This window comes from Erpetoichthys calabaricus, chromosome 16, assembly GCF_900747795.2.
Source record: "Erpetoichthys calabaricus chromosome 16, fErpCal1.3, whole genome shotgun sequence".
NCBI classification, from domain to species: Eukaryota; Metazoa; Chordata; class Cladistia; order Polypteriformes; family Polypteridae; genus Erpetoichthys; species Erpetoichthys calabaricus.
Window position 1 is genome coordinate 46,640,407 of NC_041409.2, and position 121,397 is coordinate 46,761,803.

Sequence of the window (121,397 nt, forward strand, 5' to 3'; positions counted from 1 at the left end):
CCGCTTAGTTTTTATCAAACAAATTTTAGGTCATGTCTGCTGACTTTTTAGTGACCTTTAGGCATTAAACATATTATAAGCTTTACTGCTTACAGAGATCATTGTCTTATCATTAACAGCCTATTGTTAAACTCCAAGATACTCCTTAAAAAACAGGACAAAATTCACATCATTTTCACATAACTCTAATGACCACCTGTGGAAATAGTTTATGGGTATGATTTGGTTAAAACATAAAGAAAACAATATAGTATGAAACTATTTATCATACATGAAACCCAGTTCATTACCTATTGTTAAACAACAAAAAATTTTTTTGCAAGTGATAGGATTTAAAGTTAACAGAGCAGAATAAAAACAAAAATATTTCCATATAAATACGATACAAATTGAGCATATATTCTTTCACAGTGAGAAGGGAGCTCCATTATGCGGTTAGCTCATTCCAACAATAGATGCCTTCTTCTCGGGATTCTGGGCATTATAGTGTTTTGACCAGAAGGGGCTGAGTCAGTTGCCCTCACAGAGAAAAGGAGATGACATTGTTAGCAACATCATCCCCTTTCATCACAGACATACATCTGATGAGCCCGGAAGGTGCTCCTCTGACATGTATGCATGACATGACTTAAAACATAACAAAAAGTATTTCTATTTCTGCGGTAAAACAGACACAGAGTTAAAAAAAAAAATCATGGCTCTTATTTTTCAAAAAAGTCAAGAATCTTCATCAAAAACTGAAGTCAGAAAACAAAGCACACATGTTTTGTATAATATTGAACTGTTTGTTCCAACAGTGTTCATTTATTTTTATTATTTCATTATTGACAGTTGAATGCTATTGCTATTTAACACTAGAATTACCAGAGTCTATGAAAAAACTTGTAGATCCGGCCCACCTTAAAACCGTTCTCACCTCTCCGCCAGCATCTTTTGACTTCTAAATGTGCCGATAAAGACGAGCAGCAAGCAGCCAGCTATCACATCCCCCACCGTCGCAGAACATTCACTAAGTTTTCCCAGCTCATGCCTTGTTTGATTATCTGGGAGTGACTGTACTGCTGGAGTTTTAGAGTGGAAATAATAGATTGTTATTTGGAACACATGCATTTCATGTGTGTTGCGTTTCTACAGTAATCTGTGTAAACACATTGTTAAAACAGAAACTTTTTCATATTTTAGTAATGTTACAAAATGTAGGCATAAACTACATTTACATAGTGCTACGATTTGCTGTCTCAGAACGCAGGAAACTTGCCGTGCCTCAGAGACCCGAGTTCGATTTCCTGCTGGGGAGAAAGTGTTATTTTTTTCTTAAGTAAATCATTAAGTTTAAAACGTCGATCGCGGTTATTTCTGTTGATTAATTCATGCTTTCATTCATTATAGCTAATACTGTTATCAAGTGGTCGCTATTTTTGCTTGTTGTATGCAATCTATCTAGCGTCTTTATCTCCACTCTCACTGCCCACTTGCCTGCGTGTAAAATACATATACATTATATATAAAACAAAACTACTATATAGCTAATACTGCCTAGTATCTGCCTAGTGCCTTCTCTGTATACCTATTATATAAGTGTCTCCCCTATCTATCCATTTATCTAGTGCCTTTCACATGTGAACATACTCTCACTGCCTGGTTGCCTTTCTGCAGCACCTGTCATATAGGGCCTTTCACGTCTATCTATCTATCTATCTATCTATCTATCTATCTATCTATCTATCTATCTATCTATCTATCTATCTATCTATCTATCTATCTATCTATCTATCAACTTCTGTCTGTGCATTGTGTCTTACAGAAATTAAAAATAAGAACAGTTATAAGGACACTTGTTCATGTTAATTGCAGTCTCAATTGTTAAAAAAATATTTTAAAAGGAGCATCCCACATGAAAATATAATGATCTTATTAACTGACAGTGCATAACAATTCATAAATTTTATGTCCATTTGAGGTTAAAAAGAAAAAAAAATCTTTCTACCCAGCGGGGAATTGAACTCAGGTCTCTGAAGCACAGCAAACTTGTTGCGGTCAGAGACAATAAATCTTAGCGTTTTGCCATGGAAGCTTTTGTGAAAGTGTTTGTTTGATCTTTGGAAATCAGGCTTCACACATTCTATAGTTTATGCCTACATTTTGTAACATTTACTACTAAAATATGAAAATGTTTCTGTTTTAACAATGTGTTTACACAGATTACTGTAGAAACAGAACACACATGAAGTGCATGTGTTCCAAATAACGATCTATCATTTCCATTCTAAAACTCCAGCAGTTCAGTCACTCCCAGATAATCAAACAAGGCATGAGCTGGGAAAACTTAGTGAATGTTCTGCGAAGGTGGGGGATGTGATAGCTGGCTGCTTGCTGCTCGTCATAATCAGCACATTTACAAGACAAAAGACGCTGGAGGAGAGGCGAGAACGGTTTTAAGGTGGGCTGGATCTATGAGTTTTTTCATAGACTTTGGTAATTCTTGTGTTAACTCCAAGCTAGTCAAGATAGAACCCTAACACTGGTTTGATGACATCTCAGTATTACTTCATGCCATACGGATGAAAGATGTCCATTTGGCTACATGAGTCACAGCAGAGTAAATGGCTAATAATGGAGGCATGCAGAGGCAGCCTTAGGCGTGTGTGGGGCTTAGGGCTGACCAACCCCACATGGGGCCGGTTACGTCAAATGTTGTTACCGGTATGTGTGGACTGTATAAACTTGCACGTGAATTTAATAAAAATAATGTTAAAAACCACTGGATTTTCTCATTACAGTATTCAGCTAAATTTTCGCGAGATAGCATGCTGACTTTATCAAAATATAATGATATAATCTATTAAAAAAGTGCAATTCATAATTCATGACAATACCACAACAGTGCGAAATGTGATGCAGTGTCATGCGGAAATCAGGTGCTTCTTCTAGAAAAGTACCCAAATTGCAAGTATACTCTGAGTCTCGATATGCGATAATGGTTCCTCTTAGAAGCATCTCAAGCATATATATACTGGAGAATATAACTTGACAAATCTGCTTGAATGCGCGGACCTCATAAGCAGTCACTCCACTTACCACCTCCAAACGCCACTCTTAGAGGCACATAAGATGGGTGTGCAGAGGAGCCATGAGATAGGAAGTCAATGAGAAAGAGTGACAGTGGAAGCAACTTCAGGAAGCTGTTTTTAGGTGGAGGCACATACTGTACATGTGTGTGTGTGTGCGGGGGTGGGGGGGGGTTTGGGTTGTGTATGTGTGCCATGTACTCACACTTAAACAGGATGTCCAAGTTATAGAAAGGCTTCCAGATTATGTTGGGCTATTGTTAAGAATTTGTCAGGTAGATCAGCCCAGCAAATAAAACCAAGGGACACCCGGGAGGTAGAGAATGATATGATAGAGAAGGTTAGCTGAGAAACTTATTGAGCATCCTTGTATATAGAGAGTTACTTGTTTTTTCACTGATTTTATTATATCATTGTGCTTGTGCCATTTTCTTCACTTCTGAGTTTGAAAACGGTTTTTTCTGTCCTTTTCATTTTTGTCTTGCGAGGAAGGAGGAAGAAGAAGAGTTATCTGAATGTTTGTTTTGTATACAGCATCATTTATTTTTGTTTATTGTTGTATGCTGTACATATATTAATTCTGTGCCATTGCAGATGACTGAATTTAATTTTCAGCACATGACAATATGATTTTTTTTTTGTGTTGATGGCACAATAATAAACACTTGTTTTCTATACTTTCTTTGGTTCTGTGCCTGCAATTTACCCCACTGATGCTTTCAGTTACATTACAAACACCCAGAGTTTGAACATGTGCCGAGGTGCCAGTGCACAGGGCCTCACACCCTTCAACTGTAGATAGCCTAGAGTAACAAAAGATATCAACAGTATAAGTGTACAAAAAATAAATCAATTCTTGACATACAGCTGCTTGTTTTCATGTAGTTTCATTTTAGATATTAACAGATATTTTCAATTAAAAAAAAGTTTTCAGGGTTGTGGTGCTACTTGCTATAAAACCCTTCAACATTAATTAATGAAAGTCAAAAAGGATATTCCAGATGGAAAAATAAAATAACAAATGAAGTAGAAATTTTTTTTATGTAAATAGTTAAAAGTGTACAAACACGCATATTTCTGAGTTTTATTTAAGGAAACATTTCTAAAAGCTGATTACCAGTTATCACAGATTCTTTTTCAATCATCTCCAGCATACAAAAAGTTACACTTTATTTAATTTCCCTTTAATTAAATTTTGTTTAGCTTCCCATCTAGCAATGTGTCATTTGGCTAGGGACAAAACAGGACCTATAGATATGTAGTGCAAAATGGAAAAAAGGGTGAGCAGTTCCCCAAAAAGCACTGACCAGATCAGGGGCCTCATGCATAACGCCGTGGGTAGCAATCACACTGAAACATGGCGTACGGACAAAAGTGTAAATGTTCGTACGCACAAAAAAATCCAGATCCATAAATCCCTGTCAGCGTGAAAAGTAATGCACGTGCACACGCCTGCTGTCCCGCCCCGTCTCCTCCCAGAATTACACCTCTTTCAATATGCAAATCAATATAAATAGCCCTAAAGCTCAGTGTTCTGTGTAAAGGCAATGGCAAAAGCACAGAGGAAAATAGAAGAATTTCAGCGAATACCAGGTGGAGGAAAGGAAAAACATACTATTTGTTGGTTTGTTTTAACAGTGGTATAAACAACAAAAGGAAGCTGATTGAGTGACATAGAGTGTCAGAGAAACTCAAAAGCTCAATTTTACAAAGTCACACAGTGCCCGAAATAAAAAAGAAGCTGTCAGATATCAAAGTCGCCGTGAAAAGGCAAGTTGTAGCCCACTGTCTGAGTATTATATGAAAGCTTATTAGGGTACAGAGAAAAGAAAAAAAAAAATAGGCACACAGTGGGAGAAAAGCTCGAAATATCAACTTTAATCTTGAAATTTCCACTTTAATCACATAGTTTATTTTGTCATATAGAACATCATAAACTTCATCTTTAAATCGTTTAATTTACTAGTTTCTCAAATACCATCGTAACTAAAGTAGCATGTTAAATGCTTTGTTTTGTATATGTTCTTCTATGTGCTCTATGTGTGTGAATCACTAAGTGCTTCTTAAACAAGCTTTCTCTTCCTCCGACAGGACACAAAATCCATTACATTCATGACATTACAGCTCTCTGTATAATTAAAATACTGAGATGTATACATGATATCATTATCATGATGATAGGAGTTGAAGCATGTTATTAAACATGGGAACATGGTGGCGCAGTGAGAGTGACGAGCTGGCGCCTCATCCAGGGATTGTTCCTGCCTCCCGCAAGATGCTTGTTGCGTCGTGTGCGACCTTCAATAAATAATTTATTGGAGCAGTACTGTCTCTTTCAAACATACTAACCCCCAATTCCTGTCCTTCCTTTTCTTTCTCCAAGTAACCAATTGCCACACAATCAGCTCTGTGATAGATGTTAAGCCATCTGTAGGCTTAGAACGCCGATTCTTCTATTCTTTTAAGGAACATTGAAATATCTTCATACTACATGTTTAATTATTCTATCCATCTATCCATCCAGGGTCACACCAGTCCCAACAAGAATACAGCGTGAGGCAGGGACAATCTTTGAATGGGGCACCAGATCGTCGCTAGCGCTGCGCCACCGTGTCCTCACATGTTTAATTATTAACAATACACATTATTTAAATGATATTAACATTTTATCTTTATATTGTAATAAACAGATTTTTCTGCACTTCATCTTAAAAATTATATCGTCATCATACATAAATGCACACTTTATCAAGTGGCGCAGGTTGTGCAATATTATAACTGTATCGCAAGTTTACAGTGAGTTGATTGTACTAATAAGTACAAACAGTCCTACAAGGAGCACTTGATGGACTGATTGAGTGTGTTTATAGTTTTTTTGATGAAACTGTTTCTGAACTGCGAGGTCTGTACAGGAAAGGCTCGGAAGTGTTTGCCGTTTGAGAGCAGTTCAATAGACAGAGTGCATGGCTGAGGCAGCGTGTGCTAGATGCTGTATACCGATAATTCTCTTTCCGATCAGCTGCTGTAGAGCTATGATTCCACACTCAGATACAGTGGGATAAATACTTAAATAAATTGTCACTATTCAAACCCTTTAGCTGCCTCCCATGCACACGTGTGTGACACCATTTAAAGTAAGACTGCATGTAAAATTTTTGGGGCATAGGTCATGATTTTAGGGGGTGAAGTATTTTAGTAAATGATCCAAAGGCCATGTAGTTTTCTATGTCTTATTTGGGGGATGCATTTCAGTCAAGGTTATTATAGTTTTGAATTTTTATATTAGTTTTTATTTCTATATTTTTGCTGACCTTAGTTGGAAATTCAGTTTAGTTTTAGTTTTCCTTTATCGTGTAGTTTTAGTTTTAGTTTAGTTTTTATTTTACAAAGACATTTCTATTTTATTTTTATATATATTTGTTTCAGTTTTAGCTTTAGTAATTATGGTATGGTTAAATAGCTACTATGGAGTTTACTTTTTGTGTCACAATGAGACAGAACTATACACTTAATGGGTTTGGATATACAGTAATATGAATTTAATGTTAGTGAAAGCTTGCTACACTACACAACACACTTTACTATTTGGTTTTATTTTTGTCTGGTAAAATGTTTTCTATGTCATTTGTGCTGAACAAATCTGCGCTGGCTGTTGGCACTTTTTTTCTTTTCCTTTTATTGCCCAGAATGGGCCAAGTTGTAATGAACTTTAGGTGAATTTTAAGGTGTGAGGGTTTTTTATTCTAAATGTCTACAACACACAACATCTCCTGCTCCAACAACAATGTGCTTATAATGAATGCTTTCAATATTTAATTCAAAAATCTCAAACACTGGGCTTTGTTATTTTCTACCAGCCATATTGATCTCTGATTCCATCTCAGGCACAAACAATTTATAGACAGAATTTTGCACCTGCAGGCTTGGAAAGATTTTAAAAAATAAGAAAAGTGAATCTACTGTGTTTTGACAGGTGTCACCATGAAAATCACAGGGGTTAAGGAAGAACAAGGGTCTTAGGCTTGAATCAGTGTGCAGACACCACTTAGCTGTACTGAGGGAAACAAAGAAAAACAAGCATGTAGTGTGAAGGTTAGGGGCAGTGAGACTTGAATAGCCCATCATAAGAACAGTAAACCCTTAATGACCAGAGCAAGAGCAGGTAAGTAGTTATACAGACAGCTATTGTCACATGGATGATTGATGACTTTAAGCCCTGCCCCAAATAGGATGGATGACTTTAAGCACTGCCCCAAATATGAAAATATGAAAATATGCCCCGCCCCTGGGGGTTGGACCACCATCATAATTGATCATCTCTAAACCCCGCCTTTTAGGGTGGGTCTTTCGTAAACCGATCCTTTATCACGCCCCATTAACAATACTCACACCCCCGAGGTACGCCTTTGTCTCTCTAACCGCCTATAGGGTTAGGGGTGAGGCGTGTCGCTCACCCCCGACTGTGGGGGGAGACGAAAGAGTTCTTGTATAAAATTCTAGTCATTTAGTGAAAACACCACGACACACAAAAGCAAACAGAATGGACGGTCTTGTGAACACTCCTAAGAAACTGAAAGCAAACAGGGTGTCCAGAAGGACGGAGTTACGGGAACCACGCTTCAGCTCTGCCTGGTACGATTCTAACTGTGCTTTGAACCAGGTAGAGGTAAAAAGAAATGCTGAGGGACAGCTCACGGTAGCGGTTTCCAAGAAGGAGCCTATCCTTCCCGAATATAAAGAGGCCGGTCACAAAGAAGGGGAGGAAGATAAAGAAAATGAGATAAAGGAACAAGTGAGAGAAATTCATTTTTCTATAAAAGACTGGACTTTTTTAAAACTCTTATTCCAAATATTGATGAGGCTATTTATCAAGGAAAACTGTCCGACCAAATGAAAAGAATTAAAAGAAAATTGGAGGAGGAGTTTAGCCTGTTGAATAATTCATGCTCGGAGGAGGAGAAAGAAAATTGGGAGACAACTGCCCCCTAAGTGAGTGGAGATAAATACAGAAGTCTTTTACATAGACTACATTAACCTAAAACACTATCGAGATGTCTTCAACTAACTACCCTACCGAAGTTGGTGCTAGCTGGGCCAGTCGTCTCCCTGTTCTCTCGGCCTCTGAGGTGGCAGAAGACCTCAACACTTTGATGCGTTCCGAAGAACCGAGCTCCTGTGGTATGGAACATACGTCCGCCGCTGACTACCTGTTTTGGCCGGCTAACCCTCAAGCCAACACCGCCTACTCTACTCCCGATGAGATGATGATCGACACTAACCTACAACCCCGCTACTCTGCCGCAGACCAGATGTTGACAACCAACAATGTGTTTTGGTCGGGTAACAACCAGCACCCCGCCGGCTATGTTCCTGATCAGGCCTGTTGGTCTATGGAACAGACGGCTGCCGTCGATTGCCTGTTTTGGCCCGACAATGTCGTACCTAACTCCGGGTACTCTGCTCCTAACAACTCTCCTTCAGACCCGCTGTCTTGGCCGGATCTTCTGATGCCCTCAAATGACCAGATCTATTGGCCTGAGCCTCAGTTACCCACCCCTGATGATATGATTGGCTGGACAGTCTCCTGGAGAACCGTACAGTACCTGACCTTTTTGTCCCTGCTGAGGATGCTCTGGGGAGCCTAAAGGGTGCTGAGGAGATAGCCATGCAGGCCATGCGGCAAGAAGAGGCCGTGGACGAACTGGTAGATGCTCTGTCCGCTTGGAAGACATCGTCCCAGGATGCTGATTATGAGGGCATGGACCTTGAACAAACTGACGGTCCCCTGGGTGAAACACTTCGAAAGGCTCTGAAACTGATCACGAGTTTGATTGCGACTCTGCTGGACATAATAGTCGATCGGGACCTAAAAAGCACCTGTCAAGGTTGTTTCATAGATCACCCCAGCTAGACGCAGCATACGTGTCTGTTTGAGCCTGACTCTGTTTATCGGGTTGGCTGGTTTCAAGAGGTTCTGACTGATTTCTGCAAACCATGGCTCAGGAGCCTGGTCATAAGGACTCTGGTTTGCTTCAACATCTTTCCGCCTTTTCACAAGGTTCATTCATTTGTTCAAAATGCTGTCGACGATCTGGAAAATGAACATTCTATTAACGAGGCTATTGTATAAGCCTTTCACAACATGGACGATCCCTCTTACTCAAAAATACGTGAAATAGCCAATGCTTTCTCTAAAAGGCATTTTTCTGTACCTCACATGACTGATGCACCTTTGTTGTTTTACGGGGAATACGACATAGAAAAATCAGATGAAGTGTCTGAACTCAATGTGCCTGTGCTATAAAATGTTTTAATAATGTTTTTAATCATGGTGTTTTGAAAATTACCAATAAAGCCTCATTTGATTTTTAAACTATTGACATTTTCTTTCACCGTCGGCGATGGAGGGTTACATGAAAAAAGTTTATTATAACCCGGCAAATCCTGGCACCTTTGGGGGAAAAGACTCTTTGAAAAGAGCTCTTGAGGTTTCGGGTCAGAAAAGTAATGACCAACAGGTGGCGGATTGGTTATCCGGTCAATATGCTTATACAATTCACAAACCCGCTAGAAGGCATTTTAGGAGAAATAAGGTTTATGTATTCGATATAGACTCGCAATGGCAGATGGATTTAGCGGACATGACAAATGTGTCCGAGCATAATCAGGTTTATAAATTTTTGTTAATCTGTATCGATGTACTTTCTAAGTACGTGTGGGTACGGCCCCTGAAGAATAAAATGGGTAAGGATGTGACAAGAGCGTTCCAAGACATTCTGAATGCCGGGCGAACTCCAAAGAAGCTCCAGACCGATAAGGGAAAAGAGTTTTTCAACTGAGATTTTCAAAAGCTGTTAAAGAAGATCGGAATAAAACATTTCACCACAGGAAACGAATTAAAGGCCTCCGTGGTGGAGAGATTTAACTGCACACTAAAATCTAAAATATGGAAATATTTCAGCGCGTATAATACGAGAACCTACATCGATAAATTGCCGGATCTAGTATACTCTTACAACAAAGTTATCATCGAAGTATAAAAATGGCTCCTTCCAATGTAAACACGTTAAATTCCTGAAAAGTTTTCAAAAACTTATATGGCGTAGCCAACCCCCCGGGAGGTACAGTTAGGGTGTCTAAAACCAGACATCTTTTTGAGAAAGGTTATGAACAAACATTTTCAGATGAAATCTTTACCGTATCTGAACTTGTACCTAGGGCACCGACGGTGTACAAACTGAAAGACTACGATGGTGAAGAGATCTTAGGATCCTTTTACGACCCTGAATTACAGAAAATTAAAGTCGAAACCACAGACGTTTACAGGATTGAAAAAATACTGGCTAGGAAAGTTAAGAATAAAAAACGACTCATTTTAGTCAAATGGCTCGGCTGGCCAGAAAAATTTAACAGCTGGATACCGGAGAGCCAAGCCCAAGATGTTCAATAAAATCCAAAACGCTGCTAATCGACTCTTCATTCTCTAGCGGTATACGATGGAGCGCAAAAGTTTTTTTGTGACTCTACCGAGCAACGCTTCCTCAGACATTTTCCCTAACAACACAATTTCCAATTTCACGACGAAGCTTGCTAAACCCATAGAATTAAAAGATTCTTGGGAAGTCGGTCTAGCAGAAATTCAGTACCCGCATACGTGGAATACCATAGACAAACCGGATAATGAATTCTATGTTTATTTATCTCCACTCACTTAGGGGGAGGTTGTCTCCCAATTTTCTTCCTCCTCCTCCGAGCATTAATTATTCAAAAGGCTAAACTCCTCCTCCAATTTTCTTTTAATTCTTTTCATTTGGTCGGACAGTTTTCTTTGATAAATAGCCTCATCAATATTTGGAATAAGAGCTTTAACACTAGAATTACCAGAGCTTACGAAAAAACTCGTATATCCGGCCCACCTTAAATCGCTTCTTAAATCCGTTCACACCTCTCCACCAGCATCCTTTGTCCTCTAAATGTGCTGATAAAAGACAAGCTGCCAGCAGCCGGCTATTCCATCCCCCCACCGACTTAGAACGTGAGCGAACTTTTCCCAGCTCACGCCTTGATTGTTTACCTGGGAGTGAAGTGCAGTTTTACAGTGGAAATGATAGATCGTTATTTGGAAGACACGCATGAAATGCGTGTTCCGTTTCTAAAGTAATCTGTGTAAACACATTGTTAAAACAGAAACTTTTTCATATTTTAGTAATAAATGTTACAAAATGTAGTAGGCATAAACTATAGAATATGTAAAGCCCGAGTTCCAAAGATCAAATAAACACTTTCACAAAAGCTTCAAGAATGATTTAAAAGCTTCTGTTGGGTAGTGCGCTAAGATTTGCCTCTTAGTGCAGAGCAGCTTTTCCTTGCCTCACAGACCTGAGTTCGATTCCCCGCTGGGGATGAAGTGTTGCTTTTTTTTCTTTTCTTTTAAACCTCAAACGGACATAAAATTTATACATTGGTATGCACTGTTAGTTACTGAGATCGTTATATTTTCATGTGGGATGCTCCTTTTAAAATATTTTTTTAACAATTGAGACTGCAATTAACAGGAACAACTGTCCTTATAACTTATTTTTAAGATCCATAACACACAGACAGACAGAGCACTGCGTAATAGAGAGACAGACAGGCAGAGAAGTCACTAGATATATAAATAAATAGGGAAGCCACGTGTACTGAAAGAAAAAAAGAACAACATGTGCGTTGTCTCTGCTGCACTGAATAAGCGCAGGCGCTCTAACATCACCCCTCCCCCGAGAGACAACGCACATGTTGTTCTTTTTTTCTTTCAGTACACGTGGCTTCCCTGTTTATTTATATATCTAGTGACTTCTCTGCCTGTCTGTCTCTATATTACGCAGTGCTCTGTCTGTCTGTGTGTTATGGATCTTAAAAATAAGTTATAAGGACAGTTGTTCCTGTTAATTGCAGTCTCAATTGTTAAAAAAATATTTTAAAAGGAGCATCCCACATGAAAATATAACGATCTCAGTAACTGACAGTGCATACCAATGTATAAATTTTATGTCCGTTTGAGGTTTAAAAGAAAAGAAAAAAAAGCAACACTTCATCCCCAACAGGGAATTGAACTCAGGTCTGTGAGGCAAGGAAAAGCTGCTCTGCGCTAAGAGGCAAATCTTAGCATGCTACGCCACAGAAGCTGTTAAATCATTCTTGAAGCTTTTGTGAAAGTGTTTATTTGATCTTTGGAACTCGGGCTTTACATATTCTATAGTTTATGCCTACTACATTTTGTAACATTTATTACTAAAATATGAAAAAGTTTCTGTTTTAACAATGTGTTTACACAGATTACTTTAGAAACGGAACATGCATTTCATGCGTGTCTTCCAAATAACGATCTATCATTTCCACTGTAAAACTGCACTTCACTCCCAGGTAAACAATCAAGGCGTGAGCTGGGAAAAGTTCGCTCACGTTCTAAGTCGGTGGGGGGATGGAATAGCCGGCTGCTGGCAGCTTGTCTTTTATCAGCACATTTAGAGGACAAAGGATGCTGGCGGAGAGGTGTGAACGGATTTAAGAAGCGATTTAAGGTGGGCCGGATATACGAGTTTTTTCGTAGGCTCTGGTAATTCTAGTGTTAAAAAAAGTCCAGTCTTTTATAGAAAAATGAATTTCACTCACTCGTTCCTTTATCTCATTTTCTTTATCTTCCACCCCCTCTTCGTGACCGGCCTCTTTATATTCGGGAAGGATAGGCTCCTTCTTGGAAACTGCTACCGTGAGCTATCCCTCAGCATTTCTTTTTACCTCTACCCGACTCAAAGCACAGTTAAAATCGTACCAGGTAGAGCTGAAGCGTGGTTCCCGTAACTCCATCCTTCTGGACACCATGTTTGCTTTCAGTTTCTTAGGAGCGTTCACAAGACCATCCATTCTGTTTGCTTTTGTGTGTCGTGGGGTTTTCACTAAATGACTAGAATTTTATACAAGAACTCTTTTGTCCCCTCCCACAGTCGGGGGTAAGCGACACGCCTCACCCCTAACCCTATAGGCGGTTAGAGAGATCAAGGTGTACCTCGGGGACGTGAGTATTGTTAATGGGGTGTGATAAGGGTCCAGTTTGCGAAAGACCCAGGGGCGGGTATATTTCATATTTTCATATTTTTATGTTTTCATATTTTGGGGCGGGGTTTAAAGTCATCCATCATATTTGGGGGCAGGGCTTAAAGTCATCAATCATCCATGTGACAATAGCTGTCTGTATAACTACTCCTGACTCAATTGGTCTGGGCTGAGGGGGGGGCCATGTCACACACGTGCGCTTGGGAGTCAACCAAAGGGACCAGGAAACGACAATTCCACACCAGGCCAGGGGGCGGTGGGGTGAACTGAACCTCTCTCTTTTCTCTCCGCAGACCTAACACGGGAAATCCTTCCTGTCCCGGCCCCAAGGACGTCACTTCCTGTCCCGGCCCCGAGGATGTCACTTACTGTGATCCAGCTATAAAAACCCCTCATCCTCCCTTCTTAAACAGTTCTGTTTTGGACTCTTTCTTTGTTAGTTGTGGTAATTATAACTCAAAGACACATGATATTCTATATGGTGTTCCACAAGGCTCTATCCTGGGTCCGCTGCTCTTCTCAATCTACATGCTTCCATTAGGTCAGATTATCTCGGGACATAACGTGAGCTACCACAGCTATGCTGATGACACACAGCTGTATTTATCAATAGCACCTGATGACCCCAAATCTCTTGATTCGCTAACACAATGTCTAACCTGTATCTCAGAATGGATGAATAGTAACTTTCTCAAATTAAATAAAGAAAAAACCGAAATCTTAGTGATTGGCAATAATGGATACAATGCGGCTATTAGAAATAAACTGGATGCATTAGGATTAAAAGTCAAATCGGAGGTAAAAAGCTTAGGGGTAACCGTTGATTGTAATCTGAATTTTAAATCGCATATTAATAAAATCACTAGGACAGCATTTTTTCACCTAAGGAACATAGCAAAAGTTAGACCTCTTATATCATCGAAAGATGCAGAGAAATTAGTTCATGCGTTTGTCTTTAGTCGGCTAGATTACTGTAATGCACTCCTCTCAGGACTACCCAAAAAAGACATCAATCGTTTGCAGTTAGTGCAGAATGCAGCTGCTAGAATCCTTACCAGGAAAAGAAAATCCGAACACATTTCTCCAGTTTTGATGTCATTACACTGGTTACCTGTGTCATTCAGAATTGACTTTAAAATTCTGCTTATGGTTTATAAAGCTTTAAATAATCTCGCCCCGTCTTATATATCGGAATGTCTGACACCTTATATTCCAAATCGCAACCTCAGATCCTCAACTGAGTGTCTCCTTAGAATTCCAAGAGCAAAACTTAAAAGAAGTGGTGAGGCGGCCTTCTGCTGTTATGCACCTAAAATCTGGAATAGCCTGCCAGTAGGAATTCGCCAGGCTAATACAGTGGAGCACTTTAAAAAACTACTGAAAACACATTACTTTAACATGGCCTTCTCATAACTTCACTGTAATTTAATCCTGACACTCTGTATATCCAATTCATTATAATAACTATTCATTCAAAATTTGTACTAACCCCTACTCTCTCTTCTGTTTCCTTTTCCGGTGTCCTATTGGTGGTGGCTTGTGCCACCACCATCTACCCAAAGCACCATGATGTTCCAACAATGATGGATGGATTAAAAGCCAGAAGTCTGTATAACCATCAGCATCAAGTGACTCCGTGAGAACCCTAACTACAAAGAGGACTATTTCATTTATGTTAGGTAGAATGCCCAAAGGGGACTGGGCGGTCTCGTGGCCTGGAACCCCTACAGATTTTATTTTTTTCTCCAGCCTTCTGGAGTTTTTTTTTGTTTTTTCTGTCCACCCTGGCCATCGGACCTTACTCCTTTTTATGTTAACTAAGGTTGTCTTATTTTAATTTCTTATTTGTCTTTTATTCTTCTTTTCTTCATTATGTAAAGCACTTTGAGCTACTTTTTGTATGAAAATGTGCTATATAAATAAATGTTGTTGTTGTTGTTGTACACATTGTACTCTACTTTAAAGCCTTTTGCAGCTATGGAAACTATACGGGTGGCAGCCCCAAACCTTCATTGTGTGTCCGGCTGTTTCTTTCACACTATTATATAATGCCTTTCATATCTATCTACCTATTAAATGCAGTCCACAGCAAACAGGTCCCAATATGTGATACAGTTACAGTTATCCCAATGCAGAAGCAGAAAAAAAATCAGTAAATCCAGTAAATCCAAAAAGAAATACAGAAATACTTCCAAGGCAAAAAGACTCCCAACTAACACAATAATGTCCTAATCTGAGCCTTCTCTACTGTGATCTAAAATGCCAGAGGGAAGGCTCAGGAGTGGTGATGTCAAGGTGGTCCACCTAAAAAAAATCAAGGAATGAAATAGCAGGACATAACAGAGATAACATACAAATATGAAAAAATGTTATTACAAAACTTACAAAATTATTACTACAAAATTTATTATGACAACCAATTATAAAATACACCTAAATACAGACTATTCCATAACAGCGGGACCCAATCTTTCATTGGAATTGTTTGCCTTCAAGGGCAGACAAATGGCTGGGACCACTAGGGTGCTCCAGCCACTCAAAACACTCAAGCACACCAGACACAGGCACAAGTGTTACGCAGCACATGTTTATTTTTTCATAGGAAACGTTACCAAAGTTCCCCACACCTGCAGCTGTACACAATCCACAATATTCACACCACATGCATTTTCTTTGACTTTTTCTTTCCGCCTCCATTTCTTCTTCACGTAAGCATTGTCCTCCTCCTCCCGACTCTGGCTCGCTGAATGAAGGCAGGTGGTTCCTTATATTCAGAATCATGGGAGTAATCCTGGGAGTGTTGCATAATTGTGGCCGGGAGCACTTCCAGGTAAGGCGGGAGCCCTATAAAAAAGGGCTCAGCAGATCCTGCAGCACCCCCTGGTATCGCCCCCCAGAACCCAACAGGGATGAGCCAACAAATACCAATTCCAATATAGCAATATGGGAATCTGAGGTGCCATTGCACTGCAGGGGAGCTGCCAAATAGCAGCTCGGGGGAGATAGCACCCTTCATAAGCCATCTCCCCCGTCCTTCCATTATGGAGACATCCCAGCCATGTAATGGCACTGGCCACTATCCATCACATAGTATAAAAAGAACTGAGGATGCCAACAACCATCAATGATTAAATTATTTACTATAGCAATTTACATTTGATACATACTCTATATAGACCTTTGTTATAAAGTCAGATGATGGAACCACATTGCCCCATTGTGGGTATGTCCAAGAATAGGCGCTGCAGTGAACTGTCATCATGCCTAGTGCTGATTAATGTCCAGACACAATGATAGTGCTGTCAGGACAGGCTTTGTCTCCATAGCAATGAGTTTTTATAGCCACTGTATAACAAATATGCAGAATATATAGGATACATATATTTGTTTTTAAATAGTACTAATTATACAAGCTACTGGTAATGTAGTAAATATTTGCTATGTCGGTTTATGTAAAAGTAAATTAAACTCAAGTAGATGTAAATGAAAATTTTTAGAAACTGTTCAGCATTTAATAATAGATAATTACTATTTTATTTTTAAAATTTAGTATTGAGTATGTAATCATCAATGCTCACATATTGTTTCAAATGCTAAGTAATTATGACACTTCACATGCATTTACTTCCTTTTTTATATTCTTAATCAAGTGACTTGTCATATCACACTCACAAAGATGACAGATTGAATTAGATACTGCATATGGTGTGCTTTTGTCGGAAATGAGTACATGTTTCTTATGAAGGATGTGGTTTGTGCTCTTCCCTTGGTGGGCTAGTGTTTAATGTTATCAGTTGAGTTTTTTTGTCAGCAACAGAAACTATTACCCCTCCACTCAATGCATATAGCTGTGCTGGTTGGTTCATTTTAAGACTGACAAGGAATAAGAAAATGGAAAGAATTTATACATTAAAAAACATACAAAATTAGTGACCATTGTGTACAGCAAGTTACTTTACTCACTTTTACCCAAGTGAGCACAAGGAAGACTTGTAAAAATGTTTGGAGGGTTGAGAACAATCTAACCTGGATCATTCTTTGGATGTACATGCACTTAAATAGGAAAAACACTTATTCATCATTTATCTATTTAACTGAAATCTAATTTGTAATTTTAGGTATAACACAATTTGTGGGGGCAATGTTCTATCCATAGTGTACTTTTTTTCTAACACTCCAATGACATTGCTTACTTGCCATTATTGATTTAAAGTATACATTCTTGCTTCACTACATCTGTAAACCTTTGTTTAGACTAATTTATCCTACCTTTATGAATGGGGAATCAGGGAGCAGTAAAGTGAGACTAAAAAACTATTTGGCTTAAACTGATAAAATTCATGATAAACATTTCATTTACTTTAATTTAATTCTCATAGTCATGGCCTCTTCAGCATCTTATTCCATCCAGTATCTGCTTGTTAAAAATTAAAAAAAATAATAATTTTCTTGAGTTTACAACTTTAAGAGGAAGTTTTTTTTTTGTGGTTACAATTCTTAGTTTATTCTAAGAGAGCATAAAGAAAACAGACAAGCATTTGGACAATTAAATTTAACACAGAAAATATTTTAATTTAGGATAAATAGAGGAGACTAGCATGAAATTCACCAGAACCTGTTTACTAATTCCACAATATAGAATAATCAGGAAAGTCAGCACAAATAAGTACACTGTAAATAATTATTTAGTTTAGAAAAAACAATCTGTTAACAGAAAAACATATAATTCCACTAATATCTTTATATATAATACGCTACCGTGGCTATTTGTTTGTCTATCCAGGATTTTAAATCACCTGTAGCTCACAGACCTATTGACTTGAAATTTGGTACACATATACTATGTGATGTCTACTATCCGCTTTCGGGGTGACAGTTGACCTCCAAGGTTATTCTTCTTTTTATTTAATTTTATTGTAGAATCAACTCTCGGCAGTGGCCAGCAGGGCGGCCTTGCAGCGCATGTGTACGAGTTCCGTTCTCATTCCCTAACACCTTCGCAGTCACTTCCCCTACCTTTTCATATCTTAAATCATTATTGAGGCAGATTGAAGACTTAAGTGCCAGCTTAAGTAAAAAAATTAAAGAAAATGTACTAAATAATTGCAACACAAACACTGACTTAATCAGTTTTAAGTAAATGCATGCAAAAAGCACAATTGCCAAATAATAATTAAATGCAATGTGGATCAAGTAATAGTTAAATAAATCTACTATGTATCTACCCATTGTATTTTATTATTAGTTGTCAATTGTGTTTTTTGCATGCATTATAAGTGGAATTATGTATTTTTCTGTTAATAGACTGTTTTTTCTATACTAAATAATTAGTTTGTGTTTTACAATTTATAATTGTTCAGTATACTTAATTTATGTTAGATGGACTTAATCAAATTTGTATTCAACAGTGATATGTAAGTATCAGATGATAAGATGTATCTAGGCTTTCAAAGACTTTCTCAACATAAAACCTTAGTTTTGCCTTTTCTAAATTTAGCTGTTGAATTAACATCACAATCAGCTCACTCCGATTTCTTTAGTGCAAGTAAGCAAGAAAGGGAAATGCCTCCGATGTCTTTTATATGTACCAGGCTTAACATGATGTACTGTAACTCAAAAGTGTATCTTTATAAGTTAAAAAGTGCCCTAGCACATCTGTCTGTCTGCAGTGTCACACTTATCGAAATACCTTATGATGTCCTAGAAATGGCCCGTTTTCTGGAAGTTTGCAGGAAACTACAGTACAAATAATTTAGATGAGTCTATCATTTTTAAACTTATGGTGATAAATACATTTCCTTTTGCAACTGCCAAATAACACAGTACTTTTTGTGGCCTCTGCCCAGGAGTTTCATCTAACCTTGAGCTGTGGTTCACTGTATTTTTAAGGTAATATCTAGCTAATATCTATACTGATTCTAGCTGATTGCAGAATTCTGCAGCTACCACCCATGACAAACCAACTCAGGATCCCAGATTAGGACCCAAGTGTAGCCATGCAACGGGTGACACCTCACACTGGTTCCATTCCATCTGAACTAGTCCAGTGCTGAGGTGTCACCCGTTGCATGGCTGCAATCAGGTCCTTATCTGGGATCCTGAGTTGGTTTGTAATGTGGTGGGTGCGGCAATGCATCCCCCTAACTTCTCTCTCTCTTCAAATAAGATAAATAAAAGTAACATTCTAGTTAAGCAAATACTCATGTGAATATAATGTATACATTAAATGTCTAATATTGGCTCTTATAACAAATAATAACAGTTTGGTGTGAATAAATATATTTTGTGACAGAAATGTTTCTTTTTGTGTTCTATGAAAACAGAAACAAAAACAGTGATCAATAAACATGTATTGTTCTTCAGAAAACTATCTTGAGTGAGATGTCAAGGAGCCATTTTAATAACTCATGGAACCTTTTTAGCAGAAGCTTTAAAATCACATAGCAGTTCATTTTTGTGCACAACACTACTGTCTTCTTGACAGCATGTACTGTACAATCAAATCATTTGTTAAAAAAAAAAACTGTTTAAGGGTTACATGAAAAAATGCAGCATATACTAAACTCTGAACATTTTTTAACTTTCATGTGTTATTGTAAATATCATTAACAATGAGCAAAAATGACATATTGGAAGGGCACATATTACCGTGAAATGCTTTTAAAACTAGATTAAGGGTTGCATCTCCTAAAAGCACCATAATGCTAAGAACATTAGAAACTACCATTTAATGGATGAGTTTCGTATTTTTTAAATTAAAATTATTTCTTTACAATCATTTTATATATTATTTTTCTACATGAAATTGCATTCTGAATGATAAGCAAAAATATGGTCAGCACAGCAAAATCAAACGTATCAACAATCATTGCTTCGGGATACATTTTTAGTGACTGGACAGCAACATTAAATGTGAAGGTTTATACTTTTGCCTCAAATAAGCAGAAAAGGAATAAATGCATTAATGAGCAGATATTGACAGCACCAGTCTGTAAAAAACAGGTCTCCCCTACAAGTACACTTAACTATCAACTAGCACATCATGAAAAGAAAAATATTCATCCATCCATCCATCCATTGTCCAGCCCACTATATCCTAACTACAGGGTCACGGGGGTCTGCTGGAGCCAATCCCAGCCAACACAGGGCGCAAGGCAGGAAACAAACCCTGGGCAGGGCGCCAGTCCACAACAAGAAAAATATTCAAGTGGAGTTAAATTATTTTAGAACATATTTTTTAAACAAACTATTCCAACATTATATTACAAAATACCAGTCATTTTGAATTATTATTTACTGAATTAGGTTTTGTTCTATTTAAGACCTTTACAGCAGAATGAAAATAAACACCAAATTTAAGCTTTAATAAAAAAATTATTATAGATCTTATTAAGGAATTATTAAAGATCATTAATACATTTCCAAATCACAAGGACATATATAATAAAGTTACAATGATTGTTTGCATTGGAATAAACTGAGGTCTGGTATTCTAAACTATATACAGTACATGCAGCTCAATACTGTGAAAAGCAGAGAAATGTATCCAGCAAAGCAGCCTCGTTCACCTACATAAAGAGATAAAAAATAAGGAAAGAATTTGAGCATGGATTAAAAAAGGAAAACAATATTCAAAGAAAATTATGAGTAAATGTAACTGAAATGAATAAGTCCATAAATGACGCAGATTGCTAATATATTATTGGCATATTATAATCAAATTTAGCAATCATACAGTGACACGACAGATGTAGCGCCCAAATATATTTACATCTTCTTCTAATAATTTATGAAATTATCATTACACATTAGATGTCTATTATTCATATAGGAAGTGAGTGCAATATCTGTACCTGACATCATTCTACATTTTATTATTATTATGTAGTGTCTGAGCATACCAAATCATCAGATCTGTTTTCTTAATTCCTGATGATACTTTATACTGTGGTGATGTAACATTAAAAACATCATTGTCATTGAAAATATGCCATATAACCAATATACCTTTACTTTAGGTAAAGTGGGATTTAAATGTATGTGTCAAAAACAACTTCTCATAAGAACCAATTATTTAGGTTGGCATTGGTACAAAATACTTAGATAATATATTTAACATCTACACAAGATCTGAAGGTCTTGGAAGCACAGTTTTCAACCATATTGAACATACAGATTTCAATATAAATAGTATTCTGTAAGCAAATAAATGTTTTTATGCTCCCATGTCACCTGGAATAACTTGTTTTGCATTAAAATTAACAATGAAACTTTGTTTTTCTTTACAGTGCTTTAAACTTGGTGAGGTGGGCTGCACAGTAACAAAGTAGTGTGTGCTGTTGTATTGTATTTCTGGGGTGGAAATGATAGATTGACCATCTGGCTCGAGGATTACTTGCGTTCTGTTTTGTGTATTGTATTTACACCATTTTCTGACACCCATTGCACACCCAACCTAACTGGAAGGGCGTCTCTCTCTGAATAGCCTTTCCTAAGATTTCTTCCATTTTTTCCCCGAAAAAAACAGTCACTCTCTTTATTCTTCCTGTTTTCCTCCACTTATTCCAGGGGAGTGCTTTCCAGCTCCTCTCCTGACTCCCACTCTCTTTTAAATCCGGAATACTTCTGGTGCTTAATTGGTTGTCTCCAGGAAGCACTTCTGGGTCAAGTAGTTCTACAGTGGTCCTTGCATCTTTACTATTCAACAGATTTTCCTGGCGGCCCTCCACAGAATCTGATGGGGCAGGTCTATGGGACTACAACTTTCATACTGCCCTGCAGGTCTCCATAATGGGGCTTGCCAGACAGGGTGCCTTCACCCAGTGAACAGGGAGATGCTCAGCCCATAGCAGGCAGTCGCCCACTGTGCTGTCCTTCCCTGTTCCCAAATCCATCCCAGGTGTCGCTCAATGGTTGATAGGACGCCAGACATGTCATAGCTGCTCTAACATCCTTCCACATCTTGGTCCTGGCATGTAAAGGAAATATTGTTATTCCCTCCCTGACCTTCCATTATCAAGACCTCCTGTCCACGAGTGGGGTCCAAACCCGCTGGGGCACCAGGTTGTCCCCCACGCTGGCCACAGTGAATTAATGAACAGATATTGTTGGTTTCAATTAATGTTAATCAATTTCTACTTTGTTCTCTGTTTATTTTAACCAATGTTTATTTATATGTAATAATTCTTTATTTAGTAATTAGCATAATCTATGCTTGAATTTTACCTGATACAAAATTTAACTGAATTGTCATCCACAGCACTTTTCAACATGTATATACAGCAAATGATTTACTGTGCACCACTTTGTGTGTGTTCATTTATTCTATTAACAATTATAAGTATGGAGGTGAACAACTGATTCAGAGTCAGTTATTACTAAAATATAAAAATATAAAAGTTGATGTCAGAATACTTTCAAGTAGATCTTAAGGCTTTGCAGTTGTTTTTACTTGTACTGTGCAAGAATGATATACCAGTACTCGTGACAAGATGCGAATTACTTAACTGTTCTTTCTGGGCTGCAGAATATGATCTACAATATGTGGCAAGACTGTAAGGGGGCCAAAGTGTTTTCAATGTAAGCTAGCAGACAATAAAAAACAAGGCTCGATAGAAGTATTTACAGTAGAATGATGAGTTAAAAATGTAAAGGAGACATTGGCAATTAAACTAAATTCTTCACAAAATATTGGGCAAGAGAGATGGGAGCTAGATATGTGTAAATGATGCACAAGAGTTAAAACAAACATACAGAATATTTATGCAGACAAAAAACACAATGTGGAATATGTTTAAAGTTTAAATTTGTGCTTTTGTCACCGAAACCTTTCTTACAATCACATTGTTTTTTCTGAGTTTCAGTACAATAAAAATCATCATATTTGATACATTAGGATATCAGTCTTATGTGTACTTACTTCATAATACAGTATAATGATTTTTTAACATACTTTCCATTAACTTTATTTTACAAAATTATTCAGATTACTTTGTAGAAATATAACTAGAAATTATTTTACATTCTAATTTAAATGTCATTGTAAGTATGGATGTTCATTATAATTTAACAAACTGTATACAGCTAAACTAATAATTTTAATCGACAAAGTATTCTATTTTTTAGATGTTAAAGCAAGAAAATTTTGACTCACCTGATCCTATATTAGATAAACCATCACCTGTATAAGAAATAAAAAGCATTTTAATTATTGTGATTTAATTGAACAGATTCTCATTAAAAATTTTCTTTTGGTATGCCAATTTACTGAAGTTTAGTCTGACATTGGACCTTTGGAATCTGAAGTTAAAGCATTTTGTAATTTAACAAACTTTATTTAAAAAAAAAACATATAAAATGCTGTGAAAATGTATTTGCCTTCTTCCTTGATTCTCTCTTTTTTCAAAAACCAGAACAGTACAATTGCATGCTACTAAATCAAACAAATAATAATCACATAACAGATAAATCCATTTACTTTAAAACCAATCCAGAGAAAAAATAAAACAAGTTTAACCCCCATCTAAGGGATTAGAGAGAAAAAGGAAGGACACAAGCAAAAAAAATCTAGCATTTTAAATATAATGGAAAAAAATAGAATAAAAAGCCAATTGGCCTCACATGCCTTCTCCATTATGATATTATTCAATTCTTCCAATGTTTAAAAATTTTTGGACATATCCTTTTAAAGAGAATTATATTTTTTTAAATTTAAGTTAATCTACAATGTTGCTTATCCATTGAGTTTTAGAAGTGGGTTGGAATTTTTCCATTTCAACAAAATAAATTTACATGCTAATTGTGTGCTATAGGATATTACAATCGATTTCTCCCAAAGAAGTTTAATTTCATCCTGGAGTACATCAAATATCTCTATTAATGGATTAGGATTGATTGTTACACAAAGGTTATTCGAGATGTATTTTATGTAAATATTTTTGACCAAAGTGATGTTAATTTATTGCATTCCAAAAGCATATTTCAAAGAATCTACCCTTCAATGAAATTTGGGAATGGTGGGAGTGGGATCTTTCATTTAGCTTTTGTGTTCATAATGAAGATGTTGTGATTTAAAAGTAAGATGTTCAGCTCATCTTGTTGTCAAAAGGTTAAATTCTGATTGAGGCCTGTCTTGTTATATGGTTGTGAGACATGGACGCTATCCAGTGACCTTAGGCGAAGACTGCACTCCTTTGGTACTGTGTCTCTCTGGAAAATCTTTGGGTACTGTTGGTTTGACTTTGTGTCGAATAAGCGGTTGCTCATGGAGTCCTGAATGAGGCACATTATCTGCATTGTGAGGAAGCATCAGTTACAGTAGTTACGGCCATGTGGCGCGTTTTCCCGAAAGTAATCCAGCTCCTAGGATCCTCATTGTTGGGGACCCGAGTGGCCTGACTGTGGCAGATAGAGGGTTATTTCCGGAGAGTGGGACTGGAACGTGTGTCTGCCTGGGGGGTTGCCAACTGGGATCCCAGGATGTTTCGTTGTGTGGTGCGTGTGGCAATGCACTGTACCAGTGCATGCTCCCCAACTTGACTTGATAGTCAGTTTTTTCTAATGGAGTAGCTCATAGGATATCTGGCATATTCATGATTTGTTCTGGAAATCTCTGTAATGAGTTCTGCCACCTTGCTAGTCTCCAGTTTACTTTTATGGGAGAGATACAATATAATTTGTCTTCTTGAAGCTACCATCAGAGTGTTCCTGCATACACTTGGTCTCTAAAAATTATTGATTTGTTTGGAGATGAATTCTATAAAGCCCATCTGTTAATAGCACAGATTTAAGGAATTAGTCACAAGTTGAGTATATAGGGCATAAAAATGTAATCTTCAAAATAAGAGTAGCATGCATAGATGACAATAGCACCATACATACAAGATTTGATGGAGCGCAGGAAATTATTATCAATGAAAAAATAATCAGTGCTCGCGTAACTGTGATGTACTGATGAGAACAACAAATACTCTCTTGAATGTGGATATAAAAATCTCTTTGGGTCTTTGAAATTATGAACCATAATAAATTATGTAACTGTTTTTGCAGTTTTTGATGTTATAATGGCTGTAGTCAAGAAACCTATGCAAGTCTAGATTTAAAATTTAAATATAATCTCTAGCATTTATAATTTTATGAGTGCTTATATTAGGAATTAATGCAAATACATTTTTCATAAATATTCTGTCATCCAAGTTAGGTTCATATATGTTAATCACAATTGTTTTAGATTTTCATAAGTTCCCCACCACCTTGACATAGCACAGATACTAAGTTTGAACTACACACGGGATTGTTTTATGGCTTAAAATTCTCACACCTCTGGTTTTCTTATTTTAGCTGAAATGAGTCCAATCTCTTTTCAGTCGAAACTAGTCCTTACTTGAGTTCTAGCTCTCTGACGTTTCAAGAGACAGGGAATGCATAAATCAAGAAACAAGCAGTGGAGAAGTAAAGATTAAATTGAGATCTCAGAAGTTAGGAAACCTCAAATCTTTATAATAGTACAGTCTAGGTACAATAAATAAGGAGTAAGAAATTAAGATGCCTCCTTTTTAAGAAAAAAGTGTCTTTAGTTAGTTGAGAATTAGTTTAACAAGACATGGGACTGGTTTCATGAATGCCTTTCACCAGTGAGAAGAGACTTAAACTAGTGAAAAGAACATGCAAAACTCTAGCTGGCATTCTCGAAAAGGGTAATACTCACAAATGTTTGTGAAAATTGGTGTGTGATGTCACCCACTCAGGAGGTGGTGAGACGTTAACACGATTGAATCAATACTGTTCTCATCGTGTCTGCAGATGGAAATCTGCAATTTGATTTCTTGCCATCTGCTTAAGATATCAAAATATTCCTCAACATAGACAAGGACACGGCACAAAAATGAAAGAAAGGAAAATAATTATTTCATATATTGTAACAACTGGACAGACAGATTAAGTTTTATGGGACTTCCTGAGAGAAATGGTGTATCTGCCACATGAGACCACTACTGAATATATCAGATAAGGCAGCTGACCTGCCAAGAGAAACAGGCCAATCACAGACTTGAGATGCAAAGAGGACAGCTCGTAGTTGCAGGGTATGTTTCTCCCTATAAGAGTCATAAAAAATGGAGGATGGACCTGTGCTGTAGTGTTGCGTTTTTTTTGCCCAATTGGGCTACTTTTAATTATTGACTGTAAAGAAAATGGGCTTTCCCAAGATGCATTTTTTGGGCTACTTATTTAAAAATAACGTTATTTTGGGCTATTTTTCAGCCCCTCTCCAATATGTTTTTGTATATGTTTCTTTACCATTGTAAAATCTCCGAGGGGGGCCATACTGTGATAGTATATACCAATTCAATAACTCTGAATAAAATTGGGTTTTAACAACCACTAAAACAACAACATTTATTTATATAACACGTTTTCATACAAATGACATAGCTCAAAGTGCTTTACAAAATGAAGAAAGAAACACAAATATATAAAAATAAGATTAGGCAATGCCAAGTAACAAAGAATAAAGCAAGGTTTGATGGGCAGGGAGGACAGAAAAAACAACAAAAAAAACTACAGAGGGCTGGAGAACAAAACAAAATCTGCACTGGTTCTGAGGCCATAAGACCAACCAGCTCCCACTGGACAATGTATTTAACGGTATGTATCTAACGCTCTTCCTCTCACATTAGTTTCTAGTGTGTCATTTTGTCTATTTCATCCATTGGGTTACTGTTTTGGGTAAATCTGCTATTTTTAAGCTGTCCTTGGGCTATATTTTTTAGGAACCTGGCAACCCTGTCATGGTTAATTTTCCTAACTGAACACCTTAGTGCATGGCATGGTGCACATGGCATGTTCCAGGGCCATGACATGGAAAAGAATTCAGTGTACAGCCCAGCTGTAGCAGAGTGTATACAGCATGTTAAAGGGCCTGTGTCATCAGGATGGTTTCAATTTGTAAAGCACTGCAGTAGCAGAGCATTTACAGCAACACCGGACAACAACTAAGGTGTCCCCCTCAGCCACTAACAGTGGGCGTAGTTAAGTAGAGTAGTTCCAGTTTCACAAGAAATTCATTACAGTATCATTTTTCATGTGCTGTGTTTACTATATTTGCCCTTCATCCTGGTGCACGTGCCTTACTTTATTAGACTTAATAGTTAGTTGCTAAAATATATTTTCTAAGTAAGTAAGGAGGAAATTTTAAAACATTTGGTCAAAAAAGGACATTTACATTCCAGCCTTCTGTTAAAAGGTATAGCAGATGGCAGTGCACCCTACCCCATTCTTTTTACAATATTTTGAAAAAGACTAAGAATGAGTGCTTCTTCAGTAAACTGCTCAGTTACCAGTGCTTGCAATGCTATGATAGACAAATCATCATAGTGTAGAATAATATTTTATAGATAAACTGTTAATTGAATTAGTTGATTAATGTAGTGAGTATACGTTTGCAAGTTTAATATTTGAATGTCTGTCATGTTTTAAGTTTGCAGCTAGATTTAACATAAGTTTGGCGCTTTCTATTGTATTCTAGCTGTGTGAGGGATGCGGGAGAATATGGAAAATAAAGAGCTTTTTGGGCTGTAAGTTGAACTTGTGGCTGCAATTATAAACAGCTGATAGGACCTTCTGCTCACATCTGTTTTCTTTGCCTTTAACTTGAATCAAACAAATGCAACGTTTCTACTCTAGCATATAGCATAGTCCTCCATGAAAGAAGGATTTCATAACAAGCGAAATGGTGAAAAAAAACATTTTAAGTGTTATATGGGTCAACTCTTAAATGAACACTGTAAGAGTTATTTTAACACTAGCATTTTTACTGTGTGCAATTTCGGGGTTTTCAAATACAGTATTGATAGTCTGACTGACGACACACGTATTGGGATTAAATCTCTCACTGACGAACCTGGATTCTGTGTTTGTAGAAAATAATTCCTTCTGTGTGAGGGACTGATGACCTGTCCAGGAATTGTTCCTACCTTGCGCCTGATGCTTGGTGAGATTTTCCAGTAACCCTGTACTGGATAAACGGTATAGAAACTGAATTAATGTCCTTCTCTAAATGTTCAAATCATATGAGAGTTGAAGGTTGTTGGAAGGTGGTCAGGAGCTGCACAAGATGCACAACTTTGCATCAGTCAGGTGGGGGCCTACAATATTCTGTGAAAGTATGTGTTTGTAATCCAATAGTCTGTCATTTTTTTTCCTTGATACCAACTAATCAGTATGCCATAATGACTAATCTGCATTATTTTTCCCACTAGCACCGTCAACAATTTGATGAACAAACATTTATTTTCTTCTTTTCTTTTTGTGCTGTTAAGAGCTGCATCTACATTTTAAAAAAATACTGGTTCTTTAATGACTTTGTATGTTTTTTTAGTGGGTTGTGTGGTTCCTCATAGAACCAATGCTTGACAAAGCACCATTTTATTCTGCTATTTTGTTTGTTGCATACGAAGTTGGTTCTTTCTTCCTTACACGCAAAAAGTAAAATACACAATGGGAGTCTGAAAATTGAAAGCACACATTATGAAAAGGATTTAGGAGTCATAGTGGACTAGCCATTGGTTTTTCACAAATCTGTTACTATCTTTTCATGGCTATTTACTGTATGGAACCTGTGTTGAATCTAAATGAACTAAAGTTCTTTGTGGAACCTTCAGGTGGAAGGGACTCTGGCGCCTTCATTTTTAAGAGTGTATAGACTGGACTTGAATTTTTGTGTGCATTTGATGTGTACTTTGTTAACTATTGTGGCACCCGGACAGGGCTCATGCCCGGCCGGGACGCCCAGGAAGACAGGAGGAGGGCTCATTCCTCCTCCAGACCACGAGGGGGCGTCCGCCCTGGTTGTATTGGGGGCCACGGGTACAGGGCTTGGAAGCTCTACCCTGTATGGGCCCGTGGCTACCGCCAGGGGGTGCCCCGATGCCTTGTAGACCCTGGACCCCAGCGCTTCCGCCACAACCGGAAGTGCTGGGGGGAAGAAAAGAGGGGACACCCAGAGTGCTTCCGGGTACGCAGCCGACACTTCCACCGGTACTCCCCAGTGTGGCGGAAGTGTCAGCTGCATACCCAGAAGCACTCTGGGTGTGTATAAAAGGGGCCGCCTCCCTTCAGACGGAGACAAGAATCAGGTGGAAGGTAGATGATGGTGGGAGGAAGGCAAGGAGGCGGCCTGAAGAGAGAGAAGGCATTGTTGTGTGACCAGGTCTTTGGGGTTTGTAAACATAAGGACTTTGTAAATAAACGTGTGTTGGGTGACATGAGCGTGTGCCTGTCTGTGTCCGGGCCAGCCACCACACTATAATTTCCTTAAAATCATATTTTGAATGCCGTCATCATTTTATACTTTAATTTTCATTGTTTCTTATTGGATCCCTGTTTTAAACTGCTGCTTTCACTGAAACAGTGGAACGACCACCTCTCTTAAAGGGAAGTTTTTTTTTTGAGCTGTGATTTTCTTTCACTAGTGAGAGATTCCTGCTTCTCACCAATCTTCTCGTAAGCCCTCGAGAAACAGATGGTGTATATATACATCCAAACACACAATAGCCCTTACGTGTATTATTAATGTTTGCCTTCACTATCTATTAATTAATGCCTACATTTACACTTAAGTAAAATATATAATATTTGAACAACAAGTAATAGATATATTCTCATTATTCTATCATATACTATATAAGGAGGGTATTTTTCAGAAAAGAGACAATGTGCCCATTGTTTTGCACACAATTTTAGCACAATTTGTGGTTTATAAACAGCCCAGTTGTAGGAAAAATTTAGAAACATCTATTCATACAGTACATGTGGATGAACTGTGGATGAACTAATAATGGTTGTACATTTGGATTTAAAATCATTCTTCACACCTTTTCTTATAAAATATGGTCTCTAGGAGGAAGTAGCCTTTAAAGTACATTTAGTGGGAGTAGTTACATTGTGATCTGAGATTTGACACTTACTATCACGCCTAATTAATCTGCTTCTGAAATAGAAACATTTTGCTGCAGGTTAATGGTTCAATGGTGCTTTAAGGTAAAACTATCCAGTAAATAAGAAATAGTTATAATTCATTTATTCATTTTCTGAAGTCCATCCATCAATTTTCCAATGCGCTGAATCCGAACACAGGGTCACGGGGGTCTGCTGGAGCCAATCCCAGCCAACACAGGACAGGAACCAATCCCAGGCAGGGTGCCAACCCACCACAGGACACACACCAAGCACCAATTTAGAATCGCCAATCCACCTAACCAGCATGTCTTTGGACTGTGGGAGGAAACCCATGCAGACACGGGGAGAACATGCAAACTCCACGCAAGGAGGACACGGGAAACGAACCCAGGTCCCCAGGTCTCCCAACTGCGAGGCAGCAGTGCTACCCACTGCACCACCGTGCCGCCCTTTTCTGAAGTCACTTTTGATTAAATAATCTGGGGTACGGGTTCAGAAAAAAGGTGGCCTTAGGCTGTGGTGTGTGCCCAATTTAGAAATAATATTTGTCTAGCAAATTTGTGTTAGGTTCCTCTAACTCTGCATTTGTGCATTATGATAAGTTCATTCCCACTATAATTTAGGCACAACTTCATGAGTCAATAGCAAAAAAGATCTTAGAATGAGTTTTAAAAAAGTTATGATCTCTGTTAATCATTCCTAGTTTTTTCACCCTGATGGATAGTTTTGCATCACTGTACATAAACATATATAGTACACTTAACCATTTTATAAGTTTAAATAAAATATATTACATTGTATACATACAGAAATAGAATAGAATCTAAAATACTGTATGTTAGGAAATTGATAAAATTATTACACTTACCCTTTACTGTTAATTTAAAGGTATCCACTAAAATGTATTCTTTCTTTTGGTTTAAATAGGTTGCTTCATAAATTCCACTGTCAGACTCTGTCACCTTTTCAATTGTAAGTGTGTATCTATCGGGGTCCAGTTTCATCCTGTCTTCCATATGAGCAGGAAGTGTACGTCCATCGCTGTAGGCAGTCACAATTGTGGATGGTGAATCTTTTTTATAATATTTCCAGTAAAACTCGGAATGATCACTTGGTTTGCCTCCATTCAATATAAACTGTGTTGTGTTGCTGCCATTTATCTCAATATGATTAGAAGGTTCTGCGTAGTTAAAGAAAAAAACACAATTTAAATCATCATTAGCCTCAATAAATGTCTTTCATGGACATGCTTCAGAGTTATGTTATCAAAATAGATAGATAGATAGATAGATAGATAGATAGATAGATAGATAGATAGATAGATAGATAGATAGATAGATAGATAGATAGATAGATAGATAGATAGATAGATAGATAGATAGATAGATAGATAGATAGATACTTTATTAATCCCAATGGGAAATTCACATTCTTCAGCAGCAGCATACTGATACAATAAATAATATTAAATTAAAGAATGATAATAATGCAGGTGAAAAACAGACAATAACTATGTATAATGTTGAATGTTAACGTTTACCCCCCCCGGGTGGAATTAAAGAGTCGCATAGTTTGGGGGAGAAACGATCTCCTCAATCTGTCAGTGGAGCAGGACAGTGACAGCAGTCTGTCGCTGAAGCTGCTCCTCTGTCTGGAGATGACACTGTTTAGTGGATGCAGTGGATTCTCTATAATTGATAGGAGCCTGCTGAGCGCCCTTCTCTCTGCCACAGATGTTAAACTGTCCAGCTCCATGCCAACAATAGAGCTTGCCTTCCTCACCAGTTTGTCCAGGCGTGAGGCGTCTTTCCTCTTACTGCTGCCTCCCCAGCACACCACTGCGTAGAAGAGGGCGCTCACCACAACTGTCTGATAGAACATCTGTAGCATCTTATTGCAGATGTTGAAGGACGCCAGCCTTCTAAGGTAGTATAACCGGCTCTGTCCTTTCTTACACAGAGTATCAGTATTGGCAGTCCAGTCTAATTTATCATCCAGCTGCACTCCCTTTTATTTATAGGTCTGCACCATCTGCACACAGTCACCTTTGATGATCACTGGGTCTATGAGGGGTCTGGGCCTCCTAAAATCCACCACCAGCTCTTTGGTTTTGCTGGTGTTCAGGTGTAGGTGGTTTGAGTCGCACCATTTAACAAAGTCATTGATTATGCAACTCATTATCACTAAGTATTGTTTGTTTTTTTTTACCCACTCTACAATAGTATCAATTTGCCGTAAGGGAAATAAGTTAAGTTTGAATATGCTTGCTGAGGTACTGTAGGTGTAACTCTTCTGCCTGAATTATCTTCAAATGCTCTTGCATTACTAAATTTAAACTGAGTCCTTAATTCAACCTTCCCTAGAAATTTTCCATTTCCACCCTCAAACAGCCTCTCCGAATGGCCATAACAACCCAGACTGCATCCTGACAATTAATTAATAACTGTACTTCAAATTCACAAGACCTATTTCCAGTAGTTCACTTATTTTTTGTTTTCAACCTCACCAATAGGTTGTGGCAGCTATTTATGTTTCCAATATGTTCAGTGGACATTTTATGCCATTTTGAATGAATTGATAAATTTCTCCAATTATTGTAGCCATCTGTACTTAACTGAATGCTCTTATCACTGTTTCCAAATAGCTAGCAACAAAAACACACTTCACAATTTTCCCCCACTGTATAATATACATGATTTGCTTATCTTCTCTCAGTTTTTAATCTGTATGTAATAGTCACTCCTTGTAAATTCACACCCCTCATTACTCTTTTGAAATATTCTATGCTTCATTTGAACTGGCCCTTTTCCTCACTATTGAGTAGTGCTTTGTCTGACAATGGTCTTGGCCAAAGCTGGATCATCTTTTATTGTAATAGTGTCATGTTGGACAGAGATTATAGTGGATTTAAAAATGTTCAAACCCATTCACATTTTGCAAACTATGCTATGTTGTAGATTTAATTTTAAATAGATACATTTGTTATTTTTGTCAATTAGTCTACACTTAATAAACCATAATGGCAAAGTGAAAACATGTTTTCAGAAATATTTGCAATTTTATTAAAAATCAAAGACTGAAACTTCTCATTCATAGAAGTATTCAGAGTCTTAAATTCAGTACTTGGTAGAAGACCCTTTGGCAGTAATTACAGTTTTGAGTCTTCTTGGTATGTCTCTACAAGCATTGAACATCTGGATTTATGCAATTTATTCCATTCTTTCTGGCAGATACTTTAAGCTCCATTAGACTGGATGGGAAGCATCTATTAACTGTCATCAGGCCTCCCCTCAGATGTTTTATGGCATTTAAGTCTAAGCTTTGGCTGGGATACTCAAGAACATGATTGAGGCTATTGTCGCTCTGAAAGGTGAACTACTGCCCCACTTTGAGGTTGAGTGAAAGTTTAAACAGATTTTCTTCAAAGAACACGCAGTGTTTCACTGCATTTATCCTTCAGAGAAGCCTCCCTGTCCTTGCCTTCTGACAAGCACCCTAATAGCTTGATGCTGCCATCACCATACTTCACCATAGGAATGTTATTAGGTAGTGCCTCATCTTCATCAGGCATAGTGCTTGGAGTTCTGCCCAAAGAGCTGAATTTTTGTCTCATCAGACCAGAATATATTTTTCTCCTTGGCAAACTCCAGGCAGCCTGCCAGAGGACTTCTGAAGTTCTATTAAAGTAACTATTGGGTTCTTGGTCACCTCATTGACCAAGGCCCTTCTTACACTGTTCCTGTGACAGTGTGGGTCCCACGCTACTGGTTCCCTCTGGGAGCTTCTGCAACCCACATTGCCTGTACTGTATCCTAGGGATAAGATGAGTAAATGAGAATGCTTATGCCAAGCAAGGGGAAAGTGCAAAAATGCAGACGTGCTTTTATTAAATAGCAACCAAAACAGCAGTGTTCAAATACTGCAATACATTCAAATGTTCAATAAATAAATAATCCAACAAAATGTCCATGTGATAGTGGAGGTTAAAATCCAAATAAATAAATCCATTAAAATGGAGTTTAAAACATGCAGGAGTCTTCTTGCCAAAAAAAATATTACAGTCCCCAGTGTTTCCCTTTAAACTTGACATCTCTCCTTTTTCTTGTGCCGGCTCTTTCTTATAGGTGTCTGTGAGCGCAGCATCTCAGTCGTGTACCGCATAAAGCTGATGACGCAATTTGAGACAGACCGCCCCTCACATGAAGGTGCGTCTCTCCCCAACTGCTGCACCAAACCCCGAAGGTGTGTGAACATGCATACCCAGAGAGAGCGGGCCAATTGATTATTTATTTATTTATTACAAATGGCCAGCTCTTTCTGAGCCACAGACCCACTATACCACAGTTCCAAACATCTTTCATTTCACAATTATTGAGGCTATTGTGCTCTTAGGAACATTCAAAGCTTTAGAAATGCTTTTATCCCCTTGCCCTGATCTCTGTCTTGCCACAATTTGATTGCGAAAGTCTACAGGGTGTTCCTTGGACTTTATGGCTTGGTTTTTGTCCTGACATTCTATATGCAGGTACACGTGTGCCTTTCTAAATGATGTCCAATCAATTCAGTTTGCCACAGGTGGACTCCATTCAAGCTCTGGACACATCTCAACAAGAACTAAAGAGAATAGGATGCACCTGAGCACAATTTCAAGTGCCACGGCGAAGTGTCTGAATGCTGCTAGGAATGAGAGATTTCGATTTTTGATGTATAATAAATTTGCAGACCTTTCTAAAAACATGTTTTCACTTTGTCATTATAGATTATTAAATGCAGATTGAGGGACAAAAATATGTGTCACTTCGGCATCTCTGTCAAAATCAGCATCATCATTGTCACAATCATTACATATATGGCAAGAGGTGAACTATTATCACTAGCATCAGAAGTGCAAGATGTGGTGGGTGTTTGAAACTCCCGGAGCAGGAAGGACATTATCTGGTTTCTTATTATTCTCCTTGGCTGTTGCATTTATTGCAAAGTGGCTACCAGCTGCTAATAGTAGATAGCATCAGCAGTTGGTTTGTTCAAGGAAAAAGCAGTTACTTTCTGGAGTTTGGCAACAAACATCTGTATTTCTTCCTGTTTTTATCATTTTTCTGTTCGTCTTAGGAAATTATGTTTCATTTTCTATTTATCATATTGTGTGCTGTACTGTACTATGTACTAGACCTGAAAGTCACACTTTTACACTATAAGCTTTATCCCTTAATTGTGTTGTAAGTTTACAGTTTCAGGCTGTGTTGCAGTAACATGGAATATAGTCTGTTATAGCCTGGACAGAAATGGCACATTGATGGAATGCTACTGATAATAATTGCTATACCAACAATTTTGGTATGTTTGAAAATTTGGCATACATTTAAATAAAAATCAATATATAGATGCAATTTTTGATGTGGCCCCAGATTAATTTGGTCCTACATTAACATAAATAACCATTCCATCCTGCTTTGCTTCTGTTCTGAATGATAAGTGATGTATTTATGATGTTTTACTATATCTTACAATTCTGGAAATTAGTGAAGTCCTGTAATAAGACCAATACAACTGGAACACAGAAGATGACAATCCAAGTTGAGTAAGAAAAGTGAAATGGAAAAACAGGCTAAAACTATCTACAAAATGCTGAAAGATCATTCTGAGGATAAGCTGATGACAGAACACAGTAGCACATACAAGCAAAATAAAAAACAGAAAGCATTATAGGCAGAATAATCTGTAATGTTTAAGAAAAGAGATCCTAGGAAGCATTCTGAAGACTAGACTAAAATATTTTATAGCTCTATTTCAACAGCTTACACTTTGTCTGAAAAACTCATCTAAAATAATATACGTTATATTATATTTTTACAGTTTTAGTTTTTCATATGATTTTTTAATACTGATTAAACTGATGCTGTCCTTGAAATAGCTAACTGAAAGTAAAGGTATGAAGGCTTTATAAATAACGTAAAACACTTACCATAAACTTTAAGTTCAATGACATCTTTATATTCTTCTCTTTGTTTAAACCCAATCATACATGTGTATTTTCTGCTGTCTTCTATTGTCAGATCTTTAATCTTTAGTGATCCATTATTCATAGAGAGACTGAGTCTGCCCCTATATTCTGGAATCCAGTCTGTCCTAGTATTAGTAGAAATATACGTAGCGATTACTGTGAAATTTGTAAAAATTGACCACCGTATAGTTAAAATTTCTAAATCAGCTGATATGCTTGTTGGTAAAATAACTGTAGTTCCCTTTGGCTGATAAATGTTCTTTTCAGATACAGCAAAATATCCTGGAAAAGAAGAAAAATATAAAAATAGTGAGAATGTCAAAATAGTAAAAAAGTGAGTCAATTTACCTAGTAAAATTATACGTTGAGTTCATTGCAAACATGAAGCTAAATGAGGTCAAGAGGATATGAGTGAAGGATTTTGAAGTTCAATTCAATTCAGTTAATTTTTGTATAGCAATTCTTTTCTGAGTGCAGGTGCAAAGCACAAGTTCTCAAGTAAAATACAAATGCAAACTTTACAAATTACTAATTACATAATGAGTACACATAAAGGCACAGACTTGTTTAAACAGATATAAACCAAGTAGTCTGAAACTAATTAACATAAAAGGAACCCAGCAATATTAATTATATTTTTTAACTATAGCTAGTTGACAATGGAGGAGAGATTGCATGGCGAATCATGTGTTTGTTGTTTTCCTCCTCAGCCAGAATAAAGACCCCAACAAGGCCCCACATTCCTGCCCACTTCTTCCATTCTCTAAACAATAAAACAGCTACATCTACGAAGATGGCTGTTGGAAGACATAACATTTGTAATATAATTGCATGCGCCCATGGAATGTGAGTGCATGTGTATTTAGGCATGTGTGAGAATTGTACACGCTTTATGGTGGCTGCGCTTTTGAGACAGTAAAATAAGAGCATTCTAGCAAGTGAGAACCTGTGTACTTCATAGATACAACAGTGGGATCAGTTCTTGACCAGAGTGGCTGAAAGACACATTAGTGTTATCCAGAAGGGATATTTATCACCAGCTAGAGAATCTTTATCACTTTGCCTAACAGCAGTGCACATGGTGCTCCATCTGAACCGTCAGAACTGTCAAAGACTCATTTTTATCTTTTTACAATATTTTATACTTTATGGTCAAGAAAATACTATGCAACCCAGCTGTCACCCAGCCTACTTCATAAGAACACAAGATGAGATCATTTTATCTACACTCCACCCGCTAAACAAAATTGCATTAAATTAGTCAGAAAATTGTAATGGACTCAATTTTATTGGATAATATTATTAAAACAGAATTTTGATGTGCCTTTTAAAAGGTGAGTTGGATAATGTTTTCTTTTTTCTTTATCAGCCTGTCTGCTTTTTAATCCAGGCTGAAGGCTCAGTACTTTAGTCTAGCATATACTGATTAGAGCTGCTGATGAGCAGTGCATACAGCATCTCTGTTTGTTAGCCATTTGTAGAGAAAAGCCAAGCAAAATGACACCTTTTATTGGCTAACTAGTTCTAGTTAGCCAATAAAAGGTGTCATTTTGCTTGGCTTTTCTCTACATTCATAATGGCTAACACGGTACAACACCCTAGTACTTTAGCCATTTGTACAAAACTATACATACAGTAATACTGTACAATCATTATTAACTGTTATCAACCCTCCTCTGTTCTGTTTCTGTTTAAGGTACACTGCCTTGGCATTCGGTGCCACTTCTCTACTAACAAGATGTTTCTCGGCTTCTGAGATACTGGAAGCCTTGAAACCATTGGAAGTAAACTTTCTTTCATTAAATTGGATGGCTCAGTACAGACTCTACTGTAGAATGCTTAGGAAGGTGTGCCTGCCCAGTTCCCTGAGGTCTCCAGGACTTTGTGTCTGACTTTATCATGTGGATTTATCTGCTCTAACTGAGCGCACTCCATGGATTCTGAGGACTGGAGTTTTTGTTGTTATCTCCTCCATTGTCAACTGACCATAGTTTAACAATGAATAAATAAATTGACTGATTCATTTGTTAGTTTTGAATCACTTTGTTTCCTTATTAAACAAATCTGTGCATTTACGTGTACTGATTTATTAATCAGTAATTTGTCAAATTAAGTGAGGTAGTTGAAAGGGTGCTCCAAAATATCTTGTGGTTTGTGTACATGTGATTAAACAGGTTGGTGAACCATTGGAGGATGTCTGTGTTTGCAGCACTGAACTTTTTACTATTGAAACTTGCTTGTTCTGTTTCTTAGTAAGGAACACTTTAATGCCATGACACTTGGGTGAGGCGTTCAACTGCTTCAAGGACAGGATTCAGCTCTGAACCGGTGAGAAGACTCCATTATAGCATAAAGGGAAAGCATACCAAATGTTTCATTTTTCCTGTAGCCTGGAATAATTGTGAATTACACAGACGGGTTGGATCTTTTAGAAAATACACAGGAAAAAGGATATATTTTAAAAAAGGGACTGGGGTCTGTTTACTGTGGTGTAAAAAAGAGGTGCATGTCTGTTTAACATACTATATATGTATATACATCATATGTATGACTTGGTTATTTTCATTCAATTCAATTCAAGCACTTTATTGTCATTGTGTAACACAACGAAATTACTTTTTGTGACAGCCCCAAGGTGCATTTAAAGAAAAGTCAAATAATTCCAAATATGTCATATACAGTTTTAAGTGATAAAGTAAATAGAGCAAATTATGATTGCTCAAAGTACAGCAGCATAAATTGTTATTGTACCTGTTAATGAATAGTACATTACATATTCTATATTGTATTGCATTAGTATATTGCACATTACCAATATACTGTAGCTTATTGCACATGTTCAATTAAAAATGGTCTCAGACTGAGGAGATTCAGAGTTCAGAAAGTTTATGGCAGATGGTAAAAAGCTCTTTTTTAGTCTGTTTGTGTGTACACGGATTGACCTAAAGCGTCTTCCTGACGGGAGGAGCTCAAACAAAGAATTTCCAGGGTGAGTTTTGTCCTTGAGAATGTTTTTGGCCCTTCTCACACAGCAAGTCTTATACGAGAGTTCGAGTGATGGCAGTTCAGTCCCAATAATGGCCTCTGCTGTTTTTACGACCCACTGCAGGGCTTCTTTAGCAGCCTTGGTGCAGCTGTTGTACCAGACCATCATGCAGTTAGTTAAAATGCTCTCTATAGTGCATCTATAGAAATTAACCAGCAGCTTCTGGGGGAGGTCAGCTCTCCTTAGCTTCCTGAGAAAATAGAGGCGTTGTTGTGCTTTGCCTATTATAGCCAAGCTGTTGTCAGCCCAGGACAGGTCCTCTGAGATGGTGACTCCTAGAAACTTAAAGCAGTAAACTCTCTCCACTGCATCTGCATTGATTGTTATCGGACTGTGATTGGTCTTTTTAGTGGTCCTAAAGTCCAGAATAACCTCTTTGGTCTTTTTGATATTTAAGACCAGGTTGTTGGTGTTGCACCATTCTGTCAGATTCTGAACATCTTCCCTATATGCAGCTTCACTGTTGTCTGTTACAAGTCCAATGACAGTCGTATCATCCGCAAATTTAACAATAATGTTTGATTGGTGGATGGGTTTGCCCATCCTGGCAGACTGGGGGCGGTTGGTGAGAAAATCCAGTAACCAGTTGCATATGGACGGAGCAAGTCCTAGTGCATAGAGTTTTTGGATCAGCTGGTTAGGTATGATGGTATTAAATGCAGAGCTGTAGTCAATGAAGAGCATCCTAACATAGGTGTTGGGCTTTTCCAGGTGCGGGAGGGCAGCATGTAGAGCCACACAGATGGCGTCCTCAGTTGATCTGTTTGACCGATAGGCAAACTGGTGTTGGTCTAGATCAGCTGGGATGGAGGCTTTGATGTGGGTGATTACCAGTCGTTCAAAGCACTTTGCGATTACAGGGGTGAGAGCGACTGGTCGATAGTCATTAAGACAGGTTATACTCGATGTTTTGGGAACAGGTACAATGGTTGTGGATTTCAGGCACAAGGGGACTACACCTGAGGAGAGAGAGAGGTTGAATAGGTGTGTAAATACCTCCGCTAATTGGTCAGTGCAGGCCTGAAGTACACGTCCTTGCACATTATCAGGACTTGCTGCCTTCCTTGTATTGATGTTTTCGAGTGTCAGCCGCACTTCATGTGTGTGTACGACCACAGGCTGTGAGTCTCCGGTCAGCTCAAAGCTGACTTAAGGCTGGTTATTGTCCTTGTCAAACCGTGCAAAGAATCTGTTAAGTTCCACTGCTAGGTTGGCATTGTTATTGGCCAGTGTGTCTTGTACATCATTTTTCTTTTTGTAATCCATGATTTATCTGATGCCTTGCCACATCCGCTGTGAGTTTGAGTTACTGTCAAAGTCCTCCTCAATCCGTTGTTTGTACATTAGTTTAGCAGACTTGATGCCCTTCTTGAGGTTAGCTCTGGCAGCGCTATAGGCTGAGGTTTCTCCTAATTTAAAGGCTTTGTCCCTTTCCCTGAGCAGCTGTTTGACTTCACTGTTCATCCATGGTTTCTCATTTGGGTAGACCTTAATCCTTTTGTTGACAGTGACATTGTCCACACAGTAATTAATATATGACAGCACAGATGAAGTATATGTCTCTAAGTCTGTCTGATGAAAAAAATATATTCCAGTCTGTTTGTTCAAAGCAGTCCTGGAGTTGTCAAATGGCCGTTTCAGGCCAAACTTTAACAGTCTGGCTAATTGGATTAGTACTGCTGATAAGGGCTTTGTGCGCTGGAACAAGAAACAAAGAGAGATGATCAGACTTGCCGAGGTGGGGGCGTGGAATGACCTTATAGGCGTCTTTAATGTTTGTATAGACGTGGTCTAAGGTGTTTTCCCCTTTGGTTGTACAATGTACATGCTGATAAAATCTGGGGAATACGTCCTTAAGATTCGCTTGATTAAAATCCCCAGCAATGATAAAAACTGCATCAGATTTGTAATTAGGTGTTATTTTTTTTCTTTTTCTTTCCTTCATGTCCGCACTAGTCCAGTTCTATTATAGAGGTGGTTATCCAATATTCCCATTTAAATCGTTATTTGTTTATTGGTTTTGTTAAAACTAACAAAATGAAGGTTTATGTTTGAATATTTTCTTTGTAGAGTTTGCATGTTCTCCTTATGTCTGTGGGCTACCTTCAGGTTCTGGATTGGCTCTTGTGTATGTGCTCAACATATAGTAAGCTGGCATCCTGTTCCATGCTGAGATGTTCTCTAGCAATAAAAGGTAGTGTATAACAATGCTAGAGAAATTTTCAACTACCAAAAAAGGTAAAACTGGGCTTTTTCTTCAGGAACGTCCAGACATCAAGACATCAATGACCCAGCATGCGGCAACTAATCTTAACAGGAAATTATGAGTGAAAAAAATCAATGTTAAGCATAGATAAATGTATAGTATATTCATTCATTGCATGGTTTTCCTGTAATGCTTAACTGACAAAAAGAAGCATAACCTCAACCTTGATATGATATAAAGTGATGCATTAACAACCCTGGAGGCATTTAAAATACAAACAGACTCTGAATTACATTTATTGCATGTGAGATACTTTATTTCTTTTCCTATCCAATCCTTGCTCTATAAGTAACTTGTATATTTTAAATGTGAAATAGGATAGGCTGTATGTTTGCATGATTACATAGCTGATGGAAGGTTTTATTTCTTATAGTTTGACATTCTAATGAAACATTTCTCTTCACTTTGTTGAAATTCTAAAGGCTAAGATAGAAAAGTATGTGTTAATTGAATTACTATTAAAATATTAGCTTAAAGAAACATAACTGGGATATGTATAACAAAACTGTTTTAGCTTTAAGATAACATGTTAAGAGATATTTTCAATAGACATGTTAAAATAAATCTGCTGATCCATGATAGATTGACAGGTCTTGGGAAGTTGTGAAATAATTTAAAAGACTTTATGTAGGAATAGATCAAATATATTTTATATGAATAACACGTTCATAGACAGCTTTACTGCGGTGGGCTGGCGTCCTGCCTGGGGTTTGTTTCCTGCCTTGCCCCCTATGTTGGCTGGGATTGGCTCCAGCAGACCCCCGTGAACCTGTAGTTAGGATATAGCGGGTTGGATAATGGATGGCTGGATGGACAGCTTTAGACACATTGATTTTAAAACCTGAGATGGAAATATGAGGACACTGTTGCTACTTTGCCTTTCATTAACTCCTAACTACCCAGGGTCCCAGCCGGAATGCCCGAGAAGATCGAAGGGGGGCTTGTGCCTCCTCCAGACCTCGAGGGGGCGATTGCACTGGGGGCCGCGGGTACAGAGCTGGGAAGCTCGACCCTGTAGGGGCCCGTGGTCACCGCCAGGAGGACCCCAATACCTGGAGGACCCTGGACCTCAGCACTTCCGCCACACCAGGAAGAGCTGGGGGGGAAGAGGAACAGGGACACCGGGAGTGCTTCCGGGGAGACAGCCTGCACTTCCGCCACACTGGGGCGTGTCGGTGGGAGATTGCCGGTAACACACCTGGAGCACATCCGGGTGCTTATTTAAAGGGGTCGCCTCCCTTCAGAGAGGGACTTGAGTCGGGTGGAAGAAGGACAAGGTTTCTGGAGGAGAGAAGGAGGCAGTCTGAAGACAGAGAGAGATAGAAGGCATTGTGTTGGCCTGGACTGTGGGGTATTGGGGGTCTGTGAGTACTGCTTTGTAAATATGGTACGCCTCAATAAATGTGTGTGGGGTGATTACAACGTGTCTGCCTGTCTGTGTCCAGGTCAAGTTCCACAACTAACAACCTGTACACTTTTCTGCTTTCTTTTTTTTTTTAATTCTGCCTTTTCTTTTTCAAAGATGGTGCCGCTGAGTTTGGCCGACGTTCTGGTCACTATGTTAAGATCGTGCATTTACTTAACTTTTTGGTTATTTTTTGTCACATCACTTGCACAAGCTAGCAGTTGAAACTGTGTTATAGTAAATTAACTTTATGTTACCCCTTTTTATTCATAGAAGCATAGGTTATGTGCTAATAGTTCGAATATTGTGGGAAAAACTGAATGCCTCTTCCCTTAGTATTCATTCAGATTGACTTTATTTTATACTTTGAGTATTTACTTATTGGCTACAACAACAGCCAAAGCAGATACAACTATAGTAGTTATATTTTTTGAAGTATCTATACTGAAGATTAAAAGAAGAAGACAAGATTAAAGGAACCCCGTACATTGTGTTTATCACTTGCAGAATTCAATTTGATCATGAAAAACAAATGAGCTAACATACAAGTAGAAATTGGATGAACATGGCTATCTGGTTTACTGCTAGCATTAATGTTAATATGAGGTATCCCACAACGAAACAGGACTAATACCTCAAGAGATATTAATAGAAGGACCAAAACAACATCTGGTACGTTCTCCTCTTTGTGGAATCAATAAGTAACTTTAAAAAATTACAGATGAAGTATTGCAGTACTGACTAATAATGAGCAAAACTCTTAAGTCTTTATAATTGCCAAGTAAAAGCTACACTTCCTTGCCAATCGGAGACAACAGCACATGAGTTTGAACCTGAAGACTGGTCCATAGTAAAGGTCTGTAAGCAGAAAAATTGTCTGACTTCAAGAAGAAACAAGCTATAACCAGATACTCCTAACTCTTGACACAGCATTAAAACTCAAAGGGAGACCAAACTGGGTCAACACATCACACTGCTGAAAGGATCTGTCTGCAGAGGTGGATCAATTCATGGATCAAGCTATCGACCAACTGACAAAGGAACTTCCTTTTGTTGCAATGCACTGAAGTTCCAGTGTCCCTAAATGCAAACAAGCTAATTGAAAGTTTAAGGAGTTGTGTGCTAGTAACCTCTCATGCCAAAAATAAAAAATAATCTTTGTGGGTTAAGAATCGTCAAAGTATCCACATCTGATAAGAGTTTTAGATATTAATATCCTTTCCTTTGGGGCAGTGGACACCAAGGCCTGTCTATCATATATTAAATCTACTCCTATGGAAGGAAAGTTTTCATCAGCAAAGTCTTTCAAACGGGATTTATGATGGTGGGCAATTTAAAAAGAAATGTTAATTATTTGCAAAATCAACAAGGCATTTGAACTATTTACATTATAACATTAGAACAATCTAGACAAGAACAGACCATTCAATCCAACAAAGCTCGCCAGTCCTATCCACTTAGTTCTTCTAAAATAATACCAAGTATAATTTTGAAAGTCGCTAATGCTCTAATGTCTACCATACTACTTGGTCACTTATTCCATGTGTCTGTGGTTCTCTGTGTGAAGAAAAGCTTGTAATGTTTGTGCAAAATTTACCCACAAGAAGTTGATGAACTCATTTTAAAATTACAGTCTCAATCTGCTGCACTAATTCCCTTCATAATTTGAAACACTTCAGCCACGTCTCTTTTTAATCTTATTTTGCTTAAATTGAAAAGACTCAGCTCTTTTAATCTTTCCTCAAAATTCATCCCCTGTAGCCCTTGCTTCAGCCTAGTTGCTATTTTTCAATTGCTGCTATGTCCTTTTTGTATCCTGGAGACCAAAACTGCACACAGTACTCCAGATGAGGCCTCACCAGTGCATTATAAAGCTTGAACAGAACCTCCTTGGAATAGTACTCTACATGTTGTGCTATATAACCTAACATTCTATTAGTCTTCTTAATGGCTTCTGAACACTGTCTGGCAGTTGATAGTGTCGAGTAAGCTACAACTCCTATATGCTTGTCAAAAGGTGTACTTTTGATTTTAAAACCCCCTATTGTGCATTCAAACCTAATAATTTTACTTTCTATGTGTAATAATTTACATTTACTCACATTACATTTAATCTGTACGAGTCTGTATGCCATCGAAGTCTCTCTGTAACAATTCAACGGATTCCAGATTATCTTCCAAACCACCTAGCTTGATATGATTTATATATATATATATATTTATATGAACATTTGTAACTATTGTTTTTATTAATGAAAAGAAAGTGATTATTTTGGATTTAACTTGTACACAAGGGGAATAATAAGATATTCTTGGAAATATTTTACAAAATTATTAGCAGAACATAGTCAGCACCTAGTGCAAAAGCAACGTGTAAAAGTAAATATTTAAAAAATGACTTCATATTATAGGGCATATAACTATAAATATATATCTCTCTATTATAAAAGAAAATCTTAAGATGAAACAAGACTATTGCCAAGAGATTTTTTCAAGTCCCGTCCTCCTCTCAACCATTTTCAAACACACCCACAGTCCTCTCACCTCTCATTCGTGTGAATGCTTTTGTCAGACACAGTTCCTGCGCTCTCAGCTCTTACAAATTTTTACGTTTTCCTCACTTTAAGTTCCCAATAAAAGAAAACTTATTATGTCCAAATCTTATTGAAGAATTTCATCCCGAAGGGTTATCAACAGAAGAAATGAGTACACGGGCAATCCTAGCACCGAGAAACGATGAAGTCAAACGAATTAACGTGAAAATTGTTGATCGGTTACACAGCAAATTGATTAAATGCGTATCAATAGACTATGCTGAAACAGTTGGTGGTGATGGTGCGGAAGATGAAAATATCAACTTACAATATCCCGTAGAATATCTACAACTATTAACACCATCCGGTCTTTCACCAGCCGAATTACTGTTGAAAGAAGGATGTTATCATTATGTCATTGTGTAATTTATGTCTGAGTGATGGGCTATGCCATAGGACAAGATTAGTTGTATTCAAAATTGGTTGAACAATTCTGACATGTAAAATTTTATCAGGCGACAAGAAAGGTAATGTAGTACATCTTCTGCAGATAACATTAGACACCAAAGGAGATCTTAATATGAAATTCATATTAAAATGTTAACAGTTGGGCGGCACGGTGGCGCAGTGGGTAGCGCTGCTGCCTCGCAGTTGGGAGATCTGGGGACCTGGGTTCGATTCCCGGGTCCTCCCTGCGTAGAGTTTGCATGTTCTCCCCGTGTCTGCGTGGGTTTCCTCCGGGCGCTCTGGTTTCCTCCCACATTCCAAAGACATACAGGTTAGGTGGATTGGTGATTCTAAATTGGCCCTAGTGTGTGCTTGGTGTGTGGGTGTGTTTGTGTGTGTCCTGCGGTGGGTTGGCACCCTGCCCAGGATTGTTTCCTGCCCTGTGTTGGCTGGGATTGGCTCCAGCAGACCCCCGTGACCCTGTGTTCGGATTCAGCGGGTTGGACAATGGATGGATGGATGTTAACAGTTTCCCGCTAGAATAGCTTTTGCTGTGACAATTAACAAATCACAGGGACAAACATTCGAAAAAGTCAGTTTATTTAGTAGAGACAAAGAAATGATATTCACTCACGGGAAGTTATATGTTGCGTTGTCACGATGTAAGTCCAAACACGGAATCAAAATTCAATGCAATATTGATGAAAAGTTAATTCAAAAATCATTTTTACTGAAGTTTTACAGTAAAGTGTAAGTTTAAAAAGTATTTGCATATTAATTTCAAAGCCAAACAGAAGGAAAACTTATAATGCAATGAATACCTCAAACACAACATGACAATTTATTACGTTTTACTATTTTTTACTATGGTTAATTGCTTGCTGTAATGTAAAATAGTTAGTTCTATTATGCATATGTAACAATACCCATGAAAATAACAATGTTTAAATTGTACATCTGCTTCCCCATACGCGATTGGCAGATCCGTGAAGTTGCTAGCGCATAGCGCCTGCCCGGGAGTTGGTGAGTGAAGCGAGCAGGGTGCAGAGCCTCCTAGTATATGACATAAAATCAGACCAATGTAAGTGTTATTGATTGTTGATTTATAATATCACGGCATTAAGTTTAGATTTCAACATTAAGGGAAATTCTTTAATGAAGAGGATTGATAGTAAACTTATGAGCTACTATATAACAAGGTTTTTTGGCAATAGGAACATTTAAGAACAAAGTGTCTAACACAATTAGAACAGAGATGTACTTTAAATTAACAGATGTTTTTGGCAACATAGCAAAAATATTTAATATTATGGTTTATTGGGCCAAAGCCATATAGAAAATAGCCAAATAAAGTAATAAAAGGACACAACAGAAATGGAGTGTTTATGCAAAGAGTATCTGAAAATATGCAGTTTGTGAATCAGAAAGCAAAGATACAAACCAAAAATTCTAGCAGGTGGCAGAAGATTTTTTAACCTAGTATAGACAATAGCAGAATATAAATTAGGGCAACCTTGTGAATGCAAGCACACGGTCATTCTTGTACACATCATTGGCAACCTAAACTAGTAACATGTGAAGGTTTTGAAATAAGTACTACAGATATATATGTCTCTGCCAACAGTCCTACTGAATGGTCTGATTGCAGATTAAATACAGGACTAGGTACATTTCTGTAAAGCTAATATGGACAATATTTATCGGATAAGGAAAAAATCCAATAGTTACTCTAACACAGGAAAAGTAGTTATTGTTTCATCACCATATTTAGAACTTCTTAAGGTCACTTTTCTGAGATTTATAGAAGATTGATATTATTATTAGCACTATCACATACATTATTATAGAGTTAAAATAGAAACTTTGGTCAACTTTAAGTCATAGTTAGCGGGACTTCTTTGAAACTCAGTCATCCTATGTTAATTTAACTGCTTAGACAAACCACTGTAACATTGTTGTAAACTCTTCCAAAGCTGCCCAAGCTCTAATAAAAACTTCTTTCACACTGGGCATAACACCAGCTGCTCTGTAGTGATATGTATCTTGTCTGTAAGTAAAATGTTCACTCAGGGTAGTCCAAAAGGTGGTGTGGGACTTGAAATATTGACAGTTCGCTCCAAACTGCCAGAGCCACCTCGATATAGAAGGAAAAGGGCAACAAGGATCCAAGCTCCAAGTATAACGCTGATTTCAGGCAAAAGTAATCAAACCAGTATTCTTTTTTTTTTAATTGATTTTATTGAATTCACGCAACATTCCATAGAAATAGAGCAATTTTACAAAAATAGGATTGAAAACAAATCAACCCCCATCCCTGAGAAAGAGAGCATGGGCAGCAGAATAAAACTTAAAGCTAGTAAAAATAAGTAAACAGATAAATTAATAAGTGAATAAAGATAAATGGAGAAGAAAAAGAAATGGGGAGAGAATCTGCTTCCCCAGTGCTTTAAGCTTATTGTAAAATGTTATTGACTAGATCCTGCCAGGTTTTGAAAAATTTCTGCACAGATCCTTTAAGTGAGAATTTGATTTTTTCCAATTTCAAATAGTATATAACATCAGTTACCCACTGACTTTACAGAGGAGAGTTAGGATTCTTCCAGTTTAGCAAGATAAGTCTACGTGCCAATAGTGTAGTAAAGGCAATTACAGTTTGTTCGTCCTTCTCCACTTTAAGCCCATCTGGAAGTACACGAAACACAGCTGTTAGTGGGTTAGGAGGGATTTTGACACCAAGGCTGCCTGAAAGGCATTTAAAAATTTTGGTCCAGAATGATGTTAATTTGGTGCAGGCCCAAAACATGTGACCTAGTGAGGCTGGAACTTGATTGCAGCGTTCGCAGGTTGGATTTTGCCCTGGAAACATTTTGGACAATTTTAAATGAGACAGATGTGCTCGATATATAATTTTAAGATGAATAATTGTACACTTTATGCAAAACCACTATTCTTTAAAAATTATCATAATTATACTTCTAGATGGAGCAAGACTTCCTCATAACCATAGTCCTTAGTCTCTGTAAGAACCATTTGTTAGTTAGGCTATGTTAAATTGATATAAGTATTTTCCCAGTCATGCTAAAATGTTTGCCTATATATTTGTGCATAGTGTGTAAGTGGTATATTCAAATTACTTCTTGTCATTCTGACTAGAGACTAGTTCATTGTATGATCTGCCTTGTAGTTTGTAAGGTACGGAGGGCAAACACTTTCAAACTGCATTACACGTTCAAAGCATACGTCATAGAAAAGTAACACAACTTTTAAGTATAGAAAGTAACTGACGTTTAACATCAGAAAGCTAAGACTGTAATAAAAGAGAGTAATTACTTTTTGTTGATTTTTCGTGATTTGTTCTTTAAATTTTCATTAACCTTTTTTAAAATGAACTTTATTGGACTGTGTTTGACTACTTCTGGATCCTACTTTGCCACCTGGAAAAGATGCAGCTATGGTTTTTTGAAACTGCCTGTTTAAGTTTGACATTATAGAATTTTTAGTTAATATGAATAATCATCTTTTGCAATGTATTACAAGTATGTATATATATATATATATATATATATATATATATTGTCACAGGTGGCTGGGGGGGCGACCCGGCTGGGATGCCCCGGAGGACCGGAGGAGGGCTTATGCCTCCCCCAGACCATGTGGGGGTGACCGCCCTGGTGGCTATGAGGACCACGGGTACAGAGCTTTGAAGCTCAACCCTGTAGGGGCCCATGGTCACCGCCAGGGGGCGCCCCAATGCCTACGGAGCCCTGGACCTCAGCACTTCCGCCACACCCAGAAGTGCTGGGGGGAAGAGGATCAGGGACACCCGGAGTGCTTCCGGGTGTGCAGCCGGCACTTCCGCCACACTGGGGAGTGCCGGTGTAAGATTGTCGGGAGGCACCTGGAGCACATCCGGGTGATTATAAAAGGAGCCGCCTCCCTCCGTTAATGGGATGGAGTTGGGTGGAAGAATGACGAGGTCTTGGAAGAGGCAAGGAGGCGGCCTGAAGACAGTGAGGCATCTGGATAGTTGGCCTGGACTTTTGGGGACTTTGGGGTGTGTGTGCACTGGTTGTAAATATGGAGACTTATAATAAGCGTGTGTTGGGTGACTTAAACGTGTCCGCCTGTCTGTGTCCAGGCTGCTTTCCACAATATATATATATATATATATATATATATATATACAGTACATCCAGAAAGTATCCACAGCACATCACTTTTTCCTCATTTTGTTATTTTACAGCCTTATTCCAAAATGGATTAAATTTATTTTTTTCCTCAGAATTCTACACACAACACCCCATAACGACAAAGTGAAAAAAGTTTACTTGAGATTTTTGCAAATTTATTAAAAATAAAAAAATTGAGAAAGCACGTGTACATAAGTATTCACAGCCTTTGCCATGAAGCTCAAAATTGAGCTCAGGTGCATCCTGTTTCCCCTGATCATCCTTGAGATGTTTCTGCAGCCTTATTGGAGTCCACCTGTGGTAAATTCAGTTGATTGGACATGATTTGGAAAGGCACACACCTGTCTATATAAGGTCCCACAGTTGACAGTTCATGTCAGAGCACAAACCAAGCATGAAGTCAAAGGATTGTCTCGAGGCACAAATCTGGAGAAGGTTACAGAAAAATTTCTGCTGCTTTGAAGGTCCCAATGAGCACAGTGGCCTGCATCATCCATAAGTGGAAGAAGTTCGAAACCACCAGGACTCTTCCTAGAGCTGGCCGGCTATCTAAACTGAGCGATAAGGGGAGAAGGGCCTTAGTCAGGGAGGTGACCAACAACCCAACGGTCACTCTGTCAGAGCTCCAGAGGTCCTCTGTGGAGAGAGGAGAACCTTCCAGAAGGACAACCATCTCTGCAGCAATCCACCAATCAGGCCTGTATGGTAGAGTGGCCAGACGGAAGCCACTTCTTAGTAAAAGGCACATGGCAGCCCACCTGGAGTTTGCCAAAAGGCACCTGAAGGACTCTCAGACCATGAGAAAGAAAATTCTCTGGTCTGATAAGACAAAGATTGAACTCTTTGGTGTGAATACCAGGCGTCACATTTGGAGGAAACCAGGCACCGCTCATCACCAGGCCAATACCATCCCTACAGTGGTATAGTGGTGGTGCAGCATCATGCTGTGGGGATGTTTTTCAGCGGCAGGGACTGGGAGACTAGTCAGGATAAAGGGAAAGATGACTGCAGCAATGTACAGAGACATCCTGAATGAAAACCTGCTCCAGAGCGCTCTTGACCTCAGACTGGGGCGACAGTTCATCTTTCAGCAGAACAGCGACCCTAAGCATACAGCCAAGATATCAAAGGAGTAGCTTCAGGTCAACTCTGTGAATGTCCTTGAGTGGCCCAGCCAGAGCCAAGACTTGAATCCGATTGAACATCTCTGGAGAGATCTTAAAATGGCTGTGCACCGACGCTTCCCTTCCAACCTGATGGAGCTTGAGAGGTGCTGCAAAGTGGAATGGGCGAAACTGGCCAAGGATAAGTGTGCCAAGCTTGTGGCATCATATTCAACAAGACTTGAGGCTGTAATTGCTGCCAAAGGTGCATCGATAAAGTATTGAGCAAAGGCTGTGAATACTTATGTACATGTGATTTCTCAGTTTTTTTATTTTTAATAAATTTGCAAAAACCTCAAGTAAACTTTTTTCACGTTGTCATTATGGTGTGTTGTGTGTAGCATTCTGAGAAAAAAAATTAATTTAATCCATTTTGGAATAAGGCTGTAACACAACAAAATGTGGAAAAATTGATGCACTGTATATATATTATATATATACTTCAATGTGTACAGCTCTTATCATTAAGCAAGAAGTCTCCTGCAATTATATGAGCACCGTCAGGGTGGGCTCGCTGCTGTTCGCTAATGGTATTCAGCAGGAGAGGGAGCCGTGTTTACATTGGCGTCGGTGGAATGTACACAGCCATGACAATCACTACTGTTAGCTCTCTCGGTAGAAAAAAACGCATCTTACAGACATGTACTCGAGGTCAGGGGAACAGTGTTTGTCTATAATTGTCCCGTTGTTGCACCAGTTCTCATGCACGTAAATACAGAGCCCCCCTCCCCTGCTCTTACCGGATTCCTTTGTCCTGTCCCAGCGGAGCAGAGTGCAACCTGCTAGCTGTGTGCTAGCATCGGGTATCCCCGGGTGAAGCCAGGTTTCAGTGATAATCAAAACACAGCAGTCACGAACATAGCGATTTCCAGCGAGTTGTAATTCCAAGTCATCCGTTGTATGCACCAGGGATCTGGCATTGGTGAGATACAGGCTCGGTAGAGGTGGCTTGTGCGGTTGTTTCTTTAGCCTTAGCATAACACCGGATCTGCAGCCCCGCTTCTGCTTCCTTTCCCTCCCTCTCCTAGACCGGACAGCAATCCACAGAGAGCCCGCTGGTCTCGCTGTGTTGTCTGGGATGTTGTGTGTTTGATGAAAAACACTCGAAACAGATGTCTGGCACTGGACACCGATGTCTATAAAGTTCTGACAGGTGTAACGGATCGTGCACAAACAAGCAAGAAAAAAGTACAAAAACAACAAAAAAGAGCACTGAAAAGGAGAGCCGTGAGTCGCTGCGACCGTGCACACCGCCATTCTCCATGCACCCAAGGCCCGTACACTATGCAGGGACATCGAACTGTTGCCCGTAAGTTTGCGTCCCTATTACTTGCCCAGAGAGTTTGGACATGTCATTGTTGTTATCGTTTGCATCCCTCCTCGGGCGGACGTGGAGACAGCGAGTGACATCATCCATTCTGCAGTTGCTAAGTTACAAACACAGCACCCTGAGGTGCTTGTGCTAATCGCTGGAGACTTTAACCATGTGACGCTGGACAAAACATTACCTGCCTTCTCCCAGTATGTGGACTGTAACACCCGGGGAAATAAGACTATTGATTTACTGTATGCAAACGTTAAAGACGCATACAGCACCACCCCGCTGCCTGCGCTTGGGAAAGCAGATCATAACCTGGTTCTGCTTCAGCCTCACTACAAACCAAGAGTGAGGGTCCTACCTACAACCACACGCTCATTCAGGAAGTGGTCCCCGGAGGCAGAGAAGGCTCTGAGAGAATGCTTTGGAACTACAGACTGGGATATCCTGCAGGGATCACATAGTGAGAACATTGAGGAGGTTGTTGACTGCGCTACTGACTACATCAACTTCTGTATGAACATTGTACTTCCAGTAAGAACTGTACACTGCTATGCTAACAACAAGCCATGGATTACAAGTGACATCAAGGGCCTTTTGAACCAGAAGAAAAGGGCTTTTAAAGGCGGTGATCAGCATGAGCTCAAGTGCGTGCAGAAGGAACTCCGAGTTCAGCTCAGGGTGGCAAAGGAGCAGTACAGGAGAAAGCTGGAGCAGAAGTTGCAGAATAACAGCATGAAGGAAGTGTGGGAAGGGATGAAGATCATCACTGGCTGCAGCTCGAAGCGGGGTGCCACCATTGAGAGAGATGTGAAGAGAGCAAACCAAATGAAAAACTTCTTTATCAGGTTTGACCACCCTAACCCACTCTCACTCTCACCTCGGAGTACTGCACCCTCCACACATCCTTCTGCTGATACCAGCATAGGAGAGACATCCCCACCCATAATTACAACAGCGCAGGTGAGCAGAGAGCTGAGGAGACTTCGTGCCAGCAAAGCAGCGGGTCCAGATGGAGTATTACCACGACTGCTGAAGGTCTGTGCATCGGAGCTGGGGGCTCCTCTACAGCACATCTTCAACCTGAGCCTGGAACAGGGGAGAGTCCCGATACTTTGGAAAACATCTTGCATCACCCCAGTCCCAAACGTATCATGTGCTAGTGAGCTGAATGACTGTTGCTCTGACATCACATGTGATGAAGATCATGGAGAGGCTGCTGTTTCACCACCTGAGGCCACAGGTTCAACACGCCCTCGACCCTCTTCAGTTTGCATATCAGGAGAAGGTGGGAGCGGAGGATGCCATCATCTATATGCTACACTGATCCCTCTCCCACTTGGACAGAGGCAGTGGTGCAGTAAGAATTATGTTTCTAGACTTCTGTAGCGCCTTCAACACAATCCAACCTCTGCTCCTTAGGGACAAGCTGACAGAGATGGGAGTAGATTCATACTTGGTGGCATGGATCGTGGACTATCTTAAAGACAGACCTCAGTATGTGCGTCTTGGGAACTGCAGTTCTGACATTGTGGTCAGCAACACAGGAGCGCCACAGGGGACTGTACTTTCTCCGGTCCTGTTCAGCCTATATACATCGGACTTCCAATACAACTCGGAGTCCTGCCACGTGCAAAAGTTCGCTGACGACACTGCTATCGTGGGCTGCATCAGGAGTGGGCAGGAGGAGGAGTATAGGGACCTAATCGATGACTTTGTTAAATGGTGCGACTCAAACCACCTACACCTGAACACCAGCAAAACCAAGGAGCTGGTTGTGGATTTTAGGAGGCCCAGACCCCTCATGGACCCCGTGATCATCAGAGGTGACTATGTGCAGATGGTGCAGACCTATAAATACCTGGGAGTGCAGCTGGATGATAAATTAGACTGGACTGCCAATACTGATGCTCTGTGTAAAAAAGGACAGAGCCGGTTATACTTCCTTAGAAGGCTGGCGTCCTTCAACATCTGCAATAAGATGCTGCAGATTTTCTATCAGACGGTTGTGGCGAGCACCCTCTTCTACGCGGTGGTGTGCTGGGGAGGCAGCATTAAGTAGAAAGACGCCTCACGCCTGGACAAACTGGTGAGGAAGGCAGGCTCTATTGTAGGCATGGAGCTGGACAGTTTGACATCTTTGGCAGAGCGACGGGCGCTGATCAGGCTCCTTTCAAATATGGAGAATCCACTGCATCCACTAAACAGTGTCATCTCTAGATAGAAGAACAGCTTCAGCGACAGACTGCTGTCACTGTCCTGCTCCACTGACAGACTGAGAAGGTCGTTCCTCCCCCAAACTATGCGACTCTTTAATTCCACTTGGGGGGGGTGGGGGGGATAAACTTATTATATTAAATCTTTAATTTAATATTGTTTTTTGTATCAGTATGCTGCTGCTGGAGTATGTGAATTTCCCCTTGGGATTAATAAAGTATCTATCTATCTATCTATCTATCTATCTATCTATCTATCTATCTATCTATCTAGTGATGGGCTGCTCGATACTCAAGTTTCGACACTGTGTCGAGCTTTCGAAGCACTGGTGATCGAAGCACTGCTTCAAGGCTTGTTTCAAATGCGCCCATCACATGATTTTGAGTCACGCTAGCGTAATGACGTCATTGATATCTGCGCAGTCAGCAGTCGATTTGGTCACTCACTAGTCTGCTAAGGTGCTTTGGCTCAAAGCGTAAACGCAGTTGTTCCTGCTACAGCGATAAGGTGCACTAACCCGAGTTCAATTCCTAATTGGGGCTTGCATACCTTAAAATAAGGATTTTGTATAAAACAGTTAAGTAGTACTTGTCTGAAAGTTAACAAATATATTTTGGAGACATTATGAACGATTTACATGGGGCACGTTTTTCCTTGGTGTGGAATCATGTTCACCTAGAATCTGTAACAAATTAATGAGCATATTTTGCGTAAGGTAGCACGTATTATAACAATCCAGAATCTATTCTGCCCCATGTCGATCATATCAGAAAGGCTAAGAAACGCTTCACTAAAGCAGACGTGGTCATTACACTAGTATATGCGCAAGACACTCCTCATTAAACGTTTTTACTATTCAGTGATTCCCAGATCTGTAGCTGATTTGTATTATTGATTTCCAAAAAGCAATGTGAATAAAAGCATGTGCATGCAAAACCAATTTACAACTGTCTTTAAAACAGAATCAGCGCCATCAACAATGTCTTCTGCAATTTTAGGAAAGCCTCGAGATTTCTGTGTTAATGAGACAAAAAGTTGAAAAAGAAACTTTGCGAATTTATCCAGAGGTGAACATAAAGGTCACTCAAGTACTGACAAGAAGGAGCAGCTGGATAAGCACATCTGGAGCCAAACTTTCAAAAAAGCACCGGACTTTGTCAGCAACATCCTTTCCTTCTGAATGCATCTTATCAAAGGCTGCGCTGGGGGGTAAATAAGTAATCTTCCGAACTGCAACACAACGGAGTAAATCATTGATGTAAATAGAATTATTGAAAGACTAAGCTTTTGTCGTTTCTGTATTCTTAAACCATCTTCCAGTTACACAATCCCCCGCAGTCACTGTCACATTTAACGTCCCCTGCTCCCTAACCTGTCTTGTTACCCAAAGCATCAACACTCAGTTTCATTCAAGGCTTTTCCGTCCTTCCTTTCATAGACATAAAATAAGACACACATTCCCTCTACATACGTGTCCAATAATAATAGTAAACTGGCAAGAACGAGAAAAAGCACAAGATGGGAATATTCATGACAAGAGCCTCGGCATCAGGGTGAGGATGTGCCTTGTCACCCATTACATGAGCTCGCCTGCCACCCCTCAGTTGCACTGGCACATGTTACACTCGGGGGCCAATGCAATGGAGAATACCGACAATGTATACCTTCAGAAGTGGAATAAATCGACTGTATAAGTAAAACATTTCAGATAAACTATGAATTTTGTTAATCATAAACAATGCAACATAACTATTATATGTGTTGTTACTTTTTATTTATTCTCACCAAACGTTACATATCTACATGGGAAATGAACATGGGTAATATGTTTATAATCATTCTCACTAAAATACACTGTCAAAATATATTAATGAGCAAACTAAGACACATTGGCCTTTAGGAAATATCAAAAAGCGTGTGCGCTGTCATTTAGGACAGAATGCATTGTTAACGTCATGCACTCTCTACTGACGCGATGTCATGAAGAAAAAGAAACAGCACAGTCCCTGCAAACTCATATCCTCCTTGGTTTTTGACCTTATGATTAATTGTCAATATCAAATCAATAAAGTAATTTTAAGAAGATGACAAGTCTGCTATAGTCAGTTCAATTAACTACGGCGGCCCAGCCTTCCCTCGACAGCTCGATTCGCTCGCTATCTGTCCAAGCTGAAAATATTGTTAAATAGAAGAATTGAAAAAAAAACCTTTCACAAGTGGAGGATCAACGACACGAACGCCTGGTGTTTTTACTGAGAGACAGTTGCAATACAATTGAGCCACCTAATCAGGATAATTAACGAGCTCCGCACAACTGAACTACTACTACTGTTCTTACTCCGGCGGATGTAGAAATATGTTGTTTGACATATGCACGTTAAATTGGTTTAATTGACACGAGAGTATCATTGTTGTAATCTCCTAATGAAGACGAAAAAATGATATTTATAGATGTATACTATATGACGTGCGGTTTTGAACAAAATTAAGCGTTCCATAAAAAGGTTGCACGATTTACCCAATTTTTTTATATATATTGTGAGCTGCGAAGCTAATCCTACCCCCAAAAAGATACAGACGCCCCTGGAAAAAGCCCTAGGAAACCCCTAGGAAACTTAAACAGACTACCTTCACATCTCTCCTCTTCCTTCTGGCCGGCTCTGTCGCGTAATCTGCCTTCCGCGCGCTACTCCGCCTTGTCAAAAAGCCTGTACCGACTTCTTTCTGTGGTTATAAATTGATTTTCTGCTTCTTTCTCTCTTTCAGACGTCTGGTGCTCCTGGCACGTATTTCTCCGAAGAAGAAGAAATCCTTGGTTGCTTTTAAATGACAAGCGGAGGTGTAAACTCTTTCAAGGAGCACGTTTGAAACAGTTTTAAAAGATAAATGTTTGTTTGCAGTGTTTGAATAAAAATTCGAGTTTCTTCAACATCCACTGGTCTTCTGTGCAATCTTGTAACCCAAGCGTGACCATATAAAGTTGATATATGACAATATATCTTTGACACTATGTATCAGACAAAGGAAATCACAGCAATCAACAAGAACAATAATTACTTTTCAGCAACTACGTGAATTGTAGTTTAACTATATCAACTGAAGTGTGTAATGTGAATACGAATTACAAAATGTAACTAGAGAGTTAAGTGTCAGATAGAGTCTGAAAATATAGAGGTCAATGCCTTTGAGTGTGCTGAGGCTTCACAAAGATTCAGTAACCAGTGACCATGTCTGCTCGAGGCTTCGAAGCCCTATCATGATCCAATCTCAGTACTATACATATCTGAGGCTTCGGAGCCCCGTCATGAGCTCAGTACTACGCATGTCTGAGGCTTCGAAGCCCCGTTCGAAGCCCGTCATGACGCAATCTCAGTACTACATATGTCCGAGGCTTCGAATCTGCTCGAGACTTCGAAGCCTCAGTTAACCCAGTGCGCATGTCCGAGGCTTCGAAGTCCCGTCATGCTGCAATCTCAGTACGCATGTCTGCTCAGTGCTTCTAACCAAGCTTGACAATTCCAGTGTGCATGTCTGCTTAGTGCTTCCAATCATTATTCATCGAGCTCCAGTTTGAAGTACATATGGCATCAGAGTTCAAAAACTTGACAGAATTCCCATTGAAATGAATGTTTGTGGATGATCCATACATGTTAAATGATTGTGCCCGATAATACTTTGTGGCAAAAAATAAAATTATAAATTATACATCATACAAATGCTGACTTATAGAATGCATAATGCTGCAAAGAAGACCTTAGTAATACGGGTGACGACACATCTCTCACTATAATACTCTCATAAATATCCATTCTTCGCCTCATGCAACGTTTTCATGCAACACTGAACGTATGTCATATAGTATACATCTATATATAATTGTTTTTGTCTTCATTACATACATACATACATACATACATACATAAAAAACATACATTATGTACATTCACCCTGCTGAAAACAGTAGTGTTGCAGCGGTAGCGTTGCCGCCGCTCCATAGTAAGGCTTGCGTGGGTTTGGGTCCCACGTCCACCCATTGTGAATTGTGACCCAAAAGAGTCTGTTTTTCTTTTTTTTTCCATTTAACAGCAAATTCCACCGTGGACCGAGAGCGAGCAAGGTGAGAACACTAGTAAAGATATATCAAATGGAAATGAGCATCTTGTTTTATGTCTATAACAAAAAAAACATATTTGATTGACGATTTCAACTGTTATTGTAGTTGTTGATGGCGGGTTTAGCGGTTTAAATTTTTAAATATTAAATTAATAAGGTGGAATGTGTTCTTACTTTGAGTGTTGGGGGCGAGACCTACACGGTAAATGTGTTAGTAACTGGGATTGCGCCTCTATAACTGGAAGATTGCTTAGGAATGATACAGACTGGACAACTATATGTTTTAGGAAATGTTTTATTATTGCACTGTGCTGTGACTAAGACAGCGTTTTACTGATCACCTGTCCAGACCTTGAAGATGTGTTCACGAGGGAGGGATGCTGCTGTTAAAAGCAAATGCTTTTTCGACAGCAGGTCCAGATGTGTTTATGCCGCTGCTTTTTGTTGTTGCCTCAGCACGCAAGAGGATCTTAAAAGCTGACCTTGATACTTGCAATGCTCACTTGATACATGCACTGCTCACCTTGGAGTGTCCCATGTGTGTCTGTGGGTCGGTGTGCCGGTGACTGATCTGCGCCGTGTCTCTCAGCCTCTCTGATGTGTTCCGGATTGACACCTTTGAATGTTTGGTGCAGCAGAGCAAATTCAACCTGATCTACCACAGTGGGTCTGTTATCTCCTTATTCAATGGATGGGTTCATGGATGTCAAATGGCAATGAATAGAAGATGAATTAATGTAAATACGTGAGCTGCCTTACACAATTAGTCATCGTATTTTGATGGTGATTCTAAGTGGGGATAATTCCTGAACAGATCTCTTATGCGATCCTTCCACAGGATCTCTCAAAATTATTTAGTTCAAATTGGTTATAAAGATTTCAATCGAGACTATTTTTTTAATCTATATATATAATTCACAAAGTCGACGCCAGAAGGGGAAGACACCCATGAAAGCACGCACACCAAAACAAGACACCCATGAAAGCACGCAGGAAGAGGCGTGGATTCACTAAGCAGTCGACAAGTAGGAAAGAGCCTCACCCACCAACTCTATGACCATTGGATACGACGACAACTCGCAGAGCCACGCCCACTAACTGGGACGCGACGCCTCGAAAAAAAACGGCGTCATTTATGTTCATCTGTTGTACGCTACACATGGACCTCTGAGCCACCTTGAGTTGGGGGCAGCAAGTCTTTGATAGGCTGCAACAAAATGATGAAAGTACGGGCGCATTTTTTCACACAAGCTGTGTGTGTGGGGGTGGGTGTTAGTTAATTTGTTACTCGAAGGATTTCAAGATTTAATATGCACAGGCGGTAACACTGCAAATGCAGCCCAAACGAACCAAAAATTTTTCACAGTCTCCTTACTGTAAAGCAGCAACACTACCACTGTGCTACAAGACAGAGAATGCACTTAAAGAAGGCACCAGGCTCGATTTTACTTTCACTTCTGTTTGGACAACTGTGTCGTTCAGAAAGTGTTCACCCATCAATACATAATTATGCGACATATGATACGCCGTGAGTTGGCAAGAGCCACGAGTGTTCAGCGGTGTTTCCCAAACTCGGTCCTGCTGAACCCCTGTGGCTGCAGTGTTTTGTTCCAACCAGATTCCTAATCATTTATGCCGGTGAAACTCATCTGGGATAAGTCGGTTTTTCAAAAGCAGTCGTGTAGCAGATTAGCTGGATGTAATAATCCTAGATGAATGCGCACCTCCGTGCCGAGTGAAAACACAATGTATATTGCTGCAACAAAATGATGAAAGAACGGGCGCATTTTTTTCACACAAGCTGAGTGGCTGGGTGTTAGTTAATTAGTTACTCAAAGGATTCCAAGATTTAAAATGCACAAGCGGTAAAACTGCAAAAACAGCCCAAACCAGGAAAGACAGCTGGCAAAAAGTCACCAACAAACTAAACGCGTGTGCATTGTACTTACTGAAAGCAGAGTTACGGATTTTGCAAATGTTCATTTTTTTCCCTCTGCTTAAAAAACATTGAAAAAGCGGCGTTGGTTTGCAGCGTGTAAAACAGTTTGTTTGTCGCGGATAATTTGCTATCCACACAGCGAGGAACCAGGAAGCGAACCCACAATCTTCCACTGTCTCCTTACTGCAAAGCAGCCGTACTACTACAGCGCCACAAGGCAGTTAAAGAAGTTATATTTATATTTTTTACACATCACACACTAGAAGCTGCTGACGAACCCTTCTCTTCGTTGTCAGTCTGTAGCTGTGAAAAAATAAAAGCAATACGAGTTTTAACAGACGTCATTCAAGTGTATCATAAGTTTCTGTAACGTTAATGAAAATGGCCAGGAGGTGTCACTAGAGAAGTGAGTGTTAAATGCTTCGAAGCTTCGATACAATTTCCGACACAATTGCTTCAAACGTGTTGATGCTTCGCGAGGCTTCACCCCGCCCATCACTACTCACAGGTTACTGAACGAGAAATCAGCAGACTAGCATGACGGATGGGGCGTAATGGGCGTCCTTCCCCTCTTCTCTGGATTTTTCAAATGTTAATTTTTTCCCCGTGCTTAAAAATCATTAAAAACCCAGCCTGATTATGTGGCGTATGGTACACCGCGGGTTGGCTAGTTATTATTAATTCTGATGAGTCTTTAATTCGGATCGAACTCGGGCTAGCACTACTCTCAGAATTTGAAAAGCAACCACCTTAGCTAATTGAGCCACTGACAGTGTCTTTTCTTCGTAGCAAACTCGTTACTTTTGAGCTCCAAAAAATATTGTAAAATATTAATAAATTAAATATTTTAATACTTGATCGAATAATAACATCTGTGATTTAAGGATTTCACCTTTTCTTTCTCAAATGTGCTTACCTATATCATGGCAAAGTACAGGGATAAACCTTTATTTTCTGTCTACTCCATTTTAATTAAGTCAGACCAAAGAAAACATTTAAGGCTATTAAATGTGATCTCAAGAAAAGATGAGGGTTAATTATAATACTAATAACAGGAGCGATTATAATGATACAGTGCAAAAGTAAATACTAATTGAAAGAGCTGGGAATCCATGAGTGAGGCGTCTTATTTTAACTCTTGCTATCGTATAGTGCATTCTGCCTGTCGGCGTTAGTTATATTATAGACGCTAGAAGCTGCTGACGAACCCAGTCTGTAACTGCGAAAAAATAAAAGTAATAAGAGTTGTAACAGACGTCATTGAAGTGGATCATAAGTTTGTGTAACGTTAATGAAAATGGCCAGGAGGTGTCACTAGAGAGGTGAGTGTCAAATGCTTCGATGCTTCGATACGATTTCTGACACAATTGCTTCAAACGTGTTGATGCTTCGTGAGGCTTCACTCCGCCCATCACTACCGTACACTCCTCAGAGGCCACGACGCTGCCTTCAGATCAGGTGACAGAGCTCTGTACAGGGCTGCCCGAGCCACTCTGAAAAGTGGCATTAAAAAAGCCAAGACGGGCCATAAAAGAAGCATAGAGTCCCACCTGTCCAGCTACAATACACGGGAGGTGTGGCAGGGAACACAAAACATCACAAACTACAGAGGCTGTGATGCAACAACAGGAGATCTGAGTGCGCAGCTAGCAGAGCAGCTAAACTGCTTCTTTGCTCGCTTTGAATCATCACAACAGCCGCACTCACCTGCTCCAGCCCTGCTCCCATCCTCACCGGGTTCCTGCACTACTCCACTCACTGTAAAGGGGCACAATGTCAGATGGGTGCTCCTGGCAGTGAACCCCAAGAAGGCTGCCGGCCCAGATGGAGTGCCTGGTAGGGTGCTCAGAGCGTGTGCCCACCAGCTCACCTTTATCTTTACCAAAATCTTCAACCTCTTCCTAGCCCAGGCAGTCATTCTGTCCTGCCAAAAATCAGCCACAATCATTCCAGTGCCGAAGAAGTCTCCCATCACCAGCCTAAATGATTATCACCCTGTGGCCCTCACTCCAGTAATCATGAAGTGCTTTGAGAGACTGGTTCTCCAGCACATCAAGGACTATCTCCCCCAAGACTTCGATCCCTACCAATTCGCATATTGCGCGAACAGATCCACAGAAGACGCCATCGCCGTAGCTCTCCATTCTATGCTGAGCCATCTGGAGCAGCAGCAGAGCTACGTCCGGATGGTCTTTGTGGATTACAGCTCAGCTTTTAATTCAATCATTCCTGACATTCTCATCACCAAATTGGTCACTCTTGGCTTTCCCCCTTTCACATGTGTCTGGTAAAAAAGACTTTCTTACCAATTCCAGACTGTGAGACTCAGACCCAACCACTCCTCCATTCGCACACTGAACACCGGTACCCCACAATGCTGTGTGCTGAGCTCCCTTCTGTACTGTCTCTACACCCACGACTGCAGTTCGGCCCACAACAACAACCTTTGTCTGCTGACGACATCACACCACAATGGTCGGACTCATCTCAAAGGGAGACAAGGCAGTCTACAGAGAGGAGGTCCTGAAGATGGCAGCCTGGTGTTCAAAGAACAATCTGCCTCTGAACACCAGGAAAACCAAGGAGATCATTGTCGACTTCAGGAGGCACAGCACCGACTTAGACCCCTTTACATCAATGGTGAGTGTGTGGAGAGGGTTCATACCTTCCGGTTTTTCGGCGTCCTTATCTCCTCTGACATCTCCTGGACAGACAACATCACAGCAGTCATCAAGAAGGCTCAGCAGCGATTACACTTCCTGAGGGTCCTCAGAAAGCACAACCTGGACTCCAACCTGCTACTGACCTTCTACCGCTCGTCCATCGAGATCCTGCTGACGTACTGTATCACAGTATGGTACGGCAGCTGCACCATGGCAGACAGGGAGAGGCTAAAGCGAGTAGTAAAGGCAGCACAGAAGATCATCGGCTGCCCTCTCCCCTCCCTGATGAACATTTACACCTCCCGCTACCTCAGCAGGGCAAAAAACATCATCAAGGACAGCTCCCACCCTGGCTCTGATCTGTTTGACCGGTTGCCCTCAGGGAGGCGCTACAGGTGCATCACAACAAGGACAAACAGACTCAAGAACAGTTTTTTCCCAAAAGCCATAACCATTCTAAACTCACACATGCACTGACTACACAGTCTAACCCCCCAACCCCTGGACTTCCTTCTATCCATCAACTGTGCAATATCCAATATCTAAATGGTAACTGGTAATAACTGTGTAATATCTGTATACTGTACAATATCAATACTCTCAGGGTCCAACATCCACTACTCACAGCACATGATCATCATTATTGTGCAATATTTAAATTATGTGCAATAACCCAATAGTGCAATCGTTATTATTCTTTCCATATGTATATAGCGTCACAGAACTTTTTTGCAACTTTTTGCACCATTTGTTTATTTGTTTATTTACTTGTTGTGTTCTACATATATGTCTGCACTGAAGGAGCTGCTTTTAATCTCATTGTACATGTGTATAGTGACAATAAAAGGCATTCTATTCTATAATCTATAACTCTTGACTAAACTTCATCCTCTTTAAACATGTAAAGGTCCAAAGTAATCAACTTCCACATTGGTAAAAGGAGGCTGGCCAAGGAGTAAATGATCTTCTGGCAAATCTGTTTTTGCATTATATCTTCTAAAAATTGTGCACTTTGAAATGATTCTTCCGATAACTGAATTAGCTTGAGGGATCTAATATGAGGGATGATGGATCCAATGTCTATTTTCTTTGTGTATGTCTTGCAAAATAAGAGAAGCAACATGTGAATTCTTGTGCAGAATTGAGGGGTGGTTAGCTTCCTCTGGCATAGCAGCTTTGCTGAGTCTGCCTCCAGCTTTTAGAATTCCATTTTGCAGGACAGGATGTAGTTTGTAGATTTGGCTATTTTTTATATTAAGTTTTCTGTAAAAGCTTCTATCTTTTCTGGATAAGCTTGTACTTGACCGAGGTGTATAAGCTCTGTTTTATCTTTAAACAAGTCTTATAAAGAAAGTGGTTATGACCACATTGTCAATTTATACTACAGTACTTTATATGTTCTGCAATAAGTGCTTCTTTTGGTCTTTCTGGATTGTATTCAGATTGACTCACAATAAATTGGAATGTCTTTCTATCAGTGAGTAAGTCCACTTCATCAGGTCTTTTTGGCCATTCATGTTCTAGCTTTAGTAGGAAGTCTGAGCATTGAATCCATGTCTTACTTTTCATGAAACTTCCAATGGTCAATCACCTTGATTTTTGGTCAACTGGATTTACTGTACATGTGACATTGCAAGGGCTGTGAGTGTTCATTTGTCACTGTGACTAAGTTGACAATAGAGGTTTTGAAGTGAGGACTTTCATTTGCAACATACCATAATACTGTGGTGTTATCAGTCCACAAAGTTGATTCTTGCAGGGGAATTGAAGTACACATTCTAACATCTTATCTATTTTGACCAGCACCACAGCTGCAGTTAATTCTAACAACCTTGGTATGGTGACAAGTTTAAGTGCTGCCACTCTTGACTTCTCCATTAAAAATGAACAATGTCTCTTGTGTTCTTTGTCAGTTAGGGAAACATAAGAAGCAGTGCTATAACCATCTTCAGAGGCATCTCCAAAATGATGTCTTTATGCAAACTTTATGTGTGGGTTTGATGCACCTGCTTATATTATAATCCCCATGTAGCTACAAATCATGGACCCATTTTTTCCATTGCTGGAAATACTTAAGTACCACTTCTTCATTCCATCCAAGTTTCTCCTTACACAAGTCTCTTAAGATAAGCTAAGCAGGCTGTATAACTAAAAATCTAAGGGGGTCATAAACTGAACTGACAACTGACAGAATACCACATTTTGTGACAGGCTTATCTTGTGACTTTAACAGGAACTTGAATCTATACATTTATGTGAACCATTGAGCACCCAGGGCTTGCTCTATCTGTAACAAATTATTGGTTTAAGCCCTAGGTCCTTATGCTCAGTAGCTCTGTCTTCTTTGGGTATGGACAGCATACCTTTATACAATATAATTTAATTCTTATAACAGCAAAAAGACAATTTCTCCTTGGGGATTGATAAAGTATAACAAATCAAAAAAGTTAAAAGAGAGGGTGACAAGTAAATGACAGCTTTTAATACTACCACTGGGCACTGTTTCGCACGTTAATAATGACAGTAGTCGAGCAATCAGTTCAAAGCTGGTCGTGTTGTAAGCTTCTGTAAGAATATACACACCAAAGCATGCCGGTGCCGACTCACACTGATGATATCATCATGTGCTGCGCCAGTCTGCTAACTAACATCTCTTAACATTTTTCCTTTCTGAACGAAATTAGCCTTCAAATGTGTAACTAGAATTTCTATTGACACCAAGTAAAACTATTTTGTTTTTTCCATAATAGACCTATAGGAAGTAACACAGTTTCTTAAATATAAACACAGTACGTCTAGGTCAGGGGTGCCCACACTTTTTCGGCTTGCGAGCTACTTTTAAAATGACCAGGTCGTCGAAATGATCAACCTACATTAAAAATTTTATATATATATATATATATATATATATATATATATATATATATATATATATATATATATATATATATATATATATATATGTATGTATATATATATATATATATATATATATATATATATATATATATATATATATATATATATATATATATATATATATATATATATACTGAGTATACTTTATACATAAAGTATATGTTCCTTGCATAACTGAATAATCCTTATGGCACAATAACAATTCAATATATTTATGGTCACTACAGTATTTGGATTTAATAATCTTCATGTGGGAAAAGGCTGACTCACATAAATAAGAAGATCCGAATAATGCAATCAAGGAGGCAGCACATTTCCTTGTGTTTGGGTACTTTTCCTCTGTGAGTAAGTTCCAAAACTGTCCATGAGCCCCATACTTCAGCTGAATGTCATCCTGTAGTGTCAAAATCTCATCCTCCACTGTAGAGGAGTTTTAGGTGAAACAGTGTTGCAATTTTTGATGCGAGTGAATCACCCTCAACATCTTCCCTAAATGGATAGCACTTAAATGTAGCGACTGGCTCAAGTAAAGCTGAGTCTTGAAACCATCTGTCAAAGTCTGACTTACAATTTTCAATCTGTTCTGTGTAGCGTATGCTGTCAAGTTGCACACACGCCTTCCATTGCATCTCCAGCTCTGACGCGAGGTTTTGGATGTTCCCCAAATCAAGGCGCTGAAGCTTTGAGGACAGATGTTGCATTTTTCGTTTGAAAGCATTAACTGAGCTAATCACATTGACCATAGTTTTGTCTTTTCCTTGCAGCTGTAAATTAAGCTCATTGAACATGTTGGTTAGAAAAAAATGCCAAGTCTAACAGCCATTGATCGTTATTAAGTTGTTTGTATTCTGCATGTTTAATGACAAGGAGAAACTCCTTTTTCTCCGGCCAGGGGTCTCGAAATCTCAGCAGGAATTTCTCCCTAGCCATCTGCCTCAACAAAGGCCTCTTTTATCATCTCTCCATCTTGAAAGAACTTCTTATGATTAATGATCGAGTGACAGACCCAGAACGATGTTTCAGTGTGTCTGCCTTTGCTTTTGAATTCAGCCGAGTGAAAAATGACGGCTGTCCGATTAACTGCGATTTTAGTTCCCTCTCCTTTCTCTTTCTCAGATCACTTTTTGGAGGGAAGTCAGTTTTGTAGTTTTTATGAAAAGTTCGAAACAGCCTTTCCACATTTTCCTTCTTTGGAATAGCAATGATAGATTGACAGATCAGACAAACACACTTCAATTGTGACATTATGAGAGAAAAAAAATCCTCTTCCAATTCCACATCCAGCCCATACCCTCAAACCCAACAAATTTTTTTTTAAATCCCTTCTTTAGTCGATATAAATTGGAAGGTTAACTAGATCACTTAGATAGCCGGAGTTTTGCAGTAGCTCATGCGTTTGATCGTGCGTTTGATCGTGCGTGCGAGATGACCAATGTGTTAGAAGAAAAGAGATCTTAGACTGGTTGCCCTGTATGTCAATCAAGTGGCAAATGCCATAGGGAGGATATATGATAGACTAACATTTAAAAAAAATTTTTTTTGAATGCAACGCGATCTACCTGCATTACCTTTCCGATCTACCGGTCGATCACGATCGACATATTGGGCACACCTGGTCTATGTCTATATACATATGTACGTACATATACTTTTTTTTTTTTAAACAATCAGTGTAATAGCAACAATAACATACAAGTAGGGAAAAATGATTGAGAAATAATTGCAAGAAAAAAGGGGGGGGGTGGGTACATCACAAATTGAATCTGTTGGGAGGCCTGGACACCCGACCAAAGTGTGAGATGACGGTGGTATGTTGTGTGGGGGTGGAATCACTAATGTCAGCACAGGAGTCCTATTGCAGGAGATGACCACTCCTCCTCCTTTTGTTCCTCTGCCTTGGCATTTCCTTCTGATTGACTGAAAGTTGCCAAAGTTCCAGTCTTTGAATCTGAATTTTGCAAGAGGACTCTGCTGGCCTCAAATCCACTCTATTCCGACTATACAGTGAGCCATCTACTCCTACTAAGTGGGATCTCTGGGCTACCTTCTGCAGGATTCCAGATTCCAGATGCCCATTTGATCACCTGGTGGCGGCTTCATCAGAATTGCTTCCCCCACTGAAAGCTCTGGGAGATCTTTTGCACTGTGATCATAAGTAAGCTTTGCTATCTGTTTTCTTTGACGTAGTTTCTCCACAACACCTGTCACGACACTGGGCTCTAATAATGCATTGGCGACTGGCAGGGCAGTCTTCAAGCACCTGGACATTAGGCGCTGAGCTGGGCTTCTGTCCAATGTTTCAGTTGCTGTGTTACGCCATTGGAGTATGGCCTTCCAGGTGTCAGTGCCGTCACGCAGTGCTTTTTTGATGAGATTCTTTGCTATTTTCACGGCTGGTTCAGCCTTGCCATTAGCCTTTGGGTTTTGTGGGGAGGATGTGCAAAGTTCAAATTCCCATGCTGCAGCAAACCATCTGAACTGAAAACAAGCAAACTGGGGCCCATTATCGGTGATTACTCTATCAGGGTGACCATACTGGGCAAACTGTGCCTTACAACGTTTGATAGTTGTTTCTGCAGCCAAATAAGGTAAGAGCTCTATGTCCCAAAAGTCCGAATAGTGGTCAACCAGCAGCAGAAAATCTTTACCGTTGTGCTGGAAGAGATCGATGGTGATGGTTTGCCAGGGTCTGGTAGGAAGTTCATGAGACATCATTGTCCCTTTTTGCTGCTCTATAGCATACTCATTGCAGACTGTACATTTGCTCACAAAGTCTTTAATCTTGCTCTGCATGCTGGGCCACTATAAGGTGTCACGTGCCTGTCTGTAACAGGCTTCCTCACTAATGTGACTTGCATGTATCCGTCTTAACATTTCTGGGTGCATTGATTTTGAGATAATCACTCTCTGACCTTTATAAAGCACACCGTTTTGCACACTGAGCTCTTCCCTGTATGGCCAGTATTCTCTTGACTGCTAAGTTGGTCTCTTCTTTCAGGTTTGGCCAGCCTGTTAGAACTGTGAATTTAAGCGCTTGGAGGTTTTCATCTTTTTCCGAAGTGCTGCCTTATTTGTGTAAGGCGCTGATCCGTGACATTGAGATAATCGGCCTGATTAATGTGTTCAAGATCGAACTGCTCCTGCTGTAGCGCACAGACTGAGTGCCGTGTTTTACATGAACCTCTGTTTGTGTCCGCTATAGTGGCTCTGCTGAGGGTGTCACTCAAAAACATTTCAGGACCTGGTTTATATACAACTTTGAGGTTGTAATGCTGGAGGGCAAGCAGCATACTCTGAAGACGTTTTGGTGCACAGATAAGAGATTTACTAAAAATTGAGATAAGAGGTTTGCGATCTGTTTCTGCTATGATTTGATCTCTGCCATATAAGTAGTAGCGGAAACACTGGCAAGCAAATACAATACTTAGGCATTCCTTCCCTGTCTGTGCATAGTTTTCCTCAGCTGAAGTCAAAGCTCTTGAAGCAAAAGCAATGAGCTGACCCTCTTGCATGAGGCAACAGCCAAGACCGTGTTGGCTTGAATTGCTTTGGATGGTAACAGGTTTAGATACATCATAGTATCGCAAAACTGGAGTTGTGGTGACAAGCTTCTTAATCTCTTGCACAGCAGCTTCATGTTTGGGAAGCCAGTGCCAAGTTACATCCTTGCTCAAGAGTTTCCTTAGGGGCTCACACACTTCTGAAAGAAGCGGTAAGAACTTGCTCATTTACTGTACGTGATGAACCCTACAAATTGTTGCACAGCTTTTGCATCTGTTGGAGTTGGTATTTCCATGATTGCCCACACTTTCTCTGGATCAGCTTTTAAGCCACTGGATGACAAAATGTATCCATGAAAGTGAACTTCAGGCACTTTAAAGCACAACTTCTTAACGCTAAGCCTCAGCTTGACTTTTCTGCATCGCTCCATGAAGGCAAGCAGCTTTGCATCATGGTCTTTATTAGCCTCGACATCAGTATCGGCACAACCCACAATAAGGATGTCATCTGCAACTGGTTGAACACCCTCGAGCCCTGCCAACAACTCATGCTGCTTACATTGTTACACTTCTGGTGCAGCACTAACGCCAAAGGTTCAAGGTCCGAGGTTCTTTATTTGCCATTTGTGCATAAAACCAACAGTCAAGGCACATTGGAATTCTTGTGCAGAGCCCTTTCAGAGTCATAGTAAACATTTAAAAAAAATAAACAATAAAACAATATAATAAATAAGATGAACTATACCAACACTATACAAAAAGGTGGTAATGTCTACACAAAAAAATACTTATATTGCAGATATTGCACAGTTAAAATATTGCACATTTTATCACTCGTCATTTACATGCAAGTGAAGTGAGGTAGTGTGGGGTTATTGCACATGTTCAGTAATTTTGTTTTGCCATCAGTCTGACTGTGGCAGGGAAGAAGCTATTGAAAAACCTTGTTCTGTGAGTGATGATGCTTTCGGCTCTGCTGTGTCTCAGGTTGTACATACAGTTTTTGTGTCTGAGCAGAGCGTGAGCTGGATGGAGTGAGTCCCTGATAATTCCCTCTGCTCTTTTCCGACAGCGATGTGCATACATAGAGTCCATGGAAGGAAGTTTTGTCCCTATGATCCTCTCCGCAGTCTAAGTCTCCGCAAAGTCTCCGCAAAGCCTTCCTCTCTGCCTTTGTGGTGTTACCATACCAGACAGTGATGCCTGTGGTGAGAATGCTCTCTATCAGTCCTCTGTAGGCCTGGGTGAGAGGGCAATGGTTCAGGCCAGCTTTCCTGAGCAGCCTTTGCTGGGCTTTTTTCACTGTGGCTGTGGTCTTAAGAGTCCAGCTCAGGTCTGATGTAACCTGCAGTCCCAGGAATCTGTGGCTGTTGACCCTCTCCACCTCAGTCCCTTTAATGATAAGAGGCTGTAGAGGGGGAGGATTCTTCCTGAAGTCCAGTATTATTTCTTTGGGTCTTGTCTGTGTTGAGGATGAGGTCATTCTCCTCTCCGTAGACAAGAATGTTGTTTACCAGGGTTCTGTACCCTGACTCGCCCCCCCACCCTTGATGGGCCCCATAATGGTGGTGTCATCAGCGTATTTAATGACAATGGTATTGTCCTAGGTGGAGACACAGTCATAAGTGTACAGGGTGAAGAGTTTGGGGCTGAGGCAACAACCCTGTGGGGATCCTGTGCTGACTGTGAGCTCAGCAGACACCCGTCGTCTCATTCTCACCACCTGTGGTCTATCTGTCAGGAAGTCCAGGATCCAGTTACAGGTGGGAGTTGGGACGCCGAGGTCTGTCAGCTTCTCGATCAGTTTGCCCAGGCGGATGGTATTGAAAGCAGAACTGTAGTCCAGGAAGAGCATCCTGGCATACGTTCTGCTACTTTCCATGTGTTGCAGAATGTGGTATAGAGCTATTGCTACCCGCATCATCCACTGATCAATTGTGGCGGTAGGCAAACTGGAAGGGGTCGACAGTGTCCGGGACAATGTGCTTGATGTACGTGAGAACCAGTTTTTCTAGGCACTTCATGGCGACTGGTGTGAGTGCCACTGGCCTGAAGTCATTTAGGGTGGACGTGTCCGGTCTTTTGGGAACTGATATGATGGTGGAGGATTTGAAAATACGGGGGACTACTGCCTGGGATAATGACAGGTTGAAGATGTCAGCATACACACCAGCTAGTTGTTCCCCACAGGCCTTCAGAACACTGGGAGGAAATCCATCGGGTCCCACAGGACCTCTGTGTGTGTCACCTGAAAGGCAGTGTCCGTGGGATCACAGGGGCCTTTGAGGGTGTGTCTGTGTTCAGCCTGTTGAACCTGTCATAGAAGGTGTTAAGGCTGTCTGGAAGGGTGGCATCTCAGGGGTCTGTGGTTGTTGTGATTCTCCTGTAGTTTGTGACAGATTGAATTCCCTGCCACATGCTGTGCGTGTTGTGATTGAGGTAGTAGACTTCAAGTTTTTGTGAGTGAGCCCTTTTTGCTGCTCTGATGGACTTCTGCAGCTCATACTGGGCTCTCTTATACCCCCCCTTGGTCTTCTGACTTGAAGGCCTCCCGCCGCTTCCTGATTTTCTGTTTTATGTCCCCATTAAACCAGGGTTTTTGATTGGGGAACATACGCACAGTCCTGGGAGGGGCACATATGGACGTGCACCAGCTAATGTAGTCACTCACAGTCTCTGTGTATTCATGGATATCATTAGTGGCCTCTTTGAAAGTGCTCCAGTCTGTGGCCTCTAAGCAGCCCTGCAGACTAGCTTTTGCATCATCAGTCCAGGTGTTAACGGTCCTGGCTATGACTGGCTTTGTCTTGAGCCTTTTGTTGTAAACTGGTTTAAGCCGGATCGCCAGGTGATCAGACTTTCCAAAATGAGGTTTTGGTTCAGTTGAAAAGGCGTTTCTGATGTTGCTGTAGCAGTGGTCTAGTGTTTTATTTCCCCTAGTGGGGAAGGTCACAAAGTGATGCAGTTTAGGCATGTTTTTCCAGAGATTGCAATGGTTAAAATCTCCCAGAATGATAACAGCGGCGTCAGGATATGTGTTTTCATGCTTGCTGATCATATCGTGTAGCTCCTTCAGTGCAGCCTCCTCCTTAACAGAGAGGGGGATATACACGACACTCACAATGATGCATTGCAGTTCTCTGGGCAGTTAAAATGGCCTTAACTTCAAAGTTAGATATTCCACATTTTCAGAACAGGATTTAGAAATGCTCTTACAGTCGGTACACCACGGTTGTTTGACGAGGGCAGCCGTTCCTCCTCCGCGAGTCTTACTGCTGTCCGCAGCGCATCGGTCCTCCCTGAAGACCGTGTAGCCGTCTGGTGTTATTGCCTCATCGGGTGTCCTCTCTCCCAGCCAGGTTTCACAGAAACACGATATGGAGAAATCCTGAATGTCCCTCTGTGTGGAAATCCAAGCGTGGAGCTCGTCCATTTTATTTTCCAGAGACTGAATGTTTGCAAACAATATGACCGGGAGGGTTAGCCTTCCAGTTCTAACCAAATGGCGGAGCCTTCGGTCAGCTCCTCCTCGTCTGCCACGCCTCCGCTTCGGCCTGTTCTCAGAAGAGCTTCCTATCGGTGGCCGGCCTAGCGTCAAGTCAGCATAGCATGGTAGCTCAGGGTGGGATTCCAGCGAGATCAGGTCGAAAAGTCCGATATGGCTGCGCTCTCTCAGTTGTAATAAGGTCGCCTGATTATAGAAAATGTTTGCAGAGTGTGTCTTAACTCTGCACAAAAAAGTAAGAAGAAGAGGAAAAAGAAATAACTTGACTTGGAGAGCTCCGCTATCTCTTCCTCCCCCAGGGTGTCCAAAATGTGGTCATGAAGCTAATTTCCTCATCTAGCTTACACTGGAGAAAGGCAACTCTGGCATCCACTAAGGTAAAGAGCCTAGCCTTAGGGAGTCTGTACAGTACATCCTTTAGAGAGGGCATAATATAGTGAGAATGTCGCAGTGCTTGATTCAGAAATTTTGGGTCTATGCACACCCACAATTTATCAGGCTTCTTCACAATTACCATGTTGCTGATCCAATCAGTCAGTTCAGATACCATGGCAATATGGCCATCAGCTTCATATTTGTCAAGCTGGGCTTTAACAGCATCCTTCATAACAACTGGCACATTACGTGGGGAACATTGAACTGGCTGTACTAATCTGTCTAGGTTAAAATGTACAGTATAGTGCCTGGGAGGCAGTCGATTGGTCCTGTGAAGACATCAGCATACATTTTAATCAAGCTACTGCAGGTGAGGGGCACGGATGAGGTGCTGTCTGTGAGGTATAGCTCTGCTGGAATTGTAAAGCACATTAGGCCAAGCCTTTCGCACGTTGAGCCTGACAGAAGAGGTTTCTGACTGTCCTTTACGATCTCAAATTCCAAACTATGCTTACGACCACAAATGACACATTCTGGGTCAAAGAATACTAAGGAGGTCACTGTTTGACCCGAGTATAGTTTTAACTTGGTAGTTCTGAGACGCAGTTTAGCTCTTGGTGGTAATCTCATTTTGTCCATTAAGCACATAACATCGCAAGTGGCCCCAGAATCTAACTGACATTGCTGTGGTTTCTTGTGAAGCTGTAGTGTAACAAACCACTTCTTACCTCTAGCACCCATAGTGCCAAAGCACTAAGTAGAATAAACATCATTATCAGCACAGCTGCCTGCTTGGTTTGCCTCTGGTTCAATGGTAAGGAGTTTCCCTTCCATTTGTCTTCTCTTGCTTTTCAGGCACACTCTAGCAAAGTGGTTGGCTGTTTGACATAAGTTACATGTCTTTCCATATGCTGGACAGTGCTACCTCCCACGTCCATGTGGACTACCACAATATTTGCATGTCGGTCGATCTGTATCCGAGCCTGAAAACTGACTTGCCTGCTTTGCTGCAGTGATGGGTAGTGGCCTCCTAGTAATTTGCTTTGAGGTGGCATTAACACTATCCATGGACCAACTCCATCGACCTAAGTCTCATGCCAGTGAGCTCTGCTGATCGACATGTCTCCACGGCCATGGCCAGGGTGAGATCTCTCTCTTGTAATCACCATCTGCAGGTAGCTTCATTCGCTATACCTAGCACAATTTTATCGCAAATAAATTTGTCTCTTAATGCTCCATACTCACAGGTGGCAGATTTTTCTTTTAACCATGTAAGAAAACTGTCAAATGGCTCCCCTTCCTCCTGTTTGCAACTCTCAAATATGTAGCATTCATAAATAACATTCTTTGTAGGTTTAAAGTGTCCCTCCAATGCATTTAGAATAGCCGTTACATTGGTCTGGTCCACTGCTGAAAGAGTCAGGTTGTGCTTGTTGACATGTCTGCACTCGGTGCCCATGATATTCTGCAATGTAGCCGCTTGAATTGCGGCGTCCTTCCTATTAAGCTTGATAGCAATGGCATAATCTTCAAATTCTGACCTGAAAACATCCCAATTTGTGCCAAGGTTGCCACTCATTTTCATTGCAGTGGGAGGTGGAATGTGTGTTGCCATAGCTGTGGATAAGTTCACGAGGAGTGCCACTACTCACTTGAATTGATTCGCAGTGGAGCCCTTGTCTGTGCTTAGGATGCAAACGGAAAGCAGTGCTTTTTTAGTCTTCGAAGCCGTGTGGTTTAACTTCTGATACCATGTTTTTTACGTTAATAATGACAGTTGTCGAGCAGTCAGTTTAGAGCTGGTCGTGTTGTAAACTGCTGTAAGAATACACACACCAAAGCATTCCAGTGCCAACTAACACTGATGACATCATCATGTGCTGCGCCAGCCCGCTAACTAACATCTCTTAACAGGCACTACCAATATCGAGTAATGCCATATGGACTTATGGCAAACACACCAGTGCTGTGTGTACAGTTAGAGAAATGTTTAATTAAATGTTTTATTAAAGTTTCATTTGGACAGAATTTTAGTTTGTGGTTATGAAATATCTCATACTGGTTGTCAATACATCTATCTAAAGTGTCGGCTATCTTAAATTGGAAACAACACAAAAGCTTAAGTCAAGTTCAGATATTTGTAGGGTTTGCCAGTTATTATCTATGATTTGTTTGAAATTGCAGCACAGTTATCGCCCACATAAGATCTCTAACCTGAAAAACCCAAAAGAATTTTTTAGGGGTAAAACAGATGAGAAAAAGGAGATGAAAAATCAGAGAAAAAGAAAGAGATGGAAAAAGAAAAAAGATGGAGAGGGAGGTTTAAAGATGGGAGAAGAAGGCACTAAAAAGAGGGATCCAGTGTGAAAAAGGGGAAGCAGACAGCTGCGAGGAGAGCCCCTTAGGCCGACGCTCAGGGGCTGAAGGGGGCTATGCTGGATGAGCGGCTTAGCGTGCTGGAGTGACTCAGAGCTTGCTGTAGCATAAGTACGGGGAGAGGCAGCAGGAAAAGGAAGGTCGGCTGTGCCTGTCGGCAGGACGTCACTTCTGCTGCAAGGCCCTGTGCAGGGTAAGCAGAGGAGACATCAGTTTTAAAGGGATGCACTGGGGACTGAGATTTTAAGAACAGTTTTCTGCCGTGGAATTTTCACTTTGTTTTTATTGGATCATTTATTTATTTGACTTGGTTTTAACCTCTGCACACATTTACAGTTTTTATTGGATTATTTATTAAGAAGATTGCACTGCACTATTTATTTGGACACTTTGATTTGTATTTGTTTTTAATAAAAGCACTATTCATGTTTTGCACCTACCCCTTGGTGCAGGTCCTTATTTGCCCGGGTCATCTCGGTTATGACTCTCGAAAGTTTGGGTTCAAATGTCACAGGGAGCATGGAGCTGACACACACCATCATTCATTCTACTTTTCATGTTTTGATGCTGAAAACTATAAGTCTACTCCTGGAAAGCTTTGAGAAATATGAAATTCAATCCATTCTAGATTCTCAACGCAGTGGTTCTAAACAGTTGACTATTTCATTTATTGGTAAGGTTATGGATCCAAGGATTGACCCTGGGTTCGCTCTACAGATGTTTCCATGTCTGATTTCCTGTCAAGCCAGATGGATGTCATGCCTTTGTGGAGGTGGTAGGGCTTATGTCATAATTTGATTGCTTTTTTATTTCTTCATTTTGAGTTGCAGTTAATGTTTTGTGTGTTTTGACACATCTGTTTTTTCATGTGGGTTCAACATGGTGATTACTGTGTGTACTTATTTAAGAAATATTATACAGTAGATTTCCATACATGTCAGAGTATAATGAAGTAGAGGGTCATTTAGTACCGTTCTTGATAAACTGGACTTGTCATAACTTAGCACACTGATGGTGAGGCTTATGATGCTATAAATGCTATAAATTATGTGCTGAGGATGCTACAAATTCTTGCAAAGTGGTGGATGTAAAGCTACAGATGGTTATCCAGTAGAATTTTACAAAAGGATGCCTGCCTTACCTGCTCTGTTAATGCAGGCTATCTTTGAAGAAGCAATAGACAATACTTTAACCCACATACCAAACACTGATCAAAGCTTTTTCAAAACAAAATAAGGTGCCTTAAGGATCTGCATGTTATAGATCAATCTTATGACTGGATAATGAGGTCAAGGTGTTGCCAAAATTCTAGAAACAAATTGAGAAAGTGCCCCCAATTATAATATCACAAGACCAAAGTGGATTTCTTAAAAGTAGGCAACAGTCATCAAATATTCACTGCTTATTGAATGTATTGTATCACTAATGTCAACAACAGAACTCCCAGAAATGTTAGTGTTTCTAGATGCAGAAACGTTTTTGATAGAGTAGAATAGAGTTATCTCTTTATTGTTTTGCACCAGTTTGGGTTTGGTTCAGATATTGTCACCTGGATTTAATTACTTTACTCAAGCCCAGAACCATCTGTATTGGTAGACAATATAAAGCAATAACAATGGCCAGAAGTTCAAAAGCAATTGCTCTTTGGTAAAAATCAGACATAAAGAGAATTATAAGAGAAGGAATTATAGAAAACCACTCTCTCTGTGTGCACAGTATGATTACAATAATCGCTACCAGTGCCAATTAAAGCTAATATGGGCCTCAAGGCAGTTCCCCCTTGGGGCCTGCAGCACATGACCCTTGAGTTACTTAAACGGCGCACCTTGGTGTCCATAGCACACATTCAGTATTATTAGACTTTGAGGGCCAAGGAAGTGTGGAGTCCCTCTCATTGTTCAGAGCGGGGGCCCCTTGAGTTACTGAAATGGCTCCCTTCTGTGTCCATGGGGTGGGGGTGGCAGTATCCTAATTGCTTACTGCTTGAGTTATATAAACAGTGCCCCTCAGTGCCCCACATTCAACTTAATTTTCATAAATGGCGCATCTCGGGTGCTGCCTATTGGTTTGACTGGTTCTGATCACTACCCCAAATGTTTCATTGACAATCTTCATCAATGTAATAAATGACTGTTACAGGATCTCTAGAATTAAAAATAATTTTGTAAAAACATGCTTTTCCAGTTAGTGGAGTATATATTGTAAGGCTATCTGTCTGACTGGTTCAGATCAGTTGAAGTATCTGGGAGTTACATTTACAAGGAAGGTTAAAAATCTTTTTAAACAAAATTTTTAGCAGTCTGATGGAAAGCACTAAAGAAAATGTCAATAAATGTTCAACTTTTCACCTCTGCCTGGGAGACAGAATTAACACACCTGGAAAGACCAGGAGATGGACTATGCCTCCCCCGGACCACAAGAGGGCAGCTGCCCTGGTTTGTATGGGGGCCACGGAAACTGAGCATGGAAGATCTACCCTGTAAGGGCCTGTGGCTACCACCAGGGGGCGCCCTGATGATTGAGGAGCCCTGGACGTCAGCAATTCCACCACAACCGGATGTGCTGCCAAAAGGATTACCAGGGACACCCGGAGTGCTTCTGGGTGCTCGTGTGGCACTTCCACTCGTCAGAGGTCACCTGGAGCACACTGGGTGGGTATAAAAGAGGCCACCTTCCTCCAGTCATTAGCCAGAGTCGGGAGGAAGAAGGCAAAGCTCAGAAAGGAAGAATGGAGGCGGCGAAGGAAGGAAGGAATAATAATTCATTACATTTATATAGCGCTTTTCTCAGTACTCAAAGCACTGTCCACACAGGGAGGAACCGAACCCACAATCTTCCACAGTCTCCTTACTGCAAAGCAGCAGCACTACCACTGCGCCACCTGTGAGGACTGTTGGAAGGCCCGGACTTAAGGGTGTTTGGTGCAGGGACTCTGGGTTGTGTGCGGGACTATTGTAAATAGTGTAAATAAATGTGTGTGTGTTTTGGAACTGCTGGTGTCTGCCTGTTGGTGTTCAGGCTGGTTTACCACAATAGTTAAAATGAATCTCCTTCTAAAATGTATATATCTGTTTCAGAGTATTCTTGTAGTTACTAAAAAAATTAAATTGTTAAAAGCTTGATTCCATTATCAGCTCATTTATTACATATTAAAAAATCAACATTACAAATACTACTGGGTTACAACTATTTATATATTGAGACAATGAAAAGAAGAAGTCAATGCCTGTCTGGTTAGATCTGGAAAGAAATCTTGACAGAAGTCATTTATCTTTGCTCTGCTCATTAATAATTATCACCATTTTACTAGTAATTAGATTGGGCTCCATTCACTCAAAATATAGAACCAATGTAGAAAACAATTTACGGAAAAGACACTGCTGTCTATTGCACCATTGCAGGATAATTTTATCAATATCTCAGGCAAGGAGTGGAATTAGATCATTTGCAGTATTTATTTTTCTTTAATTTTTGAAAGAGACACTATATTTCAGCTGAAAATCATACACTGGGCATGTTTCTCCAAATTAAAATATATCAAGGATTGGAACATAATTGTGAGAAGTGCCAGGTAGCTTGGGCCTCACTCAAGCATATGTTTTAGAACTGTCCAAATTGAAAGCCCTTTCAGGAAAAGATTTTCAATTTTTATTTATCAGTGTAATATTTACAATAATTGCAAACCCTCTTAGAGCTCTTTTTTAGATTAGCTAAGACCATCTAGTGGTAAACTAACCATTATTTCCTTCAGTACATTGTTAGCCTGTTAACTAACTCTGCTCAGTTGGAAAAATCCTAATGCAATCTCCATAAGGAGGGTATCATTGTTCTAATCATAGATCTAAAACTAGAAAACATCTAATTTTCTTTGCATGGAACTATGTAGGGCTTCTTTAAAAGTTGGCAGCATTACATTAGTGTTATTCAAAAAACATCTGTTGTGAATATGACAAACTCCTATTGTTTTAATCAAAAAGAGGTTGTATAACATAGTGGACTTCTCTTTTTTCTTTATTAATAATTGGCTCTCTGTTCTGGGTGAGAGGTTTTAGGGTTACAAATCTTAATTGTTTCTGTGATATACGGGGTCAATTATAATTCTGATTTAACAGACTTTTTGAACCTTGTTATTTTGTTATACTTAAGCTTGATTGTCAAATTGTAATAATGGATAGATGTTGAACAAATAAATCTTAACAAAGGAATAAAGACAAGATTTTTAAATACTGTGTTACTTCTAAGCCTTATGTAAGTATCTTTGCAGATGTCCTGCAAGTCTGATATTAAATTTTCCACCTTGTGGATTATAAAGAACTTGTGTTATAGTATTTGGTTTGAGCTGTGTCTAGGCATTCTTTACAAATATTGTACAACATCTGGCAATTTATGTCTCTACATCACAAAAATAGTTTAGCATTAAAATGCATTGCATTTGTCACTGGCCCATCACAAACATTAACAGTGCTTCGATGAATCCCATTCCAAATGGCATATGACAAAGACATATGCATTGCATTTGTCATTCCAACAGATGGCACATCATAAACGTGTTTAATAATGCATTTTATTACTATAAATGTCTGTGATGCACTGTCTGTTGGAATAACAAATGCAATTCATTTAATTACTCCATTCATTACAAAAAACAGTCCAGTAGATGATGCATTGCAAGTGTTAACGCTGAGGTCATTGTTGATTGCTTAAATGTTATCCATTCATAGATGGGCAGCACAGCTAGTATTTACAGTAATCCTACAGTATGCCTGGCAACGAAAGTCATCTTGGTAAAATGTAATGTTTGGTATCTAAGAATGTGTGATAAAGTGATTTCCCATCGGGATTAATAAAGTATCTATCTATCTATCTATCTATCTATCTATCTATCTATCTATCTATCTATCTATCTATCTATCTATCTATCTATCTATCTATCTATCTATCTATCTATCTATCTATCTATCTATCTATCTATCTAAAGATAGAAGTTTTAATGTACTGTAATGTTTCCAAACATGTCCTAAAAAATACCCTTTTTTTCCTGTGGTCTCTTCCTTTAAATGTGTTTGGAATACAGTACATGGCTGCAAGATGTCAATTGCTAGAGTGCTGAAATAGTGAACAATCAGATACTCATCTGACTATGCAGAAGATAAGCACCAGGCCACAAAAGGACTAGCTGCAGATTAATTAAATATTGTTGTGATGGATGGCCGGCAACATATTCCGGCCCTCACCCCCAGGCCACCAGGAGGAGCTCTCCCGACAGCATGGACATGCCCCGAATTCCAGCAGGGCCTCATGGACTTTGTAGTTTTTATGCACAGCCCTGCTGGATACCTTGGGGACCACCGGGAGTCACTGTAGGGAGGCTCATGGACTCTTATGTGCCCTATAACCTGGAAGTACATCCTGGTCACATGAACAGGAGAAATGACGTACTTCCAGGTTGAAGAAAAGGACTTTTACCCTGACCCGGAAGTAATAAGGACTTGTATAAATCAAAACACAGTTTCTGTCAAGCTTAAAGGTTCCTTTTCCCTCCTAAGTGAGATGTGAAGATATCATAAGGTTACTTTTGATTTAAATATTATTTATCTTCTGTCAGCAGTTAAACATATCAAATGCACTGTGGAACATTATACAATTGTATTTCAAATAAATTAAATAGGTACATATAATAAAATAAAATCTTAATTCTGACCAGTAAAAAGTGTCAAATGTTACAGGAGAACAAAAACAACCTGCACAACTAAATTCTTTGGTCAGTTACAAATAAATAGAAAAGGTAATACAAAATAAAAAAGTCTCAATTCTGACCAGTCAAAAGCTTTATAATTTTACAGGAGAACACACTAAATGTATCGGTCAACTCCAAATAAATAAAATTACATTTATTTTAAATTTAATTAATTCTAGATTTAATTGTAAAATCTTAAATCTTTCAAGTTCTTCAGGAGAACATAAAGTAAATTCTTTACTTTCCAAATAAAAAAGTAGGTATTAATCCAAAATAAACTACCACTATACTGTATCCTTTCTTTTGTATATATTCAGACTGTTCCAAATGGTTGGGAAACAAACCCACAAATAGGCAAAAATCATTCTGTAAATGTATATCCTCAGTACAAATTCAAGCAGCTTTCAAGGTATCCCCATTAGTGCAGCACTTGCTTGGGTCTGGGACTGTAAAGTCTTACATTGTGTGTGCTCTAAAGGATGGCACTGCTTCAGACAGTACAAAGGACTACTGGTATTACCTGTTTTTGTGGGAACATGCTTTCGAAACGATTTAAATAGCCAAAATATCTCCACACTAGCAAATTCCTCAGACCCTTCTCAACGATATCATTGTCTTTTGAGCTTTGGGCTATGCCCATTGGGGCGTCTTCTTTGGTAACTCTTAAGTTTTTTTGAGCTTTCATTGACATTTTCTGTCGTCATTTTCTCTTTTATCTCATGTGTACTGTTGCCAGCTGCTGCAATACTGTGGAATCCTTGTGGAATACAGAAACTGGTTAAGAACGTTTCCATGCAAGAGTGTCTCTGCAAAACTTGCAAAATATTTCCAGGATTGTCCACTCCAAAAACCGAGACACCAGTCCAGCTCAATGAAAGAGTCACAAGCTAGCTGCAATCAGGTCCTCTGTGCTATAACTCTTGGAAATGAATAACACTTTCATTGATACATAATAGCTATCAGAGATAAGTACTAAATATTAAACATATTTCCTGTCTACATTACTTACATGCAAGATAAATCTCAGGGTTTTCATTTAGTCATGTTTACACAAGAAGAAATGAAATTTGCCTTCTAAGTTGCATTCAATAACAGACAGAAATGAAATACCACAAACAGAGACAAGACAGGTTAAATCTTACGCAGACATTGTAAACTGTTTACATCCTTTAAAAAACAGATTTGTTACTTCTAGTAGTTTGGTAGCACATTTAACCTAAAATGAGTACATGATACAAAAATAGAACTCTACACTTCTGAATTTTTTTTAATTGTCTCTGATATTCATTATTAAAAAGATGTATGGCACAGGGGAGAAAGGAATTTCTGGAGTGATATTTGTGATTTACTGAAGTTAAGGTCTGCATGTTAACAAGTGTCATCAGCTGAGATGACAGACGCCTCATATTGAACGTTTATAGTCCTCTAAAAGATAATGCATCCTTTATTGAGTAATTCTCAGACTTAGTGTCCATAATAATAACTAATTATGATAGGTTCCTAATTGTAGTGGATTTCAATTTTTATGTGAATATTCAGTGTGACCCTAAAGCAAGAGAGTTTATTAACATGTTGCGCTCCTTTGATCTTAGCCAACATATCAGCCAGACCACACATAAAGTAGAACAAACACACTGGATTTAGTCATTTCAAAAGCATTACAAACTGATGAAAGGCAGGTTGTGGAAATTGACATACTGTATCTGACCATTCCTGCATTTTATTTAACATAGAAATACTGGTAACTAACATTAAAGAGCAGCATATTGTTAAAATGTTATTTTGATACATTAACAGTGTCTGTTTGCTACTATTCTCAATAATTAATCCAAATTTAGTGCTTGACTTAGCACTAGGGTCTCTGCATCCGCACTTGGTGAAGAGCACCGTGTAAGAACAAAGTCGTTTGTACTGCTGTATTTCTGAGGTGGCAATGATAGGTTGGCTGTCTAGCTCTGTGAAGAGGATTACTTGGGTTCTGTTTTGTGTATTGTAGTTATCCTGTTTTTTGACACCCATTGCACACCCAACCTAACTGGAAGGTGGTCTCTCTCCAAATTGTCCTTCCCAAGATTTTTTCCAATTTTTTTTTTTACTACAAGGTTTTCTGAGATTTTTTTTTTTTTGTCTCCTTAGGGAGTCAAGGCTAAGGGGCTGTCAAGAAACAGGGCCTGTTGAGGCATTCCTTGTGTGGGTTTGGGATATGCAATGAATACATTGTTGTTGCTGTGGTCACATTGTTGTCACGTACATGGAATCTGTCATCAATATGGCATCACAAAATAGCATTACCACTCAAAAATAAATAAATAAACATGATAGCATGAAAGTCAAAACATCTGTAATCGGCATGTACTAAAATCCCTGAATCATGACAGTGCCTTCATGTTTTCCAACATGTTGAAGGTGAAACTGGCCCGATAATTAAGGAGAATCAATGATAGTAAATGAAACCAAGAACCAGTGCTTAGAACAATAAACAAGATAAAGCACTCTAGAGCGGTGACAACATGAGTTCAGAGTTTTCTTTTTTTATTTGAAAAACCTCTCCTCATTTACAGAAGAGAGGTAAATATTTTCATGTAAAGGCTAGAGTGAACTATCTTTAATCAAGTTTTATAAGAAGGGGTTGAATTTTGAAATGAGAAGTAGAGCTCATTTGTAAGTCACAAAACCAATACTCTTAAGGGTGGTACAAGTACAGTATATGTCCAATGTATTTTGAAGATAGTTTCCAGGATACCACCTTGTAATCCATGCAAGGGGTTCAAAATTGTTAAAAATGGAATTTCTGTCATGGGTCAAAATGGTGAGAGGCCTTGAAATATTTCATAAAAGGATTCACTGGCCAGGTCAGGCCAGGCCTCCTTTGCCAGACTGGAAAAGGCCTCATCTCAATGGCTTAAAACCAGCTCAATTGGCCAGCCTCTAGCTTTGCATGCCCAAAAGGGATTAAATCCTCAAAGGTAAATTTAAATGTCTCTAAAAACAACAAAGAGGAGGGTCACCTTCAACCTCTGGGTTGTGCTTAACACAGAGCAACAAAGAATGTGTATGAAAGATTTATTAAAAAAACTCTAAATACTGTACAAAGAAAGGCTTAAAAGAGCAACAAAGAGGCACAAGTGAGTTGCCTAAAAGCCAATCGTAAAAAAAACAAAGTCCCAATGCAAAATTCAGAAATCAATAACCATTAAAGTGGCAGCAAACAGTTACAAAAAGGCAATGCAGCTGCCATTCAGGGAGAGTGAGTCAGCCGTTACAGTGTAATACTTTACATTTACTTATATTAAATTTCATCTGCCACAAATCTGCCCAAGCCTGTATGCTGTCAAAGTGCTCTGTAATGATTCAGTGCATTCATTTACATTTACATGTACATCATTTAGCAGACGCTCTTATCCAGAGCGACTTACAATGTTTGACAGTGTTTGTTAGTTTTTTCGCATACCCCTTGGGGTCAGAGCGCAGGGTCAGCCATTGTACAGCGCCCCTGGAGCAATTACAGGTTAAGGGCCTTGCTCAAGGGCCCAGCTGAGTAGGATCTCTTTTCGGCAGTGACAGGGATTCGAACCGGCAACCTTCAGGATACCAGCGCAGATCCTTAGCCTCAGAGCCACCACTCCGCCCCACGGTTATCTGCCAATCCCCCTAGCTTGGTATTATCTGAAAACTTAACCTGATTATTACTTATATTCCTATCCAAACCATTTATGTATATTAAAAATAGCAGTGGCCCTAGCACTGACCCCTGTGGAACACCATTCTTAATATCAGCCAATTCTGTTATGATTCCTCACACCATAACCTCTGCTTCTTGTGTTTTAGCCAACTCTGAATCCATCTACCTACTATACCCTGAACACTTTATATCATTTAGTTTGCAAATAAGAAAGTGCTCAGAGCCAATCCCTGATGTAATCCCACCTTCACCTTGAATGCATCCGTCACTCCTACAGGAGACCTCACCATGGTCACACTTCCCTCGTACATATCCTGTACAACTCTTACGTACTTCTCTGCCACTCCTGACATCTTCATACAATACCACAGCTCCTCTCGAGGCACGCTGTCATATGCTTTCTCCAGGTTCACAAAGAAGCAATGCATTTCCTTCTGGCCTTGTCTATACTTCTCCATCAACATCCTCAGAGCAAACATCACATCTGTGGTGCTCTTTCTTGGCATGAAACCATACTGCTGCTCACTAATATGTGGCACCTTATCAATATGTTGTGTAAAGGCACTAACGTAAGGAGTAAAGGAGCAAGATGTTAACTAAACAGAGCACCACTAGCAATTTGGTTCCACTTTAAGCCCTGTGTATCCCAATGCATAACAAAAATGCCATCCTTCTTTTATAAAAAAAAATAGGCAATACCATTATGACTATGAGAATATCTGAAAAAAATTATGGTGTAGATTTTTTTTTATGTGGTGTTCCATAGCCTTTTAGTTAGGTCTTGACAAAGCAAGTGGTGCTCCTGGCAAAAGGTCAAGAGCACAATCATATTCTCAGTGGGTGGTAATTACATTTTTCTTCACTAAATACACATTCAAAATCTTTATATTGTGAAAGCAAAGTGTCTACTATGAAATACTGACGGGTGAAACCCTTACATTTGTATTTAAAAAATTTAAAGGAGAGACATCCTTAGGAAATCAGTTCTCTTGAATTCCAATAGGCTTTGTTATTCTGCCACCACAAAACAGCAAAATAGACGAGGCCTTCAAAAAGACCCTCAAAAGCAGACCAGAATATTGGTCTGCTCCACTATAGGTCTTACACTGGTAATCTTGACACTAGGCAACTGGGAGGCTTCAAACTACTCAGGCCCAAATTAGGTACAAAAACAGTCTCAGAAAATGATGCTCATTATACTTCTTCGTGAATTGTAAAGTTTGCTCACACACTTGAACAATGAAGGCTCCAAGCCATCTCTGCTATCAAAATGTTTTGTTTTAACCATAAAATGGATTAATCAGTAATAGCACGTTGCCATTTTAAATAGTAAGAAGTCATGTGACACGTGTCATGTAATAGACAACATTTCATATCTTCAACAGTTCATAAACTGTGATAATAAAAGTTATGAACATAGTCAACATTGTTGTACATGTGCAGAAATTGGATTAAAAAAAAAGAGTTTATAAAAAGTGCCAGATTGGATTCATCCATCCATCCATCCATCCTCTTCCGCTTATCCAAGGTCGGGTCGCGGGGGCAGCAGCTTGAGCAGAGAGGCCCAGACTTCCCTCTCCCCGGCCACTTCTTCTAGCTCTTCCGGGAGAATCCCAAGGCGTTCCCAGGCCAGTCGAGAGACATAGTCCCTCCAACGTGTCCTGGGTCTTCCCCGGGGCCTCCTCCCGGTTAGACGTGCCCGGAACACCTCACCAGGGAGGCATCCTGATCAGATGCCTGAGCCACCTCATCTGACTCCTCTCGATGCGGAGGAGCAGCGGCTCTACTCTGAGCCCCTCCCGGATGACTGAGCTTCTCACCCTATCTTTAAGGGAAAGCCCAGACACCCTGCGGAGGAAACTCATTTCAGCCGCTTGTATTCAGATTGGATTCAACATGTTATAAAACATGACAAACTGGAGACTAATAAATCACACAGGGATTCTAGTTGTGACTTCATCACTACACAATGCTGCTTAAGCATAACTTCTCCAGTTATTTATTGCATATCCTCAGTTATAAGAGCTTTCTATCATTTGCCCTGTGTTTTGCCCTTTTGGACTGCTGCTAATGTTTAATCAAAGAATCTAAATTTTATATAGCACTGTCTTCAGCATGCATCATGCAAGCTTTAACATTAATAAACAGTGCGTAGGACATCAGAAGGAAACAAACAGGTAGTGTGGGTATTTTAGTAGAATCTGGTGAGACAAAACTTTTAAGAAGAGTTTCTCTTGGATTTTGAAGGAAGTTTGGAAAGTCAAAGCTTTGTTTAAAGCTTCAGTTGTCTGCTGTTGTTCAGAGTCTGCTGTAAGTTTCTGAAATGGTTCATGCCTGTCAAAAAAAGAACCGCTATGACAATGTGACTGGTAGGGGTAATGAGGGATGCAATGCTTTTTAAGTGCAGCAGAACTTTCAGTTGAGGTCGGTCAAGGTGGTTAAAGTGTAGGCAATTCTACTGAGAAAGATGAGAGGAAATAACAACAGGTCTGATTGTAGTACGGTGATGTATGGTAAAGGAAATAGGGGGAGTCTAATGTACTTTCAATTACTGAGAAAAGAACAGCGAGTGGAAGTGAGGCAGCATGAATCTGCTGGGAATACATCGAGGAAGTCATGAGGTGGGACAAATGGCCACTGGGAGTACCTCTTAACAGTACAGCGTGGTAGGTTGAGGCAGCGAGTAACTCTGTAGCCATGGAACAGGGATGAAGATGTTGCTGGGAAAACTTTTGGGTGCGCTGCAGTTGGAGCAGAGGTAATGTCAACTAGAGCAGTGAAGGCTGAGTGGATTTAGTCCTAGCGATGCACATTATGGGTCACCTCTTCAGGTGTCAGCTTAGCTAAAGTTTGACGGTGGATGTGACTGTTCTGGTGTGGGTTTGTTTAGTTTGATTTAAATGAGACATTTTAATGATTTGTGTTTTTCTGTTTTCCTGGATTTCCCCCACTTTATTCTCTAAACTGAGTTTGAACATCTTAATTATTTTATTGACTATTTCATTTACTTAATATCCAATTTGCACAATACACTTTTGAAAACATTTGTGCCATTTAAGCCAAAATACCCATTTAATTTCTCTCTCATGTCATGTCCATCCTCGGTTTTACAAACTACTAGAGGAGACAACCACCCTTCTGAATGTCAGGTGCTTCCAGGAAATCTGACAGCCACAAAAATTACAACAAAAAGGCTTTCTTTTGTGTTAACAAGTTTGTTGTCAGAATTTACAAAAGGAACAAGATAGCCAAAAACATGGAAACTGTGGTGGTGGATGAAGTTAATCTTTTTGGGAGAAGTTTGATGTATCTGTTACCACTAAAGTGCAGAAATTATTAGAAGTTAGAAGTTATTCTACAGATTATCTAGGTAATGTGCAGATTAACTAGGGTGATCCGTTAAAGTGCCGAAAATTGTTTCATTTCTCAAATTACCTAGATAATCTGCACATTACCTACTAGGCACTCGTTAAAGTGAAAATAAGATCTTTGCTGGAAGAACAGCAACGTTTCTGTATGCTTAAATTAACATAATGTTATTTATTTATTTTTCGATATCTAAAGAATCAAGTTAATACAATCAAACAATCAACAAATTAGTTGATAGAATCAATCATCAATCAATTAAAAAACTACAATACAAAGAATCAGACGGTTTAAAATATTATTACAAGTAAGGAAATGAATTTGCAAAACATATGATAAAATTATGCTTACTTATTAGTGCAATCTAAAGATTGGTGACACTTTGAATTACATAGCAATTGGTTTTTGCGACAAACACACCTATTTGTGGTACATTTAGATTTGCAGTCACATTTTCTGAAACCCTGCCCAGTACCAAGGGATTGTTTTATTGCTGTTTGATGTAAAGATATTTCTACAGCAGGGACATCTTCTTTCGTTAAAAGTCTCTCTTTGCAAACACTGAATTCAGATTTTGCATACAATTGTTTTAAAATACCCGTTTTAGTACCAAGTTTATAAAAGCCATCCTCTGTTTTACTAAGAACCACAGCTAAAATTGAGCGGGCATCAGTTTTTGCTCTGTCTACTTCAGGTACTTTAATTCTCACAGTGACACCTTCATCGACATTTGGGTGCTTTGCATTAGAAACTGCTAACATTTTCTTTGCTTGCTTTTCTAAACCTTTCTTGGCTTCATCACGCTGTATTTTCTGATCCATATTCTTTTTACAGATGTTGCACAATACATTCTTACCATACCCTTCCTCTTTAGGATCTATTTCACCACAAATTACGTGAACAAACATATCACACGATTTACACTTGTGAGCACCTGATGATGCTTTTGAGCAAACAATACAGACCATGTCTTGTATAGTCCTCTTTACAGGATCTGTACGAAACTGTGATGGCGATTCTGCTGAAGTTGAGGGTAACTCAGTGATGACTTCTTCAACATGCAGAGGTGATTCCTTGGAGGTGCAGGGTAACTGAATATTCTTCATAACTGCATCCTCAATCAATATACTATCGATAAATTCTTGTATTTCTATAGATGATTCTGTAGAAGCAGGGGATAACGGAATGTCCTCTTGAGTAAGATTTGACTGTGATCCCATAATCACAGTCTCTTGTGAATCTTCTAATTTTTCAAGGTCTTCTTCAGTATTTATCGAATGTAATACACTTTGTGGTATAATAGAAGAAGACAATCTCACTTTTGCGGGACAACCGAACATGGCTTCGTACGGACTTCTTTTAATTGCAGAATGATAGCCATGATTCTTCATGAATTGTACAAATCGTACTCCCTCACTCCACTTGTTAGTTTGGTTATCAGCCATAGTGAGCATGTTTTTCAATGTCTTGATTCGCTCGTTCTACACTTCCTTGACTTTGGCTGTGTCTAGGTTTGCCATTAACCATTTTGATTTCTGGCCACAACTGTGTTACACATTCTAAGATTTTACTACAAAACTAGTCATTTAGCCCGTTACAGTAACAGGCGCTAGAACAGTAGTGCATAAACATTAGTAGGAGCAGTCTATATTAAATGGCAAGGGACTTTGACCTCATTCTTTTTGTTTGTCGTATTTTTCTTTCTTTCAGCCTTTCTTTTGTTGATGTTTACTTGCTGAGCTGACCGTTCTTCGTGGGCTGTCGCCGTGTATTGTGTGTCTTTAATTTTCTGTGACAGTAATGCTGTCTTGTACAGCTCTATTCAATAAGGGCGCGCCCAAAAAGGTGAGCTTCAAAAGGGCGACCTCAATTGAGCGCGGCGAATAAAGGCGTTTGTAGATAATTTAGTTCAAATGGCTCTGGAATATGTGAAGAGCAACAAAGGTGCAGATCTTTATTTACGCGCGCCTTTATTCGCTGCGCCCAATTGAGGTCGCCCTTTTGAGGCTCGCCTTTTTGTGCGCGCCCTTATTGAAGGATACCGTCTTGTACGTCCGCTGGCTTGTACGTCCGCTGGCTTGTACGTCTGTAATATACCTTTAATTTTCTCTGGCGGTAATACAGGCGTGCGCGTCGGTAATTTGCCTTTAATCTCCTCTGACAGTAATACTGGCTTGTATGTGGCTGTAATATGCGTCACTGTATTGTGTACCTTTAATTTCCTCTCGCAGTAATACTGGTTTGTATTTCCATAAAAAGCCTCTAACTTTCTCTGACAGTAATATCGCGCATCGCACTGTGCCCCGCGCATGCGCACTTCACCAGAAGACACCCACACACGGACACCTGGACGCACACAGGGATTTTATATATATAGATTCGTGTCTGTTATCAGAATGCAAAATACTTGGAGCGCCAAAAAGGAGAAAAATATCAAGCAAGTTATAGGCTACTTCACCTGCCCGTTTTGATGTGAGTGGCTTCAATACAACAAATTTTGTTAAATGGTCTTTGTATACGAGAAGAAACTTAAACTTTAGATCTGGTTGAGATTGGTAATCGATGAGATTCACCTGGCATCTGCTATTGAAATGCGATGAAATAACCGGCTTTACAACAATCCCTTTTTTCACACTTTTTGGTTTTTGTTGACAAGGTTCGCATAAATCCAAAAACATTTTTATTTGGGCTTGGGTTATGTTTTTATAAAGTGTATTTAATTGCTTGATCCTTCTGTCTCTTCCACCGTGGCAAATTGACAAATGAGTAGAATACAATATGTCAAACAATTCTTCGGCATGGACAAACTTTTTCACACTTTCTCGTGCATCTGACAATGGCTCAATGAGTTTTTCACAGCCTTGTACAGTCAACACATCATACCTTTGAATTATTCAATAATCTCGAGATGATTCTTTCTTCTTGGAAACTTTTATTCGCTTTACATCTTCAATTATGGAATCATGCTTTCGTTTTGTCATTAAAACACTATTGTATTTTGAATCTTCACCAAAGAGGTTTGCGAAGAAACTTTTCTTCATTTTACTCACCAATTCGGTGCTTGCTTGCATACTAGGAGTTAAATTTATCTGCTTTAAAAAAAATAATGACACAAATTCACGTGCTAACAGGCAGAAACAAATTTGAAAACAGAATTAGCTATGCTACGCACTGGCAGCCGACACAAATTATGAGAAATAAAAACAACCGGCGACGACAAGACGCTGGCGAAACCAAACTAAAAGTGAAGGGAGAGGGGGAAGGAGTAGGGAAAGGAAATGAGAGAAACAAACTTTTGAACTTTAACGATACGGAAGCCGTTAATGTGCACATTACCTAGGTAAAATGCGGAAGACTCTTGATTCCGCACGTTAACGGAGCAAATCAGTTAATCTGCAGATTAGCTAGGTAATGCGCACATTAACGGCTTTCAAGTTTTAGCGGTAACATCTCCATGGAAAACTTGATTTGGTGACCTTTAAAAAGGCTCTAAAAATACATATGAAGTGTCAGGTTTCTGCTCAGAGTTTCTGGTTTCAGCCAGTGTCTGCGGAGTTACACACTTTAGGACAGGCAACATCACACTCTGGAGATTAATTCTCCAGCTACATCCCATTTACTGAATTTCATGCTTAGCAGTAGGCATGGACAGAGTACAGATAACACAAGATTATCATGTGTTTGTCTTTGAGCCTTTACTTCTCCAAATTTATAATAATGATATTAGTTGTCATAGAGTAAGTAAACTTGTAAAAACTACAGATAATACCAAACTAAAGAAACAGCAAATACTGAGAATTTTAAAAAGACTTGGACAATATTTAAATCTGAAAAAATAACTGAAAAATGCAATTGTCAGTTTAATATTGACAGCCCTGCACAGTGTGCCAGTCCATTGCAGGACATGTATCTGATTATATTTTCTTATCTCAGTGACAGACTGGAGCCATGTCTAGCACTGATTCCTGCCTTGGGCTTGATGCTATTGTGAGTGTCATAAGCGCTGGCTCCCCATGCTGGACGTTTTCCTTGCTTTCCCTAGTTTCTTTAGTATAGCTGTTATTTTAGTTTTTTTCTTTAATTATATTTAATAATATTACTGTCCAATATATCACATGAATGCTTTAATCTGAAAAATTTCTACATTTCTTACTTCAAACCCCATACAACCCACACACCTTTATTCTCCCTTTACTAATTGAAATTATCCTTAATCTACCTGCCATGTAAATTATCTTCCTAAAACAATCACTTACTTTAATGTACAGCTTAAATAAAGCTAAATGTGCCGCCCTGCCACATGTCTTTCGACCCCTTGGGCATTGGTACAAAATGTGTGAAAATTTACAAAATGAAGAAGGCAGGAAGTCACAAGAAAGTATGTGTGCAATCCGTGTGCTTCTTTACTTTTGCTATAAAGTACATTTTGTTCCGATGTGCCTTCAGTTCATTTTGGCACATCAACATGACATGAAGGCCTAATGATGAAGTATTGCTACAGCAAAGCAGGAGTACCTCCAACCACTATCACTGGTCAATTTTTTTTTAAGTATAGCAGGAAGACAGATGTAAGACTCTGCAGCACATTTCTTACATTCGCCATGTTTGAAACAGAACACAAGGCAACTGTTAAAACTAATTAGGTCCTTTATTTTGGTAAAACCTTTCATAAAAGAGCTAGATCACTTCAGTCCAAAAGTTAAGATACAGTAACATTTAAATGTAGCTCAATTATAAATAACTTGTCTCACTTTTAATTACGTCTGCCCTTCTAGTACAACTATATAAATGTAATGAGGGGCACATTACATTGAATCTCCAAACATGATTTATCAGGCTCTTAAAGTATACAGTGCAACACAGTAAAATGATACATTTCATCAATTTGCCACTTCCCACATAAAATATATTGTTAAAATTTGCAAAAAAAATATTCAAACTCTGTTATTGTTAATGGTAAAAAATGATATCCTATGGCTATGTTAATTTATTTATAAAATATCTGTTAATATTAACTTACCAAGGAAAGAAAAAATGTATATTTTCAACCACACAGAGTGTTTCTGTTTCACTTTGATCATTGTATGCAGTTTATCTTCAAACAGGAACAACAGAAAGAGTTTCTACACACTTTTTTGACAAAAGTAAGAAAAATCTTTTCTGATTTGAGCCTTCAACTTCAATGATGACACTAGAGGAACAAAATAAGGATAAAGAATCGCACTTTGCTGATTTGTCTTATACTATCACAGTTTTTGTCAGGAGTTATAGTTTTACAGCTGTCAATTCTCTTTCATTAAGGAAGAGAACGCCATATGCTTGTCACATGCAATCATTTCCTTTTTCCGTTAAGTTACACAACCGCATCGTTTCAAAACAATTCTTCTGTTACTTATATTTCATAAGTCACTTTGTGTGCAGCAAATAATATTTTTCATTGCATTCAACAGGGCAAAACTTTTAAAAAGTGTGCTTATAATATTAATAATATTTATTTATTAATTTATTTATTAAAAGGTTTTATTTTGTTCCCATTGACATATAGTATGTGAGGAGGGTGTCCATTTGATAAGAGGTTACCCAGGGCCAAAAAGAGAATGAAAAATTCTGCACATGCCAGTGCAGTTAAGATTAAAACTCAATATTGCTCAGTTTTTATAGGATTGCCCTATTAAAATTACATTGTCCATTCCCAACATGACCATTAGTACTCCTCTCATGATCCACACAATTATTGTGTAACTTGTTTCAGTTCTGAAAGATCCAACCTTTTTAAACACCAATGAAAAAGTTTACTTCTCTGTCCAAAATTTAACCCTAAAACAGAAGTGGGAAGGGATATTGGGATCAAGATAATTTATTGCAGAGAGAGAGAGAGAAAGAGATCTATGAGTAGTTGTCAGAAGGACATCATTCACAATGTATACATGAAGCATTTCACTGTGACCTCCTCTTCACTACTGATAATGGATCCCTTTATACACTACATTTCATTGAAATTGTAACTTCTGCTGACACTAAATACCTTTACTTCCTTTTAAATTTTTATTAACATTAGAACATTAGTAAATTGGAAAAATTTAGAAAAGAACAGGTCATTCAACCCAAAAGAAGCTCACAGTCCTGTCCACTTTATTCTTCCAAAATAACATCAAGCCTAGTTTTGAAGGTCTCTAAAGTCCTACTGTCTACCACACTACCTGGTAGCTTATTTCATGTGTCCGTGGCTCTCTGTGTGAAGAAACACTTCCTAATGTTTGCGTGAAATTGACCCTTAGCAAGTGTCCAACTGTGCCCCCATGTTCTTGCTGAACTCATTTTTAAGTAACAGTCTTGATCCACTGCACTAATTCAATTTTCAGACCTCCTATTGTATATTCAAATCTAACACTTTTACTTCCTACATGTAATACTTTACATTTAGTTACATTAAATTTCATCTGCCACAAATCTGCCCAAGCCTCTATGCTGTCCAAGTCCTTCTGTAATAATTTAATAGATTCTAGATTATTTGCCAGTCCACCTAGCTTGGTAATGTCTGTAAACTTAACCAACTTTTTATTTATTTTCCTATCTAAAATGTTTATATATATTAAAACAGTAGCACCTCTAGTACATAACCTTATGGGACACCACTTTTAACATCACCCAGCTCTGAAAAGGTTTCTCTCACCTGTCACGCATACGCATCTGAGGATCACCATTCAACCTCTTCCCATGTATAGAGTACAACCCTGGGTTGAGAGGTGTGGCACTGCCACTAACTGCTTTGTCAAGTTCTTCTTCCACAGCCTGGAGAAAACACCCAGTGAAGGTAATTGACACCACTCCTTCCAGTCCAGGAGCTTCTAAAGGACAACTGCCTGGAAAACGGTGTCTCTGACCATGGAGATGATCTTGTGAAAGGAGCTCCTAACAAGAGAGTAATTTACTGGCAGAACAACAAATAGAGACCACTTGGTTACGTGGTAATTGTTTGTTATAATTTTCCAGCCATCATGCATTATTTTTGTTTGAGAAATGTTACTAAACAGGGAGGGCTGTGTGGGCAACCCAAACTACTCTTGGCTTTTTTGACCCTTCTTCCCTTGGCCATTACACAAAATAGCCTTCTGCTTCCTGTGTTTTAGGGAGTTCTGCACCCTTCTGTACACTAAACTCACACCCCTTTTAGTTTGATTCCCAACCTTTCATGCCATACCTGATTAAATGCTTTCTGAAAGTTAAGATAAATAATATATGTACCACTTTGATTGCATTGTTTTGATGCTTCCTCCTAGAATTCCAGTATGTTAGTAAAACATTGTCTTCCTTGTTTGAACCCATGATGACTATTCATTATAACTCCTGTTCTTGCCATGTGTTGCTCAATCTTTTCCTTAATAATTCCTTTCTTCATTTTACCTGTGATGCATGACTGGCATATACATATTGATTTGCTCAGTTACCCTTTTTTATGTAAAGGAATAATATTTGCCATTTTCTAGTTCTTCAAAATTTCCAAAGTGTGTAGTGACTTCCTAAAAATATGTGTCATAGAGTTTATATATTTATACTCACTAATATTCTTAAGCATTTGAGGATGAACATTATCTAGTACTGGTGATCTGTGAGCTTTTAAATCCAGGCTGAAGACTCACTACTTCAGTTTAGCATACCCTGAGTAGAGCTGCTGATTAGCTGTGCATACCACATCTAAAAAAAACTGTTGCTCTACTGAGAATTGACATGCATCCCTGTGAAATATTTGACACACCCCATAGCAAACAAGGAACAAAAGCAGTCTACAGGCAGAAGGGGGTGCAATATTAGGAATATTACATAAATAGTACATGAATAGTAATGATGGTAATAAAATAATTTAATTAAATATTTTTTTCAGACTTGTGTATCCTAGAGCAAAGATTTTTTACTTTGGTAATTTATTCAGAATTTAAAATGTAACAGGGCAGCATGGTGGTGCAGTGGTACTGCTGCTGCCTTGCAGTAAGGAGACCTGGGTTCACTTCCCTGTCCTCCCTGCATGGAGTTTGAATGTTCTCCCAGTGTCTGCATGGGTTTCCTCTGGGTGCTCCGGTTTCCGGTAGTTTCCTACAGTCCAAAAACATGCAGGTTAGGTGCATTGGCAGTCTGAAATTGTCCCTAGTGTATGCTTGGTGTGTGTGTGTGTGTGCCCTGCTATGGGCTGGCACCCTGACTGGGGATTTGTTCCTGCCTTGCGCCTTGACTGACTGACTAAAATGTAATAGGTTTACAGCCTGTCTTCAGTGTGCCTTGTTGAATGTAGACTATTATTTTATTTGGACTTTCAAATAAACAACAACAATATTAATATTACGGACTTAATTAAGTATAGTTTACACTTACGTCTCTACAAATCTGTATTCATATGTTAATTGAAATTCTAATTCTCTTCAGATGTTGCTTAGTAACAGTAAGCATCGAGCAATAATAAACATCTCATATCTAAACTTTTTGTGATCATTATGTGCTATAATCGTAAATATCCACTCAATAGAGTTCTACACTGTAAAATATTGGCACTCATAGACTGCCGTCGCAGGTGTAGCTGACAATAAACCACACAGACGTTTAAACTATTGCTAAATAGAGTGACGTGCTTATATTTACTTTATTTTCGCAGCTCCATGACTCCCACTCTTTTTTTCAAACATTGCTGGGGCAATTGGCTAAAGTAGAAAATGAATGATAAGTACCCTTGTTGATGCTTTTCTTGATTAAAAGGTGATTGAAACCAAAGATGTAATATATGATTGGATGATGAAGTGATTGACAAACAAAGATCTAATATCTGTTTGGCTGAATTCTGAAATGACTGACAGATGACCACGCCCACACGACACACCCATTTTATTATGGGCTGCAGCAGTACCCTTCTCTGTGTGTCACCTATTATTTTGTGTATGTCACTTATTTAAATTCTGTGCATCATGTCTTATTTTGTGCACAGCAGTTGTTTAAACTTTCTGCCTCTTGCCCTTCAGGCCCACCATATTTTTTTGATTGCAGCCTCTATAATTGAAGCAGCACTTCTCCCACTAAAATTTCCAAAACCATAAGTATCTTCTTAGTATTACATGTTACTGTGGTGTGGTTATCAAAGTTCTTCACACTTTTAAACCTCAAGAAAATGCAGGTTCAAAGCATTTGCTACTTCACTGTATTTTGTAGCTCACTTTTACCCTTTAACTTTACCATTAGCACTTCTCCTTCTACAATTTCCAAATCACTCAGGACTTCCTTAGTAGTCCCTTTTACCACTGGAGGTTATCTACTTCCTCACAAGTGAAGACTTCAGAAAAATGCAACTTTAGTGTACCTGGTATTTCATTTTCTGTATATTTTAATTCCCCTTTAGTTTTCCTGATGCACTCCTCCTTGACTGTTCTTTTATTACTAAAATATTGAAAAAATCTCTATGGGTCATCTATTTGCCTTTTCTGGAGTATTTCCCTCCAGCTGTCTTTTAGACTTCTTAACATGATTTTTAACAATTGCTCTTGTATGCCCTACAGTTAGCACTAAAGTTATACAACTGTATTTTCATGTGTAAATTCTTCAGCCCCTTATCTATCCAGTATGCATTTCTCTTTCATTTCTTACTGCTTCTAAATTTTGAGTTAAACATGTCTTGCATTATACATTAAACACATTTAAACCTGCCCTGTATCTCCTTCAAAGTCTCTGCAATTAAAACTTTCAATTTATCATATTTAGGTTTTGCTACATCTGCTCAAAATTTGCCACGCTAATATTAAATGTAACCATTTTAGTTTTTGAATAGGCCAAAACACTGTGCAATGTGTGATATTATGGTCACAGTTCAATCACATCTATCCCATGAATCCATTCATCCAATAATCCATCAGTTTTCCTAACCTACTTAATCAAGGCCAGGATGTGAAAGCTGAGACCGAAGGGGCATCTCTTATAGTAGCAGGCAGACCATTCCACAGTTTATGGGCCCTGTAACTAGAAGCTTGACCTCCCACTGTTATTTTATTAATTCTTGGAATCATAAGCAGACCGGCATCTTGAGATCTTAATGTGCGCTCTGGTTTGTAAGTCATGATAAGGTCAGACATGTAAGCTGGACCATGGCCATTTAAGGCTTTTTATGTTAAAAGAGGGATTTTGAAATCTGCCCTAAACTTAACTGGGAGCCAGTGAAAGGATTTCTTGTTCTTGTAGTAATTCTTGCAGAAGCATTTTGGATTAACTGGATGCTGTATAAAGAACAATTTGAACATCCAGTGAACACTGCATTGCAGTAGTCAATACTACTAGAAATAAATGCATGAATTAATTTCTCAGATTCCCACTTATTTAGAAAACACCTTCATTTCCCAACATTTTTAAGATGGAAGAAACATGATTTGGACAGCTTTGAAACATGCGCTGTAAATGACATGCTAGAGTCAAAGATAACTCCTAGATTGTGGACTGATTCAGTAAAATTAATGGTGATTCCAACTGAGTTAAATGATGACAAAATATTGTTGTGATCAGCGTTATTCCCTCCAATAATTAACATCTCTGTTTTATCGGTGTTTAAAGACAAGTAGGTCTCATCCATCCACTCCTTTATTTCACTAACTCAACTAATTAAAAACAATATCGGAGAAACTTCATTTGGTCTAAAAGAAAGGTATAACTGGGTGTCATCTGCATGCGAGTGAAAATTAACATTATGTTTTCTAATGATAGATCCCAGTGGAAGTATGTAAAGTGAAAACAGTAAAGGTCCCACTACTGAGCCCTGCGGGACACCATATCTCACTTCTGTGTATAATGATGGAGTACTGTCAGCACGTTTCTGTACACATTGGAATCAATTTGATAAATAAGAACTAAACCAGCCAAGGACAGTGCCTGTAAGCCCAATGTCATTTTCCAGCCTGTGCAGTAAAATAGAATGGTCAATGGTGTCAAATTATGTGCTTTAGTCTAATAATGTAATTGCAGTGGAGTTTACTTCATCAGAGGATATCAAAATGTCATTTAGAACACGTGTTAGTGCCGTGTCTGGACTATGACCAGTGCGGAAACCAGACTGGAATTTCTAATTGCGCAAGGTGTGACTGAAGCTGTGTTTTAGAGAGAAAGGGTAAATTTGAAATGGGTCTATAATTATTAAGTATATGTGGGTCTAGGTGACTTTTTAAGTAATGGTTTAATGACTGACACTTTTAGTACATCAGGTACTGTGCCATGCAATAATAAACTATTAATAATATTAAGAATAGGCACTGTAAGAACATCCATTGCACTTTTTACTAGTTTTGTTGGCACTGGATCTAGGGATCAAATAGTTGGTTTCATTTTAGGAATTAAAGTCAAGATTTCCTGCTCTGTTACAGGATTAACATTTCAAAGGGTCATCATGTATTGATGTGCGTTGATAACCTGAATATACAGTACAGCATAATAATCAACATAATCTCAGTAACATAATCTTGACAGCAGTAGGGTAATAAAAGTAACATGTGTTACATAGTCCAATTGCTTTTTAAAGTAACGAGCAACCTAACACAATTCTTATCTTATTAAAGTTAAAAATACCCGCGTTATTATTATTCTAGCAGCACTTGGTGTAAGGTGAGAATAGCACATACTACTGACTTCTTTGAAGAGCTTAGTTGTCAAGCAGAAAAGGGTGTGCTAGAGTGCAGTCCAGTAACAGAACCATATAAATAAACTGTCAATTTGAATAAATGCAAACACAAGAAAATTATTAGCAGAGCCGTGCTTATTTTCAGATTCAAGGAGGCCAATGATGAAGTTGAACTCTTTTTTGTACAGTTTAATGATGTCAGAGCATTCTGACAATGGAGAACTGAAAATAACTTGCACATGTAAATGTGGATTATTGAGAATCAGGCTTCTGGCTTAATTGGGTTGCTCACCTTAACCTTATTATGTGTGTGCATGTTGTATAAACAAACTGATTCTAGGACATGTTTTATCTGTGCAAGATAATCACTTAATTTATTTTCCCATGAGGTATGAGTCAAAGAGCACTCTGTAATTTTGATGTTAATAGCCTTTGACTTCCATCATTCAGATTTCAATAGCTTACATTGCTACATGTAGGGTTTTCCAAGGTGTTGCAGGATATAGTCAATGTGCAATGTTTTGAATACAAACGTGGATCATTCATTCTCAACTAGTGCCAATTTTGGCATTAATAAAGATTTGATTTCTTTTGATAAATGTATGCTTTTTTGGAAAGGGTGTCTTCAAGTCGCAAACTCAAGTTAGGGGAATGTTGTGCATTCATCTCGGTTGGTATTGTATGACAGTGCATCTCTAGCTACCATATATACTCGGGGCTTGATTTTACTGTATAATTTCTGGTATTTTATAATGTGGGTCGTACAAGTTGCATGCAGAAAACTCACGCTATAACCACCTGAGTATGGAAGTGTATTAGGGTCAGGGAGAAAAAAAGAAAATATGGACACAGTGAAGAAAAAAGTGTATGTCGAGAATAAAGTCGACATGTTGGCTTTATTCTTATAGTTTATTTTGTCATTAAAGTAGAACGTTGTAAAAGTCATTTTAAAATCAATGCTTAATTTACTAGATAATCTCAAACCCCATCATAAATAATGTAGCAAATTAAATGCTTTATGTTAAGTGTTCCCTGACCCATGTTATTTGGTACATGCTTCTTAAACTGACTTCCTCTCCTCGACTTTATTCTCAACATATTTTTTTTTTTCTTCACTGCGTCCATATTTTTTTTTCTTCTCCATGGCCTTAATACGCTTCCATACCTGAGAGAGTAATCACGGAGCACACTCCTTTTTTTATTATTCATTGTGCCTTTGTGACCACACAGTAATACCCGAACTATTCTGAAGTGACGTTTGCACTGATTTGTGTTTTTTGTATCTCACATCCTCATACACCTTTATTGTAAGAGCATCTCTTATCTACAATGGAGCATTCAATCAGAAGAAAATATGAAGCTGGTTTTAAATTAAAAGTCATTGAAGTGGTGAAAGAAATTGGTAACTGAGCTGCTGCAACAAAATTCGATGCGTCTGAGAAACTGATGCGAGACTGGAGGAAGCAAGCAGATGTTAGAAAAAATAAATTAAGTGTATTTTTGAATGACCGTATAAGTCGGGTCTGATTTTTCAGGTTTCAAGACCTGACTTATATGCTAGTATATATGGTAAATTTGTTTGCTTAGCTTGCTTTTTTTAGTGACTTCAGCTAACTAAATTTCTGTTTGCTTTTTAGTCTCTTCAGTGAAAGCTAATTTATCTCTAAAGTGAGTGGTTTCTTTTTCCAACAGCTGCTTTATTGCTGTCGATCTGCATACTGTAAGTCTTTTTCAAGCACTGACATTGTCATCTATTCTATTAATGTGATTAGTTTTTAAACTCTTCAGGGTTTCATATGTTCTCCCCTTTCAGTTAAATTTAATTAATTTTGTATAGATCTCAAAGATAATTTTCTCAGATTCACTCATTATGACAAACTTCAAAGCAGTTAACAACAGCAATAAAGCAATCAATCACTGACTTCCAAAGCTAAGCAATAGTATGCATTGTTCTGTGTGTTTGCAGCTTGAGCTAGGAGTTACTTTTGAAATGAATGCTCAAGCCACACTCATCCAAGGCATGGCAAATTAGAGTAGAAGATCAAAGACTTACAATCCAGCCAAGATGTCAGAACTATAAAAAAATCTATTTGAGGTGTATAAATTGGCAAAGATCTAAGCAAATCAACTTTCACTTTCTCTGATCATGGTTTATACAGTAGACTATTTTAAAAAAAGAATTCAAACACAATGTAATAAACAAAATAATACAGTTTATTCATATTAGTAGATGGATATATTCAAGTGTGAGGGACGCCACGCTGAAGCTGACAACCTGGCTGGAACTGAACTGGGAACCTTTCCAACAACATGGAAGATCAGGATGTGATGTGTCTGCTCCATGCTCCCATCACTGTTTCAGGGAGCCTCTTTTGAACCTGACACCATCAGTTATGTAATCGGATGAGTTGGACAATGAGGAGACCACAAACGAAGCAAGAGGAAAGGTGCAAAGTGCAGAAATGCTTTTATTTAAAATCAACAAATCCAAACAGTGTTCAAAACCAAGTGCAGTGCTTCTAAAAGTCAATAAATAAATAATCCATTAAAAATGGTGCAAATATGGAGGTTAAAATCCAATAAACAAAATCCATTAAAACCAAGGTTAAAAACAATAATAAGGGCTGGAAACTGCCCTCTTTTAAAAACCCGGTGCCTCCTTTAGCCCAACCTATAGCTGACCTTCTCCAGGTGCAGTTGCCTTCCATCCTCTGGCTACATACGGCAACTTTCCCGGACCGGGACTTGGATTCCACCAACAGCCAGGGCGCACACGCTGGGGTTCCAATCCTAAATCTCCGCCCTGGCAAGCTGTCGTCGATCATAGTCACTCCTGCTCCTTTGCAAAACTAAGTAGGAGCGACCCAATCTGTCTGCCCCCAGGTGCCAGCCAAACACCCCGCTAGGGCTTACTTCTCCCAGCTGCCTGTCCTTCTTACAGCTAGCCTGCTCTCAGTCGCTCGCTCACTCACTCAGGCACAGGCTTTCAGCTTCCTCTTTCTTCCTCCTCTAACCTCCCTTCTTTCTTTCGATCTTTTTTTTTCCTCCGCACTCGCGCTCCTACTATATATAATGGGGACATGGTACAGATGTGACGATTAGCAGCTCCCGCCATCAATTACGGATATGGACGATTCCTCACCTGTGCACTTAAGTGAGGAAACACCTGCACCTCGTCTCTCCCTCTATAAGCCGTGAGTGCATTGATTATTTATTGAAAAACTGGCCTTTTCTTCTAAGCTGCAGACCCGCTATACCACACAGTGGGACAGGAAGACAGCTTGTTTGCACAGGACATTGTCTCCCCCGGGAAGCTAGATGGTAGCCTCTCTAGGTTGTGATACCACCACGGAGTCCCACAGGGCACGTTGGGAATTGGAGTTTACCAGCTCAACCCTGTTGGGGTTCAGGAGTGCCACCAGAGGGCGCTGAGAGGACTAGTGAACCCTAATTCATCTGGCTACAGTATCTGGTCACTGGAAGTGCTCCCAGTTGTAATATAAAAGGAGCAGCCCTGTTTCAGTCTGGGAGCGAGAGTCAGGAGAAGGACGACAAAGCTTGCGGTGATGAGTGAAAAAGGCAATGAGATGACAGAGAGAGAGAGAGAGAGTATCACTGAGCTGAGTGCTGTGGTTGTGGCATGGGAAACTGTTACCTCAGTAAGAGTTTCACACAAAATAAAAACCTTGTAAATAGTGAACTTCTGTCTGAGCCTGTGTGTTTGTTGGGCGTTTGGGGAGCTGCAGTACCCCCTGGTGACCATACCAAGACACAAGATAATCATGGACATCACAAAAATGAATCTATTACTTTGGTTTGATCTTTTTCAGTCCTATAGAAAAAAGCACAAAACGTGTGAATTCAATTTGTTTAATTCTTACCTAAAAAATACTCCAGAAAATCTTACTTTTTCAAGACCTGTTTCTAAATGTTCTTGTTATACTTCTGGTCTTTTTATTAGGTTACATAGATTAGTTCTCAGATAGTAATAAAGTTCTTCAGTGCCTGCCTTGCTTTCTTCACAGACCCCTGCACATGTTTATCTCCCAATACCCCCACCCCCACAGAATCCCACCTTCTTTTGTGAGGATGTTTGTGTTTAATGGGATACTCTCATATAATTGAGTTATTGTGTTCCTCTCTAACAGTCCAGTGCTAGGTTATCCAAAGGAGTAAAAGGGTTGCTGAAGCCTCTGTTATGACCATACCTTAGGAAAACAGGGGTCCTGCCATATAGCAGAAGTTAAGGTCAGGCAGACAGCATATAAGGGTTATAAAGGAGTGAGTGGCTAGTTTGCTATTAGTGTCTTGGGTGCACATAAGTCCAATCTTTTGGTTGATAATTAGTGTAAAGTTAATGCTGCTAATTAGCTGTACATATTGCATCACAGCTTTTCATTTGTACAAAAGAGCATTACAATAATTACTAATCTTCCTCTATTATGTTTCTCTTCACAGTATCCTGCTATACCACTTAATCTTAATTAATTGGATGTAAATTTAAGTTAGCATTTAGCACTGAGTTTATTTACAAAGTGTATAAACATAGATATAATAATATAACATTCATATATAATATAAAAATATCATATAGTAAAAAAGAGGTGAGTAGCTTGGTGGTACTTTTATTTTTACAAAACAAATGCCAAGTTTTAAAGGTAAATAATATGTTTAAAGAGCTATATAATTATAAAATTAAAAATCCCTGAAATTCAACACTGCTCTTTTTTTGATTTCATCTTTGCAAACTGAGAAACTATTTCTTTCAAATTAATTGTTTTGGGTAATTCACTCTACACTAATAAGGATGCTGAGAACTATAAGAATCATAAGGATACACACATATATTATTACTGCCTACAACAAGACATCTCCTCTTTCTATAAGTACACTTTTATTAGGTAGTTATATCAGGTAAAGATGACAGATATTTCAAGGGAATACTCACTGGTTATGACACCATGCAGCAGCAATGTGTTGCATGTTGATTAGCGAATATGAATCTAAACTATATATACATACACATATACATATGTATATACACTTACCGTCCACTTTAATAGGTACACCTTGCTAGACTAGGTTGGGCCTCCCATTTGCCTTCAGAACTGCCATAATTCTTTGTGGCATATATTCCACAAGATCCGCAAGAATTTCCTGTTCCACCACATTCCAAAGGTCAGATATAAATTCCTGTCACAAGATGGCCGAGCTATTAGCGTGTGAGACCTTTGTGCATGCCCTCCCTGACCATATCGCCCAGCCAGTCCGGAAGCATAATTTTGAGGAGATGGATTCCTTGATCAAAATCGCGGAGCGATTGGTCATGGGCAACTTATTTAACAGTAAAATGATTTTGAGAAATGTTTATGCACCCAATGTCGATGATAAGGAATTCATGCAAAATCTATTTGCATCCATTCCCATTGTGAACACTCATAAAATTATAATGGCTGGGGACTTTAATTGTGTTCTAAATCCACTCTTAGATAGGACTCCTGTGACAGGGGGGACGACATCTAATACTGCAAAGACAATTACACAGTTTTTAAATGACCACAACTTATCAGACCCCTGGAGGTTTCTTAACTCAAACTCAAGAACATATTCGTTCTACTCACCAGTGCATTATAGCTACTCAAGAATTGATTATTTTTTTTATAGATAATAATTTCCTGCGTACGATTAAATCGTGCAAATACGACACAATTGTTATCTCTGACCATGCCCCTTTAGTCTTGGAGCTAAAATCATTAAGCCCCTCACACTCACCTCACAGATGGCGTCTTAACCCTCTTCTAATGGCAGACGAGAACTGCACAGAATTTATATCCAAACAAATCAGCTTCTTCCTAGAGACAAACACGCCCACAGAGGTTTCTGCAGGAACACTCTGGGAAACTCTAAAGGCCTTCTTAAGAGGACAGATTATTTCATATCTTTCCCACAGAAATAAATTAGAAACCAAGAAAGTGTCAGAGCTAAGAAGCGAAATTACTAGAATAGATGAAGAACAAACCAGGCGTCCAAGTGAGGCTCTTCACAGGAAAAGGCAGGCCCTGCATACAGAACTTAACATCTTAACAACTAAAGAAACTGAACAACTTATTTATAAGTCAAGACATCATTACTATGAACACGGAGAAAAAGCTAATAAGCTTTTAGCTCAACATATTTACAAACAAGAAGCTCGCAATGCAATACCATTAATCACCAACACGAATGGAGAAGAAATCATTGACCATAAAAATATAATGCACGCATTTATTATTATAAATCCTTATATTCTACTGAGTTCAAAGAAGACAACACACAATCTAATGCATTTCTGGATACATTACAGACACCACAAATAGATGCTTTAAGTACTGAGGAACTGGATATACCTCTGACGCTAACAGAATTACTAGATGCTATAAAGTCACTTCAAAGCGGGAAATCAGCAGGCCCTGATGGTTACCCTGTAGAATTTTATAAGAAATTCTCCACTCAGCTAGCTCCCCTCTTATTGGCAACATTTACAGAAGCTAGAGACAACCAAATACTACCTCAAACATTTCGTCAAGCATTAATCACTGTCTTTCCTAAACAAAATAAGGACTTGTTACAATGTGCATCATACAGACCAATTTCACTCCTGAATAATGATGTTAAGATACTCTCAAAAATTCTAGTTAGAAGGATGGAGAAAGTGCTGCCCTCGGTAATATCACAGGATCAAACTGGATTTATTAAAGGCCGACACCTATCTTCCAATCTCCGACACTTGCTTAATGTTATATATTCACAGCAAAATCAAACACCCCAGAGATATTACTATCATTAGACAAAGAAAAAGCATTTGATATAATTGAATGAAACTACCTTTTCACTGCATTGGAGAAATTTGGGTTTGGCCCGAATATTTGTGCATGGATCAAACTGCTGTATACCAGTCCAGAAGCTTCAGTTTGTATTAACAACATTTGCTCAGACTACTTTAAGCTAGAACGTGGTACCAGACAAGGATGTCCCTTGTCACCACTGCTGTTTGCAATCGCCATTGAACCACTGGTGGTTCACTGTCGAAATTCTTATCAGATAAAGGGGATTATCAGAGAAGGACTGGAACACAAGATTTCTCTATATGCAGATGACATGGTTTTATATATGTCAGAACTGCAGGCACAGTGTTTTCGGGGTCTAACAGCCCTAACAGAATTTCAAAAGATATCCGGTCTCAGAATTAATCTGAATAAAAGTATACTCTTTTCATTGAATTCACAAGCATATAATATTAGATTGGACACCCTACCTTTTACCATAGCAAATCAGTTTAAATACCTAGGGGTAAATATCACAAGTAAACATAAAGCTCTTTATCAACAAAATTTTGCCATCTGTATGGAAAAAATTAAGCAAGACTTGCAGATGGTCAACCCTTCATCTCACTCTAGCCGGAAGAATTAACGTTGTTAAGATGAATATCCTTCCTAAACTTCTTTTTTTATTTCAAAACATTCCAATATATATCAATATATCGTTTTTTAAGCAATTAGATTCAACAATAACCTCATTCATTTGGAACTCAAAACACTCACGTATCTGAAGAACGACCCTACAAAGACCTCAGGCAGAAGGTGGCATGGCTTTACCTAATTTTCAGTTTTATTACTGGGAAGCAAGCATATAAGCCATAAAAACCTGGACACAAAAAAATGAACATACACAGGCTTGGCTCGCAATAGAAGTAAAATCCTGTAGTACTTCTTTATACTCCCTGCTCTGCGCTCCAATAAATGCAAGTTATCGCAAATATACTAATAACCCAATTGTGCTTTACTCACTCAGAATATGGAACCAACTTAGAAAGCACTTTAAGATGGAAAATCTTTTATCCGCGGCACCTCTGCAAGAGAACCACCTCTTTCAACCCTCCCAAACATATCCAGTGTTTAATACCTGGAAAAGTTTTGGGATTAAAATGCTCAGAGATATATATATAGACAACATATTTGCATCTTTTGAACAATTACGTTCCAAATTCAACCTCCCAGCTACACATTTCTTTCACTATCTTCAAATTAGAAATTTTGTTAAACAGAAATTGCCCGATTTTCCTCACCTCGTACCCTCCACCATGCTGGAAAAAATACTACTCAATTTCGAGGAATTAAACACCATTTCCGCATTATATAAAATCTTATTAGAGTCCCTACCTTTCAAAGACCCAAGAGGACATTGGGAAGAAGATCTCTTAATCAATATATCAGAAAAGGAGTGGAAGGTAGCAAAGCAGAGAATTCACTCAAGCCCCATATGCACAAAGCATAGAATTATTCAACTAAAAATTATATATCGAGCTCATCTGACATTCCACGTCCCGTTTCCAGTGAGAGTTGGACTCCGCCAGGGCTGCCCATTGTCACCGATTCTGTTCATAACTTTTATGGACAGAATTTCTAGGCGCAGCCAGGGTGTTGAGGGGGTCCGGTTTGGTGGACTCAGGATTGGGTCACTGCTTTTTGCAGATGATGTTGTCCTGTTTGCTTCATCAGGCCGTGATCTTCAGCTCTCTCTGGATCGGTTTGCAGCTGAGTGTGAAGTGGCTGGGATGGGAATCAGCACCTCCAAATCCGAGACCATGGTCCTCAGCCGGAAAAGGGTGGAGTGCCCTCTCAGGGTTGGGAGCGAGATCCTGCCTCAAGTGGAGGAATTCAAGTATCTCGGGGTCTTATTCACGAGTGAGGGAAGAATGGAGCGTGAGATCGACAGGCGGATCGGTGCAGCGTCCGCAGTGATGCGGGCTCTGCATCGGTCTGTCGTGGTGAAAAAGGAGCTGAGCCATAAGGCGAAGCTCTCAATTTACCGGTCGATCTATGTTCCTACCCTCACCTATGGTCATGAGCTATGGGTAGTGACCGAAAGAACGAGATCGCGAATACAAGCAGCTGAAATGAGTTTCCTCCGCAGGGTGTCTGGGCTCTCCCTTAAAGATAGGGTGAGAAGCTCAGTCATCCGGGAGGGGCTCAGAGTAGAGCCGCTGCTCCTCCACATCGAGAGGAGTCAGATGAGGTGGCTCGGGCATCTGATCAGGATGCCTCCTGGACGCCTCCCTGGTGAGGTGTTCCGGGCACATCCAACCGGGAGGAGGCCCCGGGGAAGACCCAGGACACGCTGGAGGGACTATGTCTCCCAGCTGGCCTGGGAACGCCTCGGGATTCTCCCGGAAGAGCTAGAAGAAGTGGCCAGGGAGAGGGAAGTCTGGGCATCTCTGCTCAAGCTGCTGCCCCCGCGACCCGACCTTCGAATAAGCGGAAGGGGATGGATAGATAGATAGATAGATAGATAGATACTTTATTAATCCTGGATGGATGGATGAGCTCATCTGTCTCACTTAAAACTGTCCAAAATGTTTCCAGGGCAGGATCCAACCTGCAAACGCTGCAACCAAGCTCCTGCCTTACTGGGACACATGTTTTGGGCGTGCACCAAACTAACATCATTTTGGACCAAAATTTTTAAGTGCCTTTCAGACAGCCTTGGGGTCACAATCCCTCCTAACCCACTAACAGCTGTGTTTGGTGTTCTTCCAAACAGACTTGAAGTGGAGAAGGACAAGCAAACAGTGATTGCATTCACTACACTTTTGGCACGCAGACTTATTTTGTTAAATTGGAAGATTCCTAATTCTCCTCTGATAAGACAGTGGGAAACCGATGTTTTATATTATTTGAAATTGGAAAAAATCAAATTCTCAGTTAGAGGATTTGTACAGAATTTTTTCAAAACCTGGCAGGATCTAATCAATATTATTTTAGAATAAGAGAAATAACTATTACCGCATTTATTTTCCTTCTCCATTTTTTATTTACCTATATATATTTCTTCCTTTCTTTTGTTTATTGTTGACTTATTAAAAAGCCCTAAGCAATTCTCCTTTGGCTAAGCTCTCCTTCTCAGGGGTGGGGTTTGATATGTCTTCTAATTTTTTTTTTTTTTGTTATAAATTGATCTATTTGTATGGAATGATTACAATAAAATTAATAAATAAAATTTAAAAAAATAAAATTAGGGAGTGTCATTGGGCGGCCTGAAAATCAGGGCGGTCGGAACGGTTTTCTTGTCGAACCCAACAGGCACGTGAGGTAGCCCCTGAGCCCACCCGACAAACTCCCGAACCTGCTGGTCTTCCCCGCTGTTTCAAGTGTGGGGAGATTGGACATCAGTCTCCCAACTGTAACTATGAGCCCATGGATTGTTCATTAGTAAAGGGAGAAAGGTATTGTGCCACAGTGACTAACCCTTTGTCTCTTCCATATACAGTGGAACCGAAGCAATTTCCCCCATAGGACTGTATGTACAGTGATCCCTCGCTATATCGCGCTTCGCCTTTCGCGGCTTCACTCTATCGCGGATTTTGTATGTAAGCATATTCAAATATATATTGCGGATTTTTTGCTGGTTCGCGGATTTCTGAGGACAATGGGTCTTTTAATTTCTGGTACATGCTTCCTCAGTTGGTTTGCCCAGTTGATTTCATACAAGGGACGCTATTGGCAGATGGCTGAGAAGCTCCCCAACTTACTTTTCTCTCTCTCTTGCGCTAACTTTCTCTGATCCTGACGTAGGGGGTGTGAGCAGGGAGGCTGTTTGCACACCTAGACGATACGGACGCTCGTCTAAAAATGCTGAAAGAGTTGCTACCTTCTGTGTGCAGCTGTTTCGTGAAGCAACATGCTGCAAGGTGCTTCGCATACTTAAAAGCTCAAAGGGCACGTATTGATTTTTGACTGTTTGTTTTCCTCTGTCTCTCTCTATCTCTCTCTCTCTCTCCCTGCTCCTGACGGAGGGGGTGTGAGCTGCCGCCTTCAACAGCTTTGTACCGGCGGTGCTTCGCATACTTAAAAGCCAAACAGCCCTATTGATTTGTTTGGTTTTCTCTCACTTTCTGACATTCAGTGCTCCTGACGCGCACTCCTTTGAAAAGGAAGGTATGTTTGCATTCTTTTAATTGTGAGACAGAACTGTCATCTCTGTCTTGTCATGGAGCACAGTTTAAACTTTTGAAAAAGAGACAAATGTTTGTTTGCAGTGTTTGAATAACGTTCCTGTCTCTCTACAACCTCCTGTGTTTCTGCGCAAATCTGTGACCCAAGCATGACAATATAAAAATAACCATATAAACATATGGTTTCTACTTCGCGGATTTTCTTATTTCGCGGGTGGCTCTGGAACGCAACCCCCGCGATGGAGGAGGGATTACTGTAAATACAATTAATCCGTTCCAGACTATACGAACCGTATGTAAATATATTTTTTTTAAAGATTTTTAAGCACAAATATAGTTAATTACACCATAGAAAGCACATCGTAATAATAAACTAAATGTAAAAACATTGAATAACACTGAGAAAACCTTGAACAACAGAAAAAACTAACATTGCAAGAGTTCGCACTATAGCTTTACGACCCGATTGCTGTAAACACTTTTTTTAAATGAGTTTTAAGCACTGGGGAAAAAAAAGGAACATTTGAACAAATCCGAACTTTATTTAAAAACCAAACACAAGCAACCAAGAAAGTAACATTGCAGGAGTTCACGCTAATAGCCTTACATCCCGATCGCTGTAAACACTTTTTTTAAATGAGTTTTAAGCACAGGGAAAAAAATGAACATTTGAAAAAAGAGAAAAGTAACATTGCAACAATTCACGCTACGAACCGAAAAATGAACATTTGAAAAATCCGTAATACAAAAACTAACCACAAACCACCAAGAAAACTAACCTTGCATGAGTAGAGTTCTGGCATGAAGTGAGGAGGAACTGGCTGGAGAACAATCCGCTCTTGTTGCAGTTGAAGACTTGTTGCGTGATGTAGCCTTCTTCCTCCACTAATTTTGTGAAATTTTTTACAAATTCTTTTGCAGCTTCAGCGTCGGAACTAGCAGCCTCTCCATGCCTTACCACACTATGAATGCCACTTCTCTTGCGAAACTTTTCAAACCATCCTCTACTGGCTTTATATTCCTTAATTTCACCACTCGTAGAAGGATAGTTTTGCAGCAAATCGCCATGAATCTTCCTGGCTTTCTCACATAACATCGCCTCGCTTACGTTATCCCCTGCAAATTGCTTCTTGTTCAGCTACACTAGCAACAGTTTTTCCACCTCTTCCAGCACCTGAGGCCTCTGCCTGGTTAACGCTGTAACTCCTTTAACAACATCAGCTGCTTTAATAGATTCTTTCTGCTTTAGAATAGTCAAAATCATAGATTTTGACTTCTTGTACTTGGCGGCAAGATCAGTAACACGAACACCACGCTCATACTTTTCAATAACTTCTTTCTTTACTTTGATTTCAATTTCCTGCAAAACTTTCTTCTCACCACTCTTCACTTTCTTAGAAGCCATGGTTAACTGCAAAAGCACACGAAATACTGTAGAGCACAAGGAGTTCACAGGTAAATCACGCACGTCTGACTGAGAACAAAGAACAGGGAGAGGCTGAACATGTGCTTAAATACAGTAATCGGCGCTTACGAACCGGAAGGGAAATTAAATAGAGCACAAAGAGTTCACAACGAAAGCATGCACGCACGTGCAAGCACGCACGCACGTCTGACCGAGAACAATGCAACACGTGCGGAAATCATCAGCGCGCACAAACCGAAAGGGAAACTGGCTTGTTCGTATACCGAGTGTGTAGTCATGAACCGAGGCAAAAGTTTGGCAAACTTTTTGGTCATAAACCGATTTGTACGTGTACCGAGACGTTCGTGAACCAAGGTTCCACTGTACAGTTGCAGTTATTATAAATGGCAGGAAGGTAAGGGCAATGTTTGATTCCGGGAGTAACATTTCTATTGTTGCTGCCTGTTTCGTTTTACTACAACAGTGGACTAAAATAAAAACTAGTCTAAAATGTATTCATGGGGACATCCGGTATTCTAAAACAGCCAGATGTGTGGTGTCTGTGAACCAGAATTTAACAAGTATGGCTATGGCTGTATTACCGGATCCCCCTTTTCCAGTCATATTAGGAAGGGATTGGAATAAAATTACCAGTGGTAATAACGTAACTGTACCTAAGAAGAATTTGGGCTTAGTAATGGAGAATACTGCTCGGACTGCCTCCACGCCGTGTCCCACAGTAGCTCGGACCAATATGGGTACCCAATATGAAGAAATAGATGTCCCATCGTCCTCTGCGGGTGCTAGTACGATTAACGTGGAGGACATGGAGGCAGAAGCCCCTCCCATTGAGGTTGAACGAGACCCTATTCAAGATTCAACTGCCTAATTACTATTAACACCATCATCTTTTAAAAGAGAACAATGGAACGATGATTCCTTAAAATTCGCTAAGAATGCAGTAGTATCTACCGAGGGTTATACAACTATGGATCCCATGCCACCGATGCTGTTCTCTGTAATTAAAAACAAATTATTGTATAGAGTGGCAGAACACAGGGGTGAAGTGCGAGTTTTGCTGTTGATTCCACATACTTTTTGGCGAAAAGTGTGTGAATTGGCCCATGCTCACCTTCTAGGAGCCCATTTAGGCTCCGATAAAACATTGGAGAGAATAAAACTCCGATTTTATTGGCCGGTTGTTAATGAGGAGGTCCGGCGATTTTGCAGTTCCTGTCCTGAGTGCCAACTTCGCCAGATTCCAAGACGGACTAGAGCTCCTCTCGTTCCCCTTCCCCTTATTGATATCCCTTTTGAGTGAGTTGGAATTGATCTCGTAGGACCCCTAGAACCCTCATTAAAGGGCTTTAAATATATTCTAGTCCTAGTGGATTATGCCACTCGTTTCCCTGAAGCTGTTCCTTTGTGCTCAGCTAATACTAAAAATATTGCACGGAAGTTGGTAGCGATATTCGCTCATGCTGGGATCCCCAAAGAGATTTAAATGGACCAAGGGACTCCCTTCACTTCGGAGACGTTCAGGGAAGTTGCCAAATTACTCAGAATAAAACATCTGAAAACATCTGTCTACCATCCCCAAACTGATGGGCTGGTAGAACGTTTTAATCAAACATTAAAACAGATGTTACGCAAAGTAGTTAACGAGGATGGAAGAAACTGGGATCAGTTGCTTCCTCTCGTTTTGTTTGCTTATCGGGAAGTTCCTCAGACCTCTACGGGGTTTTATCATTTTGAATTGTTGTATGGAAGACAACCCAGGGGGCTTTTGGATATGCTAAAAGAAGGATGGGAAGATGAGGTCCTCCCTACTTCAAACATTCTTGAATATATCGCTCAATTACACGATAGATTGGAGAAAATTAGACCTATTCTAAAAAAAATTTGGAAAAAGCACAAGCAGCGCAGTCATGTTATTACAATAGGAATACCACCATTCGGGAATTTGTCCCGGGTGATCATGTTATGGTATTAGTCCCAACTTCTCATTCAAAGTTGTTAGCTCATTGGCAAGGCCCTTATGAAATTAGGGAAATAAAAAGGACTCGTTGACTATTTGCTTAAACAACCTAATTGTCGACCGAGTGAGCGAGTTTATCATATTAATTTGCTTAAACCGTGGAAGGAAAGAGATCTTGATCCCTCCTCCGGACAGCCTAGTTCGCTTTTTATGTCCTGTGCCCATCTTAATTTTGGACCCAATTTGACATATGAACAACAACAAGATCTTGAAATGGCTATCTTGTCTGTACCCAAAGTTGTGGATGAAATACCAGGACGAACTGCGCTGATTGTTCATGATATCATTACTGACCCTGGAGTGATTGTTAGAGAGAGACCCTATAGGCTCCCGGAAGCAAAGAAAACGGAAGTAGAGTTAGAGATTAGACGAATGCTAGAATTAGGGGTTATTGAGGAAAGTTATAGCCCTTGGTCTTGTCCAATTGTCTTAGTTTCTAAACCTAATGGGTCATGGAGGTTCTGTAATGACTTTCGTCGACTTAATCAGGTCTCAAAAATTGATGCGTATCCCATGCCGCGAGTGGATGATTTACTCGATCGGCTGGGGAACGCTCAATTCCTAACTACTCTTGACATGACAAAAGGGTATTGGCAAATTCCCTTAACGGATTCCGCCAAAGAAAAAAACGCTTTTAGTACACCCAGTGGACATTGCCAATACAGGGTTCTTCCTTTTGGTTTGCACGGGGCACCAGCTAATTTTCAACGTCTGGTAGACACACTGCTATGGCCCCACAATTCATATTGTGTCGCCTACCTGAATGACGTTGTCATTTATTCCGGCACATGGAAGGATCATGTATGGCAGGTTCAAACAATACTCTCCACGCTGGCGTCAGCAGGGCTTCGTATTAATCCTAAGAAATGTTTTTTTCAGATTGAGGGAAGCCAAATATTTAGGCTAACTAGTAGGTGGGGGTGTTGTTAAACCACAATGTAATAAAGTTGATGCCATCATGAATTGGCCCCGTCCGATAAATAAGCGGCAAGTACAAGCATTTTTGGGATTGGCAGGTTACTATCGACGTTTTGTACCGCATTTCTCTGAAATTGCTACGCCCTTATCGAATTTAACAAGGAAACAAGCACCTTTAAAAGTGGTATGGGATGATTCGGTTGATAAAGCATTCAGTGACTTAAAATTGGCCCTTACGTCAGCACCTTTATTGAAATCTCCTGACTTTTCTATTCCTTTTATTCTCCAGACCGACACATCAGCCACAGGATTGGGTGCCGTGCTGAGCCAATGTGTCGATGGTGCTGAACACCCCGTTATGTATTGTGGCAGGTGGCTGGCATCCATGCCCAGCCAGGGCGCCCCTGCACACTATATTCAGGGGGAGCAGCCCTGGAAAGTGCAATACCTCCCACTGAATGCTAGATGGCTTCCCCCCTGGGCTGGAATAGTGCCTGGGTTTCCCACAGGGCAGCTCTGTTGGGTCCCGCAGGTACCGCCAGGGGGTGCTGTGTTTGGGACTCCTGAGCCTGTGTGGGCAACAGATTCGTCACACCTGGAAGTGCCGCCGGAACTCGGTGATCAAACACCTGGAGCACTTCCAGGTGACCTATAAAAGGAGCCAGTGACCACCACTCAGTGGCCAGAGTCGGGTGGAGGAGGACAAAGTTGTTAAGGAGGAGTGGTGGTGCCAAGGAGAAGAAAGTGTTTGTGCTTGTGCCGTACTGGTGGTGACTAGTGCTTGGGACTGTGTTGTGGCTGGGGGGATTATGGGGAAGGCGTGCCCTTCTCTGATATATATATAAAAGAGAAGTCAGAGATGACAGTTCCGCCAGGAGCAGAGAATGTCTGAGAGAGAGAAGGAGAAGCAAACAATCAATTTAACAAACTGATAGAAGCCCGTACAGGCTTTTTAAGTAGGCGGAGCACCGCGCGAGAGGCATATTACGCGACAGAGCCGCCAGAAAGGTAAGGAGGAATGAAGGTAGTCTGTCAATGTTTTTCATGGGTTTTCCCAGGGGCATCTATTCTTTGGAGGTGCGATCAGCTCCGCAGCTCACATCCCCTCCCTCACCTTTATTCACGTTTCCGTGAAACAAGCGATCCTCCAGGCCAGGTTCAAACAGACGTTACAGAACATCAGCATTAACATGCTCAGAGCCAGGTCGATGCCTGACTATAAAACTGTAAGGTTGTAAGCCCAAGAACCATCTCATGAGACGGGAGTTTGTATCCTTTTGACGGTATAGCTCCACTCCTGATACCACTTGTCACGCTTGGGTCACAGATTTGCACAGAGACACAGGAGTAGAAAAAAAGGAACTTTATTCAAAGCACTGCAAACAAACATTTGTCTCTTTTCAAAAGTTTAAACATGCTCCATGACAAGTCAGAGATGACAGTTCCGCCAGGAGCAGAGAATGTCTGAGAGAGAGAAGGAGAAGCAAAAATCAATTTAACAAACTGATAGAAGCCCGTACAGGCTTTTTAAGTAGGTGGAGCACCGCGCAAGAGGCATATTACGCGACAGAGCCACCAGAAAGGTAAGGAGGAATGTGAAGGTAGTCTGTCAATGTTTTTCAGGGGTTTTCCCAGGGGCATCTGTATTCTTTGGAGGTGCGATCAGCTCCACAGCTCACAATATAGGGCGCAAGGCAGGAAACAAACCCCGGGCAGGGCGCGCACACACACACACACCCACACACCAAGCGCACACTAGGGACACTTCAGAATCCCCAATGCACCTAACCTTCATGTCTTTGGACTGTGGGAGGAAACCAGAGCACCCGGAGTAAACCCACGCAGACACAGGGAGAACATGCAAACTCCACGCAAGAAGAACCCAGGAAGCGAACACAGGTCTCCTTACTGCGAGGCAGCAGTGCTACCCACTGCGCCACCGTGCCGCCCTATATATATGTACATACATATATATATATATATATATACAGTAATCCCTCGCTATATCGCGCTTCGCCTTTCGCAGCTTCACTCCATCGCGGATTTTATATGTAAGCATATTTAAATATATATCGCGGATTTTTTGCTGGTTCGCGGATTTCTGCGGACAATAGGTGTTTTAATTTCTGGTACATGCTTCCTCACTTGGTTTGCCCAGTTGATTTCATACAAGGGACGCTATTGGCAGATGGCTGAGAAGCTACCCAACTTACTTTTCTCTGTCTCTCTTGCGCTGACTTTCTCTGATCCTGACGTAGGGGGATTGAGCAGGGGGGCTGTTCGCACACCTAGACGATACGGACGCTCGTCTAAAAATGCTGAAAGATTATCTTCACGTTGCTATCTTTTGTGCAGCTGCTTCCTGAAATGACATGCTGCACGGTGCTTCGCATACTTAAAAGCTCGAAGGGCACGTATTGATTTTTGCTTGAAAAACAAACTCTGTCTCTCTCTATCTCTCTCTCTCTCTCTCTTTGTCTGCTCCTGATGGAGGGGGTGTGAGCTGCTGCCTTCAACAGCTTTGTGCCGCGGTGCTTCGCATACTTAAAAGCCAAACAGCCCTATTGATTTGTTTGCTTTTCTCTATCTCTGTGACTTTATATGCTCCTGACGGGCACTCCTTTGAAGAGGAAGATATGGAGATATGGATATTTCATGGAGCACAGTTTAAACTTTTGAAAAAGCGACAGATGTTTGTTTGCAGTATTTGAATAACGTTCCTGTCTCTCTACAACCTCCTGTGTTTCTGCGCAAATCTGTGACCCAAGCATGACAATATAAAAATAGCCATATAAACATATGGTTTCTACTTCGCGGATTTTCTTATTTCGCGGGTGGCTCTGGAACGCAACCCCCGCGATGGAGGAGGGATTACTGTATATATATATATATATTATTATATATATATATATATATATATATATATATATATATATATATATATATATATATATATATAAATATATACATACAGTTAGGTCCATAAACATTTGAACAGAGACCACTTTTTTTTAATTTTGGTACTGTACATTACCACAATGAATTTTAAATGAAACAACTCAGATTCAGTTGAAGTGCAGACTTTCAGCTTTAATTCAGTGGGGTGAACAAAACGATTGCATAAAAATGTGAGGCAACTAAAGCATTTTTTTAACACAATCCCTTCATTTCAGGGGCTCAAAAGTAATTGGACAAATTAAATAACTGGAAATAAAATGTTCATTTCTAATACTTGGTTGAAAACCCTTTGCTGGCAATGTCAGCCTGAAGTCTTGAATTCATGGACGTCACCAGATGCTGGGTTTCCTCCTTTTTAATGCTCTGCCAGGCCTTTACTGCAGCGGCTTTCAGCTGCTGTTTGTTTGTGGGCCTTTCTGTCTGAAGTTTAGTCTTCAACAAGTGAAATGCATGCTCAATTGGGTTAAGATCAGGTGACTGACTTGGCCATTCAAGAATTTTCCACTTCTTTGTTTTAATAAACTCCTGGGTTGCTTTGGCTGTATGTTTTGGGTCATTGTCCATCTGTATCATGAAACGCAGCCCAATCAATTTGACTGCATTTAGCTGGATTTGAGCAGACAGTATGTCTCTGAACACCTCAGAAGTCAGTCGCCTGCTTCTGTCCTGTGTCACATCATCAATAAACACTAGTGTCCCAGTGCCACTGGCAGCCATGCACGCCCAAGCCATCACACTGCCTCCACCGTGTTTTACAGATGATGTGGTATGCTTTGGATAATCAGCTGTTCCACGCCTTCTCCATACTTTATTCTTGCCATCATTCTGGTAGAGGTTGATCTTGGTTTCATCTGTCCAAAGAATGTTTTTCCAGAACTGTGCTGGCTTTTTCAGATGTTCTTTAGCAAAGTCCAATCTAGCCTTTCTATCCTTGAGGCTTATGAGTGGCTTGCACCTTGCAGTGCACCCTCTGTATTTACTTTCAATACAGTCTTCTCTTTATGGTAGACTTGGATATCGATACGCCTACCCCCTGGAGAGTGTTGTTCACTTGGTTGGCAGTTGTGAAGGGGTTTCTCTTCACCATGGAAATGATTTTGCGATCATCCACCACTGTTATCTTCCGTGGACGTCCAGGTCTTTTTGCATTGCTGAGTTCACCAGTGCTTGCTTTCTTTCTCAGGATGTACCAAACTGTAGATTTTGCCACTCGTAATATTGTAGCAATTTCTCGGATGGGTTTTTTCTGTTTTCGCAGCTTAAGGATGGCTTCTTCACCTGCATGGAGAGCTCCTTTGACCACATGTTGTCTGTTCACAGCAAAATCTTCCACATGCAAGCACCATACCTCAAATCAACTCCAGGCCTTTTATCTGCTTAATTAATAATGACATAACGACGGACTTGCCCACACCTGCCCATGAAATAGCCTCTGAGTCAATTGTCCAATTACTTTTGAGCCCCTGAAATGAAGGGATTGTGTTAAAAAAATGCTTTAGTTGCCTCACATTTTTATGCAATCGTTTTGTTCACCCCACTGAATTAAAGCTGAAAGTCTGCACTTCAACTGCATCTGAGTTGTTTCATTTAAAATTCATCGTGGTAATGTACAGAACCAAAATTAGAAAAAAGTTGTCTCTGTCCAAACATTTATGGACCTAACTGTATAATATTAGATTAGACACCCTACCTTTTACCATAGCAGATCAGTTTAAATACCTAGGGGTAAATATCACAAGTAAACATAAAGCTCTTTATCACCAACATTTTGCCGTCTGTATGGGAAAAATTAAGCAAGACTTGCATAGATGGTCAACCTTGCATCTCACTCTAGCCGGAAGAATTAACGTTGTTAAGATGAATATCCTTCCTAAACTTCTTTTTTTATTTCAAAACATTCCAATATATATCAATACATTGTTTTTTAAGCAATTAGATTCAACTATAACCTCATTTATTTGTAACTCAAAACACTCACGTATCCGAAGAGCGACCCTACAAAGACCTCAGGCAGAAGGTGGCATGGCTTTACCTAATTTTCAGTTTTATTACTGGGCAGCAAACATACAAGCCATTAAAACCTGGACACAAAAAAATGAATATACACAGGCTTGGCCCGCAATAGAAGTAAAATCCTGTAGTACTTCTTTATATTCCCTGCTCTGCGCTCCAATAAATGCAAGTTATCGCAAATATACTAATAACCCAATTGTGCTTTACTCACTCAGAATATGGAACCAACTTAGAAAGCATTTTAAGATGGAAAATCTTTTATCTGTGGCACATCTGCAAGAGAACCACCTCTTTCAACCCTCGCAAACATATCCAGTTTTTAATACCTGGAAAAGATTTGGGATTAAATTGCTCAAAGATCTTTATATAGACAATATCTTTGCATCCTTTGAACAATTACGTTCCAAATTCAACCTCCCAGCTACACATTTCTTTCACTATCTTTAAATTAGAAATTTTGTTAAACAGAAACTGCCCGATTTTCCTCATCTCGTACCCTCCACCATGCTGGAAAAAATACTGCTCAATTTCGAGCAGTTAGACACCATTTCCGCATTAT

At 39.6% G+C, this 121,397-nt stretch overlaps 1 protein-coding gene across 1 annotated transcript; it reads right to left on the bottom strand.

The window, feature by feature from the left end:
- Positions 1-17,709: 17,709 nt before the first annotated feature.
- Positions 17,710-94,207, bottom strand: si:dkey-19a16.12 (uncharacterized). The gene is made up of 5 exons (XM_028821721.2): positions 93,902-94,207; positions 36,082-36,402; positions 30,988-31,299; positions 23,317-23,343; positions 17,710-20,731 (listed from the first exon to the last, which is right to left on the bottom strand). The coding sequence occupies exons 1-5, from the start codon at positions 93,960-93,962 to the stop codon at positions 20,661-20,663; spliced, it is 792 nt and encodes a 263-aa protein (XP_028677554.1). The 5' UTR covers positions 93,963-94,207; the 3' UTR covers positions 17,710-20,660.
- Between the last annotated feature and the right edge of the window lie 27,190 nt (positions 94,208-121,397).

Excerpts from the sequence above, each read along its gene's own strand:
- si:dkey-19a16.12 (XM_028821721.2), bottom strand. The coding sequence starts at position 93,962 with ATGATCAAAGTGAAACAGAAACACTCTGTGTGGTTGAAAATATACATT. Across the intron at positions 36,403-93,901 it reads ATACATTTTTTCTTTCCTTG|GATATTTTGCTGTATCTGAA; the intron begins GTAAGTTAATAT and ends CTTCTTTTCCAG. Across the intron at positions 31,300-36,081 it reads CATTGAACTTAAAGTTTATG|AACCTTCTAATCATATTGAG; the intron begins GTAAGTGTTTTA and ends TTAACTACGCAG.